This window comes from Rana temporaria, chromosome 3 (genome assembly GCF_905171775.1).
Source record: "Rana temporaria chromosome 3, aRanTem1.1, whole genome shotgun sequence".
Classification (NCBI taxonomy): Eukaryota; Metazoa; Chordata; class Amphibia; order Anura; family Ranidae; genus Rana; species Rana temporaria.
Window position 1 is genome coordinate 477,079,124 of NC_053491.1, and position 144,179 is coordinate 477,223,302.

Consider the following 144,179-nt stretch of genomic DNA (forward strand, 5'->3'; position numbering starts at 1 on the left):
ACAGTTTCCACATATTGTCCCAATGTATATAATAAGGACCAAGGTGAAGAGCAGAAGATTATATACAGCATTGCTTTTAAATCCCAAAAATAAGAATGTGGTAACATTACCTTTTTGTGTGGTCTATGTGAAAGCAGAAAAGATTTATATAACTTTGTATGTATTAACCATTGCAGAAAAAATATATGTTAACTTTGCAAAATGATTGATAGCAAATAAGATGAACCTGTGACTTTGAAAACCCTTTGAATCCAGCTTGGGAAATGGGAAATAATAATAATAATAAAAAAACACAATTTCTTTGTTTTAACACATATTTGGTAGATTGAAGTGACCTTGGCTTCATTGTATTTAATAAGCTCAGTAAATGTTTTCTTTACTAATTGGACAGTCTTTATTATTTTAGTTCATTTTTAATAGAAGAAAAACAACATGAACATTGAGAAGAAGTGGAACTCTGGGCAAACAAAAATGACATATGGACAGTACACTGATGTACCTGATATGTAAAAATAAAGCTTTTAAAAAACAACATTTACATAGCAAGAAGGGAGTTAATCTATCTATCTATATAAAAATATTTAACGGGAGACACTTTTGGGCACAAATTGAGTGTACTATAAAGCTTGCTGTGATCGCATTCTATTGTCTATTGTGGTAATTAAGTCTGCTACTGTGATAAATGTGTATTGTGAGTTAACAGACAGCCTAAAGGTCAGGTGTCTGAATTATCAGCTGTAGTTAATTAGCTCATGTTAATTAGGTCAGAGCCGGAGTCAGAATGTCTACTAAAAGATGTGTATTGGGTCTCGTTAGGAACCATTGTGTGATGTTGTGGGTGGAGTTGGTCATTGTTCATTTGGTTACTGCAGTATTCTTTTTGTGTATATAAGAGCCTGCTTTCTCAATAAATATGGTCTATTCCTGTTGAACCTCAAACAGGGTTGTGTCTCGGTAATAGGGTAATTCGTATGGGTCGTGTTCACCGGATTGTGGAGTGTCGATTGATGCCTTGTGTTTGGGAATGGAATATCCTAAACAGCTTTAACCTCTGTCCCATTTGGAGTTCTGTTACAATATATATATATATATATATATATATATATATATATATATATAGAGAGAGAGAGAGAGAGAGAGAGAGAGAGAGAGAGAGAGAGAAATAGAGAGATAGATAGATAGATAGATAGATAGATAGATAGATAGATAGATAGATAGATAGATAGATAGTGTAAGATTGGGGTGATCAGACTCCAGCGGTAGGTGTGTTTTTAGTGAGTACGCCAGTCCAGAACTGAATTTTTAAGGGCCTGGTAGCCCACTTTTATTTAAAAGCACAACAAGTTCACAAATACATCAGTAGTCCTCGCAGGGGGTTCCACCATTACTGAATCTTGCATACTCAACAGTTTAGCCTTTCTCTCCAAAATGTGGCGTAAACCAGCAATCTTTAAGATCACACAGAGTCCCACCACTACATGTCACGTATCAGATAAGACCAGAACTGTGTCGACTGCAACAGAGGAAACCCAGACGTGTTTAAGTGAAAATATGATAATTTATTAAAGATAAGTGAAATAATATAAAAATAACAACCTCTAATACCACACTGTGCACAACAACCAGTTCAAATAGTAACAGTAAGAGACCAATATGTACCCAGAATCATAACAGGGCCAGGCCAGGATCGTCAATGGGAGGTCAGCAGCTGGGGAAAGGGAAAACAAACAGGACAAGGAGAGGACGGATGGATCACAGGGGGGACAGGTACAGGTACAAGGCACATGGTACAGGATTCCAGGTTCAGGTTAAGGTTCAGGTAACAGACAGACAGGATCAGGATCAGGATCAGGTACAGATGCAGAGCTATATAGGGTCAGGGCGCATGGAGCGATACCAAGGCAGAGTATGATTGTCACTGCCGGGTATTTGTACTCATCTCCTGCAATCAGTCTCAGGTGACGCCTAATTGCAGGAGATGTTTCCCCCACACTGCCAGGAACCCCCCGCTGGTGGACACCAGTACTGCGGCCCACAGATCACATAATACCACCACCAGTGGAGAACTCCCCTGGCAGTTCCGGACTGCCAGGAGACACCTGCTGGTGGACCACAGTACTGCACGCCAAATATCAGGCAGTGTCACCAGCGGAAGGAACCTTTCCTGACACCACGATAGATAGATATATAGATATATAGATAGATAGATAGATAGATAGATAGATAGATAGATAGATAGATAGATAGATAGATAGATAGATAGATAGATAGATAGATAGATAGATAGATAGATCTATATCTATATATGTATTATTTTGCTTTAGGTATACTTTAAAGCAATGACAGTAGTGGAAAACTATGCTACACAATGCAAAGAAAATGGATGTATCAAGTTATAGAATTTCTTATTTGTCTTAATGATTAATATTTTCTTCAATTAAAACATTATAGCTTGGTGAATTTAGTCTGAAATGAAAAAAAATGTACTTACTCTATGTACTAATGATCTCTCATGAAACCCCATGTTTGTTTGATAATTTAACTTAATTTTAAATAAACAAAAAAAAAAAAAAAAAAAACAATATCGATTCTTATTTTTTGATAACAGACAATTAAAGTGCCAGTATTAAAAATGTAACAATATTACATGAATTTCTTCATGAGAACGTTTTCTATCAGTTTTTTTCTATTTAACACGGGAAAAAAGCAAAATGTCATGCATGAAAAGAATAAATAATAAAACAAAAAAAAACAAAGGCAGTAAAAATAATGTCACATATGTCAAAATAATGTCAGAAATAAATATATAGTTCTGGTTCAATGAATCTTCTTCATAGGAGTTTTTTTTTCTTTCTTTTTTTACCAGAGTTTCGTTTTAACAGGAAAAAAAAATAAGACCTAGATGAAGTCATGAACTGAAAGAAAAAATAGATAGAGAGGGAGCGATAGAATAAAAAGTATCTTATACATCTAGTGTAAGTGTAAAGCACATGATGTGTATCGGTGGATAAGTTCAGTAGACTTAACAGGAAACCTATTTTTACACAAACATTTATATGTTTCTTTGCAGATTAAAGATTCCACAGAGAATAATCAAGATCTCTTTGGGTTTATGTTTGTGACTATAATAATAATATATATATTATTTTTTTCAAAATACAATACTCTAGTAAATAATTGCTTAGAAACTTTGAAGTTAAAAGAAAACTAGAGTTAGACTTTAAAGCCTAACATCAGCTTTCCTCTCACCTAATTTTGGCCAAGCTGGCCCAAACAAACTTTTTCCTTTACTAATTGCTGTAGTCGCCGTCAGTGATTTTTTTTCCCATCACAGTGTGATGGAATGTGAACCATCAGATTGCAACACTGATGAGGTGAATGGAACTGTTTTACATTTCATTCAAATTCTTTGGAGGTAAACAGTGCAATGTTCTGATGGGATGGGTTCAGCATGACTTGCGCCGAAGGGGGCGGGGTCACCCGCTCCCATACACATGGGATTACCCACGCATGTGACAAGTGGCCCCACCCTCAGCTATAAAAGAACTGTCACACGAGAGAGCGCCATTCAGCCAGGCGCCTCCAATGAGGCTGTATCGTTCCTAGCATCTGTTTTTTTTCCGGATCGCTCGAGAGTGGATTACATCGTTGGAATATTTTTTTTCGTTTTTTCTTTTTAATAAAGGACTTGTCCCAAACTGTCTCCTGTGGTTTTTAACATTTTGACACTTTTATTTTTGAAATGGTAAAGGTACAATATACCCTATTACCAATTTACATAGGGGGGCGCCATCTGGGGTCCCCTTTGTTAAAGGGGGCTTCCAGATTACGATAAGCCCCTCACCCGCAGACCCCAACAACCACCTGGCAAAGGTTGTGGGGATGATGCCCTTGTCCTCATAAACATGGGGACATCCTCTCCATGTTGAGGGCATGTGGCCTGGTACGGTTCAGGAGGGGGGGCACGTCCCCCCTCTTTTCCTGCAGCCTGCCAGGTTGCATGCTCGGTTAAGGGTCTGGTATGGATTTTTGGGGGAACCCAATGCCATATAAAAAAATCAATGGTGCAGGTTTCCACTTAATATCCATACCAGACCTGAAGGGTCTGATATGGAATTTGGGGGGACCCCCACACTTTTTTTATTTTGTTTCGAGGATCCCCTTAATAATCATACTAGACCCAAAGGGCCTGATAATGGACTAAGGGGGAACCCATGCTGTTTTTTTCAATTACTTTTATCTGTATTGCCGGGACGCATCAATTCATTATAGCCGCGAGTAGTTTTCAATTACTTTTTTTCCTTTAGAAATGCCATTTTGTGCAGGGACTTTTCTAAGCATGGGAAACATGCGCTACTTTACAGGCATACTATAGACACCCTCCAGGTACGAAATTTAAAGGGATATTTCACTTTTATTGTTTCACTTTAAGCATTATTAAAATCACTGCTCCCGAAAAAACTGCAGTTTTTAAAACTTTTTTTTGCACTGATACATGTCCCCCGGGTCAGGACCCAGGTCCCCAAAAACTTTTTATGGCAAAAACTTTCATATTAACATTTAAAATTAGCACTTTTGATTTTTCCTATAGACTTTTAAAGGGTGTTCCGCGGCTTTTCGAATTTGTCGCGAACACCCCATATTGTTCGCTGTTTGGCGAACGGGCGAACAGGCAATGTTCGAGTCGAACTCATGTTCGACTCAAACAGATAGTCCATTCCTATTTATAAGCAGTTACAGCCATAGTTTTATATTTTCCTTCTGGGATAAAGGTTTTCCATAACTGAATTACAGCAGACCATTGAAAGCTCCCCTGTCGGTGGTAAATAGTTTTCTTTAATTTTGGAGAGATTTCTTCCTCGGGTTGGCTCTGGGCTCCATCTGCTCAGCTAGTGGCTGGGGAGGAACATGACTAGTTAATGTTATCAGGCAGTTCTATATTGAGCAGTTCCGACAATTTAATCATTGTTCCGATGTCCACTTATACACCAATCTGCCGGGTAATGCAATTGTTGGGACTCAGGAGCTGCAGCACAAGAATTACTCCGTCGGGGCTATTTGATCATTTTTGGGCCCAGGCAGAGTAATCCTTGTGCTGCGGTTTCTGGCAATTACATTGCCTGGCAAATTGGTATAGAAGTGGACGTAGGGACAATAATTAAATTGTCAGAACTCCTGAAAATAGATAAGAACTTGTGCCCGATAACATTTGCATAGTCATGTTCTTCCCCTGGCCACCAGCTGAGCAGATGGAGCCCAGAGCATAGTCTGTTCTGGATCACCACAAGGAGTAAGCACTTGAGTTGAGGTGTTAAACAGTCCTGTTGCTTCCCCTGGCCCCCAGCTGAGCAGAAGTTTTTTTTTATAATTGCTGCAGACAAGGGGGGCTCTCTGGGGACCCTGACGTAAGGAAGTCTCTGGGGTCCCTGATGTAATGAGTGCAGCTCTGGGGACCCTGATGTATTATATACATACGTATGCCCACCCCAAGAATATGGCTCTCTTTACCTCGCTGCTATGGACTCTAGCCCCAGGACTTTTTTAGACCTAGCAATGCTCCTGTAGACATAGCAATGCCCAAGTGAAATGTTTATTGCTCTCTGTGTCATCTCTGGATAGATTCACCCTTCTATTTTTACGGTGCCCATTTTCACTTGGACAAGGGGTCAGGGTATATTAACAATCAACATAAAAAATTATTCAATGACAGTTGTCTAAATGGGGAATTCCCTTCACTTTGGAGAGATTTCCTCTTATTTAATGTTGCATCTCCAGAAAAGGAAGTGAAGGGAATTCTACCCAGCAAGACACAAGTAGAAAACAATAACTTCTTAGGGGTTTTCACTCTTCCTTACTCTATTGAAAACACAAATAGCTATACATACACTTTAATTCAAGATACTTAGGACATGGCTTAGGACAATATTTGCATTTTCACAGGTTTTGACATTACTACAATTTTGATTTACATAAGTCATTTATGCACTCCTTATAGACATCATCCAGGTCATCTGATGTAATCAGCCAGCTAAAGATCTCTTTTGAAATTGTCTATTTATGTAGGGGGAGGCAGGATAGACCTGAATTAATAATGATTGAGCTTTTGGATGGTCAGAAAGTGTCACGTTAGATGAGAAAAATTGAAAAAAGTGTTCTGGATCTGTTAGGTTATCTTATTGGTATTGATATCTTAAAGTGATTGTATTTTTTTTTCTATTAAAATAACAAACATGTTATACTTACCTGCTCTGTGCAGTTGGTTTTGCACAGAGCAGCTCCGATCCTCCTCTTCTCAGGTTTCTCTTCACTGCTCCTGGCCCCTCCCTCCTGTGGAGTGCCCCCACAGCAAGCAGTTTGCTATGGGGGCACCCAGGCCAAGCCTCAGCTCCCTGTGTCCATTCAGACACAGAGATGCTGCCCCTCTCTCTCCTTATTGGATAACTGACTTTGATTGACATCAGTTGGAACCAACGGCATCGCTGCTGTGTATCAGTCAAGCAAATGGGAGAGTACTGGACGGCCGATGCACTTGTGGACATTTCTGGACAGAGAGGGGGCTCAGGTAAGAATTAGGGGGGCTGCTGCAAGCAGAAGTCTTTTTATCGTAATGTATAGACTGCATTAAGATTAAAAAAAACTTCTGACTGCGCAACCCCTTAAAAATTATTGTTGTTGAATGTAAAACATTTGGTCAGGTGGCTTCTAACCCCAGAGGATCTTCACCATCTCCCTGGCTTTTAGTACAATGTAACAAAAATGGAAATCAAAGCACTACACCACTGCTACCACGCCATCATGCCTCCAAAATGTTTTTGAGTTAGATAGAGAAGGCAGGCAGGCAGGCTAGTCAGTTATAGTTACAGTGTGTAGAGGATATATATGCATCCCAGGTGTTGTATATATGTTTATACACTGTATTGAGTTTAGCTAGATCCGCTCTTCCTAATATACTGACAGTGACAGGCAGGCAGGTGATTGTGCTAGCTGCAGTATTTTCACTTGGTGTACTGTCTGTTTCCTCTGCACAGTGTGCACCTAAAGCTATGTCAATAGATTTGCTGGTGTTCTCATATTAATACCACAGGCAGGGATCTGCTCATATTAATACCACAGGCAGGGGATTTGAAAGTATTTTCATATGGTGTACTGTGTCCTCTGCACAATGTGCACCTAAAGCTACATCAATAGATTTGCTGGTGTTCTGCTCATATTAATACCACAGGCAGGGGATCTGCAAGTATTTTCACGTGGTTTACTGTGTCCTCTGCACAGTGTGCACCTACAGTAAAGCTATGTCAATATATTTGTTGGTGTTCTCATATTAATACCACAGGCAGGGATCTGCTCATATTAATACCACAGGTAGGAGATCTGCAAGTATTTTCATGTGGTGTACTGTGTCCTCTGCACAGTGTGCACTTAAAGCTACATCAATAGATTTGCTGGTGTTCCCATATTAATACTACAAGCAGGTATCTGCTCATATTAATACCACAGGCAGGGGATCTGCAAGTATTTTCACGTGGTGTACTGTGTCCTCTGCACAGTGTGCACCTAAAGCTACGTCGATAGATTTGCTGGTGTTCTCATATTAATACCACAGGCAGGGATCTGCTCATATTAATACCACAGGCAGGGGATCTGCAAGTATTTTCGCGTGGTGTACTGTGTCCTCTGCACAGTGTGCACCTAAAGCTACGTCAATAGATTTGCTGATGTTCTCATAATAATACCACGAGCAGGGATCTGCTCATATTAATACCACAGGCAGGGGATCTGCAAGTATGTTCATGTGGTGTAGTGTGTCCTCTGCACAGTGTGCACCTAATCTACGTCAATAGATTTGCTGGTGTTCTCATATTAATACCACAGGCAGGGATCAGCAAGTATTGTCAGTATTTGTGCATCTACATCTCCCTGCAGGCCATTAGTATGTCTGGAAGGACAACAAGGAGAGGCAGAGATTCACAAGCCGTTAAAAGAGGGCAAGCAGGCTCTGTGTCTAGAGGCAATAGTGCTGGTCGTGGACATGGTGCATCCTCATCAGCACCTGGCCCTGGGACACGCTCGTCCTTTTTTTCGGGCAGGTGGCCGTGTTGAGCCTGTAGATTCTGCTCCCTTCCATGAGTTTGTGGAATGGGCGGTACCTCAGTGGCAAGTTCCCAAATGCCACTTGTTGCTGAGGCTTCGGTCAGTCAAAGAAGGAGCGGTGGAGAAGGTGGCCGTCTGACTGATGCGTTCAGACAATTTTTTAGTCCACAGCCCCAAGGTATGACCGGTTCCAGCAACCATCGCCAACATCTGTTTTACATGGTGCGGGAATACCTAGGGGCAAGATCAGACTAGGACACCTTTCTCACCAAAAATCCTCTGGCTTACTGGGTCTTGAGGATGGATCACTGGTCAGAGCTTGCACAGTATGCAATTGAGCTACTGGCCTGTCCTGCATGCAGCGTTCTTTCGGAACGCACATTCAGTGCTGCTGGAGGCTTTGTAACCGATCACAGGGTGCGCCCCTCCACCGTTTCGGTCGATCGCCTGACCTTCATAAAAATGAATCAGGCTTGGATCACCACCATCTACCAAGCACCTGAATATTTTTTGGGGAAAATGTCAGATCCCTTCAAGACTGCCTATGCTGATGCTGAGTGACTATCCTGTTATGCTGAGTGACTATCCTTTTCCTCCTCAATGATCATGCTGATAGCTTGTAAGAACATTTTTGGTTCTGGGCAGCGCCACCAGTGGCTAAGGCCCAATTTTTCAGCCCCTGTTTAAGGAGCGGGTAATTACAATTTTTGATGCATTAAAATCACTGCTCCCGAAAAAATTTACATTTTTAAAACTTTTTTTTGCATTGATCCCTTTACCCTGGGGCAAGACCCGGGTCCCCAGGCCCTTTTTAGGACAATAACTTGCAAATTAGCCTTTAAAATTAGCACTTTTGATTTTGAACGTTCCAGTTCCATAGACTTCAATGGAGTTCTAAAGTTTGGGCGAACTTTCGGTCCGTTCGAAGGTTCTTATGCGAACCGAACCAGGGGGTGTTCGGCATATCCCTAGGCACAATGTATATAATAAGGACCAAGGTGAAGAGCAGCAGATTATATACATCCATGTTGTTAAGTCACAAAAAGATGAATGTGGTGTCATTTAGCTAGATTCACGTAGCTGTGCCTATCTATAGGCGGGCGTAGCGTATCTCAGATACACTACACCGCCGTAGGTTAGAGCGGCAAGTAAAGAATTCACAAAGAAGTTGCGCTCTAAGTTACGGTGGTGCAGTGTAACTGGGCCGGCGTAAGCCCGCCTAATTCAAAAGAGGCTGGTTGGGGGCGTGTTCAATGCAAAATACTAGTGACCCCACGTATTTTACGTTTCTAACTAATGGCACATGCACCGTCCGTGGACGTATCCCAGTGCGCATGCTCCAAATTACGCCGCAAAGACTCATTGGTTTCGACGTGAACGTAAATTACGGCCAGCCCCATTCACGGACGACTTGCGCAAACAACGTAAAAATTTCAAAATTTTACGCGGTTCCGATGTCCATACTTAACATTGGCTGCGCCATCTTTTTGGTGGTTTATTTGTACGCCTGAAAACGCCTTATGTAAACAGCGTATCTTTACTGCGACGGGCGAGCATACGTTCGTTAATAGGCGTATCGTGCTGATTTACATATTCTAGGCGTAAATCAGAGTACACGCCCCTAGCGGCCAGCGTAAATAGACAGCTAAGATACGACGGCGTAGGATGACTTACGCCGCTCGTATCTTAGCAAGATTTAAGCGTATCTCAGTTTGAGCATACGCTTAAATGTAAGACGCCGCAGATTCAGAGTTACGATGGCGTATCTACTGATGTATATACTGTATATATATATATTATTTGGCTTTAGGAATACTTTAATGCCATGACAGTAATGGAAAACTATGCTACACAATGCAAAGAAAAACGGACGGATCAAGTTATAGAAATTCTCATTTGTCTTAATGATTACTATGTCAATTAATTAAAGCATTATAACCTGGTGAATTTAGTCTGAAATGTTAAAATTACTTGATTAATTTAATTGAACTTACTCTATTTGCTAATGATCTCTGATGAAAACCCATATTTCTTTGATACTTTAACTTAGTTAAAAAAAATAAAAAATAACAATGTAAATATTTTTTTTTTTTTTGATAGCAGAAAATTAGAGTGTCAATTTTAAAAGTGTAACAATATTACATGCATTTCTTCATGGGAGAGTTTTCTAGCAGTTTTTCTATTGATCATGGAATAAAATCAAAATGTCATGAATGGAAAGAATAAAAAAAAACAAAAAAACAAAGGGAGTGAAAATATTGTCAAATACAGTATGTCAAAATAATGTCAAAAATTAAATACATAGGGCCAGATCCTCAAAAGAGATACTCCGACTTAAGTGCTGTTCAGTCTGTGTGTAACTTTGGAAACGATCCTCAAAAGGCTTTTTCCAAAGTTACACAGAAGATCCGGCATGTGTAATTGATTTACTTTGCCTAATTTTAGGATGCAGTACCGCATCCGCCGCTGGGGGCATTTCGAGTCGAAATGCCGTTGCTAGTATGCAAATTAGCACTTAAGGCGATCCACAAAGCTTTCTAGCTTTTTTTTTGCGCCGTAAGTGTTATTTTGCAAGTGTAAAATTAGGGCTCGTTTTACAAAGTGTAAAGTTAGTCACACCTTGTAAAGGCCCATTGCAGCGACGGCATTTGGTATGCTTTCCCGAGGGAGAACTCCACGTCAATTTGTAAAAAACAAAACCGGCATGGGTTCCCCCCCAGGAGCATACCAGGCCCTTAGGTCTGGTATGGGTTGTAAGGGGACCCCCCCTACGCCGAAAAATTGACGTAGGGGGTCCCCCTACAATCCATACCAGACCCGTATCCAAAGCACGGTACCCGGCCGGCCAGGAAGGGAGTGGGGACGAGCGAGCGCCCCCCCCCCCCTCCTGAGCCGTGCCAGGCCGCGTGCCCTCAACATGGGGGGGTTGGGTGCTCTGGGGCAGGGGGGCGCACTGCGGGCCCCCCCACCCCAGAGCACCCTGTCCCCATGTTGATGAGGACAGGACCTCTTCCCGACAACCCTTGCCATTGGTTGTCGGGGTCTGCGGGCGGAGGCTTATCGGAATCTGGGAGTCCCCTTTAAAAAGGGGGCCCCCAGATACCGGCCCCCCACCCTAAGTGAATGGATATGGGGTACATCGTACCCCTATCCATTCACCTGGAGGCAAAAAGTAAAAGTTAATAAACACACAACACAAGGGTTTTTAAAATATTTTATTATTCTGCTCCGGACGCCCCCCCTGTCTTCGTTATTAGCTCAATTACCAGGGGGGGCTTCTTCTTCCGCTCTCCGGGGGTCTTCTCCGCTCTCCGGGGGTCTTCCGCTCTCCGGGGGGGCTTCTCCGGACTCCGGGGGGGCTTCTCCGGACTCCGGGGGGCTTCTTCCATCTTCTCCCCTCTTCCGCTCTTGACTCGGCGAACCCCGGTTCTTCTGCAGCTCTCCGGTGCCTTCTTCTTCAGCGCTGGCTGCCTGCTATGTTTGTGTGTTAGCTCGATTTCAAACAGGCAGCCGGCGCGGTCTTCTGTGGCGTCATCTTCTCTTCTGGTCTTCTGTTCTTCCGATGTTGCCTCGTCGCCTGTTGTCGCTGTAATGATGGAAGCGCGCCTTGCATCACATTTATATAGGCATCACCGTCCCATCATGCTCCGGTAGGTACCCACGTGGTGGGTGCACGTGGGTAGGCACCCACCACGTGGGTACCTACCGGAGCATGATGGGACGGTGATGCCTATATAAATGTGATGCAAGGCGCGCTTCCATCATTACAGCGACAACAGGCCGGAGAAGCCCCCCCGGAGAGCGGAAGACCCCCGGAGAGCGGAGAAGACCCCCGGAGAGCGGAAGAAGAAGCCCCCCCTGGTAATTGAGCTAATAACGAAGACAGGGGGGGCGTCCGGAGCAGAATAATAAAATATTTTAAAAACCCTTGTGTTGTGTGTTTATTAACTTTTACTTTTTGCCTCCAGGTGAATGGATAGGGGTACGATGTACCCCATATCCATTCACTTAGGGTGGGGGGCCGGTATCTGGGGGCCCCCTTATTAAAGGGGACTCCCAGATTCCGATAAGCCTCCGCCCGCAGACCCCGACAACCAATGGCAAGGGTTGTCGGGAAGAGGTCCTGTCCTCATCAACATGGGGACAGGGTGCTCTGGGGTGGGGGGGCCCGCAGTACGCCCCCCTGCCCCAGAGCACCCAACCCCCCCATGTTGAGGGCACGCGGCCTGGCACGGCTCAGGAGGGGGGGGGCGCTCGCTCGTCCCCACTCCCTTCCTGGCCGGCCGGGTACCGTGCTTTGGATACGGGTCTGGTATGGATTGTAGGGGGACCCCCTACGTCAATTTTTCGGCGTGGGGGGGTCTCCTTACAACCCATGCCAGACCTAAGGACCTGGTATGCTCCTGGGGGGGGAACCCATGCCGGTTTTTTCTTTGAAAATTGGCATGAGTTCTCCCTCAGGAATGCATGCCGCTGTCATTTTTTTTTTCCCCGACGCAACTTTAAGCCGTCGCGATCCTCAAAACTCGGCGTAACGTAACTTCGCGCATGCGCAGTACGGCCGACGGGCATGCGCAGTACGGCCGGCGCGGGAGCGCGCCTCATTTAAATGGGACTCGCCCCATTTGAATAGGAACGCCTTGCGCCGGCGGAATTTTAGTTACACAGCCTGAAATTTCTAGATAAGTGCTTTGTGGATCAGGCACTTAGGTAGAAACTTTAAGCCAGTGTAACTTAAATTGGATTTTTTAAGTTACGTCAGGTTTTTGTGGATCTGGCCCATAGTTCTGGTTCAGCGAATCTTCTGCATAGGAGTTTTTTTTTTACCAGTGTTTCTATTTAATAGGGAAAATAAGACCTAGATGAAGTCGTGAATGGAAATGAAAAATAGGAAGAGAGGGAGAGATAAAATAATAATAAGTATCTTATATATAAGTGTAAAGCATATGATGCATAGCAGTGGATAAGCTCAGTTGACTGAATGGGAAACCTATTTTCACACAAACATTTATACCGTCTATACTCAAGTGTAAGCTGACCTGAATATAAGCCGATGCACCTACTTTTACCACAACAAAAATTGGAAAATGTATTGACTCGAGTATAAGCCTAGGGTAAGAATGCAGCAGATACTGTAAGTGGAAAAGAGGGTCAACAATGCCCATTTGCAGCTTCACTGTATCCATTTGCATACCTCAGCTTCACTGTGTCCATCTCACTGTGCCTCCTATCAGTCTCCATCAGTGTCTCCTATCAGTTTCCATCAGTGCCTCCTGTCAGTGACCATCAGTGCCTTCTATCAGCACACAGTAGAGGGGGGAGAAGGGGGACAGTGAGATCAGCTGTGTGTTTTCTCTCATCCCTGATGGGGAAATAGAACAATGATTGCCGGTGTGAGTCAGTGTTCAGCCTGACGAGGAGGAGGCGGCTCTTGGTTACATTACATATGACACTGAATGTATCAGAGCGCCATTTGTTTTTAAATACTCTCAGAATTATGTAACATCTAGAACACATCAGATCTCTTGAGGAGGTTATGTCTGATACCAAATACTCATTATTTTGTGGTCTTCTCTAGTTCATCCTTACCCTCTTTATTCCTCCCCCTTTCTATTTCTTTTCTCTATCCCCTACTCTCAATTATAATTGGGACAGCAGGCGATGATGGAAGTATATGTTAGAATACAAGGCTCAGTATAAGTATATTTCCCTAACTAGGGATATTGCTATTATGTATTGCTATTATGTATTATGTATTACAATTGGTCATATGGGAATTATTGTGTTCTATTTCTATGTTCATGTTGGGCAACTTAGGTTTTCATAGGCAAGAATCGACCTCTCTACAAGCTTGATTTGATGAATATAACTAGATTGTAACCGTAGGTCACATTATGTCTCAATATGTTGTTTTGATTGAACTTGTGCAGTTGCATCTGCGTTTTGCGAATTGTGCACTCTTTTTCCTTTTCATCTCTCAATAAAAACTTTGAATGTAAAAAAAAAAGAAATTGAAGCACCACTCCACTGCTACAAGGTTACAACTTTATTCCAATAAAATTCAGGGGGACATCCCAGAAAAGACTATAAAAGACACAGAGAGCACATATTTCCCATGCATACCAGTAAAAATGTACTGTTCCAACAAATATCATAAACCTTTTTGGACAATTTTTTAAATTGTAAAATCAATGATGAATTTATCTGACACCTCGGTGTCTGCCTCCTCACTATTAGTCCATTCAACATCCCTAACCCATGTTTGAGACTTATATATTCAAGCCATATTAAGCGTCTGGATTGTAATAAGTAATAGGAGCAGAAGGCTTCCAGTTGGATTAACTTGCACTTGGCTTCGTCAGGATAAACAGAGGTTATAATAATGCAGGTAAGTATGCATAGCCACAAGCAGGGCAGATGAAGGAGGGAGGATTACATTGGGAGAGAAAGGGAAGAGGGAAAAGCAAAGATATTAACAGCAGGCATCAATCTATCCTTCTCACCAATGTTTCAATAGTAGCCCCATGTAGCTGGAGAAAAGACCAAGAGGGGCGGAAGAAAAAACATCCCCTTTCTATATGACAGCTGCAATTAGTAAAACTGGCCAAAGATGAGTCAATTTTTTTCATTCAACCACTGGGTAAAAGGGGAGCTTTATGCTCCATACCCCGCTCTTTTTTTTAACTCCCCGCCCCCGACAAACAAAAATGGGATAGCATTCTCTCAAATTTTCCGACAACAAATGTGTTTGTCAGATTATCCGATCTGGGTATACAAGTCAGTTGGACTAAAATCCAAAGTACAAACACGCATGCTCCAAACCAATGATAACCATAAAGCCCTGTACACACAATCAGTCCATCCGATGAGAACGGTCTGATGGACCGTTTTCATCGGTTAACCGATGAAGCTGACTGATGGTCTGTCGCACCTACACACCATTGGTTAAAAAAACGATTGTGTCAGAACGCGGTGACGTAAAACACAACGACTTGCTGAAAAAAACAAACTTCAATGCTTCCAAGCATGCGTCAACTTGATTCTGAGCATGCATGGATTTTTAACCGATGGTTGTGCCTACGAACGATCGGTTTTGACCTATCGGTTAGGAATCCATTGGTTAAATTTAAAGCAAGTTGGCTTTTTTTTTAACCGATGGTTAAATAACCTATGGGGCCCACACACGATCGGTTTTGACTGATGAAATCGGTCCATCAGACCGTTGTCCTCTGTTTAACCTATCGTGTGTACAAGGTCCAAGACAACATAAGCAGAAGTTGCCCAAAGGGTGGCACTAAAGAGCAGAAAAAACACATAGTATTGTGTATGTTGGGTGCTGTCTGTATGCAGAACAAGTTCACGGCCAACCCCCCTTTGCACACAATTCCACGGATTTGTTCGATGGAAATCCGATTGTGTGTACGAGGCTAAAGGGGGATCCAGCATTACAGACATATTACATTCCGTTTGCTAGTGGAAGGCAAGGATAGCCTTCTGGGGAAATTATGGCAGTTGGGGACCTGCCACTGTAGGCTGTATGCTTTTGAAATATAGAGGTGTCATTATATTTATTATATGATACTGTAAAGTACAACCTATCTATTTATGTTTCAGATATCAATACAAATTATGTGTTTTCTGAAGAAGCAGGCTTTGACCTGTGAAACACGTTCAATGTGGAAAACCCCATTTTCCATCCCTTTGATTATGACCAATGGTTGAAATTATCTATGCACATTTTGGGTGATATCCCTGTCTGAGAGATGTATAGTGTCAACAACATGTGCAATGGACATTCTTTTTTTAAGGTTTGATTTTAATTGATTGAATACAATTTTGATTTTGTTCTATATGAGCATTTAGTATGGTACCATTAAAGTCCTAAGAGGTTTATTTGGAGGGATTCTATTTTTTCTATGTTGAGTAATGTGGTACCTAAAAATATGTAAACCTTGTTATTATCAGTCCCCTGTATTTTCTTTGTCACTCTTTCTGTGTAATCAAGGAAAGCCACAAGTTGTATCAAATTATATCCAATCAAATTATATCTAAATACACTATATTACCAAAAGTATTGGGACACCTGTCTTTACACACAATCATGAATTTTAATGGCATTCCAGTCTTAGTTCGTAGAGTTCAATATTAAGATGGCCCACCCTTTTCAGCTATATCAGCTTCAACTCTTCTGGGAAGGCTGTCCACAAGGTTTATGGGAATGTTTGACCATTCTTCCAGTAGCGTATTTGTGAGGTCAGGCACTGATGTTGACAAGAAGGCCTGGCTCATAGTCTCCGCTCTAATTCATCCCAAAGGTGTTTTGTTTGGTTGAGACCAGGACTCTGTGCAGGCCAGTCAAGTTCCTAAATTAAATTAACCCACAACAAGCCAATGCTTAGGACGTGAACGTTATTCTACGCAAAGCCCTATTCGCGAACGACTTACGCAAACAACGTAAATGAACTATACGCCGAAAAAAGCCTTAAAAACTACGTAAAAAAATGCGCCGGCCGGACGTACGTTCGTGGATCGCCGTATCTAGCTAATTTGCATACTAGTCGCGGAAATTGACGGAAACGCCACCTAGCAGCCAGCGTAAATATGCACCTAAGATCCGACGGCGTACTAAGACGTACGCCAGTCGGATCGAGCCCTCATTCAGTCGTACCTTGTTTTGTAGATACAAAACAAAGATGCGACGGGGGATCTTAGAAATTACATGGCGTAATTTCTTTGTGGATCTGGCCCTCTATCTTCCACTTTCTCTTCTGTTTTTTTTTTTTATAATTTTAGGTCAAAACCATCAAACATATAAGGGGTACCCATCCTTCCTGTTACACCTTCATATTTTTTTTTATAATTTGGAAACAAATTAAGTAGACTTAGTATTAAAGTGATGAATACTCACACTTGCTCTCAAAACAGTGCAAGTACCTATGACTTTAATACCAAATCTACCTCATTGTATCCAAAATGTTTTAATATGTAGGGAAGATCAGTACCCCTTTTAAATCAAGTGATTTTGACCTAAAATTTTAAATAAAAATGTTGGGTGAAGTGAAAAGACATCCTGTAGTTTTTCTCATGGTCCTTGCGAGAGGTAAAAAAGGTGAGGGTTAGACTGAGTAATTCCCCCAATATTAGGAGAAAATTGTTGTTTGCGATACAATGGTCCATACAAAAACATAAAAGAGAGGATCCCTGTATGATTCAAGTTAATAGTATTTTGCGCATCCAGAAGATCTAACAAAGAAAAGCCTAGTGCACACCACAAGTATTTTTCGTTTCAGCCCCCCCGGGGAGAACACTCTGGTCAGCACTTTCAGTCATTGGCTGAGAGTGCTAATCAAGAGTCGGTTGGCTGCTGGTTTTTCAGCATGCTCGACCAACAGAAGATTGTGTTGGACTGGCTGCCATACACACAGGCTGAATGTCACCCCATGTGTACTAGACTTAAGCACAATACACACAGAAATTAGACTGTTGAGTTTATAGTGTCATTAGTAGGGATGAGCTGAACACTCCCCCGTTCGGTTCACACAAGAACCTTCGAACGGACCGACCATTCGCGCAAACATTTAGAACCCCATTGACGTCTATGGGACTTCAACGTTCGAACTCAAAAGTGCTAATTTTAAAGCCTAATATGCAAGTTATTGTCGTAAAACGTCTTTGAGAACCCGGGTCTTGCCCCAGGGAACATGTATCAATGGAAAAAAAAGTTATAAAAACGGTTGTTTTTCCTGGAGCAGCGAATTTAATGATGCTTAAAGTAAAAAAAAAATGAAAAATTCCTTTAAATATTGTACCTGCTGGGTGTCTATAGTATGCCTGTGAAGTGGCACGTGTTTAGAACTGTCCCTTCACAAAATGGGATTACTGTAAGAAAAAAGTAATTTTAAACTGCTTGCGGCTTTAATGTAATGTCTGGTCCCTGCAATATGGATGAAAATCATTGAGAAAAATAGCACAGACACAGACACGTAGCTTTAGGTGCACACTGCAGAGGACACGGGCAGTACACACCACGTAGCTTTAGGTGCACACTGCAGAGGACACAGGCAGTACACCACATGAGAATACTGCAGCTAGCACAATCACCTGCCTGCCAGTAAATTAGGAAGAGCGGATCCAGCTAAACTATACAGTGTATAAATATATATACAACACCTGGGATGCATATATATCCTCTACACACTGTAACTTTAACTGACTAGCCTGCCTGCCTGCTCTATATACCTACTAAAAATGACACTCTCTCTCTCTCTGTCTTCTCTCTTTTAACCACCACAACACACTACAAAAGGCTGACCTGCAGACGGCCATTTATAGTGTGGGGCGTGTACTAAACCCCCTGAGCCATAATTGACCAAAGCCACCCTGAATTATGGGCCGTGAAACGCAAACGGCCCAAAAAGTTCGTAATTCGACGAACGATCGAACATACGATGTTCGACTCGAACATGAGTTCGACTCGAATATGAAGCTCATCCCTAGTCATTAGCAGTGGCTGGCAAGTAAAAAGAGATAGTGGGTCCAATAATTAGCTAAAAGGCCCATTCTTAGATAAAGAAATCTCTAGAGGTCATAAAGCAGAAATGTTAACAAAAGCAAAACACAGTTTAAGGGGAGTTTTAAGAGGTTCCTTTTTTTAGGAACCTAATTTGGGCAATTGAACTCTAATACCAATTTATTATTAAAGGGGTTGTAAAGGTAAAAAAAAAAATCCTAAAGAGCTTCCTTTACCTTAGTGCAGTCCTCCTTCACTTACCTCATCCTTCCATTTTGCTTTTAAATGTCCTTATTTCTTCTGAGAAATCCTCACTTCTTGTTCTTCTGTCTGTAGCTCCACACAGTAATGCAAGGCTTTCTCCCTGGTGTGGAGTGTCATGCTTGCTCCCTCCCTTGGACGACAGGAGAGTCAGGATGCTCTCTACATTGCAGATAGAGAAAGGAGCTGTGTGTTAGTGGGCGTCCTGACTCTCCTGCTCGCCCTCTCCCCCTCAAGGGAGGGGGCGAGCACGACACTCCACACCAGGGAGAAAGCCTTGCATTACTGTGTGGAGTTATCGACAGAACAATAGGAAGTGAGGATTTCTCAGAAGAAATAAGGACATTTAAAAGCAAAATGGAAGGATAAGGTAAGTGAAGGAGTACTGCACTAAGGTAAAGGAAGCTATTTAGGGAAACAAATTGTTACCTTTACAACCCCTTTAAGCATCAGTACAGTAGAAGTCTAATATTTTGATACCAGTGCACACCAAGTTATCTACAAGTTTAAACAGATATATCTTAATAAATTTAACTTTTACCAAAGGCTTTAAATAAAAAGCTTTTGTTTATATCCAACATCTTTAAACTGTCCTTGATCTCTTTATTCCTCAAGCTGTATATAAAAGGGTTTACAAAGGGAGTAAACACTGTATACAACAAGGACATTATCTTATTGATCATTTGTGATTGTCCTTTCTTTGGAATCAGATATGCAGCAAGTAGAGTTCCATAAAATATAAACACAACGGTAAGATGGGAACTACAAGTGGAAAAGGATTTCAGTCTTCCCGAAAACGAGGAAATCTTTAATATTGTTAAAACAATGTAAGTATATGAAACCACTATCACTAGGAAGGGAAATATTAGCACAGGAACACATAACACAGTAATTTCCATTTGAACTTTGGATGTATCTGAGCAAGAAAGTTCCACAAGTGGATTGAAATCACAAAATAAATAGTCAATACAATTTGGCCCACAGAATTCTAGTTGACTTATGCCGAGTGTTGGTATTATTGCCATAGAACAGCTGAAAATCCAGGACGCAAGAACTAGTTGAATGCAAAGTGTTTGTTTCATAATGGAGGTATAATGCAGAGGAGAGCAGATGGCTAGATAGCGGTCATAGGACATCACTGTCAGAAGGTAACATTCAAATGTTTCTACTGATCCAAAAACATAAAATTGAGTGATACAACCGGAAAAGGATATGGAGGTCCTCTCATGTAGAACAATATTTAACATATTAGGAGCAATATCTGTGGTCAGCATGATGTCAGATATAGAGAGTTGGGAGAGGAAGAAGTACATGGGGGAATGAAGGGTCTTACTGTAATATACCAACATGATGATCAAACAGTTTCCACATATTGTCACCATGTATATAATAAGGACCAAGGAGAAGAGCAGCAGATTATATACGGCCATGTTGGTAAATTCCAAAAAGAAGAATGTGGTGACATTACCTTTATGTGTGGTCTGTGTGGAAGCAGAAAAGATTTATATAACTTTTTGTTTATGTATTAACCATAGCAGAAAAAAAATATGTTGACTCTGCAAAATGATTGATAGCAAATAAGGTGAACCTGTTACTTTAAATACCCTTTGAATACCGCTTGGGAAAAGGGAAAAAAAAAAAATAACACATATTTGGTTGATTGAAGTGACCTTGGCTTCATCCTATTTAATAAACTCAGTGAAAGTTTTATTTGCTAATTGGACAGTCTTTATTCTTTTAGTTCATTTTTAATATAAGAAAAATAACATGGCCATTGAGAAGAAGTGGAACTCCTACATGATATGTTAAAAAAAAAAGCTTTGCAAAACTACATTTACATAGCAAAAAGGGAGTTACTGTATATATTTTATATATAGTATTTGGCTGTAGGTATACTTTAATGCCATGACAGTAATGGAAAACTGCCACACAATGCAAAGAAAACAGATAGATCAAGTTTTAGAATTTCTCATCTGTTGTAATGATTTTTTTCAATCAATTAAAGCATTACATTATAACCTGGTGAATTTAGTCTAAAAAAAAAATACTTACTCTATTTACTAACGATCTCTGATGAAAACCCATATTTTTTTGATAATTTACTTTATTTTAAATAAACCAACAAAAAACAATGTAGATTTTTTTTTTATAACAGAAAATGTAAGTGTCAATATTAAAAGTGTAACATAATATTACATGTGTGTAACAAAATATTGTGCTAACCCAAATTAAATATTTATTGCTTTAACAAAGCAAAAAAGTGCATAATAATCAAATAATTATAAATAATTATATCTATAGAAAAAAATGAGTCCACAGATTGCTTGGTGCAAATCAACGAAGACAAAGCTTGACAGAAGACTAATCAAATGTTCTGTTCATCAACAACAGCAAACAAACAGCGCCGCTTACCAGATTTGCTGGATCTCAGATTATATAGATCATAAGGGCATACACAAAAGGAATCACTTAGCCAAAGACGGTATATCCACAGATTCCTCCAAAAGCAGGATCTCTCCTCTTATTGTTGCGATGTTCCTTGTGGGTCTGTGGGTCTTTTTGGTAAGGCAAGGTTCACTCACAAGACCAGTTTAAGAGGAATAAAGAAGAAGCTTCATGCTGCAGTACTCGGTTTAAGGCTTTATTCAAACAACGATTGATACTGACATCCAGCAGACAAAGATTTCAAACACAGCCGCGTTTCAAGCCAGCCAGCTGGTACGTGGTGACGTCAGAGACTGTAACAATATTGCATGAATTTCTTCATGAGAGAGTATTCTACCAGTTTTTCTATTGAGCATGGAATACAAGCAGAATTTCATGAATGGAAACAATAAAAAATAAAGAAAAACAAAAACAAAGGAAGTGAAATAACTGTCAAATATGTCAAAATAATGTCAACAGTTAAATAGTTCTGGTTCAACAAAGCTTCTTCATAGGAGTTTTTTTTCACCAGTTTTTCTATTCAAAGAAATAAAAAATAGAAAGAGAGGGAGAGATAAAATAATAATAAGTATCTTATTTATCTTATATCTATTGTAAGTGTAAAGAATATGATGTGTATCGGTGGATAAGCTCAGTTGACTGAACAGGAAACCTATTTTCATACAAACATTTATATGTTTCTTTGCAGATTAAATATTCCATAGAGAGTAATCAAGATGTTTGTGATTGTAATAAAAATAAATGTATTTTTTTTCAAAATACAATACTCAATACTCAAAACTATTTAAAGTTATTGGAAAGCTAGAAATAGGCTTTAGAGACAGCAACGGATGATCTCTCCAGCGACGTATGATCAGCGGTCAGGTCCAGCGATGAGAAGATCCATCCGCCCAGAGCGCAGCAAACGAGCTCCTCTCTACCCTCGTACGTCACTGGGAAAGACCAGGTCTTTCCCGGTCTTTCCCAGTGACGTATGAGGGTGCGTCAGAGGGGGCGGGGTCACGTGACGGGTGGCCGCTTCCCCTATATAAGAAATGTCACAGCTCCAGCGCGTCATTCCGCTGGGCTGTGTCCAGCGGAGAGAGGAGCTGCCTGCTGCACTCTGTACGGATGGATCTTCTTATCGCTGGACCGTGCCGCTGATCACCCGTCGCTGGAGAGATCATCCGTCGCTGATTAGAAGACCACGTTGGAGCGGGGAGTCGGGCCGAGAGTGGATTCACATCGCTGGATTTTTTTTTTTTATTACTAATAAAGGATTTTTTTCTATGGTGTCTGTGTGTTTTTTTTAACTATTTACACTTCCTTTGTGAAATGGTAGAGGTACAGTGTACCCCATTACCAATTCACATAGGGGGGGGGGGCAGGATCTGGGGGTCCCCTTATATTCTGATAAGCCCCCCGCCCGCAGACCCCCACAACCACCGGGCAAGGGTTGTGGGGATGAGGCCCTTGTCCCCATCAACATGGGGACATCCTCCCCATGTTGAGGGCATGTGGCCTGGTGCGGTTCAGGAGAGGGGGGGCCGCACTCTGTCCCCCCTCTTTTCTGCGGCCGGCCAGGTTAACATGCTCAGATAAGGGTCTGGTGTGGATTTTTGGGGGAATTCCACGCCATTTTTTTTTTAAATTTGGGGTGGAGTTCCCCTTAAAATCCACACCAGACCTGAAGGGTCTGGTATGGATATTTGCGGGGAACCCCACGTCATTTTTTTTTAATTGACGGCAGGGTTCCCCTTAATATCCATATCAGACCTGAAGGGCCTGTTAATGGAATACCTTCTCATATAATGAATGCAAATATTATCTGAACATTAAACCATCATGTATCTCTGATTGTAGAATTATAAAAGTTATTTGTTTTATCACAAATTGTACCTGATTTTAATTCTGCTCTATATATTTAGTTAATAAATATATAGGGGCAGATCCACAGAAGAATTACGCCGGCGTATCAAGAGATACGTATTTACATAAAACACGCCCCCATCACATCGAATTGAATTGCACGCCCTTACGCCGCCAAAGATACACTACGCCGTCGTAACTTATGGCGCAAATTCTTTGAGGATTCGAAAAAGAAAAAAGTTACGGCAGCGTAGAGTATCTTAGATACGCTGCACCCGGCGGAAAGATGCGCCGAGGTACGTGAATCTGCCCCATAATATTTTAAATATTCATTTGTGTTACTTGTCTGCAAAATAGCACGTAGAACTTTGGATTTCTTGTTTTGATATTGTAGGAAAATAGTAACTCTCCCAAAGCACAGATTTACATATTTCCATAAATACAATAATATTTTATATTTCAGTAAAAACATTATGACAGTATATGTATTTCATTTGGGTGAAGAGTTGCATAACCACGCAATTGTCATTCAAATTGTGACAGCACTAAAAGCTGAGAAATGGCTTGGGCAGGAAGGGGGTGAAAGTGTCCAGTATTGAGGTGGTTAAAGTATAGAAAATTGCAATAAATTGATATAAGATTGATGTAAAATAAGATATATGTTTTTGTTCAGTTATGTGTTTTGTGTAATTTATTATAGATCATTTATTCTGTTTTTCAGTGAGCATTCCTGGAATTGTTTCCATACCTCTTTGGAGGTGTGTGCTGTCTTCTATTGGGCTTCCCGGCATGATGGGGAGACATTGACCAGTTCATGATTCTCCCCTTGTATGTTCCCACAGTTGTGTCAATATCCATTTTTGACACAACTGTGATTTGGAGTAAACACTGTGGTGGCGGCATCCCTTGATCACCAGCTGTATGGTCAGTGACGTCGCACACGCAGTGTTGATTGATTGTCGTGGAGGTGACTGCAGATCCCAGAGCCTAGGCCTTTGGTAACGCCGAGGGGCCCACGTGATGGCCACAATCATGGCGTCAGGGATGGAGAGGGGAGAAGACTGGGCACCTGCCATCAATAGGTACAGTTCTGGACACTATTTAAAGGTGAAGCCTCCCGTGGATCTTGAGGTGATCCCAGGAGAGCTGCTGACATATACAATATGTTTTGGAGTACGAAGTAAGTGCTGTGATTGGACACACCAGAATGGCTGATACTTATACCACACTAGATGTCTTTATTTATTCATAGCCTTCATTAGCTTGGTGGTTTCTGACAGAATTTAATCAATATTTAATCCAATACAGATATGACTCCACTTCAAATGCTTTGAGTATTGGCAACAGTGCCACAAATCTTTGTTTAGACATCATACACTTCAATCGTTGGTCACCTACAAAGGTTTTTTCACTAGCAAATGTAAACTGTGTTTTTTGTTGCCTTTTTTGCTTGTTTTGTCCTGGCATAGTTTTTTTTTCCACACTATTTTCATTGCATCATCCACTCACACCAGTTAATTATGACCTTAATTCACTATTATAATTATATTGTTTTATTTTTTCATTACTCCACATCACAATCACTTGAATTGCTCATTTGATTGATTCTTAATTGATTCTTTCATTTAGTCTCTATTTACACATTCACTGTTACACCATTGTGACAATAAAGCATAGAATATTACATCAATAACTAAGAATATTAAACCACCTTAATTCTAATAATGGTGATACTACATACAAGGTAATCAAACAAATTAGCAAAGAGATAATTTAACAAATAAATAGACTATCTATAGTAAACAATTAATATAAATTAATGAATTTCCAGTAATTATTTGGGTATTGACTAGCCTAGTGTTGCTAAGCAATACTGAATATTCATTAATCATTTGCTGTCTACTAACTGAGCTTTTTGAACAACATATCAAAGGTGCCTAGCCCCTCCCCTCCTTCTCCCTCTCAAGGTCCAAGAGCATGGCTCCTTGCAAGCCCCTTGAAGCTGGGGCCCACCTGGTGGGTGCAAAGGGGATACATGGAAACTTCTGGATCGCTGAATTTGCTTTGCTTTTCCTTTCCTTAAAAACAATATGGTTATAGGACACATTTTTACTCTTCCATCATCTGAATGGTAAATATATCACCACATAATTCAATATTTAATGTTTTTCTCAGCAAGAAAATGTTTTGATATATTCCTCTAGAATTAAAATCCCCTAAAAAAATTCCCATGACTGTAGGGGTCAAAACACGTTGGAGTATTTATGTGGGCAGCAATGTTGTAATGTATTGTAAACTACTGCCTCCACGGTGTAATTTTTGTCAAAAATTATGGTCAATATTGAGGCTTATGTGTCATCAACCAGAGCTCATATTTTAAACTTACTGTGAATTTGAAATAACTTTTTGATAAATAAAAGATTTTAATTAAATGATTTTTCTACAATCTATCTTGCTGCTAAAAAAATCCTTGGGGTGCAATGGTATCTCGCCCCCTTAAGACTAGCTAAAATGTACCCGGCATCCTCCCCTCTCTGTTTCCGAAATTGCAGACACGCCAAATCTATGCATAACTGATTTTATGAATCAGGCGCATAGATACAACAGTGGCCATTCGGACTTACGACGGCGTATCTGGTGATCTGGTCTTTGTGAATCTGGGCCACAGTGTTTGTAACAAAATGTTTTTATGGGCCTTCCCATTCAGAAATCTCCACACATAGCGCTGCTCAACTTCATCACGATTCCAGGATCCCCCAAACTGGTTTGACGCCTTATTATGTTTATGTTTCTTGGGACAAAATTGACAATTGCTCGAGCCTGGAAACACACGTATGTTTCCTTCACTTTGGTTAAAAGGTGAGCACTTTACTGGACACCACTGCAAAATATGAGGCCACTTGGGAAACATGGACCCAATATATTCAGCTGAAGCCAATACCTTAAATCCTTTCATGTCCCACGTGAGGGGGCAAGACTCTTTTGGTCACATTGCTTTCTCTTCTGCTCTCGTCTTCCTACTGTAGGTGACCGCGATATTGTGTCAATCTCGCTACCTTTCTCTGCGAAATTGACCACCTACGAGCCCCGTCGCGGGAGCCAACGCCGAGCCGGCTCACCGCGATGGGGAAAAAGCCATCATAGAAGCGACGGGGATCCAACTTGGATTCCCGCCAATTCTAGCGGCGTTTGGTATGAATCATGAGTGGGAACTCCACGCCAAATTTTAAATAAAAACCGGCATGGGTTCCCCCCAAGGGACATATCAGGCCCTTAGGTCTGGTATGGATTGCAATGAGACCCCCCTATGCTGAAAAAACTGCATGGGGGTCCCCCCACAATCCATACCAGACCGATATCCAAGCACGCTGCCCGGCCGGTCAGGAAAGGTGTGGGGACAAGTGAGCGCCCCCCCCTTCCTCCTGAGCTGTACCAGGCCACATGCCCTTAACATGGGGGGGTTAGGTACCCTGTCCCCATGTTGATAAGGACAGGGCCTCTTCCCGACAACCCTGGCCATTGGTTGTCGGGGTCTGCGGGCGGGAGGCTTATCGGAATCTGGGAGCCCCTTTAATAAGGGGGCCTCCAGATACCGGCCCCCCACCCTAGGTGAATGAATATGGGGTACATCATACCCCTACCCATTCACCTGGAGGAAAAGTGTAAAAGAAAATAAACACACAACGCAGGGTTTTAAAATAATTTATCAGTCAGCTCCGGGGGTCTCCTCCGCTCTCCAGGGGGTCTTCTCCACTCTCCAGGGGGGTCTTCTCCACCCTCCGGGCGGGTCGTCTTCCGTCTTCTCCGCTCTCCGCTGTCGTCTCGGCGCTCCCCGGTTCTTCTCCCGCTCGCTCTCCGGTGCCTTCTTCGGGGCTGGCCGCCGCTATCTTCTTTTTAGCTCTCTTACTAGCAGCGGCGCAGCCCGCTCTTCTTTTCCGTCTTCCGCCTTCTTCTTTTCTTCAGATGTTGACGCGTCGCTTCCTCCCGCTGTAATTCCGGGTGTCCGGTGCGTGATGATTTATATAGGCCTCTTATGACGTCACAGTCCCATCATGCTCCAGGACCGGGACCATCAAGTTCCTCCACCCCAAACTCCTTCATCAATGTCTTTATGGACCTTGCTTTGTGCACTGGTGCGCAGTCATGTTTGAACAGGAAGGGGTCATCCCCAAACTGTTTGCACAAAGTTGGGAGCATGAGATTGTCCAAAATGTATGCTGACACCTTAAGAGTTCCCTTCACTGGAACTAAGGGGCCAAGGCCAACCCCTGAAAAACAACCCCACTTCATAATCCCCCCTCCCCCAAATTATTTGGACCAGAGCACAAAGCAAGGTCCATAAAGACATGGATAAGCGAGAGTTTGGGGTGGAGGAACTTGAGTGACTTGCATAAAGCCCTGACCTCAACCGGATAGAACACCTTTGGGATAAATTTGAGTGGAGACTGCGAGCCAGACCTTCCCATCCACATCAGTGCCTGACCTCACAAATGTGCTTCTGGAAGAATAGACACACTCCTAAACCTTGTGGACAGCCTTCCCAGAAGAGTTAAAGCTGTTATAGCTGCAAAGGGTGGGCCAATGCAATATTCAACCCTACGGACTAAGCCTGGGATGCCATTAACCACTTCAGCCCCAGACCATTTTGCTGGCCAAAGACCACTTTTTGCGATTTGGCACTGCGTTGCTTTAAATGACAATTGCGCAGTCATGCGACGTGGCTCCCAAACAAAATTTACGTCTTTTTTTCCCCACAAATAGAGCTTTCTTTTGGTGGCATTTGATCACCTCTATCAGATAGAGCGACAATTTTGAAATAAAATAAATGCTATGGCCCAGATCCTCAGAGCGAGTACGCCAGTGTATCTACTGATACGCCGGCATACTTTCAAATTACCCGCGTCGTATCTTTAGTTTGAATCCTCAAACCAAGATACAACGGCATCTGGGTTCGATCCGACTGGCGTACGGCTTCGTACGCCTTCGGATCTAAGATGCAATACTTTGGCGTCCGCTGGGTGGCGTTCTCGTCGTTTTCCGCATCGGGTATGCAAATTAGCTATTTCCGTCGATCCACGAACGTACGCACGGCCATCGCATTCTCTTACGTCGTCTCTAGTCAGCTTTTTCCAGCGTATAGTTAAAGCTGGTATTTTGCGGCGTATAGTTAGAATTGCCATGTTTAGTATGGACGTCGTTCCCGTGTCGAAATTTTTTTTTTTTTTGCGTAAGTCGTGCGTGAATCGTGATGGACGAAACTCACGTCTAAGTTAAAAAAATGACGTCCTAGCGACGTCATTTAGCGCAATGCACGGCGGGAAATTTAGAAACGGAGCATGCGCAGTTCATTCGGCGCGGGGACGCGCTTCATTTAAATGAAACACGCCCCCTAATCGCCGATTTGAATTCTGCCGCCAGAGATGCACTACGCCGCCGTAACTTACGGCGCAAATTCTTTGAGGATTCAAAATTACGCCATGTAAGGTACAGCGGCGTAGCGTATCTCTGATACGCTGCGCGGATCTAATTCTATGTGGATCTGCCCCTATATTTTTTACTTTTTGCTATAATAAATATCCCCAAAAATTATATATTTTTTTTCCTCAAGGCCAATACATATTTTTTGGTAAAAAAATTGAAATATTCGTTTATTGATCGGTTTGCGCAAACGTTATAGCGTCTACAAAATAGGGGATCGTTTTATGGCATTTTTATTAATATTTTTTATTTTTACTAGTAATGGCTCCGATCAGCAATTTTTATTGCAACATTATGGCGGACACATCGGACACTTTTGACCTGCCCGTGCCTTGTTGTCGACGTACATCTGCGCACGGTGGTCGGCAAGTGGTTAAAGTTCATGTGCGTTTAAAGGCAGGCATCCCAAAATTTAATATAATATACCGTATTTATCGCGGTATAACGCGCTCCCGCGTATACCGCGCACCCCTAAAGTGGCCCCGAATCCTGTGGAAAAAAGTTTTTTTTTGTACTTACAGTTTTGGTGTCGGCGGCCTCGTCGTGTCCGGCGTCCGTCTGCGGCTTCGGGTGTCCTCTTCGTCAGGTCCGGGGTCCTTCTGCGGCTTCGGGTGTCCTCTTCGTCGGGTCCGGGGTACGTCTGCGGGCTTCGGGTGTCCTCTTCGTCGGGTTCGGGGTCCGTCTGCGGGCTTCGGGTGTCCTCTTTGTCGGGTACGGCGTCCTTCTGCGGCGTCCTCGCGTCCTCCCCGCTCGTTTCCCGCGCCGAGTTTGAATACTGCGCCGACATATACAGAGCTCAGTACACTCGTGTATTGTCGGGCAGGCTCGGCAACTCTCGCGCTCACGTCCTGTACGTCCAGGACGTGACCGCGGAAGGAGCCGAGACTGGCCGACTATACCCGAGTGTACTGCGCTCGGTATATGTCGGCGCAGTATTCAAAACTCGGCGCGGGAAAGCGGGTATTGGCGTATACCGCGCACCCACGATTTTGCCCTGATTTTCAGGGCAAAAAAGTGTGCGTTATACGCCGATAAATACGGTTGTAATATAAAAAAATGTGTATGCCATATGTATATGTATAAATGTATGCGTATAGTGTATACTGCTACTGTATATTGATAAGAAGGTTCCACTAAGGAATTTTAAAATAAAGTAGATAAAAACCCAGAGATCAAAAAGTCTCTAGTGGTCATATAACAGAATTAGTATTTACAACACAAAAAAAGATTAATGCAATACAGTAGGGATTGGAACCAGGGAAAGAGGAGAGATTGAACTACTGGAATTTGAAAGAAAAAATACTCATAAACAAGTACAATTAAACATGTTGGCCCGGATTCACGTAGATCGGCACATCTTTCTGCTGGCGTAGCGCATCTCATATGTGCTATGCCGACGTAACTCAGAGAGGCAAGAGCAGTATTCACAAAGCACTCGCTCCCTACGTTGCACCGGCGTAACGTAAATCCGTCGGCGTAAGCCTGCCTAATTCAAAGTAGGTGGAAGGTGGGCATGTAACATGTAAATGAACCGTGACCCCATGCAAATGAATGGCCGAACGAACGGCGCATGCGCCGTCCCGTGGACGCTTCCCAGTGCGCATGCTCAGAATCACGTCGGACCGAACGCCTAAGATACGTCGAATCATTGAACGTAACCTACGCCCAGCCCTATTCACATAGTCCTACGTAAACAACGTAAAATACGACGGCTGTTCCGTCGTCCATACCTTTGCATGGGATGCGCCTCCTTTAGGTGGAATAACTTTACGCCGGACGTACGCCTTACGTAAATGGCGTATACTACTGCGACGGGTGCAAGTACGTTCGTGAATCGGTGTATCTTGGTCATTTGCATATTCTACGCGTAAATCAATGGAAGCGCCCCTTGCGGCCAGCGTAAATATGCGCACAGGCTCCGACGGCGTAGGAAACTTATGTCGGTCGTATCTTGCATTCAGAATAAGGCGCATAGATACGACGGCGTATCTGTGCACTTACGAGGCGTATCTACAGATACGTCGGCGTAAGTGCTTAGAGAATCCGGGCCATTATCTTCCACTTTCTCTTCTGATTTTTTTTGTTAGAATTTTAGGTCAAAACCATCAAACATATAAGGGGTGCCCACCCTCCCTATTACATCTTCAAGATAACGCAAGTACCTATTACTTTGATATCAAATATACCTCATTGTATCCAAAATATTTTAACCACTTCAAGCCCATGTCAATTCTGACATTTCTCTCCTACATGTAAAAATCATAATTTTTTTGCTAGAAAATTCCATAGAACCCACAAACACTATATATGTTTTTTTAGCAGAGACCCCAGAGATTACAATGGCGGTCATTGCAACTTTTTATCTCGTAACGGTATTCGCGCAGCAATTTTTCAAATGCGTTTAAAAAAAAAAATGTTTCATGCCTTAAAAAAATAAAAACAGTAAAGTTAGCCCAATTTTTTGCACAATGTGAAAGATGAAGTTACGCTGAGTAAATAGATACCTAACATATCATGCTACAAAGTTGCACAAGCTCGTGGAATGGTGCCAAACTTTGGTACTTAAAAATCCCCATAGGCGACGCTTAACTTTTTTTACTAGTTACATGTTTTGAGTTACAGAGGAGGTCTAGGGCTAGAATTTTGCTCTTGCTCCAACATTTGTGGTAACACCTTACATGTGTGGTTTGAACACTGTTTTCTTATGTGGGCGGAACTTACGTATGCGTTCGCTTCTGCATGCGAGCACATGGGGACAGGGGCACTTTAATTTTTTTTGTATTCTTAATTTTCCTTATTTATTTTCATTTTGACACTTTAAAAAAAAATATCACTTTTATTCCTATTACAGGGAATTTAAACATCCATTGAAATAGGAATATGACATGACAGGACCTCTTTACGGTGAAATATAAGGTCAACAAGACCCCACATTTCACCTTTAGGCTAGGAAGCCTAAAACAAAAAAACAAAAAAATTATCACTGCTTCACAGCCGAGGCGGCACAGTTTTTTTGAATGCAGAGGCCGGGCGTGATGTCATAACATTGCGCCTGGCCTCTGACGATCATAGAGACTCCGGCGACCATCTGGTCCACTGGAAATCTCTATGATCAGCATCCAGGGCCGGCGGATCCGTTCTCTGACTCACCGATCATAGAGTCAGGAAAATCACCGGAGGGCGTGGGAGGGGGGACGTCCCCTTTCGCCACCTGTAAGAGCGATCAATCGGTGGAACAGCCGCTATGATTGTCCTTATGGTGTAGGGAATCGTCGGCTGAAAACGGATATCTGAATGATGCCTGTGCTGCACTCATTCAGATATACCACCACAAAGCCCAGGATGTCATGTGATGTCCTCTGGGCGCCAAGCGGTATATATGTAGGGAAGATCAGTACCCCTTTTAAATCTAGTGGTTTTGAACTACAATTTTAATTTAAACAGTTGGATGAAGCGAAAAGACATCCTGTAGTCTTTCTCATGGTCCTTGCTAGAGATAAAAAAGGTGAGGGTTAGACTGTAGAAGTTTCCCCCAATATGAGGAGAAAATTGTTTGTTTGCAATACAATGGTCCATACACAAACATAAAACAGGGGATCCCTGGATGAGTTAAGTTAATAGTATTTTGCAAATCTAGAAGATCAAACGAAGAAAAGCCTAGTACACACCACTGGTATTTTTTCGTTTCAGCCCTCCTCCCGGTAGAACACTCTGGTCAGCACTTTCAGTCAGAGTCTGGTTTTCCAGAAGCTTGTGTTGGACTGGCTGCCATACACACGGAGCTGAAGAACGGGGAGAGCCGTATGTAAACACGGCTTCCCCGTGCTTCACTGTGGCGGCTGCATCGAATGTGTCATCCCTTTTATAGGGAGACACAATCGATGATGTCACACCTACAGCCACACCCCCCTACAGTTGTAATCACACTTCAGGGAGCACATAACCCCAACAGCGCCCCCTGTGGTTAACTCCCAAACTGCAACTTTCATTTTCACAATAAACAATGCAATTTAAATGCATTTTTTGCTGTGAAAATGACAATGGTCCCAAAAATGTGTCAAAATTGTTTTCGAAGTGTCCACCATAATGTCGCAGTCACGAAAAAAATCGCTGATCGCCACCATTAGTAGTAAAAAAAAATGCAATAAAACTATCCCCTATTTTGTAAACGCTATACATTTTGCGCAAACCAACCGATAAACGCTTATTGCGATTTTTTTTTACCAAAAATAGGTAGAAGAATACGTATCGGCCTAAACTGAGGAAAAAAATGTTTTTTTATATATTTTTGGGGGATATTTATTATAGAAAAAGTAAAAAATATAGATTTTTTTTCAAAACTGTCGCTCTATTTTTGTTTATAGCGCAAAAAATAAAAACCGCAGAGGTTATCAAATACCACCAAAAGAAAGCTCTATTTGTGGGAAAAAAAGGATGTCAATTTTGTTTAGGAGCCACGTCGCACGACCGCGCAGTTGTCTGTTAAATCGACGCAGTGCCGAATCGCAAAACCTGTGCGCTGTATTTTTTTGTTCGAATCGCAAAACCTGGCCTGGGCCTTTAGCTGCATAAAGGTCTGGGGCTTAAGTGGTTAATCCATTACAAACAGTAGTTTTACCACAACGAACGCTCCCGTCTCATAACTTGCTTCTGAGCATGCGCGGGTTTTTCACGTCCTTAAAGCCCACACACGATCATTTTTTACAACCCGAAAAACGACATAGTTTAAAACGTTGTTAAAAAATAGTGTTCACATTTTTTTGTAGTTTTTCTGAACCAGAAAAATGCTCTGAAGCCCACACACGATCATTTTAAATGACATTTTTAAAAAAACAAGTTTTTTACAACCCGAAAAATGTTCGTGTGTACGCGGTATAATACCAATTTATTATTAAGCATTGTATCAGTAAGGTAGAAGTCTAATATTTTGTTGGTTTCAATATTTTTTATTAAAATGTACATATAAAGCATTATACAAAACAAAAAGGGTAATTCGATATACACAATATACATTTGAATCAATGTAAAGGTACGTAGCTAAGAGAAACACAGTAAAACCTGTATCAGTAGAAGTCTAATATATTGAGACTAGTGCACACCAAGTTGTCTTCAAGTTTAAACAGATATATTTAAATAATTTAACTTTTACCAAAGGTTTTAAATAAAAATCCTTTTGTTTTTATACAACATTTTTAAACTGTCCTTGATATCTTTATTCCTCAAGCTGTATATGAAAGGATTTACAAAGGGAGTGAAAACCGTGTACAACAAGGACATTATCTTATTGATCGTTTGTGATTGTCCTTTCTTTGGAATCAGATATGTGGCAATTAGGGTTCCATAAAATATAAACACAACAGTGAGATGGGAGCTACAAGTGGAAAAGGATTTCAGTCTTCCCGAAAAGGAGGAAATCTTTAATATTGTTAAAACAATGTAAGTATATGAAACCACTATCACTAGGAAGGGTAATATTAGCACAGGAAAGCACAACACAGTAATTTCCATTAGAACTTTTGATGTGTCCGAGCAGGAAAGTTCCACAAGAGGATTTGAATCACAATATAAATAGTCAATAGCATTTGGCCCACAGAATTCTAGTTGACTTAAGCCGAGTGTTAGTATTAATGCCATAGAACAGCTGAAAATCCAGGACGCAAGAATTAGTTGAATGCAAAGTGTTTGTTTCATAATGGAGGTATAATGCAGAGGAGAGCAGATGGCTAGATAGCGGTCATAGGACATCACTGTCAGAAGGTAACATTCAAATGTTTCTACTGTAGAGAAAACACAATACTGAAATATGCAACCAGAAAAAGATATGGAGGTCCTCTCATGTAGAAAAATATGTAACATGTTTGGAGCGATATCTGTGGTCAGCATGATGTCAGATAAAGAGAGTTGGGAGAGGAAGAAGTACATGGGAGAATGAAGGGTCTTGCTGTAATATATCAACATGATGATCAAAAAGTTTCCACATATTGTCACCATGTATATAATTAGGACCAAGGAGAAGAGCAGCAGATTATATATGGCATTGTTGTTAAATCCCAAAAAGAAGAATGTGGTGACATTACCTTTATGTGTGGTCTGTGAGAAAACAGAAAAGATTTATATATCTTTTTTAAGTATTAACCATAGCAGGAAAAAATATAAGGTGACTTTGCAAAATGATTGATAGCAAATAAGGTGAACCTGTGACTTTGAATATGTCTTAAATGCAGCTTGGGAAATGGGATTTTTTTTCTAACGCTAATATTTGTTTAACCTGCCTGGCGGTGTTCCCGAGACTGACTCGGGGTTAGATTTTCCTGCTACGATCGGTAACCCCGAGTCAGTCTCAGGCTTGCCTCGCTGAATCCACAGGCACTTTTTACTTACCTTGTCCCTGGATCCAGCGATGCCACCGCGCTGTGTGAGCGAGCGGGACCTCGCTCGATTCACATAGTGCCTCCGTGTGACGCCGATCTCCATTCCCTGCGACGTTACGACGCACGGGGACGGAGAACGGCGCCAAATTCAAAAACGTAAACAAACACCTTACATACAGTATACTGTAATCTTATAGATTATAGTACTGTATGTAAAAAATACACACCCCCCCTTGTCCCTAGTGGTCTGTCCTGTGTCATGCATGTCATTTTATATAATAAAAACGTTTCTTTCTCCCTGCAAACTGTAGATTGTCCATAGCAACCAAAAGTGTCCCTTTATGTCAAAAATAGTTTTAGATCAGCTAAAAAACAGCGATAATAAATTATAATCACTTGCAGAATTGTGCGATAGCGATTTGTGGGGAAATTTGTCATTAAAAAAAAATAATAATGACAGCAACAATTCTGCAACTGAGCAAATTTCAGTGATTTTAATTTGATTACATTATTGAGTAATTTTTATTATAATTATATTATTATTTGTTATAATTATTTATAATTATTTATTATATTATAATTTATAATTTTGTTTTTAAAAAAATGTCATACCCGGGATGCCTACAAGACTCTTGTTTGGTCAGATTTAAGTGAGTTATTTCTAAAAATGACAGACCTACAATATAAAACGCCAAATTTCCTTGCAAATAATGGTACCGCTCTCAGCATGTTTTTTCTGAAAGAATCATACCGCCAGGGAGGTTAATTCAAGTCATCCTTTTTTATAAGCTCAGTGAATGTTTTTTTTTTTTTTTTTTTTTCTAATTGGACTGTCTCTATTCTTTTAGTTCATTATATAAGAAAAACAACATAAACATTGATAAGAAGTATAACTCTGGGCAAACAAAAGATGACATATGTACAGTACATACATGATACAGTATTTGCCGGCGTATAAGATGACTGGGCGTATAAGACGACCCCCTAATTTTCCAGCTAAAATGTTGGTTTTGGGATATACTCACCGTATAAGACGACCTCTCACTGTGCCATCTATACATGCCTCACTGTGCCATTAGTAACATGCCTCACTGTGCCATTAGTAACATGCCTCACTGTGCCATCTATACATGCCTCACTGTGCCATTAGTAACATCCCTCACTGTGCCATTAGTAACATGCCTCACTGTGCCATTAGTAACATGCCTCACTGTGCCATTAGTAACATGCCTCACTGTGTCATTCCATTCCCTGCCTCGACGATCTCCCTACCTTCTCCTGTTTGCAGAGATGTCAGACGGCGGCCATCCATTATTCAAAAGCCGCGCCTCCTCCTCAGGCTGTTCCGTGATAGGCGGAACAGTAATTTTCCGAGAAGAGCCTCTGTTCAGTGTTCCGCCTATCACGGATGTCCTCTCGTCCGAGGCCGAGGCTGAGGATGAGAAGGCATCCGTGATAGGTTGAACACTAAACAGAGGCTCTGCTGGGAAAATTAGTGTTCCGCCTATCACGGAACAGTCAGAGGAGGAGGCGCGCTTTTTTAATAATGGATGGCCGACGTCTGACACAGGTACCCGGCGTATAAGATGACCCCCGACTTTTGGGGCATGATTTTAGGTGCAAAAAGTCGTCTTATACGCCAGAAAATACGGTATGTAAAAAAAAAGCTTTTTAAAAACTACATTTACATAGCAAGAAGGGAGTTAATATATCTATATATATCTATGTCTATATATATATATATATATATATATATATATATATATATATATAGAGAGAGAGAGAGAGAGAGAGATCTTTATATATGTGTAGTATTTGGCTTTAGGTCCGGATTAATGCCATGAAAGTAGTTGAAAACTATTCTACACAATGCAAAGAAAAGGGACGGATCAAGTTATAGAATTTATTATTTGTCTTAATGATTAATATTTCAATCAATTAAAGCATTATTACTTGGTGAATTTAGTCTGAAATTAAAAATGTACTTACTTTATTTACTAATGATCTGTGATGAAAATCCATTTTTTTTTCATAACTTAACTTAAGTTTTAAATAAACCCAAAAAAATGTAGATTTGTATTTTTTTTTATAACATAAAATTAAAGTGTCAATATTAAAAATGTAACAATATTACATACATTTCTTCATGAGAGAGTTTCCTACGAGTTTTTTCTATTTAACATGGAATAAAAGCAGAATGTGTTAAACTCCTTCAATGTCTTAAATTGAAGGAATCAAAAAATAAATAATAAAAGCTAAGGGAGTGAAAATAATAGCAAATATTTGCAAAATAATGTAAACAAAATAGAAAGAGAGGAAGAGATAAAATAATAAAACGTATCTTATATATCTATTGTAAGTGTAAAGCATATGATGTGTATCGGTGGATAAGCCCAGTTGACTGAATAGGAAACCTATTTTCACACAAACATTTATATTATTCCTTTGCAGATTAAAGATTCCATAGAGAGTAATCAAGATCTCTTTGGGTTTATGTTTGTGACTGTAATATCAATAAATGTATTTTTTTTTTAAATATAATGCTCTAGTAAATAATTTGCTTAGAAACTATTTGAAGTTAAATGAAAGCTAGAGTTAAGCTTTAAAACCTAACTACAGCTTTCCTTTCACTTTAAATAATTATTTTGGCCATGCTGGCCCAAACAACATTTTCCTTTACTAATTGCTGTAGTTCCTGTCAGTGCATTTTTTTTTCAGCACAGTGTGATGGGATGTGAACCATCAGATTGCAACACTACTGAGGTGAATGGAACTGTTTTACATTCCATTCATATTTTTTGGAAGTAAACAATGTACAATTGGTATGGGTTCAGCATGACTTGCTTGTGTGTGAGTTTTTAGTAAATCTGAGTAAATTAATTCACACTGTATCCAGAAGATATGATTTGTGTAGTTCGCTTTAGGTTAGTAGTTCAATACATGATATTACCAAAAGTATTGGGACGTCTTCCTTTACACACACATAGGGCCAGATCCACAAAGATCTGCCTATCTTTAGGCAGGCGTAGCGTATCTAAGATACACTATGCCGCCGTAACGTACTTATTTTTTTGGAATCCTCAAAGAATTTGCGCCGTAAGTTACGGCGGCGTAGTGTATCTTTGGCGGCGTAAGGGCTCGGAATTCAAATGGATGTGATGGGGGCGTGTTTTATGCAAATGTGTCGTGACCCGACGTAAACAACGTTTTTTTTAATGGCGCATGCGCCGTCCGTGGGGGTATCCCAGTGCGCATGCTCGAAATTAAACCGGAACAAGCCAATGTTTACGACGGTGACGTCATTCTACGCAAATCCCTATTCGCAAACGACTTACGCAAACGACGTAAAAAATTCAAAAAGTGACTCGGGAACGACGGCCATACTTAACATTGAGTACGCCTCATAATAGCAGGGGTAATTATACGCCGGAAAAAGCCGAACACAAACAACGTTAAAAAATTGCGCCGGGCGGACGTACATTTGAGAATCGGCGTATCTAGCTAATTTGCATACTCTAGGCGGAAATCAATGGAAGCGCCACCTAGCGGCCAGCGTAAATATGCACCTAAGATCCGACGCCGTACTAAGATGTACGTCGGTAGGATCTAGACCACATTCAGGCGTATCTTGTTTTGTGGATGCAAAACAAAGATATGACGGCGCATCATAGAACTTACGTGGCGTATTAATAGATACGCCGCCGTAAGTTCTTTGTGGATCTGGCCCATAAAGTTTAAGTCCATAGGGTTCAATATTTAGTTGGCCCACCCTTTGCAGCTATAAAAGATTCAATTCTTCTGGGAATGTGTTCTATTGGGTTGTGGTCAGAACTCCCTCATCCATATTTTTATGGACCTTGCTTTGTGCAGGGGTTCAAATCATTTGGTGGAGGGGGGATTTTGGTGTGGGGGTGTTCTTGTGAGTGTACTCAGTTAAGTTGTCCTTATTAAATTGCATACTTACTGCACGTAGATGGCACTGTTTTCTGTTCCCTTTAAAAAAAAAACATGGTGGTAGTTGGAGTTTTAAGTTACAGGAGAATATGTATGTCTACTACTGTAAAAACCTCTTTTCATTCCTGCTAACAATGTTTTATAACCTGTACACTGATTACCGTGCATACACAGCTCAGTGTACAATCCAGAATCTGTAAGATGGTTGGAGTAAGAGTATAGTGCCAGGACGAGGTAACTCTGTGTGCCATAGTTATGTAATACATGGCCCAACAGTAGAGAAGACTGACTGAAGACTCATGATAAGATGTTAAGATTGTGATTACATGGAAGAGGCAGTAACTTAACCAAGGAGGAGCACTCATCAATGTACTAGGGCAATTAGGAGGTACATAATGTGCTAACATGCTATGAATACTTGCACATCATAGCAAGCTGCACTGGCATAGTCAAAATAATTCAATGAATATATTCGGTAGTGAAATTATATATTGTGCTTCAATAACAAAAATTGGTAAGATGATAAGTTGATTCTTATAGTAATAACACCACAGTGAATCACTCAACAAAGTGTGCCACCACCTATAGGAAAAATCGCTTACCAGATGGCATGCATAACCAGGCATGTGGCTATAGCCCAGCCAATGTCTTTACTTGCACAGAAGATCATGGAAATAAGCCCTATATGGATGGCTGCATTGGCATATCCACACACCGATACCACCGTTCAGTCCAAGATCGTTGAGTTCAGCAACAAACTCAGCAATAAACCCAGAAAGAGAAACCAACCATAGCATAATATTGTGTAACCAGATATTTATTTAACTGGTTAACACCCGCCACATGTATATGTACGTCCACAGAATGGCACGTACAGACATATGGGCATACATATACGTCCCCGCCTTTCCGCGGGTCGGGGGTCCGATCGGGACCCCCCCCGGTACATGCGGTGGTCGGTAACCCGCAGAGAGCGATCCGGGACGAGGGCGCGGCTATTCGTTTGTAGCCGCCCCCTCGCAATCGCTCCCCGGAGCTGAAGAACGGGGAGAGCCGTATGTAAACATGGCTTCCCCGTGCTTCACTGTGGCGGCTGCATCTGTGGTTAACTCCCAAACTGCAACTGTCATTTTCACAATAAACAATGCAATTTAAAAGCATTTATTGCTGTGGAAAAAACAAAGAAAAAATTGCGCCAACCAATAATAAACCAGTGAAGTCCTTTGTGTTTCCTATAAGTGAAACATAGAAAAAATGTGCACCATATAGGAGCATAAAAATGAAAAAAACTATTTAAAAGTTAAAAATTTCTGTATCAAAGTCCATAGACGATAAGTCCAACCCGGACAGCACCCAGTGTGAAGATGATTGACAGTTGTGACCCGCCACCATATGGACTGAGGCTTACCAATAGGTAATTTGATAACAGCGTTATTCAAATTACTGCAGGATACTTCCAGAGTGCGGGATATCAGCCAGAAATACACCAGGTCACAGCCCCTTTAAGAGATCCACGACGGGATGCAGCAGGATACACTAACGGTATTCGTCCTCATAGCATGTCACAGCCCAGTCAATGCAAACATAAAAGGAAGGAGACCGCACATAGGGTAGTATGCACTAACAGGTTTTAATTAAAACGGTTAAAACTACTTACAGGCGAAGGTAAATAGGAAGCAGATAAACAATTGCCGGCCGGCATCTAACAGGAGCCCTTCCTGTACGCGGTGACGTCACTGCACTCCGTCCCAGACGCGTTTCGTCACAATATGACGTTCTCAATGGGAATGGGCTCTGCAGTGAACCACCGCTTAATATATCCAGACCTCGCTTTGACTGCCAGGAACCGGAAGTAACCAAATCGCCATTTTGAAAATGGGAAAACTAGTTATTTAGTGTGTGCGGGACCTTAAGTGCCCTTAACTACGTTGAAAACTAAAAAATAAAGAATTCTTTATTTTTTAGTTTTCAACGTAGTTAAGGGCACTTAAGGTCCCGCACACACTAAATAACTAGTTTTCCCATTTTCAAAATGGCGATTTGGTTACTTCCGGTTCCTGGCAGTCAAAGCGAGGTCTGGATATATTAAGCGGTGGTTCACTGCAGAGCCCATTCCCATTGAGAACGTCATATTGTGACGAAACGCGTCTGGGACGGAGTGCAGTGACGTCACCGCGTACAGGAAGGGCTCCTGTTAGATGCCGGCCGGCAATTGTTTATCTGCTTCCTATTTACCTTCGCCTGTAAGTAGTTTTAACCGTTTTAATTAAAACCTGTTAGTGCATACTACCCTATGTGCGGTCTCCTTCCTTTTATGTTTGCATTGACTGGGCTGTGACATGCTATGAGGACGAATACCGTTAGTGTATCCTGCTGCATCCCGTCGTAGATCTCTTAAAGGGGCTGTGACCTGGTGTATTTCTGGCTGATATCCCGCACTCTGGAAGTATCCTGCAGTAATTTGAATAACGCTGTTATCAAATTACCTATTGGTAAGCCTCAGTCCATATGGTGGCGGGTCACAACTGTCAATCATCTTCACACTGGGTGCTGTCCGGGTTGGACTTATCGTCTATGGACTTTGATACAGAAATTTTTAACTTTTAAATAGTTTTTTTCATTTTTATGCTCCTATATGGTGCACATTTTTTCTATGTTTCACTTATAGGAAACACAAAGGACTTCACTGGTTTATTATTGGTTGGCGCAATTTTTTCTTTGTTTTTTCTATCGTTTTGTGTTAGTTCACGCTATTGCAGCCTTCCTACTTATTCATTTAATTTTCATTCGATTAGCGCAATTTTCTCTTTTCTGATTTATTGCTGTGAAAATTACAATGGTCCCAAAAATGTGTCAAAATTGTCCGAAGTGTCCGCCATAATGTCGCAGTCACGAAAAAAATCGCTGATCGCCGCCATTAGTAGTAAAAAAAAATAATAATAAAACTATCCCCTATTTTGTAAACGCTATAAATTTTGCGTAAACCAATCGATAAACGCTTATTGTGATTTTTTTTACCAAAAATAGGTAGAAGAATACGTATCGGCCTAAACTGAGGAAAAAAAATGTATATATGTTTTTGGGGGATATTTATTATAGCAAAAAGTAAAAAATATTGTTTTTTTTAAAAAAATTGTCGCTCTATTTTTGTTTATAGCGCAAAAAATAAAAACCGCAGAGGTGATCAAATACCACCAAAAGAAAGCTCTATTTGTGGGGAAAAAAGGACGCCAATTTTGTTTGGGAGCCATGTCGCACGGCCGCGCAATTGTCTGTTAAAGCGACGCAGTGCCGAATCGCAAAACCTGGCCTGGGCATTTAGCTGCCTAAAGGTCCGGGGCTTAAATGAAGCAGTATTGCACTTACATTTTGCAGAGTAAAAACATTGTGTATAAAATCATAAAGCCGGCTGCAAACAAACTCCCGTCCTCCTAGTGAGACAGCGTGGTGATGTCAGCACGTATCCTCCATCAGACGCATTTTGTCAATGGGTAGAATCATAGCGAGAGCCGTGGAGAGCCTCTATGGCACAAATCTGCTTCAAATCTCAACTCCAAACTCAGCCTCCATGCACATTGAAAGGCTTCAAAGTGTGCATGTTTTATAATTGTTATACCTTTTTCATCAGTCCTCAGGCCAGTTACATGATGTGCTAATACTTCTTTCTCATTGTCTCTTCTCCGGTCCAGGTGGTCGTCACCTGATGCAGAGAGTTATGCAGTAGTGAGTGATGTCTCCTGTAAATAAAGGGCACTGTAGAGAAGGTCACTTAGGAGGTGGAGCCATGGCCCCTATTCATTCAAAGTATGTCCTTAGACTTTTGGGTTGAATTATACTGGGTGCCATTCTAATTTTCAATATTTTTAATTAATTTTGAGAAATGCAAATGTAAAAACTCACAATACAGATAACATGGATTGTACCTGAAGAAACAACAAAAAACAAACAAACAGGTTCAAGCAAAGACCAATATAACAGTATGAATGATGGATACAAGTGTTCAGCATAATCCAACAGATAAATCAAACACTTATTGAGCAAATGTATGCAATTGGTACAGAGGGAAAATTTAACCGACAATTTAAGTGAATTCATTTGAACCAGGAAGCCCAAACTTTGTCAACTTGCTATAATTTAACCACACTATAGTCCATTGTATGTTTGTATGTAATATGGGTATGTGCCCCACTAGAGTCTATTGTATGTTTGTATGTAATATGGACATGTGCCGCACTAGAGTCTATTGTATGTTTGTATGTAATATGGGTATGTGCCGCACTAGAGGCCATTGTACAGTATGTTTGTATGTGATATGGGTATGTGCCGCACTAGAGTCCATTGTATGTTTGTATGTAATATGAGTATGTGCCGCACTAGAGTCCATTGTATGTTTGTATGTGATATGGGTATGTGCCAGGGAAATTGCTGCTTCAATGCTGGGAGGGGTCGGTGATAACCATGCCCGTGTTAATGCCAGTCTGGCAGACAATAAGATATGCATAACCACTTTCTGTGTGTGAGGTGGGTATTCTTTTACACCTATATTTAAACACAGCTAATTTAGGGGTCAGGGTGAGGGAAGAATTCGAGACTGTGTTCACCAAATGGGAAACATCAAGCCAATATCTGGTTAGCCTGGTGCATCCACAGAAAATGTGGAGGAGAGTCCCCGGAACACCTCAGTTTCTCCAGCAGTTTGGTGATGCAGAGGGGACCATGTTATGTACCTGAGTGGGGGTGGCGTACCAACAAAGGGTACATTTATGGGATAGCTCCAAATATCTGTGGAACGGGAGGTTGCCAATGTAGTGCCTATAGCTTTCTGCCATTGATTTTCTGTAAAATATTCTCCTGGGTCACTTTCCCATTTAAGCATAGGTTGGAGTTTTTGAAAAATACCTTTGTCCTGAAGTAAGTTGTGAAAAAGTGGTATACTTTTTTGGGGGATTTGGGGTCGATTAAATAATTCCAAGCCTGATAGTTCATTGGTCTAAATAAGTGGGGGCTACGTATGGTCCCCCCCAGTGGGAAGTACCACCGGACGATGGATTAATGGATGAGGATTCCATTAAACAATGGTATACCTTTTTTAATGCTAATAGAATTGTACTATTGAAATTTTTACTTCAACATAAACAAACTAACATTAAAGTGGATGTAAACCCTCCATACACCTAGTGACATGAACAACCTCAGATGATACACAGAGATGAACCAAATCTCCCTGCATAGGTTTTACATGTATATCAAACATGTGCATTTGTTTCCGTCCGAATTTCAGGTATTTTCGTTATCGTTTTAACAAACGAAAACGGACACACAGAATACGAAAACTGAAAGATCTGACATAAACAAATGCTTTGGGCCAAATTCTCAAAAGAGATACGCGGACTTAACTAAAGTTTTCTAAATTTACACGGCGCGTATCTTTGCGCCCGATCTTCAAAACGAGTTAAGCCTAGATTTCTGGATTTTCCGTCCTACCTAAAATAGTTACACCTGCGCATCCCCGGGCGCAAATTACGCTAGTCTTGCCGCTGTTTTTGATAGGCAAAGATGCAAATGAGGGAGTTAGGGCGATCCACAAAATTAAGTGTGTGCGGCGTATTTTCCGCCCTGTGCGCACCTGTTAGTTTCCCTGTCTAAATTTACACATTATAAAAGTAGCCCTAATTTTACACATGCCGTGGAAGGGTTTGCTGAAGGTAGTGACTAGAGCTATACTTGTGAAGGATCTGTCTGGAAAAATGCCTGGGACATCAATGATTCTGATGGCACTTGCCACCTTACAGGCACAAAGGAGGAGGAGGGCACAGAGGAGGAGGATGAGGGCACCGGAGAGAGTTTATCGGCCACGGCGTGATCTGTTTCAAATGCCAGATTATGAAGTGTATGGCAACTTCAGGTTTGATAGGGAAGCCATCCTGGAGCTCACCCAACTACTTATGGAGGATCTTATCACCCCAACCAGACGCTCCCATGCCCTGCCACCTCTACATAAAGTTATGGCAACCCTCCAATTTTTATCTACAGGCTCATTCCAGCGTGCATCTGGAGGTCTGGCTGGGATGGTGCAGTCGACAATGAGCCGATGTGTCCATCAGGTGGTCCCTGCCATACTGCGGCGCATGACCAACCAATTTGTCAAGCCCACCCAGGAGGAGCAGCGTCTTCAAGCCATGACTGACTTTTACAGCATTGCTGGCTTCCCAAGGACCATCGGGGCGATAGATTGCACGCATGTGGCACTACAGCCCCCCCATGAAACTGAACACCTGTTCAGAAACAGAAAAGGGTGGCATTCCATCAACGTCCAGATAATTGTAGATGCGCATTGCCTCATCTGGCACGTTTTTGCCAAGTTTCCAGGGTCGTGCCACGACAGTTTTATTGTACGGCAGACCAAGATCTACCAAGACTTGGAGATGAACGTTTATGGAGACAGCTGGCTGATTGGTGAGTGACATTGGTGTCAGGTATGCCCCCCCATGATGCAGACATCACAAGGGGCACATGCATGACTAATATCCTCCTGTCTTTTCCCTTACAAGTGACTCTGGATATGCGTTGGGACCCCATCTCATGACCCCTTTTAGGAACCCCCAAACACCCGGAGAACGCAAATTCAACGAGGTGCACATCCACACCCGGTCAATAGTAGAGCGGACATTTGGCCTTCTCAAGTCCAGATTCAGATGCCTTGACAAGACTGGGGGTACACTCTTGTATTCCCCAGACTTTGTCTGTCAAATTATTGGGGCATGTTGCATCCTCCATAATTTTGCTCTGAGAAGGGGCCTGCATGTTGAGATATGTCCTGACCTGACCCCCCACCCAGGCAATCCCCCCCAACCACCTCTACCCGGTCTGCTGAGGGCCAGGCAATAAGGAGACAACTGGCTGAAGGCATCTTTGCCCAGTAAATGGACCTTAATTATCTTTTTTTTTGGTTTGACAACAAAAAATCACAGAGATTATGTGACCTTTAAACATTTACTTTGCACATAAAATGCACATTACTTATATGACAATGAGAATGTCTTTTTTTACACAAAACGCACATTAATTATCTCACAATGAGAATGCATGAATGCACGCCACTGTGGTCCCTAGCACAGACACATCACATGCACATCGAATTGGATTAGATCCAAGTACCCCCCCCCCCTTTGGTACTTGGGAGCAGTAACCCCCCGCCACGGCTCCAATTATGTCACTGTGCATTCATACACCATTCAGGAACCTGGGATGACTTCTCCCTGGTCCTGGGGATCCCTACTCCACCAAAACTGAGGGTGACACCCTTATGTTATCAGGAATGCCACCCCCCACATTCACACATCATTCACACACATAAACCAAATCATAAGTACAGTATAATAAAAAAAAAGAAAAGAAAAAAAAACAAAAGTACCCCTGCAACTTACTGATGTTGCCGAGTGCTCCTTCTGGGCTGACCACGGGCACGGCCACGGGCACGGCCACGGCCAACTGGGGGATCTTCATGGGGGGGGTCTGTGCAGGGGAGGGATTATCTTCACGGGGGGGTCTGTGCAGGGGAAGAAGGAGCCTCCCCTGGTGTCTGTCCTCCTGCTGGCCTGCCCTCCAAGGCCACGGCTATCTTTGTCAGACAGGCAGTGATGTCAGCCGTATTAGCCTGGCCAGCCCGGGTATTGGCCTGCACAGCCCGGGTATTGGCCTGCACAGCCTGGGTCAGGGCAGTCACCTCCTGGGCCACGCCTGTTGTGGCGTTTTTCAGGTCCCACAAACAGGTGATGACCCCCACTGAGTTGGTGGCCACGTCACCCAGTGAATCCCTCATTAAACCCAGGCTGTGCTCCACCTTGGTCATTGTTTTTTTAATTTCACCCAGACTGCGGGTCTGCCGGGCATTGTCCCTCAGCAGACTGACCGGCAGACGCTCAAACCCCCCCTGGTTTCCGGGGTCGGCCTCCTACTTGCCCCTGAGGCTTGTGGCCTTGGAGGAGAGGTTGGAGTGACCCATGGGGGCTGCTGCATGTTGGAGGAGGGTTGGGAGGGGCCACCCCTGATGGTGGCCTGACTGCTGGGAGCCTCTGGGGTACCCTCAGGGGATGACTCAAAGGTCCTATCTTGGCCCATCAGGATTTGATGGCCAATAACAATATTCTCATCTTCCTCCCCCTCATCCTCCTCCCACTCAACATCCAAATTAGGGGAGTTGGGGGCACTCCCCTGCCATGGCGAATCCTGCCCTTCTTGGGACTCAGCATCAGCCTGTCTTGGGGGTGGTGCAGCAGCCTGCCCTGATGGGCCAGCAACCTCCTGCCCTGATGGGGCTGCCACCTCCTGCCCTGATGGGGCTGCCACCTCCTGCCCTGATGGGGCTGCCACCTCCTGGGCTGATGACCCAGCAACCTCCTGGGCTGATGGGGCTGCCACCTCCTGGGCTGATGACCCAGCAACCTCCTGGGCTGATGGGGCTTCCACCTCCTGGGCTGATGACCCAGCAACCTCCTGGGCTGATGGGGCTGCCACCTCCTGGCCATCTGGGGAGGACACAAAACAATCACAGGTTGGTGGATCCACACACTTGGCACATCTTCCCTTTCCCCACCCACACATGCTAATCAACAGATAGAAACAATTAGAAACTTACCTGTCCTCACAGGAGCATCAGAGTCAAAGCCAGGCAGGCCCACCACCTGCTGTGGGTGGAAACACTGGGCCACTGCCCATTCCTCCTCACTCATCCTGACTGGGCAGGGTCCCCCTCCTCCAGTGCCCCTGGTATGGGCATGCAGTGTTGCCAGCTTGTTCCGGGACACGCTCTTCAAATCGTTTATTTTTTTTTGGATTCCAGCGATGGTCCTGGTCTCCCCCCCCCGCCGCATTGATCCGATCGGTGATCTTTTTAAGGATCTCCTTCCTCCTGGCCGGGGTGGTGTTGTGGCTCTCAGGGCCATGGAGAAAGCGCTCATATTTTATGATGCCCTGAGCAAGAATATGCTTCTCTGCCACTGAAAAATTTAGCTTCCTGCGCTTGGTGGCCATCACAGACACCACCCAGCAACAGGAAACTCACCCAAAAATCAATCAACAATACACACACAACAAAGAAAAAAAACACAGCACAAAAAAAAAATAAACACAAACAGACAGCTACTATAAATTCAAAAACAAACAGGCAAAAAAGGGAAACAAAAAACAATCACACACCAAAAAACAAACACTTATCAAAAACAAACAGGCAAAAAATCAAAACAAATAACAAATTATCAAAAACAAACACCAACTAGACTCTCCAACTCCTCAACAACTTTTCTCACAAACAAATCTTACCAACAAACACTGACAAACTTTCAAAGCAGAAGCAACTTGCTTTAGGAAGGGAACACAGGGAAATACTTTTGCAAGGGAAGTGTGTTTGACTGGGGCTATTTAGACACAGGGCGATCCTCAAACTAAGTACGCTTGGCCTTTTACCTATCTCACTGATTGCGATGAGCAAAGTTCTGCACATGCCCAGTGAGGTCCAGATTCGTGCGCGCATGCGCAGTACGGCCGGCCCTTCATTTGCATGGGGTCACGGCTCATTACAATGAAGCACGCCCACTTCCTTCCCACTTGCCATAACCACGCCTTACGCCTCGGAATTTAGGTTACGGATGGCGCAATTTTGTGCGCAAATGCGCTGTGGATACGGCACTTACGACACCAACTTAGGGCGCCGTAGCTTAAATGACATAAGCTAGGTAATACTAAATTTGCACAGCTTTTTGAGAATTTGGCCCTTTATTTTCATTTTCGTTGGTCGAATGTGCCTAACCCTAACTCTATTAGTCCAAGATTATTCTACATAGAGAGAAAATATTTGACATTATAGAGAGAAAAGATCTGACATTATAGAGAGAAAATATTCAACATTATAGAGAGGAAAGATTCGACATTATAGAGAGAAAATATCGCTGCTGGAATTGGGTGGGGGAAGTAAAATAAAAATAATGATGATGATGAATGTTATTGGCTGATTGTAACCAAAGAGGAGGAGCAGTAAATTAGCTAGAACTAACTTGACAATTCAACATGAACGACGAAGATTTGACAAAACATCGAAAAACGTTGAATCTGTCATTGAAGGCTTATGGTGTCTGTTGATAGTTCTAAGAAGATTCAATCATACATTTCCGATCAAATGCTCGGCCCATAGGCTATAGAAAAATTCTAATGTTGGTTGACTAGTAATAATATTTTTTTTTTTAAAGTGTATTTTGTGCGTGTACTCGAGAGAGGAGCCAGACTGCAGGAGTTGGGAGTAGGCAGGTCTCCCCCAGAGGCAATCTGCCACCTTTCTCCATGCCCCGGGTGGCAATGGCGGGTGTGTGAGGGGGTCCTCCCACACAGCCCGCCCTACCTGCTCCGCTTTGAAGCCCAATGGGGCAGAGGGACTCCCTATAAGGGAGTGAGAGGATCTAGCCCGCTCAACCAGCCCCGTTAGTCCTTCGCCTCTCTTTTTAGAGACCGCGTGGTCAAAGTGCGTGCATGTTAACCCAATTTCGAGTGCGTCTAAGTGTGGTGGTTTTTGTGGGAGGGGGGTGGGCGTACTAAGCACAGGCTTACCTCGCATAGCACACCCACCGGGAGCCGGGCTGAGACCACCAAACTCAATTCACATGTAGCCGAGACCGGGATCCGAACCCCTAGCTGCAGAGGTGAATGGCTTGTCAGCGCAGTGCCAATTGCGTTGAGCCACCGCAGCTCCATAATAATTATTAAATATAATTATTACTAGTCATACAACATTAGAATTCTACGATAGCTTGTAGGCGGAACATTCGACCGGAAAAGTTTTTGCGACTATCACAGCTCCAAGCTGCTTTGGATAAGTCTATGAGCTTGCCACATCTTACCGCTGGGATTTTTGACCATTTCTCCTTCCAAAACTGCTTCAGCTACTTCAAGTTGGATGGTTTGCGCTTGTGAACAGCAATCTTTAAGTGTGACCACATAGTTTCTATTGGATTAAGGTCTGGGCTTTAAATAGGCCATTCCAACACATTTACATTTCCCCTTAAACCATTCAAGTGTTGCTTTAGCAGTGTGTTTGAGGTCATTGTCCTGCTGAAAGGTGAGCCTCCGTCCTAGTCTCAAATCACACACAGAGTGATATAGGTTTCGCTCAAGAATATCCCTGTATTTAGCACCTCACCTCAACTCTGACCAGTTTCACACTCCTGACTGCTGAAAAACATCCCCACAGCATGATGCTACTACCACCATGTTTCACTGTGGGGATGGTGTTTTTTGGGTGATGTGATGTGTTGGGTTTGCGCCAGTAATAGTGTTTCCTTTGATGGCTAAACAGATACATTTTAGTCTCACCAGACCAGAGCACCTTCCTCCATACATTTTGGGAGTCTTCCACATGCCTTTTTCACAAACTCAAAACGTGCCATTTCGTTTTTTTGCTGAAAGTAATGGCTTTCTTCTGACCACTCTGCCATTAAGCCCAACTTTACAGAGCATACAAAGAAGCAGCCAAGAGTCCCATGGTAACTCTGGGGGAGCTGCAGAGATCCACAGTTCAGGTGGGATAATCTGTCCACAGGACAACTATTAGTCGTGCTCTTCACCAATCTGGCCTTTATGGAAGAGTGACAAGAAGAAAGCCATTGTTGAAAGAAAGACATAAGAAGTCCTGTTTGCAGATTATGAGAAGCCATGTGGAGGACACAGCAAACAAGTGGAAGAAGGTGCTTTAGTCAGATTAGACCAAAATTTTACTTTTTGACCTAAAAGCAAAACGCTATGTGTGGCGGAAAACAAACACTGCACATCAACCTGAACACACCATCCCCACCGTAAAACATGCTGATTGCAGCATCATAATGTGTGGATGCTTCTCTTCAGCAGAGACAGGGAAGCTGGTCAGAGATAATGGGAAGATGGGTGGAGCCAAATACAGGACAATCTTAGAAGAAAACCTGGTAGAGTCTGCAAAAGACTTGAGACTGGGGGGGAGGTTCACCTTTCAGCAGGACAATGACCCTTAAAATACAGCCAGAGCTACAGTACAATGTAATAGTTTATATCAAAGCTTATCCATGTGTAAGATGGCCCAGTCAAAGTTCAGACTTAAATCCAATTGAGAATCTGTGGCAAAACTTGAAAATTGCAGTAGAATTGAAGTAGATCACTCCCCTCAGCCCATATATTAGTTCTCATCACCTTAGTAACTATTCAAGTGTCTCCTCGATGGTCTAGAAACTATGCATACACGCCCATCTCTTCTGGGCATGCAGTCCATGTAAGAATAAAACAACAGAAAGCAGCGCCAATCTAAATCATGGCTCATTGCTCATAGACACCCCCCCCCTCTATAAAATGATCCTTCCCAGAGCAGCCCTTTGCAGTGAGATATTGGAGTGCAGAGAGATAGAAATTACTCATTGCTACTAGCGAGTTAGTGTGCTATTGTGAGTGTAGAGTGTAAGTGTAGTGTGAATATAGTGATAGTGCAGCGTGAGTGTAGTGTGACCATCCATTTTTACTTGAGTATATTGAAGTGTGTTAGGGCATTTTTAGAGCAGCTCCACAGTTTATAGAGCAAAGATCATATCAGGGGCAGGCAGAGCTTTGCTGTGGCAGAGCTGTGTTTTTTTTTTAGGATTCAATGGTTCAGTTTTAAGTGGGAAGGGTGGAAAAGTAAGCTAAAGTGAAGTTGAAGGAAGGGAACTGACATAAGGCTGTATTCACTTCATATTAGTAACAATGAGCCATAGAATTTGAAAAAAAATCATAATCAAGCAAATTAAACACATGCTATCGTCACTTTTCACTTCTGTTTTTTTTTTTATCATTAACTTTAGGTCAAAACCAACAAACATATAAGGGCTACCCATCCTCCCTTTTACTTTTTAATAATGCCTTTAGAATTTGGATACAATGGGCCTGATCCACAAAGCAGATGCGCCGACTTAACTCGAGATACGCAGCGTAATTGAAATTTGCGCTGCGCTTAATTATGCGCTTGATCCTCAAAACGAGTTACGCCTGAAATTTACTTTTTTTCGTCCTACCTAAAAAACGTACACCGGCGCTTCTCCGAGCGCAAAATACGCTAGACACACCGCTGTTTTGAGAGGCAAAGATGCAAATGAGGGAGATAAGGCGATCCACAAAATTAAGTGTGTGCGCCGTAGATTACGCCCTGTGTGCTTCTGTTAGTTTGCCGGAGCAATTTTACACTTTATAAAAGCAGCCCTAATTTTACACATGCCGTGTAAAGGTCAGCTAAAGCAATACCATTAAGGAAGAGCTGAGCACACACACTTGCAGGACAACAATCTGTATGCCAACATGCCAGGGGCATCCATGCGCATAGCTAGACTAGTGACTTTAGTAACCGAGGGTACCCCCTCTTCTGAGGGAACAGCAGTCAGGAGACGCCTCGCAGAATGCATCTTTGCACAGTAAACACACACATTAATTATGTCACAATGAGAATGCATGAATGCACGCCACTGTGGTCCCTAGCACAGACACATCACATGCACATCTAATTGGATTAGATCCAAGTACCCCCCCCCACCGGTACTTGGGAGCAGTAACGCCAAGCCACGGCTCCAGTTATGTCACTGTGCATTCATACACCATTCAGGGACCTGGGATCACTTCTCCCTGGTCCTGGGGATCCCTACTCCACCAAAACTGAGGGTGACACCCTTATTTAATCAGGAATGCCACCCCCCCACATTCACACATCATTCACACACATAAATCAAATCATAAGTACAGTATACCAAAAAAAATCATAAAATTCAAAAATCAAAAGTACCCCTGCGAAATTTATGGCGGCGGTGATTGCTACGCCTGGGCCGCCCATGGGCTCGGACACGGGCACGGCCAACTGGAGGATCTTCATGGGGGGGTGTGAGCAGGGGAGGGAGTATCTTCATGGGGGGGGGTGTGAGCAGGGGAGGGAGTATCTTCATGGGGGGGTGTGAGCAGGGGAGGGAGTATCTTCATGGGGGGGTGGGTGAGCACGGGAAGGAGGAGCCTCCCCTGGTGACTGTCCTCCTGCTGGCCTGCCCTCCAAGGCCACTCCTATCCTTGTGAGACAGAGAGTGAGGGCAGCCGTATTGGCCTGGCCAGCCCTGGTATTGTCCTGCACAGCCTGGGTCAGGGCAGTCACCTCCTGGGCCACGCCTGTTGTGGCGGTCTTCAAGTCCCACAAGCATGTGATGACCGCCAATGAGTTTGTGGCCCCATCACTGATTGACTCCTTCATTGCATCCAGGCTGTGCTCCATCTGGGTCAGAGTCTCTTTTATCTGACCCAGATGGCGGGTCTGCCGGGCATTGTCCCTCTGCAGACTGCCCGGCAGACGCTCGGCCACCCCCCTGGGTCGCCATCCTGCCTGCCCCTGAGGCTTGTGGCCCTGGAGGAGGGGAGAGAGTGACCCTTGTGGGTTGAGGCCTGTTGAGGGAGGAGTGGAAGGGGCTACCTCTGATGGTGGCCTGACTGCTGCCAGCCTCAGGGGTAGCCTCAGGGGTAGCCTCAAGGGTAAACAAATCTGAGGCCGGAAGGACTTCCCTGCCAATCTGCATATCTTCTTCCTCCACCCCCTTATCCTCCTCCCCCTCATCCTCCTCCCCCTCAACCTCCTCATGAGGGGAGGTGTGGCCACTCCCCTCCCCTGGGGAATCCTGCCCTTCTTGGGACTCATCAGCAGCCTCTTGTCCTTGGGGTGGTGCAGCAGCCTGGCCTGATGGGCCAGCAACCTCCTGGCCTGATGGGCCTGCAATCTCCTGGTCATCTGTGGAGGACACAAAACAATCACAGGTTTGAGGATCCACACACTTGGCACATCTTCCCTTCCCCCACCCACACATGCTAATCACCAGGTAGAAAAACCCAAAAACGTACCTGGCCTCAGAGGAACAACAGATTGATATCCACGCAGGCCCACCACCTGCTCTGGCTGGAAACACTGGGCCACTGCCCATTCCTCCTCACTCAGCTGGATGGGGCAGGCTGGGCCTCCTCCAGTTCCCGTGGTATGGGCATTTATTTGGGCCACCTTGTTACGGACCAGGCTCTTTAGATCGTTAATCTTCTTTTGGATGCCAGCGGGGGTCCTCGTCTCCCCCCCCGCCGCATTTATCTGATCCGTTATCTTTTTTATTATCGCCTTCCTTTGGGCCGGGGAGGTGTTCCGGCTATCAGGGCCATGTAAATATCGCCCATATAGGACGATGGCCCGAGCAAGAATTTGCTTCTCAACCTGAGAAAAATTGAGCTTCCTGCGCTTGGGTGCCATCACAGACACCACTCAGCAACAAGAATAAACTCACAGAACAAACAAACAAAAATACACACACAACAAACAAACAAAAAAACTCACAGAAGAAACACACAAAAAGCAAAACACACAAGCAGACAGCTACTACAAATTCAAAAACAAACACGCAAAAAACAAACACAAAATACAATCAGAAAAAAACAAACACAAAATACACTCAGAAAAAAACAAACACAAAATACACTTAGCAGAAACAAACACCAACTACAATCTAATACTCCTCCAAAACTTCTCTATCACACACAACTCACCAACAAACACCGACAAACGATCAGAGCAGAAGCAACTTGCTCTAGGAAGGGTAACACAGGGAAATACTTTTGCAAGGGAAGTGTGTTTGTGTGGGGCTTTTTATACACAGGGCGATCCTCAAACTAAGTACGCTTGGCCTTTTACCTATCTCACTGATTGTGCCAAGCCAAGTTCTGCACATGCCCAGTGAGCAGCAGATTCGTGCGCGCATGCGCAGTACGGCCGGCCCTTCATTTGCATGGGGTCACGGCTCATTACAATGAAGCACGCCCACTTCCTTCCCACTTGCAATAACCCCGCCTATCGCCTCGGGATTTAAGTTACGCTTGCGCAATTTTATGCGCAAATGCGCTGTGGATACGGCACTTACGACACCAAATTAGGGTGCCGTAACTTAAATGACATAAGTTTTGACTAACTTAATTTGCGCCGCTGTTTGTGGAACAGGCCCAATGTCTATACTTGATATTAGAGTTCTCTCAAAACAGTGCAAGTACCTTACACTTTAACCACTTGCTTACTGGGCACATATACCCCCTTCCTGCCCAGGCCAAAATTTTAGCTTTTGGCACTGTCACGGTTTGAATGAAGATTGTGCGGCCGTGCGACGTGGCTCCCAAACAAAATTGATGTCCTTTTTTTCCCACAAATAGAGATTTCTTTTGGTGGTATTTGATCACCTCTGCGGTTTTTATTTTTTGCGCTATAAACAAAAAAAGAGCGACAATTTTGAAAAAAAAAACAATTAGCCGGATTCAGAGAGAGTTACGCCGACGTATCAGTAGATACGCCGATGTAACTCGGAATCTGTGCCTTCGTAAGTTTAAGTGTATTCTCAAACTGAGATACACTTAAACCTATCTATGACACGACGGCTTGCGCCATCGTATCTTAGGGTGCAATTTTTCCGCTGGCTGCTAGGTGGCGCTTCCGTTGAGTTTGGTGTAGAATATGTAAATGCCTAGATACGCTGATTCACGAACATACGTGCGCCCGTCGCAGTAAAGATACGCCGTTTCCGTAAGAGTTATGCCGTGTAAAGATAAAGCTGCCCCCTAGCTGGCCTAGTCAATGTTAAGTATGGCCATCGTTCCCGCGTCGAAATTTGAAAAATTTACGTTGTTTGCGTAAGTCATCCATGAATGGGGCTGGACGTCATTTACGTTCACGTCGAAACCAATACGTCCTTGCGGCGTACTTTGGAGCAATGCACACTGGGATATGTACACAGACGGCGCATGCACCATTCGTAAAAAACGTCAATCACGTCGGGTCACCAATCATTTACATAAAACATGCCCCCCCATCCTCATTTGAATTAGGCGCGCTTACGCCGGCCACATTTACGCTACACCGCCGTAAGTTAGGAGGCAAGTGCTTTGTGAATACAGTACTTGCCTATCTAACTTACGGCGGCGTAGCGTAAATACGATACGCCGCCTTAAAGATGTGGCGCTCTCTCTGAATCCAGCTAAATATTTTTTACTTTTTGCTATAATAAATATCCCAATTATTATTTTTTTTAAATATTTATTTTCTCAGTTTAGGCCAATACATATTCTTCTACATATTTTTGGTAAAACAAATCGCAATAAGTGTATAGTAATTGGTTTACGCAAAAGTTATAGTGGCTACAAAATAGGGGATAGAATTCTGACATTTTTTTTATTACTTTTTTTACCAAAAATGGCGGTTATCTGCTTATCTGTTAGGACTGCAATATTATGGCGGACACATCGGACACTTTTTTGGGACCATTCACATTTATACAGCGATCAGTGCTATAAATATCCACTGATTACTGTATAAATGTGACTGGCAGGGAAGGGGTTAACACTAGGGGCAAGGAAGGGGTTAAATATGTTCCCGGGAGTGATTCTTACAGTGGGGGGAGGGGACTGACTGGGGGAGGTGACCGATCTGTGTCCCTATGTGCAAGGGACACAGCATCGGTCTCCCCTCCCTGACAGGAGGTGGATCCACGTCCTTGGCTGTGTAACGGGCGATCGCTGGTACCTGGCGGTCATCGCAGCCACCAGGCACACACATCGGCACCTCAGTGATGCTCGTGCACCCCCCAGTCGCCGGAGGAGCCAAGGCCGTATAAAGACGTATATAAAGACAGCCTCCCGGACCTATAGAGCCACCTTGTGGCCGTCATTTTGCAATGGCCCGGGTCTGAAGAAGTTAAAGTGGTTGTAAACCCTCTGGGAAAAGTTACACCTACAGGTAAGCCTAGATTAAGGCTTACCTGTAGGTTCTTGCAATATTTTGCAATCTCCCCAAGTGACGCCTTCTTCTGCGTATGCGCCATCTTAAAAGGGCACGATGTGCCGTTTCAAGCTGGGCTCATGCCATTAAAGGTGGCTCCCGCACGCATTCTCAGAAGTGACGTCACGCGACTCTGCCCAGTCACAGAGCCGGAGTTCGCGGCCCCCGGAAGAAGACTGGTGAAGATGGACGCTCAGTGCCATGGAGGAAGACGGTGACATTGCGGGCTTCTACTGCAGGTAAGTGTCACATATTGGGCTACTATGCGATGCATAGTAGCCCATTATGCTTTACCTTTGCAGGGAAACATAGAGGAAGTAAACCCCATTAGGGTTTACTTCCTCTTTAATACCAAATCTACCTTGTAGCCTCCTTGGCGGTATGATTATGTCATAATTTTTCATCTCAAGTACATTGTTTTGCATAGAAATTTGGCGTTTTATATTGCAGGTCTGTAATTCTTAGTAATAACACAGTTAAATCTGCCAAACAAGAGTCTAGTAGACATCCCAGGTATGATAAAGTAAAAAAAAAAAATCATGAATTATAATATAATAAATAACTATAAATAATTAAAAAAATAAAATAATGTAATAATAATAAAATTAATTTCCCCACTAACCACTATCACTCAATTCTGCAAGTTTTCTTATTTACTATCGCTGTTTTCTAGCTGGTCTAAAACCACTTTTCACGTAAAGGGACACTTTTTGGTTGCCATGGACAATCTCAAGTTTCCAGGCAGAAAGAACAGTGGGCCAAATCCACAAAAGGGATACGACGGCGTAACTGCTGTTACGCCGTCGTATCCCTGTTTCTATCTTTGGAACTGATCCACAGAATCAGTTTTCCATAGTTAGGCAGAAGATCCGGCATGTGTAAGGGACTTACACTGCCGGATCTTAGGATGCAGTACCGCATCCGCCGATGGGGGCATTTTGTGTCGAAATGCCGCCTCGGGTATGCAAATTAGCACTTACGGAGATCCACAAAGCTTTTCAGCTTCGTTTTTTCTCCGTAAGTTTTAGTTTGCAAACGCAAAATTAGGGCTGCTTTTACAAGGTGTAAAGTTAGTACACCATGTAAAAGCAGACCCTTCTGTCCAGCGACGCAATTTTATTTATTTTTGAATTTTTTTTTTTCCCGCCGTATCTTTTTTTTTTTTCGACGCAACTTTATTGACCCGACGCGATCCACAAAGCTCGGCGTAACGTAATTTCGCGCTATGCACGTCGGGAAAATGACATCACGAGCATGCGCAGTACGGCCGGCACGGGAGCGCGCCTCATTTAAATGGGAATTGCCCCCATTTGAAGAGGAACTCCTTGCACCGGCGGAATTTAAGTTACACAGCCCAAAATTTCTAGGTAAGTGCTTTGTGGATCGGGCACCTAGGTAGAAATTTTAAGGCAGTGTAACTTAAATGGAAAAAATTAAGTTACGCACGATCTTTGTGGATTACCCCCAGTATATATAATAAAAATGTGCAAGCAGGACAGTGGGCAAAGCACTAGTGACAAAAGGGATGTGCAATCATTTGATACAGTAATGTAATATGTAAGATTACAGTGTACTGTATGTGTTATGTACTTATTGAATTTGCCAATGTGCTCCACCCCAAGTGTTGCGACACTCGCAGGGAACAGAGCCTGACACAGTAATGCCGCGTCCACACGATCGGTCCATCCGATGAGAACGGACCGATGGACCGTTTTCATTGGTTAACCAATGAAGCTGACTGATGGTCCGTCGCGCCTACATACCATCGGTTAAAAAAACGATCGTGTCAGAACGCAGTGACGTAAAACACGACGTGCTGAAAAAAATGAAGTTCAATGCTTCCAAGCATGCGTCGACTTGATTCTGAGCATGCGTGGATTTTTAACCGATGGTTGTGCCTACTAACGATCGTTTTTTTCCCATCAGTTAGGAATCCATCGGTTAAATTTAAAACAAGTTGGCTTTTTTTTAACTGATGGTTAAATAACCGATGGCGCCCCCACACGATCGGTTTGGACCGATGAAAACGGTCTATCAGACCATTCTCATCGGATGGACCGATCGTGTGTACGCGACATTATACATTGGGTGTAGGACACAGCCTGCAGACACAGACGAGGGACATTGAAGGATCCTGATGACAAGGTAACTAACTTGGACCAGGATTCTGCAATGCAATCCCGAGTGTGACTCGGGGGTTACTGCTAATGGTAATGAAATTTAACCCCGAGCCACACTCTGGAATACCACCAGGAGGGTTAAAGTTGGTGGTTTTGAACTAAAATTCTAAATGAAATTAGGTGGGAGGAGCAAAAAGTGAACACGTGCTGTAGTTTATCTTATAGTCCTTGCCAGAGGTGAAAAGGTGAGGGTTAGACTGAGAAGTTTCCTCCTATGAGAAGACAAATGTTCTATGAAATGTAATGACCCATACACAAACATAACACAGTGGATCCCTGTATGAGTTAAGTTAATAGTATTTCACACACATAGGGAATCAAATGGAGAAAGCAGTTTACTAAAGAGCTCAACATTAATAAGGTTCAGAAGCCTAATGCCCCGTACACACCATCACTTTATGTGATGAAAAAAAATGACGTTTTTAAAAACGTCACTTTAATTGACCGTGTGTGGGGGAAAACGTTGTTTTATGTCTTCTAAAAAATGACCAAAAAAAATTGAAGCATGCTTCAATTTTATGTGTCGTTTTTCAAAACGTCAACTTTTACTTCACAGAAATTGACCGTGTGTAGTAAAAAACGTCGTTTAAAACAATGTTTTTTCACCCGCGCATGCCCAGAAGCTACTTATGAAGCGAGCTTCAATGGAAAAAGTGGTGAGAACGTAACCTCGCTTTGCTAGAACATTGTGAGAAAAACGATGGTGTGTAGGCAACTTCGTCTTTGAAAATTGAAGTTTCAAAAACGTCATTTTTTACTTCACAGAAAATGTCGTTTTTTTTCATCACATAAAGTGATGGTGTGTACGGGGCATTAGGACATACCATACAAAAAGAAGACTGTTGAGTTTTGAATGTCAATAGCAGTGACTGACAAATGAAAGGGATATTGCTAAGAAGGTTCCAGTAAGGAGTTTTAAATAAAACGTAGATAAAAACACAGAGATCAAGAAATCTCTAGTGATCATAATACAGAGTAAATATTTACAAAAATGGATTTAGGCAATACAGTGGGGGATGGGAACCAGGGAAAGAGGATTGGTTGAACTACTGAAATTTGAAAGAAAAACTCATTGACAAGTAAAATAAAATGCGGTATCTACCATTTTCTCTTCTTTGATTCTCCGATTTTTTTTTTTAATTTTAGGTCAAAAAACACTAAACATATAAGGGGTACCCATCCTCCCTATTACATCTTCATAATGTATTAATAATTTGAATACAATTAGGTAGACTTGGCATTAGAGCGATGAATACTCACACGCTCTCAAAACAGTGCAAGTACCTAACATTTTAATACCAAATCTACCTCATTGTATCCAAATCATAATAACATGTAGGGAAGAGCAGTACCCCCTTTTAAATGTAGTGGATTGGACCTAAAATTTTTAATAAAAAAGTTGGGTGTAACAAAAAGTGAAGACATCCTGTAGTTTTTCTCATGGTCCTTGCAAGAGGTGAAAGAGGTGAGGGTAAAGCCTCGCACACACGATCAGTCCATCCGATGAGAACGGTCTGAAGGACCGTTGACATAGGTTAACCGATGAAGTTAACTGAAGGTCCTTCATGCCTACACACCATCGGTTAAAAAAACGATCGTGTCAGAACGCGGTGACGTAAAACACAACGACGTGCTGAAAAAAATGAAGTTCAAAGCTTCCAAGCATGCGTCGACTTGATTCTGAGCATACGTGGATTTTTAACCGATGGTTGTGCCTACTAACGATCGTTTTTTTCCCATTGGTTAGGAATCCATCGGTTAAATTTAAAGCAAGTTGGCTTTTTTTAAACGATGGTTAAATAACCTATGGGGCCCACACACGATCGGTTTTGACCAATGAAAACGGTCCATCAGACCGTTATCCTCTGGTTAACCGATCGTGTGTACAAGGCCTTAGACTGTGTAGTTTCCTCCAATCTGAGAAGAAAATTGTTGTTTGCTATACAATGACCTATACACAGACAAGAGTCAAGTTAATAGTATTTTGCACATCTAGAAAATCAAACGAAGAACACAGTTTACTAAAGAGCTGAACCGAAATAATGTTCATAAGCCTAAAGCCTAGTACATGCCACTAGTATTTTTTCATTCAACCTGAAAAAAACATACAGCTCAGGTTGGAGCTGCTGTACTTTCAATCCAATGCTAGTAGAGTGATCTCCCCTGCTGTGCTATTGTGCTCTGACAGGCAAATGCCCCCCCCTGCCAAAACACTCCATTCAGCGCTCTCAGCCATTGTATAAAAACCAAGGCCCGGATTCAGAAAGGAGATACGACGGCGTATCTCCGGCTACGCCGTCGTATCTTTGAGTGTACAGGGTTGTAACTATGCGACTGATTCATAGAATCAGTTACGCATAGATTTCCCTAAGATCCGACCGGCGTAAGTGTCTTACACCGTCGTATCTTAGGCTGCATATTTACGCTGGCCGATAGGTGGCGCTTCCGTATATTTTCGCGATGAATATGCTAATTAGGTAGATACGCCGATTCTGAAACGTACGTCCACCCGGTGCATTTTTTTACGTCGTTTACGTTAGGCCTTTTTTGGCGTAAACGTACCCCTGCTATATGAGGCGTAGCCAATGTTAAGTATGGACGTCATTCCCGCATCGAGTTTTGAAAATTTTACGTCGTTTGCGTAATTTGTTCGCAAATAGGGCTGTACGTAAGTTACGTTCACATCTAAAGCAATGACGACTTGCAGCGTAACTTCAAACATGCGCACTGGGATTTTTTCACGAACGGCGCATGCGCCATTCGTAAAATACGTCAAATACGTGGGGTCACAGTGAATTTTAATAAAACACGCCCACATCATCCCCATTTGAATTAAGCGGGCTTACGCCGACACACATACGTTACGCCGCCATAACTAAGGGCGCAAGTTCTTTCCGCAAAAGGAACTTGCGCCCTAAGTTACGGTGGCATACCGTATCTGAGATACGTTACGCCGCGCCGAAATATACTCCAATGTATCTGAATCCGGACCCAAATGTGTTACGACGCCAATTCTAATTATAATGAACCCAATATTGTTCCAAAAAACAAACAAAGTTCTGTAAACTCGAACCCCATGTGGGAAAACCCACTGTAAATGAATAAACCAATGTGTATTGTTAAATAACAGACTTATAAGGTGTCTGGAAAAAAAATATATGAAAAAAATGTATAAAAAAAAAATCAGTTAAAAAATAGTTGAATTCAAATAAAACGTCCAATAGTCGTGGTGCTCCTTATTGTGAATAAATAAATCGGTTGGTAAATCTTCCACCAATACGTGCCACCGCCACTACCTTATGAAATAAACACTCACCAAACCTAGATATATAGATCGCCTCTAATAATAAGGTAGATCTCTCCTCTCCTTACAGCCAACACGTAATCCTCCTCCTCCCACGCAATCATAAGGGTTGTGGTGGTACCTTAATTATTCTAAGACAAGGGGATGATCATAGTGCAGTTATTATTAGAGGCAATCTATATATGTAGGTTTGGTGAGTGTTCATTTCAGAAGTTGGTGGCGGTGGCACGTTTTGGTGGAAGATTTACCAACATATTTATTTATTCACAATAAGGAGCACCACGACTATTGGACTTTTTATTTGAATTCAACAATTTTTTAACTGAAATTTGATTGTTTTTTATAAAAAAAAAAAGATATATATATATATTTTTTTTGCAGACACCTTATAAGTTTGTTATTTAACATTACACATTGGTTTATTCATTTACAGTGGGTTTTCCCACATGGGGTTCGAGTTTACAGCACTTTGGAACAATATTGGGTTCATTAGAATTAGAATTGGCGCAATAACACATTTGTTTTTTATATTTTCCACACTTCTTATTTGAGGGGTGCACAGTACTGCAGCAGATTTTTAGTTTATAACGGTATTTCTTTTTGCGCCGATGACACATTACATATTTCTGCTCTCAGCCATTGGCTGAGAGCGCTGATTGGGAGCTGGTCAACTGCTGGTTTTCAAGCAGGATGGAAGGCTTCTGTTGGACCATCTGTCATATACAAGGGCCAAATGTCGTCTGTTTTTTATTGAACCAGCTGATGAACCTTGTGTTGGACTGGCTGCCATACACATGGGCCAAATATCACCCCATGTGTACTAGGCTTAAGGACGATACACACAGAAAGGAGACTGTTGAGTTTTTAATGTCATTGGCAGTGTCTGGCAAGTAAAAAGGGATACTCAACAGAATCCATCAAGAAACTTGGTAGGAGAGCTTTTTTGCCGAGAAAACCGGTCGTGTGTACATTTTTCATCGAGGAAATCGTTGAGGAACTCGACGAGGAAAAAAGAGAACAAGTTCTCTTTTTCCCCGACGGGAGTCTCAATTACCTCGTCGTGTTCCTCGTGGGGCTGGTTTTCGACGAGAAACACAATGGTGTGTATGCTAAGAAACCCTTGCATGCTCAGAATAAAGTATGAGACGGGAGTAAAAGTAGCATTTGTAATGGAGATAACACATTTGTCACGCTGTAACAGACTGAAAAGTGCAAATCGTCTCCAACCAAACCTTTACTTAACACGCAGTAACATGAGATTAGCAAAAGCAGCCCCAAGGGTTGTGCCAGTGGAATCGAAACTTCCGCTGCCATTGTATGTGTTGTACGTCACCGCGTTTCAGAACGAGGAGATTTTGTTTTGACAGTGTGTACGCAAAGCAAGCTTGTCGAGTTCCTTGACAAGCCTAACAAGGAACTCGTCGAGGAAAACAATGTGTCTTTTCCAACGAGTTTCTCGGTCGTGTGTACGAGGCCTAGATCAAGAAATCTCTAGAGGTCATAAAGCGGAAATTATAACAAAAATGAAACACAGTTTATTTAGGAACTTAAGTTGGGAAATTTAACTCAATTTATTATAAAGCATTGCGTCAGTACGGTAGAAGTAACATTTTTGGAGACTAGTGCACACCAAGTTCTCTACAAGTTTAAACAGATATATCATAATAATTTAACTTTTACCAAAGGTTTTGAAAAAAACGCCTTTTGTTAATATACAGCATCTTTAAACTGTCCTTGATCTCTTTATTCCTCAAGCTGTATATGAAAGGGTTTACAAAGGGAGTAAACACTGTATACAACAAGGACATTATCTTACTGGTCATTTGTGATTGTCCTTTCTTTGGAATCAGATATGCAGAAATTAGGGTTCCATAAAATATAAACACAACAGTGAGATGGGAGCTACAAGTGGAAAAGGATTTCAGTCTTCCAGAAAAGGAGGACATCTTTAATATTGTTAAAACAATATAAGTATATGAAACCACTATCACTAGGAAGGGCAATATTAGCACAGGGAAGGACAACAAGGTGGCTTCTATTTGAATTTTGGATGTATCTGAGGAAGAAAGTTCCACAAGAGCATTGAAATCACAAAATAAATAGTCAATAACATTCGATCCACAGAATTCTAGTTGACTTATGCTGAGTGTTGGTATTAATGCCATAGAACAGCTGAAAATCCAGGATGCAAGAACTAGTTTAATGCAAAGTGATTGTTTCATAATGGAGGTATAATGCAGAGGAGAGCAGATGGCTAGATAGCGGTCATAGGACATCACTGTCAGAAGGAAACATTCAAATGCTTCTATTGTGCTAAAGACATAAAACTGAGTGATGCAACCAGAAAAGGATATGGAGGTCCTCTCATGTAGAGCAATATTTAACATGTTAGGAGAAATATCTGTGGTCAGCATGATGTCAGATATAGAGAGTTGGGAGAGGAAGAAGTACATGGGGGAATGAAGGGTCTTGCTGTAATATACCAACATGACGATCAAAAAGTTTCCACATATTGTCACAATGTATATAATAAGGACCAAGGTGAAGAGCAGCAGATTTAATATGGCCATGTTGTTAAATCCCAAAAGGAAGAATGTGGTGACATTACCTTTATGTGTGGTCTGTGTGGAAGCAGAAAAGGTTTATATAACCTTTTATGTATTAACCATAGCAGCAAAAATATATGTTGACTTTGCAAAATGATCGATAGCAAATACGATGAACCTGTGACTTTATATACAATTTGGGAAATGGGTAATTAAAAAAAAAAGAACATAATTTGTTTTCTACCACATATATGGTTGATTGAAGTGACCTTGGCTTCATCTTATTTAACCACTTAAAGGGTTGTAAAGGTTTGTTTTTTATTTTCTAAATAGGTTCCTTTACCCTAGTGCATTGTTGGTTCACTTACATTTTCCTTTCTTTCAAAGAAAAAAAAAAACATATAGAAGGGAAATCGAAAGAAAAAGGTAAGTGAACCAACAATGCACTAGCTTAAAGGAACCTATTTAGAAAAAAAAACAAAAAAACTTTACAACCCCTTTAAGGACCAAGCCTCTTTTTCAGATGTGTTGTTTACAAGTTAAAAAAAATATATTTTTGCTCGAAAATTGCTTAGAACCCCAAACATTATATATTTTGTTATAACACCCTAGAGAATAAAATGGTGATCATTGCAATAATTTTTGTCACACCGTATGTGCGCAGCACTTTTTGGGGAAACAATACACTTTTTTGAATTAAAAAATAAGACAACAGAAAATTTAGCCCATTTTTTTTTATATTGTGAAAGATAATGTTACGCCGAGTAAATTGATACCCAACATGTCACATTAACATGTCAATTAACACACTCTTAGGCCGCCAAATAGAGGAGATATCAAAACAAATTAAAAGATTAATTACTTTCATATTTATTGCAGCTAGAATTACTATTGCTCAATCCTGGAAGTCCCCCATCATTCCATTTTACTTGTTGAACACCAAGCTGTCTTGGATAATGGTTAATGAACGCTTATCTGCCCTTAAAAACGATAAGCTAAACTGGTTTAATACAGTCTGGGAACCCTGGATCAATTATATTTCTGCTTAAAATTGAGTTCTTATTTAAAAAAAATCCTCTTCTGTATAGGAGAATACCCTTCCCACCCCCCCCCCCTTTTTTTACATTTCTCTCCCTTTTTCTTTTAATTTATTTTGTTTGTTTATTTAATTGTTTCTTTATTTTCACTTTAGAATAATACACATTATTACCAAATTTGTCCTTTAGACCATATAAAGAGTTAATGCTATATCCTTAGTCTAAGTTATAACCTAATGTGACGACTTCATGATACAACCAAAAAAATGTAAAGTATATAAAAAAGTATTTTATTCTGTCATAATATCAAATATATTGTATTGTATCTTTATATATATGAGATTTTTATAAAAACATTGTAAAACGATACCCAACATGTCACACTTCAAAATTCCGCTCATGAAATGGAGACAAACTTCAACCCTTAAAAATCTCCATAAGCGACATTTAATTTTTTTTACAGGTTGCATCTTTTGAGTTACAGAGAAGGTTAGAACGATCACAGCGATACCTCACATGCGTGGTTTGAACACCTTTTTCATATGCAGGTGCTGCTCACGTATGAGTTTGCTTCTGCGCGCAAGCTTGTCAGTCAGGACAAGGGCACTTTAAATGAATTTTATTTTTTTCTTATTTATTTTACTTATTTTTACACAGTTTGAAAAAAAAAATTGTCACTTTTATTCCTATTACAAGGAATGTAAACATCCCTTGTAATAGAAAAAAGCATGACAGGTCCTCTTAAATATGAGATCTGGTGTCAAAAAGACCTCAGATCTCATATTTACACTAAAATGCAAAAAAAAATTAAATTGTAATTTGAAAAAATTACAAAAAAATTACCCTTTAAGAGCTATGGGCTTCCGGAAGTGACTTTTTGATGTGGAGACAGGTGGGGCCCATCTTACCTTCAGTCGTCTCCATACCCAGCCACAGAAAGCACCCGATCACCTCAGCCGCTACCGACGGCTTTGGTAAGCGGCGAAGGGCACATGAGAGTGGCCCTCTCCCGCCACCGATAACTGTGATTTTGCGGTGAATCCGCCACAGAGACCACCATTATCGTAAACCGGATCGCCGGCTGAAGAGATTGATACTGGGTTATGGCAGCTATCTGCTGCCATAACAGAGATATCCATCTTCAAAGTGCCAACGTATATAGTTGTGCGGCAGTCTGGAAGTGGATAATAAACTCAGTGAATGTTTTATTTGCTAATTGGACAGTCTTTATTTGTTTAGTTAATTTACCATATAAGAAAAATGACATGGCCATTGAGAAGAAGTGGAACTACATTTACATAGCAAGAATATACAGTTGTGCTCATAAGTTTACATAACCTGACAGAATTTATGATTTTTTGGCCAATTTTCTGAGAATATGAATGATAAAACAAAAACTTTTCTTTCACTCATGGTTAGTGTTTGGCTAAAGCCATGTATTATAAATCAACTGTGTTTATTCTTTTTAAATAATAATCACGACAGAAACTACCCAAATGACCCTGATCAAAAGTTTACATACCCTGGTGATTTTGGCCTGATAACATGCACATTAGTTGATACAAAGGGGTTTTAATGGCTTATAAAGGTAACCATCCTCTCCTGTGATCTGTTTGCTTGTAATTAGTATGTGTGTATAAAAGGTTTTTGGGTTTCTGGACTGCTGACAGACCCTTGCATCTTTCATCCAGTTCTGCACTGACGTTTCTGGATTCTGAGTCATGGGGAAAGCAAAATAATTGTCAAAGAATCTGCGGGAAAAGGTAGTTGAACTTTATAAAACAGGAAAGGGATATAAAAAGATATCCAAGGAATTGAGAATGCCAATCAGTATGTGTTTAAACTAAAATCAAAAAGTGGAAATATCGACCTGTCATTGGCTACAGCAGAATAAAGTGAAGGTTTTGGAGTGGCCATCTCAGTCTCCTGACCTCAATATCATTGAGCCCCTGTGGGGAGATCTTAAACATGCCATTCATGTAAGACAGCCCAAGAATTTATAGGAACTGGAGGCTTTTTGCCAAGAGAAATGGGCAGCTTTACCATCTGAGAAGATAAAGAGCCTCATCCACAAATACCAAAAAAGACTTCAAGCTGTCATTGATGTTAAGGGGGGCAATACACGGTATTAATAACTGGGGTATTTAAACTTTTGATCAGGGTTATTTGGGTCATTTCTGTTGTCATTTTGATTTAAAAAGAATAAATACAGTTGATTGATAATAAATGGCTTCAGCCAAACATTAACCACGAGTGAAAGAAACGTTTTTGTTTTATCATTCATATTCTCTGAAAAATGCCCAAGAAATCACAAATTCGGCCAGGGTATGTAAACATATGAGCACAACTGTATGTATATATATATATATATATATATATATATATATATATATATATATATATATATATATATATATATATATATATATATATATATATTATTTAGGCATACTTTCATTTTTATGGCAGTTGTGGAAAACTATGCTACACAATGCAAAGAAGACTTATAGATCAAGCTATAAAATGTATAATTTGTCGTAATGACTACTATTTCAAATATTAAAGCATTATAACTTGGTGAATTTAGTCTGAAATAAAAAAAAAAACATGTACTTACTCTATTTGCTAATGATCTCTGATCAAAACTCATTTTATATTTTTTTTGGACAAATCAACTTAATTTTAAATAAACCAGCAAAAACAATGTAGATTATTTTCTCTTTTTTTTTTGATGGCAGAAAATGAAATTATCAATATTAAATGTGTAACAATATTAGAAGAATTTCTTCATGAGAGAGTATTCTACCATTTTTTGTATTGAGCATGGAATAAAAGAAGACTGTCATGAATGGAAAGAATAAAACAAAGAAGAAGAAAAACAAAGGGTGTGAAAATATTGTCAAATATGTAAAAATAATATTAAAAATTAAATACATAGCTCTGATTCAACAAATCTTCTTCAAAGGAGTTTTTTTTTTTCACCAGTGTTTCTATTAAAAAGGGGGAAAAAATAAGACCTAGACAAAGTCATGAATGGAAAGAAAAATAGAAAGAGAGAAAGAGATACAATAAAAATAACAATAAGTATCTTAGTGTAATGTGTAACGCATATGATGTGTATCGGTGGATAAGCTCAGTTGACTGAATAGGAAATCTTTTTCCACACAAACATTTATATGTTTCTTTCCAGATTAAAGATTCCATAGAGAGTAATCAAGATCTATTTTGTTTATCTTTGTGACTGTAATAAAAATAAATGTATTTTTTTCAAAATACAATACTCAATACTAGTAAATGATTGTTCAGGAGAATAATTGCCTTTAAAGCCTAACTTCAGCTTTATTTTCATTTTAAATACACTATAATACCAAAAGTATTGGGACGCTTGCCTTTAAACACACATGAACTTTAATGACTTCCCAGTCTTAAGCCTCGTACACACGCTCGGTTTTCTCGGCAAGAACGAGAAAATAGAGAGCAGGATCTCTATTTTTCTCATCGAGATTCTGGGCAGATTTCCAGATGAGAAATCTCAACGCCTCGTACACACGCTCGGTTTACTCGGCAAGAAACCAGCAAGAAAACTGCTGGCAGAGATTTCTTGCCGAGTAAACCAAGCGTGTGTACAAGGCTTTTAAGGTTTCTCATCTGAAAATCTGCTCAGAATCTCGACGAGAAAAATAGAGATCCTGCTCTCTATTTTCTCGTCGAGATTCTTGTCGGTCTGTTTCCCGACGAGAAACCCGAGTGTCTGTATACTTACCTGTCAATGTGTAAACCCGCGCATGCTCAAAATGACTTTGACACATGCGCGGTAGCTTCCTAGGCATAGGTAGGGTGCAGCAAGATGGCGACGGCATCGAATGTGATGAGCGCATGCTCGTTGTACGCGATGACGTCACCGCGTTCTTGCCTTTCAATAGAACGCGGTTCTTTTGAAAGGAGAGTCTGTACACTCGGGCGGCAAGAGATTGCCAAGAATCTCATCAGGAAAAACAACGTTTTTTTCCTGACGAGATTCTGGCCTGTGTGTAGGAGGCTTAAGTCCATGGGGTTTAATATTGAGTTGGCATTTTTTTTGAGAATCTTGCAAACAAGAAACACATTCCAACTTTTTTATACAAAAATACAAAAATATGTATTATATATATATATATATAGATAGATATATGCATAACATATTGTATACAAGACTGAACATAATAATAAAGGCTTACTTCAACCTATAATATATAAACAAAAGTTTTTTTTTTTCCACCAAGAGAAAGATCTCTGCATTAAATTATACTATATATATATATATATATATATATATATATATATATATATATATATATATATATATATATATATATATATATATATATATATATATATATATATACACACCACATCACTAAATAGCACAGACATCTTCAGAAATTCTACACATTACTCAACTTGATTAACATTCAGACCAAGAAACATAGATTATCATGTGTATGTAGCCTTTCTTCAAAAATTATGTGTATCCTTGAAAATCTAAGGGAGTTCCCAGAGAAAAAACAGGGAAAGAACCCAACACCCAGAGATCAACAAACATCAGCTACAGGCCTGATATTCCTTCATGCCTTTATCCAGACCCTTTGCTGCCATCTGTCTTTCTCGAGACCCAACATTTTCCCTACCTCACCAAGAATCTTACACCCCACCACCGGAACAGGAAGGACTTTCTGCCACCTGCATTCCAGGTGTAATATCAGACTACTAAGCTGACTCGAAAAAGAGTGTCGAAATCAAATCCCTTGCGATTCTGCAATGCTCCATACACCCACTCGGCATAAGACATGCTAGGCAAGAAAGGAATATTCAGAGCCCTTCCCACCTTTTTATAGACTTCTATATTAAAAGGGCACTGAAGCAAGACATGGTCCATTGTTTCCACTTCACCCTGGCACTCCGCTCTTGGACAACCACGATTATCCAATGAGCGGCATTTCACATTCCCCCTCACATAGAGCCTACCGTGAAAAGCGAGCCAGGCCTGGTCCCGAAATTTCAAGGGAATTCGCTCAGAATTTATTAAACGTAAATCCTCCCTCGTAATATGACCTGGGCAATCCCTTAGGCCGCGTACACACGGTCGATCCATCCGATGAGAATGGTCCGACGGACCGTTTTCATCGGTTCCCCGCTGAAGCAGACTGATGATCTGATGTGTGTACACACCATCGTTCCAAAAACCAGTCGGGTCAGAATGCGGTGACGTAAAACACACGACGTGCTGAAAAAAACGAAGTTCAATGCTTCCAAGCATGCGTCGACTTGATTCTGAGCATGCGTGGAATTTGAACCAATGCTTTTGTGAACTAACCATCGGTTTGGACCTATCGGTCAGCGATCCATCGGGTCGATTTTAAAGCAAGTTCTCTAAATTTTGTCCGAAGGACAAAAGACCAAAGGGGCGTACACACGGATGGTTTGGACCGATGAAACTGAACTTCGGTCCGTTTTCATCAGTTTGGACCGATGGTGTGTACGCGGCCTTAAGGCCAGTGGCGCATGAAAGACAGTACCCACGATCTTCTCACCCATGAGTCTCCTAGGGAGGGACCTGATATCCTCCGCTGTCACATGACACCATTTAAGAATTTTCAGGCATGGGGCAACATAAGCCGGGAGCTTATCATGCTTGATCCTTAGGCTTTTCACTGGCCAGACACTCTCTCAACAGCCCAGAAAAGGTCTAAACCAGATCTGGAAAATACCTACCCATCCAGACAGTCTCTCTGCTAGCAAATTGTGTTTTAAAAACATCAGAGAGAAGAACACAACCCGGTTGACCATCTCTAGGCCACCCTTCTGCCTAGATAGGTAAGTCACATTCTGTTTCACAAGATTCAGCCTGTTCCCCCATAATAGTTGGAAGAAACAACTATAAATCTAAGGATGAGCCGAACACCCCCCTGTTCGGTTCGCATCAGAACTTGCGAACACACCAAATGTTCGTGTGAACTTTAGAACCCCGTTAAAGTCTATGGGACTCGAACATATGAAATCTAAAGTGTTCATTTTAAAGGCTAATATGCAAGTTATTGTCCTAAAAAGTGAAACAATAAAAGTGAAATATTACTTTAAATTTCGTACCTAGGGGGGGGTGTAAAGTCAGCATGTGAAAAAGCACATGTTTCACTACATAGAACTGTCTCTGCACAAAGTGTCATTTCTGAAAGAAAAAAAAGGCATTTAAAACCGGCTTGGCGGCTCTAATGAATTGTCGGCTCTGGCAATTCAGAGATGATTCATTCATAAAAAAAAACAAAAAACGTGGGGGTCCCCCAAATTCCATTAACAGGCCCTTCAGGTCTGATATGGATATTAAGGGGAACCCCCGCCGTCAATTTAAAAAAAAATTGACGTGGGGTTCCCCCCAAATATCCATACCAGACCCTTCAGGTCTGGTGTTCATTTTAAGGGGAACTCCACCCAAATTTTTTTAAAAAAATGGCGTGGAGTTCCCCCAAAAATCCACACCAGACCCTTATCCGAGCATGTTAACCTGGCCAGCCGCAGAAAAGAGGGGGGAACAGAGTGCGCCCCCCCCCTCCTGAACCGCACCAGGCCACATGCCCTCAACATGGGGAGGATGTCCCCATGTTGATGGGGACAAGGGCCTCATCCCCACAACCCTTGCCCGGTGGTTGTGGGGGTCTGCGGGCGGGGGGCTTATCAGAATCTGGAAGACCCCTTTAACAAAGGGGACCCCCAGATCCTGCCCCCCCTATGTGAATTGGTAATGGGGTACACTGTACCTCTACCATTTCACGAAGGAAGTGTAAATAGTTAAAAAAAACACACAGACACCGTAGAAAAAATCCTTTATTAATAAAAATAAATAGAAAATCCAGCGATGCGGCTCCCTGCTCCAACGGTGTCTTCTATCCAGCGATGGATGATCTCTCCAGCGATGGGTGATCAGCGGTCCGGTCCAGCGATGAGAAGATCCATCCGTCCAGAGCGCAGCAGGCGAGCTCCTCTCTCCGCTGGACACAGCCCAGCGGAATGACGCGCTGGAGCTTTGATATTTCTTATATAGGGGAAGAGGCCACCCGTCACGTGACCCCGCCCCCTCTGATGCACCCTCGTACGTCACTGGGAAAGACTGGTGGGAAAATAGTTGAAGCTCACAAAGCTGGAGAAGGCTATAAGAAGATAGCAAAGCGTTTTCAGATGTCAATATCCTCTGTTCGGAATGTAATTAAGAAATGGCAGTCATCAGGAACAGTGGAAGACAAAGAAAAATTTCAGACAGAACAGCTTGCAGGATTTTAGAAAAGCAATTTAAAACCCTCGTTTGACTGCACGATCCCTCCAGAAAGATCTGGCAGACACTGGAGTTGTGGTACACTATTCCACTATAAAGAGATACTTGTACAAATATGGTCTTCATGGAAAAGTCATTAAAAAAAACCTCTTCTACGTCCTCACCACAAAAATCAGTGTTTGAACTTTGCAAATGAACATATAGACAAGCCTGATGTATTTTGGAAACAAGTTTTGTGGACCGATGAGGTTAAAATAGAACTTTTTGGCCGGAATGAGCAAAGGTACGTTTGGAGAAGAAAGGGCACAGAATTTAATGAAAAGAACCTCTGTCCAACTGTTAAGCATCGGGGTGAATCAATCATGCTTTGGGGTTGTATTGCAGCCAGTGGCAGAGGGAACATTTCACGAGTAGAAGGAAAAATGGATTCAAGAAAATTTCAGCAAATTTTGGATGGTAACTTGATGCCATCTGTGAAAAAGCTGAAGTTAAAGAGAGGATGGCTTCTACAAATGGATAATGATCCTAAACACACCTCAAAATCCACGGGGGATTACATCAAGAGGCGTAAACTGAAGGTTTTGCCATGGCCTTCACAATCTCCTGACCTCAACATAATTGAAAATCTATGGATAAACCTTAAAAGAGCAGTGCGTGACAGACAGCCCAGAAATCTAAAAGAACTGGAAAACTTTTGTAAGGAAGAATGGGCAAAGATACCTCAAACAAGAATTGAAAGACTCTTGGCTGGCCACAAAAAGCGTTTACAAGCTGTGATACTTGCCAAAGGGGGCAGTACAAGATATTAACTCTGCAGGGTGCCCAAACCTTTGCAGACGCAATTTTTATGTGTTCTGTAATTTTGAAAGTGTAAATGATGGAAATAAAATCTAACTTTTTGACATATTATAAGAATGTCTAATCTGTAATTTGATGCCTTTTGGAGATTTTTCCAGCTTTCCTTGGCTTTGTTATGCACATTAATACAAACTTTTACCTGGGGTGCCCAAACTTTCGATCCCCACTATATACCTTTTTCTCAACCCCACAAAACCGATACTCAAGACTAAATTACCAATTTATAACACAGGCAGACTTATCCTTCCTTCACAGCGCATCGATCAAACCTATGACACTGTCTGACCATCACCCTATCACGATCACTCTGCAATTCTCTGACATGGTCACCTCCACCAAATTCTGGAAACTAAATGCGTCCCTTCTTTCGGACCCTGGAGACCTAGCGACGCTCACACATGAAATAGAAGCATTCTTTATCCGCAACGATACGCCAGATACATCTCCCATGACAAAATAGGAGGCCAACAAATGTGTCATTAGAGACCAGTTGCTCTCGATTTCAGCCCGGAAAAAAAGGAACGACAAGCCCTGGTGCTAGCGCTGTCCACCAAAATACGCACTTTAGAAGCTCAGCACAAACGTACATTAGCGCTTAAAACATCGCAAGAATTGCCAGAAACGTGAACACTATTACGAGAGGAACTATTTAAAAAGGCGCGCTGGCGTAATGTTTTATCCCAGAAAATTTTCTTCGAACAGGGTAACAAACCAGGCAGGTTACTGGCCAGAGCCACCCAGCAGCGTAAATTGGCCTCTACAATCCATCATATTGTAGATGCTGTGGGTAGGACACACTTCAAAACCGAGGACATAGCGCAACAGTTTCATTCCTTCTACAATAACCTTTATAATCTACGCCCAGGAGACGCGAATCCTGCGGGGCTGGCAAAAATTAATTAGGGACTTCCTAAGTAAGCACAGTCCAGTAGCTCTGTCAACGGAGTATTCCCTGGCTTTAGAGGCCCCCTTGACCCCAGAGGAATTTCTAGCGGCACTTAAAGCCACAAAACCTGGCCACAAAAAAGATGGCTTTACGGCCGTGTACTGCAAAACCTTCGCTGACGTCCTAGCACCAAATTTCCTTAAAGCATTTAATTCTCTCCCTACTGACTCTTCTTACAGATCAGACAGATTGCTTGAAGCCTATATTTCTGTTATTCCCAAAGAAGGGAAGGATCCTACTAATGTCGCCAGTTACCGTCCAATATCCCTGCTCAATGTGGACGTCAAGTTCTTTGCCAAAATCTTGGCAACTCGCCTGTCTCACCACGTACCAGCTTGGGTGGGCCTGGACCAAGTGGGGTTTGTCCCTGGTAGAGATGCTAGGGACAACACCATTAATGCCCTGAACTTACACAAGTGGCTTATTACTCCCGACAAGAAGGTTTTTTCCTGGCAATGGATGCGGAGAAGGCGTTCGACAGGGTGGCCTGGGACTATACAGCAGAAGTCCTAACCATGCTGGGGCTGGGGACCCATATGCGGTCATTCATTTTCTCATTATACGCTAACCCAAAGTAAAAGTTAATGGCCATCTGTCGGATGCCTTCTCCATCCACAATGGAACTAGACAGGGGTGCCCCATTTCCCCCCTGCTTTATATACTTACGCTAGAACCCCTCCACCGTTGCATCCAAGCCAATCCAGATGTGAAAGGCATAAAGATACAGGAGTATGAATTTAAGATTGCCGCGTTCGCAGATGACGTACTACTGTTTCTTTCTTCGCCGCTCATGTCCCTACCAAATCTCGTGCAAATCCTGGAACATTTCAAATTGCTGTCAAATTTAAAAATCAATTACTCCAAGTCATTTGCGTTAAATGTGTCCCACAACACTAGCCAAGCTATGCCAGCTTAACTTCCCTTTCCAATGGAAAACGGAAGCCATACCCTATCTGGGCATCCAACTTCCTGCCGATTTAGCAGAGCTTTACAGCAGGAACTTCCAAACAGAAATACAGAACATAGTTGTGATCTCCAAAAATGGTATAAATCCACTATTTCCTGGTTTGGGCATGCGTCCATTATCAAAATGACAATCCTCCCCAGGCTGCTTTATAAAATACAAACACTTCCTATCCGTCTGCCACCTTCCTTTTTTGAACTTTATAGGTCCATATGTACAACCTTCCTTTGGTCCAATAAATCCCCTCGGATTAGCTGGAAGAAGCTGGTGCTTCTGATGGCGTGCGGAGGAATAGGCTTACCTGATCTGCAACGCTATTACCGGGCAGTACATTTAGCGTGAATTGTGGACTGGAAGGTACATAGTCGATATAAGGACTGGGTGACTGAAGAGTACATGACAACGAACTTGGACTTACGCTATGCCCCTTGGCTCCCTAAATCACACGTATCTCCAGTTGCCTTAACCCACCCTCTAGTTGGCACCACCCTTTAGGAATTTGACAGGGCTTGCGCTGTTCACACAGTCTCAACTAAATTGTGCCCAATCACTCCGGTGAGAAACAACCCAGACTTTCCCCCAGGCCTCTCCAGAACTTTTTTTGCGATCCAAATGGTCGCAAGCTGAAATGTTGGCCAAACACTTCTTTCAAAGGGGTCGCTTTCTGCGGCAAACGGAACTTGCTGAGCGTTCTGACACTGGCTCATTTCCATTCTGGCCCTATCTCCAGCTTAAACATTTTCTAGATGACCCGTCCCGTAGAAAGGACTTCACAAGGACCCCTACAGTTGTGGAGTCTCTATGTTCTCGCTCAGCCCCCCAAAATCATGTCATATCCATGCTTTACACCTCTCTATTCGGAGAGACCTCCACACTTTTAAACTCAGAACGCTCCTATTGGAATTCTGCCTTGGGCTCAGAGATAGACGAGGAGAGTTGGGACCGTATACACTTATACATTCATAAAGGATCCCTGAATGTCTCTATCCAGGAAAATGGGTACAAATTGAAAACCCACTGGCATAAAACCCCAGACCTGCTCCATAAGTTCTCCCCGTCGGTCTCTGATCAATGCTGGCGATGTGGCAAGGAGCGTGGCACATTTCTCCATATTTGGTGGGAGTGCCCGACGCTCCAACCCTTCTGGCACAAAGTACACAATTTGACAACAACGGTGTCTTCATTCCCACTGGAATTCTGCCCAGCACAATATCTTTTACATTTCTCTAAAGGCTCCAAAAAAGGGTACTTTAAGTCGGGGGCAATGCACATGATTAATACTGCTAGGATGTGTATACCAGTACATTGGCGATCTTTATGGCTGAATGGGCAACACAAATGAACCGTGTCGCTGAGCTGGAGGAACTGATCTACACGGCCTCAGATAATATCTCTAAATTCACTGCTATATGGGAAACATGGACAACCTTTAAAAGCTCTCAATCATACAAAGATATTCTTAATAATGCAGATTTGTATCGCACTGTGGCATTATTGCCCCTGGTCTAGGATGCAGAATCAGACTCACACTACTGACCTGGCACACTGTAGCACTCTGACCACTGGATGCTGGAGAGAGTAGTTGGTGACTTTTGTACCCCTCTCCTCATTAAGCCTCATTTGCCCTCATCTATCCCCCCTTCCTACCCATGCATCCAATCCCTCACCACCTACCACTCTCCTCTCCCTAACATACCTCCCTCTCCCCGGGCCCCCCCTTTTTTTTCTCTTTTTTCCCTTCCTTTTCCTTTCTCTCTTTCTTTCTCTCTATGTCTCAACTCTTCTAAGATATGTTCACCCAAACAAATTGTTTCACCCAGGAAGCTATTTATTGTGTAGACTTGTTCAGACATATTATATCTATGTTTTGTCAAAATCTGCCTATACGACTTCTTGTTTGGGCTCATGGAGCCGTTCCATTTTATGTTATATGCAAATCTTTTCAATAAAAGTCTTTATGATAAAAAAAAAAAAACTCAGAGATCAAGAAATCTCTAATGGTCATAATACAGAGTTAGGCCCGGATTTACAAAGCACTTACGCTGACATATCTCGAGATACGCCGCGTTAGTGCAAATATGCACCGTTGTATCTATGCGCCGTGCCTATAAACTGAGATACGCCTAAAAATAGGCTTCCTAAGACCGACTTAACTTGCCTACGCCATCGTATAGTGGGCGCATATTTACGCTGGGCGCATTTGCCGCTCCCATTGATTTTCTATGCACATATGCAAATGAGGGAGATACGCCGATTAACGAACGTACTTGCGCCCGGCATAAAGTTATTCCCCATATATGAGGCGCAACCCAAGCAAAGGTATGGACAAGGGAACTCAAGCCGTCGTATTTTACATTGTTTACGTTGTACGGGAATATGGCTGGGCGTAGGTTACGTTCACGCCGTAGGCAGTGATCCGTCGTATCTTAGGCATTCGTTCCGACGTGATTCTGAGCATGCGCACTGGGATGAGTCCACGGGACGTTCATTATTCGTATCTTTATGGCACTCGACCCATCATTTGCATGGGGTCACGCCTCATTTGCATGGCTCACACCCACTTCCACTTACGACGACTTATGCATAGGAAACCCAGTGCAGATTTGGCGGCACTGGCTTTGTGAATCCAGTGCTTGCCTTTCTACGCTACGTCGGTGTAGCGTATATGAGATACGTTACAGCGGCATAAATGTGCGCCTCTGTCTGTGAATCCGGGCCATAATATTTAGTAAAAAAGGATTTATACAATGCAGAAGGGATAGGGAACCAGGAAAAAAGGGGAAATTTAACTATTGAAATTTGAAAGAAAAAAAATACTCATAAACAAGTAAAAATTTTTATTAAAATTAAACACATATTATCTTACACTTTCTCTTCACTGATTCTTTTATTTTATTTTTATTTTAGGTTAAAATCATCAAAACCATCAAACATATAAGGGATTCTCCTTAATACATCCTCATAATTTATTTATAATTTGTAAATAAATAAGGTAGACTTGGTATTAAAGTGATGAATACTCAGACTTAGGGGCATAGATAAGGTGGGGGGGTCAGGGGGGTCGTAAATCATGCCAGAGCATTTGTCAGTGGCACAGTGAAAGCAGCTAGGCTAGTGGAGCTGTGAGACTACCAGCTTCGGGAGCAGTGCAGCCTGTCTCCTGTCACCACTGCAACCTATCTCTCACATTTCCATAACAAAACAAACATGCCGCCACCACCCACCGGGCATCGGGGAATCCCGGGTGATCACAGGAGGGAGAGACTTTTTAGGAAGCTTTAGCTGTCTATTGGTTGAGGAGGCAGCAGGGGGCGTTGTAGCTTGTAAATGATGGTTTATTAGATCAGGAATTGGTGGATGAATTATTCCTTTATAATTAAAAGGAAGCAAAGAAAGATCACTAATATTAATAAACAGATCGCTGATTGTAAAATTATATTGGAAGGTTATAAAGATTCTGCATCATTTGTTATGTTAATAAATCAGTTAAATAAAGTATTAGAACAAAAGGACATAGAAATAAATCAAAGGAAAAAAAAAAGTATTTAAGAAATGTGAATGATGTTATTTTTTCTATATAATTTCTGGTTTTCTTTTTCTGTACCATTTTTGCTAGATGTTTACTGGGTTTATTTACCCACATATACCTTTCTTTTGGAATGCTATTTAATGTCCTTTTGATCTCTTGTTCCATAAGCTCTTTAAGTTCATCTCTTTTTCTAACTAATTTATGGTATAGCTCTTGTTGTTTCTCCTGATGTTTTTTATGTTCTTGTTCAATTTTGAATATTTCTTCAGTCAAGATATTAATTTTCCTCCCTCTCTATCTTTTCTTCCTTGCCCCCTCTGATATCAGAATCCCTCTGATATAGGCTTTGTGTGCCTCCCATAGGGTTGCCCCAGACATTCCTTCAGTGTCATTTGCCGAAAAGTATTGATTTAACTCGCTTTTCACTCTTTCTAGGCCTTCTTCGTCCCCAAATCAATTCTTCATTTAATCTCCAGTTGTAAGACGGCCTTTGGTGACCGGGGATATTGATTTTCATGCTTACAGGGGCATGATCCGATGATGACACAATTTCTATTTTAGAGTCTACAACCCGTTCTAGAAGCCCATGGTCTACCATGATGTAATCTATACTAGAGTATGTCCCGTGTACAGGGGAGTAGAACGTGTAATCCTGCTGTTTTGAATGCAGTATCCTCCATATGTGAATGATGTTATGACGTCACGCCCGGCCTCTGCATTAAAAAAAAAACTGTGCCACTTTGGCAAGAAAGCGGTGATCGTTTTATTTTTTCTTATTTTAGGCTTCCCAGCCTAGAGGTGAGATGTGGGGTCTTATTGACCCCATATCTCACTGTAAAGAGGACCGGTCATGTCATATTCCTATTACAAGGGATGTTTAAATTTTTTCTTTTTTTTTAAAGTGTAAAAATAAAAAATATTGACGTAAAATTAACAATTTAAAAAAAAAAATTAAAGTGCCCCTGTCCCCGTGTGCTCGCACACAGAAGCGAATGCATAGGTAAGTCCGGCCCACATATGAAAACGGTGTTCAAACCACACAAGTGATGTGTAGCCGCGAACGTTAGAGCGAGAGCAATAATTCTAGCCATAGACCTCCTCTGTAACTCAAAACATGTAACCAGTAAAAAAATGTAAAGTGTCGCCTATGGAGATTTTTAAGTACCGAAGTTTGGCGCCATTCCACAAGCGTGTGCAATTTTGAAGCGTGACATGTTAGGTATCTATTTACTCTGTGTAACTTCATCTTTCACATTATGCAAAAAAAGACTTTACTTTTTTTTAAGCATGAAACTGTTTTTTTTAAAAAAAAAAAAGTGTTTTTGAAAAATTGCTGCGCAAATACCGTGTGAGATAATGACCACCATTGTATTCTCTAGGGTCTCTGCTAAAAAAAACATATATAATGTTTGGGGGTTCTGTGTAATTTTCTAGCAAAAAAAATATGATTTTTACATGTAGGAGCGAAGTGCAAGTGGTTAACCTCTTTCCCACCGTGCTATAGACAAAAGACGTCTACAGCGCGGTGGAGTTGTTCTGGGAGGACGTCCCTGGGACATCCTCCCAGAATCCTCCTCTCACGTGCCCCCTGGGGTGCGCTCCTGGAATCATCCGTGAGCGCCGGGTCTTGAAGACCCGGCACATCACAGATCGCGGTAAATTGCCGCTGATAGCGGCCGTTTACCACGTGATGGAGCGATCACTTGTAAACAAACCGGCGTCATGTGATGATGCCGGTTCCTCCCTCTCCTCTCTGTACTGATCGGTACAGTGTGAGAGGAGAGGGGGGAGAGTGGAAGCATCAGCAGCTGCTGTGGCTGGATCTGTGACAAATGCAGTCACAGATCCAGCCATCCATCCCTGCGCAATACTCTGCAATAACACCCATACTCTGCAATACCCCCCATACTCTGCAATACTCTGCAATACCCTGCAATACCCACCATACTCTGCAATACCCCCCCATACTCTGCAATACCCCCCATACTCTGCAATACCCCCCATACTCTGCAATACTCTGCAATAATGGTGCTGATAATAGGATGGTGGCGCTGCAATTGAAATTCCACTAAGTTGATTCCAAATACTATGGGAAAAAACAAATGTTGGGTAATCCGATTCGGGGGTAGATCCAATATAGTGAACCTCCCCTATTGGAGAACGCAAGTGATTTTTGTTACCCTGTTTGCTGATGCCAGAAGTATATGGCTACCACATAAGTGGCGGGTGGAAAAGAGGAGAGGCCCTAACCAAGTCCTTACATTAGTCTGGTGCCCCAGTATTGTGGGCGTTCGTTGTGAATGTTATTGCGAGTGATTAGTTTGTGCCAGAATTATGTAATCGAAAAATAAAAAAGAGAAAAAAAGAGAAAAAATCACAAAGCAAAAATGAGTGTCTACTTATAGACTCGACCCTATGTGAGTATCCTGGAGATCACTAGTTTTAAAATGCACTGTGTTAGTACATATAATATGAAAATGCCTTAAGCTATGTGCATCTGCATGCACTGCATGATAAATAATTGAATCGTGTGCAATAAGTGGTCCCTAAGTGATTAAGGGGTGTCCAAGAAGTAGGGCACACCCTAATGTGAATCCCTATTATCCTAATGATAAATTGTATCCTAAGCAGTGCTTCTTAGGTAGGTGTAGCTATACCATAAAATATATATATAAGTGAATATGAAAAAACATATAAAAAAGAAATATATATGTAAAAATGAAAGTGTAAGTCCTACTGTCCCTCCGGGGACTAGGAGATTATGCAAAAAATGTGTCAAAAATCACAAAACGAAAAAAAGAGAGACACAAGTCCCATATATTCAATGCTAATAACAGGTGTAGTAATTAACATCCACTCTTGAGTCCGGTCAATTAAGAGCGGTGTTAAACAAGGTGCATAAAAGCTCAACAAAGTCTAACAAGACAGTTTTCTTCCTTTAAGATGTTATTCGGGTTAACAAATTCAAACTTGTGACATTAGAGTGTCGATACACATGGTTAGGGCGGTGACATCTGTGCTCCCCCACATAGGTCCCCACTCACCGAATGTCGTCACCCCCCAGGGGGCAAAAAGCGGATGGTAGTGGTACCTCGATGTCTGTGGTGTCACGACCTTTTGGCTCAGATCCTCAGCTATCTCCTTGTCCAGGGGCTGCAAGGTGTATGTAATCCTTTCCAAGTTGTCCTCAAAAGTCACTCAGTGGTTAAAAAGGAAAAAACAAAGGGAACCACATAGTGTGATATGTTTTTAAAGTTTAATTGGGTGATACCCAAAAACTGTATTTATTTATAAATAAAAAAGTAACAAAGGCGGTAGTATGCCTCCACTGGAAGCCCTGCGCAGAGGGGGGCTCCAATGAGCCAATGTAAAATATACGTGCACAATAAAAATAAAAATAAAAAAGATAAAAATAAATAAAACACAAGTATGAGAGACACGCTGCACTAGCCTATGGGTCTCACACTAAATGGTGTGGCTGCTGCTGCTAGCGCCGTTTAAAAATCCTCCTTCGGCGCTGTCGGTTGTGAAGCAGAGAAAACAGCTGAGACAGGTAGGCGTGCTGGCGATTGGCGTGCGTCTCAATGAATGAGCTGTGTGTAGGTCACCTGACGCGTTTCGTCATGTGACTTTCTCAAAGGCGATGTGTTCTCAAAAGCAGCAGCAGCCACACCATTTAGTGTGTTCTCAAAAGCAGCAGCAGCCACACCATTTAGTGTGAGACCCATAGGCTAGTGCAGCGTGTCTCTCATATTTGTGTTTTATTTATTTTTATCTTTTTTATTTTTATTTTTCTTGTGCACGTATATTTTACATTGGCTCATTGGAGCCCCCCTCTGCGCAGGGCTTCCAGTGGAGGCATACTACCGCCTTTGTTACTTTTTTATTTATAAATAAATACAGTTTTTGGGTATCACCCAATTAAACTTTAAAAACATATCACACTATGTGGTTCCCTTTGTTTTTTCCTTTTTAACCACTGAGTGACTTTTGAGGACAACTTGGAAAGGATTACATACACCTTGCAGCCCCTGGACAAGGAGATAGCTGAGGATCTGAGCCAAAAGGTCGTGACACCACAGACATCGAGGTACCACTACCATCCGCTTTTTGCCCCCTGGGGGGTGACGACATTCGGTGAGTGGGGACCTATGTGGGGGAGCACAGATGTCACCGCCGTAACCATGTGTATCGACACCCTAAAGTCACAAGTTTGAATTTGTTAACTCGAATAACATCTTAAAGGAAGAAAACTGTCTTGATAGACTTTGTTGAGCTTTTATGCACCTTGTTTAACACCGCTCTTAATTGACCGGACTCAAGAGTGGATGTTAATTACTACACCTGTTATTAGCATTGAATATATGGGACTTGTGTCTCTCTTTTTTTCGTTTTGTGATTTTTGACACATTTTTTGCATAATCTCCTAGTCCCCGGAGGGACAGTAGGACTTACACTTTCATTTTTACATATATATTTCTTTTTTATATGTTTTTTCATATTCACTTATATATATATTTTATGGTATAGCTACACCTACCTAAGAAGCACTGCTTAGGATACAATTTATCATTAGGATAATAGGGATTCACATTAGGGTGTGCCCTACTTCTTGGACACCCCTTAATCACTTAGGGACCACTTATTGCACACGATTCAATTATTTATCATGCAGTGCATGCAGATGCACATAGCTTAAGGCATTTTCATATTATATGTACTAACACAGTGCATTTTAAAACTAGTGATCTCCAGGATACTCACATAGGGTCGAGTCTATAAGTAGACACTCATTTTTGCTTTGTGATTTTTTCTCTTTTTTTCTCTTTTTTATTTTTCGATTACATAATTCTGGCACAAACTAATCACTCGCAATAACATTCACAACGAACGCCCACAATACTGGGGCACCAGACTAATGTAAGGACTTGGTTAGGGCCTCTCCTCTTTTCCACCCGCCACTTATGTGGTAGCCATATACTTCTGGCATCAGCAAACAGGGTAACAAAAATCACTTGCGTTCTCCAATAGGGGAGGTTCACTATATTGGATCTACCCCCGAATCGGATTACCCAACATTTGTTTTTTCCCATAGTATTTGGAATCAACTTAGTGGAATTTCAATTGCAGCGCCACCATCCTATTACCAGCACCATTTAACATTAATCGCATATTGTGATTACTTAGGTAGGCAGCAGCAAATAAAACAAATCCTAAGCACGGATTCACCCCCCTTTTTTTTTAATACTCTGCAATACCCTGCAATACCCCCCATAATCTGCAATACTCCCCATACTCTGCAATACCCCCCATACTCTGCAATTCCCCCCATACTCTGCAATACCACCAATACTCTGCAATACCGCAATACTCTGCAATACCCCAATACTCCGCAATACCCCAATACTCTGCAATACCTGCTAATATGACAGAAACTAGATTTTTTTATTTTTACATAATTTTCAGTGTTTTTTCTTTTATAGCAAAACCCAGAGGTGATCAAATACCACCAAAAGAAAGCTCTATTTGTGGGGAAAAAAAGACAAAAATTTCAGATGGGCACAATGTTGTATGGCTGAGTAATTGTCATTCAAATTGTGAGAGCACCGAAAGCTGAACATTTATCTGGTTAGGAAGGGGGTTTAAGTGCCCAGTGGTCAAGTGGTTAAAGAGTCTGTGTAAATTTATGTCTGTCGTCCTTTGGGGCATAAATCCAGTTTGGTCAGCATCAATTATAGAAGAAAATAAAGGTTGTAATCTGAGAGAAAATAATTTTGTCAAAATGTTTAAATCATTAATAACCTCCCCGGCAGTTTTATATTGTAGGCCTGTAATTCTTAGGCCGGGTACTCACGACCAAACATGTTCGCTGGAAAGTGTCCGACGGGCTGTTTCCGGTGTACAAGGCTGTTTTGTCTTTTGGCCCGCTGGCTTGTACACACCAGCGGACCATATTTCCCGGCGGACCAGAACGCGTGCACGTAAACCACGTTTGACGTCACTATAAAGGGAAAGGCCAAAGTCAATGGCGACGCCCTCTGTTCCGCTTTTGCTAGTTACGGCTTTGCTCGTGTTAGTAAAGGTTTGGTTAGAGCTGATTCGCGCTTCTCGGTCTCCGTGCTTTAGCAGGTAGTATTTTCTGGTTCAGTGCGTGTGCTTGTGGGTACGTAGTTGGCATTCGGGTACAGGCGTGCAGTTCGTTCTGCTTTGCAGTTTCGTACTGTGCGATCGTATCTGTGTGTCGTGCGTTCTTTGCAGGTACCGCTGGATTTGATTGTGCTTTCTGTTGGAGTGTGTTCTTGACTGACCAGCCGGCCGGTGTGAAGCCATGATGGAGCAGCAGCGTCAATTTTCGCGTGCTGGTGCTGTTTATGGGATGGCTGCTGGATATGTTCATCATTCCAGTAGTTTGGCCAGGAACAGGGGGAGGAGGCGTTCCTGGACCAAGAATTGGTTGCGCCAGCATGACCAGTTCTCTCATATGCCTCTGCTTAGGGAAATCCAAGAGAATAATCCTAATGACTATAGGAACTTTCTCCGCATGACGGACCCCGTATTCAACAGTCTGCTGGATCTTATGTCCCCCTATATCACGAGGCAGGACACTGTGATGCGCCAAGCCATCACGGCCGAGCAGAGGCTTATTGCCACGTTGTGGTACCTGGCGACTGGGAGGAGCCTGCAGGACCTCAAGTTCTCGACAGGCATCTCTCCGCAGGCGCTTGGGGTCATCATACCGGACACGTGTGCTGCCATCATTAAAGTTCTGCAGGAGGAGTATATTAAGGTAAGTTTCCTCATTTTAACCTCACAATGTGTCTTTAATAATGTGGGCAACTAACTTTTTATTTTATTTCCCAGATATGCTGTGTTTTTAACTAACGTTCCCTTTTCTCCCTATGCATGTTGATATCAGCTTTCCATGTAATTTGTTTTTTGGCCTACCTGCATATTTGGACCTTACCCAATATTAACCTGTCCAGCATGCTATCTTAGGGCCAACCCCCACCTTGCCTCTTTTAATTTAATATTTGTGTTTTTTAAACAGTTTAAACACCCCCTACCCCCCCTTAAAAGTGTTTTTGTCCCCATAAGAGGGCTGTGGAGTCTCTTATTAATTAAGTGGGCCTATCTATTTGTGCCCCGAAATACTCCCTTCACAATTTGAAAATGCTATTTGAAAACTGTGAAGTTGCACAAGGATGCTTGTAGGATTATGTTTGCAATGTTTATGTGCCAAAGTACTAAATCTCTTTTTTTGTTTGTCCCCACAGCTACCCTCCACACCACAGGAATGGCAGTCTGTGGCTTCCCAATTTGCCCAGCGTTGGGATTTTCCAAACTGCGGTGGAGCAATAGATGGGAAACACGTCCGCATTGTGCCCCCACCCCACTCGGGGTCCTACTATTATAACTACAAGGGTTATCATAGTATTGTGTTGATGGTGGTGGTGTCGGCACAGTATGAGTTTCTATATGTGGACGTGGGGAAGAACGGCCGGATGTCAGATGGGGGAGTGTTCTCACGGACTGAATTCTATGATCGTCTCCAAACTGGTGGTCTGGCATTGCCACCAGATGAAGATAATGTGGAAGGACTTCCGTTTGTGTTCCTAGCGGACGAGGCTTTCGGGCTTGGACCTCACCTAATGCGGCCTTTTCCCCAGAGGACCCTCACCTCAGAGAGGAAGGTGTTCAATTATCGGTTGTCCAGGGCTCGGAGGGTAGTCGAGAATGCCTTTGGGATCCTCACCAACCGGTTCCGCCTGTTCCTGACATCGATACACTGCGGAATATAAATTGAACACCATTGTATTTGCCTGCTGCATTTTGCACAATTTTCTATGCAGGCACTCCCAGTCGTACCTACCCCCCATGGGCTTTGAGGCAGGACTACCCTCAGATAACATTCTTGGGCTGGACACTGGTCGCGCTGGCTTGGCCCCCCTATCTGCTCGTGAGGTACGAGACAAATATGTTGAGTACTTCATGGGTGGGGGGGCCATTGCTATGCCAGATCATATTTCTTTCTAATTCGGCCCCCAAAAGAAAGGAATATTCTCAGAACTAATAAATAATTAGACCATTGGACTTTATACAGTTGTTTGTCATTACTGCTTTTTCTCTTTTTTTCTGTCTTCCTGGTTCTCAAAATAACTTCTGCACTTCTAGTGCCAATTTTAGTTAGTCAGATTTAGTAAATAACCACAATTGCACATTATTCACTCATCTACAAACTGGGTATTGAGTCGAGAAATAAGAAGCCACTCATTTTTCAGCTTTTGATGTCACCAATTTTTTTTTATTTTATTCCTTACTCCAAAAAAAATTATGCATTTTTGGATTCCAACATTTGTTAGGAATTTTGTGGTGAAAATATTTTGATTAGATATTTTTTAATTTTTTTTTATTTTTTTTACAGTGATTAGCAAGAATACTGATAGAAACACAATGTTATAATTTTAGTTTTGCAAATCTACATTATAATTTGCTGGCTTGTCTCTCTCTCTCTCTCTATATATATATATATATATATATATATATATATATATATATATATATATATATATATATATATACACACTTCAAAACGTACAACTCTTTATTTTTAGCATCAAAATCAAGTTTTTTTTTAGGTTGGTTTTCTGTAACCAAGATGTATTATTTAGCTCATATTTTTGGGGGGGTTTTCCAAAAAAAATCCAAAAATGTGTTTTAAGATACTATTTTTTTTTATTTCAAAACATTTTTTTAACATGTAAAAAATTTTTGGTTGTGTTTTTCTACAAAATATTTTTTGGTTAGTATTTATATTTTATATATATTTTTTTTTTTAACCCAACAAAAATGTGAGATTTATCTTTTCGAAAAATATAGCTATTTACATATATTTTTGGGGGTCCTTATTTAAATTTTTTTCTCTTAATAAATCTTTTCTTTTCTTACATTTAGTTCCCTTTTTTTTGTTTTGTTAATTTGTTGTTAGTTTTGGGATCTGAAACTGTAAACATTTACAACCAAAACAAGATCACCACCAAAAAGAATAATCTTTTCAAAACAGCAGTCAGTCGTGGATGGTGTGCTTTCACACTGGAACACGCCAAAATTTCAACATGCACACATTCAGTGTGAATTAGCCAAATGTCATTGGTTAAACAGAGAAATGGCCACATGTGCTATCTGACATCATGGGTGATCAATGTCTGTGTTTTGTGGGAGCAAACCCTTCTTCCTCTCAAATACTTGAGGATCGAGGAGGGGTTTGTACCCACAAAGCACAGACAATAGATATTCTGTGATGGCAGATAGCACATATTGGCACACTGTGTGTGCATCTTGAAATTTTGGCGTATTGTTAAGTTACAAAAATAAAAAATGGTTTGGGGGGCGGGGGATGGGCGGGGGGTGTTTCAGTCTTTGACACGGCCCATCATGTCAATGATATTTTTGAAATTCTGTTCGATGACTATCATCCTTTGGCGCATGTTGTCCATTTCCGTGCTGCACTCCAAAATGACATTTCGAACATTCTGCTCCATGACGACCATCCTTTCCCGCATATTGTCCATTTCCGTGCTGCACTCCATTACCCGCTGTACTATTATTGAAGCACTTGCACGTGAAAAATGTGCTACACCATCTTCATCCCCTAAAAAAAAAAATTGGCATTCAAAATATGTAAAGAGTTTCCGGCCTATCTGCATATCTTTGGCCCTATTAAAGTTGGGGTGACACTGACCTGATGGCCTGATAATTTCCACATCCACAATTTCGCCATCTTCTATGACTCCTCCTTCTTCCACCACCTCAGCCTCATCCTCCACAACTCCTCCTTCTTCCACCACCTCCCCCTCATCTTCCACAACTCCTCCATCTTCTTCCAGAACTCCTTCTTTATCCATCAATACCCCTTCAAAATCACTCAATTCTGCTTCGTCCAGTTCCGCCTCATCTTCCCTGAATTCTAACTCCAAATTTAAGTCTTCCTCCTCTCTTCCTTCCTCCTCTCTTCCTTCCACATCCTCCTCTCTTCCTTCCACATCCTCCTCTCTTCCTTCCACATCCTCCTCCTCCTCCACATGTGGAGGTGTGTGATTTTGGGGGTGTCTGGCCCTCTCTGCCTCCTCCAATTGCTGGCGTCTTCTTTCCCCTATAAGAAATAATAAAAAACAAAAGGTATACTCATCAGCACACAGATATTGTAGAGCAGAAATCGCACACATTGCTTAGACGAGACATTTTTAATGTTTTTTGTTCGTTTCTTCTTTCAGCAATCCTACATTTTTGGCGGAGTTCTAGGCCAAGCTCTAATCCTGCCCCTTTTTTGCTAAGAAGTGACACACATGGATGTCCCCCCAAAACATTAATTCTCGTAGACCCTACAAAAAATTCACCTTTGATTGTTGAGACACAGGTGCTTTGCATTTCCAGATGTTAAAACATATGCTTTATTAGCACTGTTGAGAATGAATCTTGTTTGGCTGTCACATTCACTCAATTTAATTTCTGTGATTAAGCTTTTCAACAATGTTTGCAAACAAAGTTTGGGGCCAGTCAGCCATGTCCAGGTGTGTTGTTCCTGGACTAACCTCGCATTTGTGTGAAACAATGTCATATTACGCGTGTTACTATTTCACTAAATTTGGTAAAGGTTGTTATTTTAAATAAACACAATACAGTATCTACACATGTTCAAAAGTACAAGCAGGCCAAGGAGGCAGATGTCAAAAACTACATGTCAACACATTCTTGCAGACATCCCCCCCCCCCCTTAAATAATATGGACTTACTTTTCCGCAGAATTTTGAGGATCTTCTTCATGTGATGTGGCTCCCTCAATTTCAAGTCGGACCAACGCTTCCTGAGTTGCTCCTTGGACCTGGTGACACCAAACATCTTCCTCATTCTCCTCGCCACCTTGTCCATAATGTGTGACTTTCTGCGGTTAGGTGTTTTGTAGGGCCCAAATTCACCATCATAGTCCTTCCTCCTCATGATGTAAACTAACTCCACCATTTCTTCGAAAGCCATATTAGTGGCTTTATATCTTTTTGGCCTGGATCGGGACGGTCCTGCCTCTGTCCCTTCACTTGCGACATGAGAGCTCCATGCCCGCTCGTGTGACATCGCCATCTTTCCTTCCCACAGAGATTAGGGGCGTGGAAACGAGGAAATGTCCCATCATGGGCGGAGATGAGGGCGGGGATTCATGCATATGCGGAGTGTTGAGAATGCAAACAACGTGTTGACGTAGGTTACGCAGAGAATATTCGCGCGATTCCAGAACCTACACAGTTAACGCCATATTTACATTTCCAATTGATTAGGGGCATGGCAAAGGTGACGAGGGCGGCGTTTCATACATACGCGGAGTGTATAAAAGGCGCACGACGTGATTACGTAGGTTACGCGGTCATTAATCGAGCGTGACAAACGAACAATTTGAGAGAGGAAGGTAAGAAATTTAAACATGGGATCAGCAGCGGGATATAAAATGGAGAGCCATGGGATGGGGGTTTGGTCTGTTGGTTGCACACTTTTATTAAGCTATTATGTCTCTTGGATCCCAGAATGTGATTTTAGTAGCCAAATGCTTTTGTAGACATCACAAAATATAGATGGCAAAAATGCTGTACCTCATTACAATTTATGTAGGGTGTATTCAGATCAGGCCAAGTATTGTTCTGTGTTGGTTGGACAGAGGTCATTAGGAAGTGGCTTTCATGTAATCAATGCTGAGGGGCAGGATATCTACACATGAAATAGTGCCTTGATGAATGCTCTCATTTGTAATAATTGGGTATGGTTCTAGATTCCACTTATTTACTGCAATGGAACCAAAGGGGCGGCATGTATCAAAACAATGTTAGGTACAACCAATGGGGCAGAGCTGGCCAGCATTTTGGAAACAAGAGACACTGTGTTTGTATTTCTATATAGGTCCTACATTTTGTGCCACATATTCTATCAATGTAAACGCTGAGCCTTTTTTAAATCGTGTTTTTGGTTTCTTTTTCTTTTTGTAATCTAGACTAAAATTACACATAAAAAATCTTTAAAATGGATCTACTGCAGACCCAAGAGATTATCCAGCACTTGCTGGATAAATTCAGAGAAATGCCCATCCTGTGGGATTCCAAGCAGCCCACTTACCACAACAAGGACCTACGAGCGGCAGCACTTGAGCAGCTAACAGCATACATGAGAACATGGGTGCCAGAATGCAGTGCCAACATGGTGAAGGATAAACTTGCCAACCTCAGGGGCACATATAGGAGAGCGTACAAAGCTCACCAAAAGCAGCTAAGATCTGGAGCAGCAGAAAGACCACCAAAGGAACCCAAGCTATGATATTTTAACCAGATGTCGTTTTTGCGGGATCAACTGGAGGGCAGGCCATCAATGTCAAGTCTGACTCCCAGCCTTCCCTCCACGCTACCTTCCAGCGGGACTTCCCCAGATCACAACAGCCCTGCAGAGTCGGATGAAGAGGGCCTGGCTGACAGAGAGGCAGATCTGCGCCTCTACGATGATGAGGTATAGTAGTTTCATAAATATTTCTGGACTAATATTAATTATTGTTGGATTATTGACTTGATATTGTAAAATAAAAGACAAGCTGGGAAAAATAATTCAAAAGTCGTGGGCAAAGAAATAGGTGTCAGGGATGACAACTGCAGGGGTCAGAGGGTGAGTCTGTTCAAGTTTAAATTAGCCCCAAAAAAGTAGATTCAAGCATGAAAATGTGAGTGATTAGATTTAGAAATATATTAAAACATGTCCCTTTTTTTTACACAGGAAGAAGAGACCAGCCAGGAGGTGGCAGATCCTCTCCTCACTGACAGCCAGGCCGAAGGGGTCAGTGGCAGCCAGGAGGAGGCCGGGCCCAGTGGCGTTCAGCAGCTCCCCAGGACAACCACCACCAGCCAGGCTCCTCCCCTCCAGATGAGGCCACCAGGCCGAAAGAAGAAATTGGGGCCAGTGGAGGAAGCCAGCATCAAAATGATTAAGGAGGCGAGTGCCATCATGAGGGCCCCCCTCAACCCCACTGAGGCCTACAGTGCCTCCCTGGCACACGATCTGAACAAAGGGACGGAGGAGCAGAAACAACTGGCAAAGGGCGTGATCAACCAGGCCCTTTGGTGGATGGAGAGGGAGCTGCTGACCACAGACACTGGGCTATGTGACCCGGCCCGGCTTGCTGAACACCATCCTCCTGCTGCCACATCATCCCCACCTGCAAGGGGCCAGGGAAGATCCGCTGGAAGGCAGCCTGGAAGGAAGGTTGTAAGGAAGAGGAGACGTTGATTCCCTGCCTTCCATTTGATCCCCCACAAATGGCATCTTGTTTGGACTACCACAGCTTGGGTTCCTTTGGTTATGTGCTGCTGCTTCAAATTTTTGTTTGTGTGCCTCCTGAGGTTTGCTAGTTTATCCTTCACCATGTTTGAAATGCAAGTCTGCATGTATTTTGCTAGCTGTTCAAGTGCTGCCATTCTGTTTTGTTTCCTTTTTAACATTTGCCTAAATAAATGGCTTTTTGTTTAATTTAAAAATGTGCCTATTGGTTGTTATACTGTGGGGATTATTTTAGGCATCAAACATTCCAAACAAATCCAATGTTTCATCTAAAAATTACACAAAGTCCTGTGGGGGGGGGGGGTGCATTTGGTGTGCCAACATGGTAGACAATTGAAACAACCTTAAAAATAAGCAAGGAAAAAATACAAACAAAAGCAAAATATAAAAAAATAGGTAACACAAAAATCTAAATGGTGACATAACTATATACACATAAAAAAAGTGGCAAAGATAAACATTAAACAAAAAAAAATAAAAGATATACATGTGGAGGACCCTAAAAAATATGATACGTCGGGCCTATAAAAGATTGCTAAAATCTTACTACATCCCAGGCAACAAATGTCACTTTTCAGTATGGAACAACTCAGTTGAAATAACATCAGCAAAAGAACGGGTTTTTTCTAGCAAGAGAAGAATGAATAAAACGACGGCATCAACTGTTGTTTATTGGCTCGTTTTCTTCAGTGTTCTATTGCTAGAATTAATCTTTCTATTGACGAATGTGCCATATCCCAAACAAACGTGAGTTTTACCTGAACGAGCGCTCCCGTGGCCTCATTTAGTCTGAGCATGCGCAGGGTTTTTGTACGTTGCTTTTGTGTACTAACCACCAAACATGTCCGTGCGGACAGGATTTCAGCGGACGGTTTTAAAACAAGTTTGGAAATAAATGTCTGCTGAAAAACGGCCCGGCGGGCAAATGTACGCTGAAATTCTGTACGCTCGTAACTACACACGACCGAACATGTCTGCTGAAACTGGCCCGCGGACCAGTTTCAGCAGACATGTTTGGTCGTGTGTACGGGGCCTTAGAAATAACTCACATAAATCTGTCCAAACAAGTCTAGTAGACATCCTGGGTATGATAAAGTTGGATACACAAAATCATTAATTATAATATAATAAATAAATATAAATAATTATAACAAATAATAATATAATAATAATAAAAATTATTCAATAATGTATTTAACTAAAAAACACAGAAATGCGCTCAGTTGCAGAATTGTCGCTGTCATTACTTTCAGTGTTTGATGATGAATTTCCCCACAAATCACTATCGCTCAATTCTGCAAGTGATTCTAATTTATTATAACTGTTTTCTAGCTGTTCTAAAACCAGGTATGAAGCAAAGGGACACTTTTTGGTTGCTATGGACAATCTCCAGTTTCCAGGCAGAAAGAACAGTATTTATAATATAAAACTGCATGCAGGGCATTGGGCAAACCACTAGGGGCAAAGGGGATGTGTAATTATTTGATACTTTACTGTAATCTGTAAGATTACAATATACTGTATCTATACTGTGTTTTTCACTTTTTGAATTTGGGGCTGAGCTCCGTCCCCGTGTATCGCAACGCTCGCAGGAAACGGAGCTTTGGCACTGTAAATCGAGCGAAACACGGCAGAGACACGGCGGCTCGCACACAAATAGCGGGGAGACATGGCAGGATCCAGGGGACAAGGTAAGTAACCTGTACTTGGATCCTGCGATGCAATCCCGATTGTGGCTCTGGGCTACCGCTTTTGGTACTGAAACTTTACCCCCAAGCCACACTTGGGATTACCGCTAGAAAGGTTAAGTAAGGCTATAGGCCTATAAGAGGAGCAAAGCTTTGGGTCCTTAGATGCCTTATGACTCAAAACAATATGGGCATATCTCATAGAGTCTGGAAGGACTCCATCTTTTAGGCTTTTAGTGTACAATTCTGCAAACCTTGGGGATACAGTTTCTGCATTAATTTAATAAAATTCAAAATAGAGTCCATCTGGACCTGGAGCCTTCCCATTCAGAAAAGATTGTATAGCCTTTATAACTTCTTATGACATAATATATTTAACCACTGCTTGAAGTCTTTAAGTATAATGCAAATGTTGTTGCTGATTCATTTGTACCATGGAACGCCCATAAGGTATTCATACGAGGGATTCTTATTAAAATGAGTGCAAGGGCTAAGAGGCAGAGGGCGTGGCAAATTCAAGAATTATTCTCCCAGATACAGATCTTGGAGGCCCAAAACAAATCCAATATATCCTCTTCCATATCCGATCAATGACGCAACTCAGATGTGACCTTTGCCTGCTCTTATTAGATGACTTTGAAAAAGGCTCTAGGGGCCAGATTCACGTAGCTCAGCGGATCTATAGATCCGCTCGATCTACGTGAATTAAGATCCGCTCCCGCAAGTTTAGGAGGCAAGTGGCTAATTCACAAACCACTTACCTCCAAACTTGCGACGGCGGATCCTAAATCCCCCAGCGGAATTCAAATTCCGCGGCTAGGGGAGTGTCATATTTAAATCAGGCGCGTTCCCGCGCCGATTTAAATGCGCAGGCGCCGTCCGCGAAATTTCCCGGCGTGCATTGCTCCCACTGACGTCGCTAGGACGTCAGTGGTTGCGACGCTTACGTAAACGACGTCCGTCCGTATTCGAGAACGACTTACGCAAACGACGTTAAAAAATTCAAATTCGACGCGGGAATGCCGGCTATACTTAACATTGGCTGCGCCTGATAAAAGAAAGGGTAAGTATACGACGGGTACGCCGCTACGGAAACGTCGTAAGAAGACTGCGTCGGGTCTGCGTACGTTCGTGAATTTGCGTATCTCGCTGATTTACATATTATTTCTTGTAAATCAGCGGGAACGCCCCCGGCGCCATTTTTAAATTTAAAAATAGATCCGACAGTGTAACACAGTGTAACACTGTCGGATCTAGCCCTATCTATGCGTATCTGATTCTATGAATCAGGCGCATAGATAGGACCAGTTTACGTCAGAGATACGATGGTGTATCTGTAGATACACCGTCGTATCTCTTTGTGAATCTGGCCCCTTGAGGTTAAAAATGTCCTTCCATGCTAATGGCAATAAACCAGGAAACTGCCTTAGAGGACAAAGACACAAGACCAAAATACCTTACATTTTGCATCCGGTAAATCAATCATAATGATTTTTATTGAGAATAAAAGAAGCACATGTCTTTTAGAACAGATACAAGTAGTACATTGATAAAAACATGTATTATAACCTCTACATAAAGTGTTGAAGATAATTTATGTTCACTGATGTACGGAACATTTTGGGAACAGTCTTATCTAGAGTCACTGGCCGGTCTGTTGTTATCTAGATGGTTACTTACATTTTTTTGACCATTTGGAAGAGTCATGTAATGAGGATTCAGATGGTCATACAGTAAGTGTCTCTTGATGGTTATAAGGATATTGAGTAAATAGACCTTATAGCCCATGGCTCTGGGGTGGGATTTAAGTGTTCGCTAAGGCCTCGTACACACGATAGGTTAACCAGAGGACAAAGGTCTGAAGGACCGTTTTCATCGGTCCAAACCGATCGTGTGTAGGCCCCACCGATCGTGTGTATGATTGTGTGTATGCTCAGAATCAAGTCGAAGCACGTCGTTGTGTTTTACGTCACCACGTTCTGACACGATCGTTTTTTTAACTGATGGTGTGTACGCACGACGGACCATCAGTCAGCTTCACAGGTTAACCTAGAACAACGGTCCTTCAGACCGTTGTCCTCTGGTTAACCTATCGTGTGTACGCGGCTTTAGAGAACCGTTTACATCTAAGGGCAAAATGAATCTGGATGTTGAAGGATACATGGGTATACAGTACCTAGGTATTTGTAGTGTGCAGGTTGGAGCTAAAATTTAAGACAGGGGTTGGCATATGTCAGCTGGACTTGGAGTACCTGAAATGTAGTAGGATGAACCGGTGTGCATTCATGCAAGGTAGTGTAATCAGTGTTTAAAGTGAGGTCATTGTATGTCAGAGGGAATGTTAGATGATAAATGTAGTAATATGACTGAACAACAGTGACTCCATCTTGGGGGGCTATAAGTTCATATATCATTCTCAGACTTGAGTTGGTTAACTAATTTCTGTATTTCCAGCTTGTAAAGACTTTTTGCAAGGCACAACAAGATAGCTTGCATAATTATTTATACTTTGTATCTTCTATATAAAGATTGCGGGTTAGACTTGTTTGCCTCTTTGTATGACACGAAACCGGCGACAGGAAGAGCAAGACTTGTTAGTCAAAGCCAGATGGTGTAACTCAGGGTTTCTCAACTCCAGTCCTCGAGGCGCCCCAACAGGTCATGTTTTCAGGATTTCCATCATTTTGCACAGGTGATTTGATCCGTTTCACTGCCTTAGTAATTAACACAGCCATTTCATCTGAGGGAAATCCTGAAAACATGACCTGTTGGGGCACCTTGAGGACTGGAGTTGAGAAACACTGGTGTAACTGTATCTACTTGAGTAACCTTATGTCAGCCATGTTCTTTAGAGGTTAAATAACTTCATTGTTAATGATATTTAGTGTATCCCTTTACTAACCACTCCCCCATCCCCTATTTTGATTGGTAAGGTTGAACCAAATATAAACTGTATACCCGCCCAATAAAGGTCAGTACTCTCTGCATTCTCTGTTCATTAAGAATTGTCTCACGGTTACCGGGGGTCTTTTAGGTGTGGTATTGCAGAATTAATTCTTGGCTGATCCGTCAGGTATCCTGGAGTACCCTTCACTGAAGAGAGTATGAAGAGGTGGGAAAAAAGAGTTATAGAGGGGAGAGTAGGAGAGAGATGTGGGCGAAGAGTAGGATAGTGAAGGGAAAGGGACGGGTAAAGTGGGGGATAGGGAACCACCTCCCTTTCCTTCCAGCAGGTTGTAACGGGAGAGAGGGTGTTTATCCCTAAGCAATTTGAGTGGTAGGTTAGGCGCTGATGGGGAGTAAAGGTATTTTAGCTACAAGTGTCATCTAGTTATTTGTTGGTGTCAGATTACTGTGAATTTCTGTTTGGGGGTTGGGATGGTGGGTTACTCAGGCTGTTAAATTTGGCGGTTGTTTGAAAGTGGATCCAACAGGCCCATAAAGCAGAAATCTCAACAAAAACAAAACACAGTTTAAGAGGAGTTGTAAGAGGTACCATGGAGTGAAGGTCTGAAGGGTGTTTAGGCCTTTTTTAGGAACCTAATTTGGGCAATAGAACTCTAATAACAATTTATTATTAAGCATCACGCCTCTGAAGAAATCCTGTTGGATGAAACATGTAAGGCTGACCTGACACATGTACGCTCTACTCCATGGAACCTTTACATTATTTGATGCCTGTTTACCCATTATGTTTGTAAGTACATTACAATAAATTGTGTGCTGCTTTCACATACGGGCTTCACTATTGTGTTTCTTCTCTGCATTTCTTGGTTCCCCCTTGTTTGTACTGATGAACGCAATACATACCTTTGGATCTTTTTGAGTTGTGGATGTCTTCCCACCTTTTATGCGATTTGTGGATGTTTTACTTTCCGAGAGGAAGTGCGACTGCCATTGATTCCTGCATTATCTAATTCTACATGCCTATAATGATGTTAATCTGGTAAGCAGTTTGACTGCACAGGGTGTGGTGTGTTTTTATATCTGCACACTGAAATCTCGGTGGAGGTTCTTTGTTTCAACACTTTGAATCTTTTGAAGATTGTATATACTCATTTGGACATTGTTTCATTCTATTTCACAGCGCTGCACTTTTGAATTTTATTATTAAGCATTGGTTCAGTACGGTAGAAGTCAAATTTTTGGAGACCAGTGCACACCAAGTTCTCTACAAGTTTAAACAGATATACACTATATTACCAAAAGTATTGGGGTGCCTGCCTTTACACACACATTAACTTTAATGGCATCCCAGTCTTAGTCCGTAGGGTTCAATATGGAGTTGGCCCACCCTTTGCAGCTATAACAGCTTCAACTCTTCTGGGAAGGCTGTCCACAAGGTTTAGGAGTGTGTCTATGGGAATTTTTGACCATTCTTCAAGAAACACATTTGTGAGGTCAGGCACTGACGTGGATGAGAAGGCCTGGCTCGCAGTCTCCACTCTAATTCATGCCAACGGTGCTCTATCGGGTTTAGGTCATCCTCCAACCCAAACTCACTAATCCATGCCTTTATGGAACTTGCTTTGTGCACTGGTCCAAATAATTTGGTGGAGGGGGATTATGGTGTGGGGTTGTGTTTCAAGAATTGGGCTTCCAGTGAAAATACATCTTAAGGCATCAGCATACCAAGACATTTTGGACAATTCCATGCTCCCAACTTTGTGGGAACAGTTTCCTGTTCCAACAGGACTGTGCACCAGTGCACAAAGAAATGTTCATAAAGACATGGATGAGCAAGTTTGGGGTGGAGGAACTTGACTGGCCTGCAGAGAGTTCTGACCTTAACCCGATAAAACCCCTTTGGGAGGAATTATAGCGGAAACTGCAAGCCAGGCCTTTTGTCCACATCAGTGCTTGACCTCACAAATGCTCTTCTAGAAGAATGGTCAAACATTCCCATACACACACTCCTAAACCTTGTGGACAGCTTTCCCAGAAGAGTTAAAACTGTTACAGCTGCAAAGGGTGGGCCAACTCAATATTGAAACCTACGGACTAAGACTGACATGCCATTAAAGTTCATGTGTGAGTAAAGGCAGATGTCCCAATACTTTTGGTAATAAAGTGCATTCTAATAATTTAACTTTTTACCAAAGGTTTTGAATAAAAAGCCTTTTGTTTATATACAACATCTTTAAATTGTCCTTGATCTCTTTATTCCTCAAGCTGTATATGAAAGGGTTTACAAAGGGAGTGAAAACCGTGTATAACAAGGACATTATCTTATTGATCATTTGTGATTGTCCTTTCTTTGGAATCAGATATGCAGAAAGTAAAGTTCCATAAAATATAACCACAACAGTAAGATGTGAGCTACAAGTGGAAAAAGATTTCCGTCTTCCTGAAAAGGAGGAAATCTTTAATATTGCTGAAACAATGTAAGTATATGAAACCACTATCACTAGGAAGGGAAATATTAGCACAGGGAAGCACAACAAGGTAACTTCCATTTGAACTCTGGATGTATCTGAGCAGGAAAGTTCCACAAGAGGATTGAAATCACAAAATAGGTAGTCAATAACATTTGGTCCACAGAATTCTAGTTGACTTATGCCGAGTGTTGATATTGATGTCATAGAACAGCTGAAAATCCAGGACGCAAGAACTAGTTGAATGCAAAGTGTTTGTTTCATAATGGAGACATAATGGAGAGGAGAGCAGATGGCTAGATAGCGGTCATAGGACATCACTGTCAGAAGGAAACATTCAAATGCTTCTATTAAACTAAAGACATAAAATTGAGTGATGCAACCAGAAAAAGATATGGAGGTCCTCTCATGTAGAACAATATGTAACATGTTAGGAGAAATATCTGTGGTCATCATGATGTCAGATATAGAGAGTTGGGAGAGGAAGAAGTACATGGGAGAATGAAGGGTCTTGCTGTAATATACCAACATGATGATCAAAAAGTTTCCACATATTGTCACCATGTATATAATAAGAACCAAGGTGAAGAGCAGCAGATTATATGCAGCATTGCTGTTAAATCCCAAAAATAAGAATGTGGTGACATTACCTTTATGTGTGATCTGTGTGGAAGCAGAAAAGATTTATAAAACTGTTTATGTATTGGCCATAACAGAAATAATATACGCAGACTTTGCAAAACGATTGATAGCAAATAAGATGAAACTGTGACTTTGAATACAGCTTGGGAATGGCAAATTAAAAAAACAAAGCAAAAAAACGAAACATTTTTATTTTTTACCGCATATTTGGTAGATTGAAGTGACCTTGGCTTCATCTTAATTAATAAGCTCAGTACATGTTTTCTTTGCTAATTGGACAGTCTCTATTCTTTTAGTTTATTTTTAATGTAAGAAAAATGATATGACCATTGAGAAGAAGTGGAACTCTGGGCAAAAAATAAATTACATTTATACAGTACATACATGATTTGTTAAAAAAAAACATAGCAAGAAGGGAGTATATATATATATATATATATATATATATATATATATATATATATATATATATATATATATATATATATATATATATATATATATATAAATTGTGGACAAATTGAAAAAAGGGGGATAAATTGCAGTGCGTCTGTTTAGGTGGTAATCATGAGAAAGAAGAGTGTCTTATATAAAAAATTACAAAAATAAATTTTATTCAATACAAAAAGATATACAAAAAATACATATTAAAACCTATGATTCATTTGATATCATAAATGCCAGTGATCATCAGATAGCAGGATTGTAGTTTACTTGAAAAAAACAGACAAAAAATTCCCGACATGTTTTGCGGATTCCGCTTCCTCAGGGGAAAACGACATCCATTTTAATAGTTATAACTAGATAGAAAACATATTCAGATTAGCCATATAAGGTAAAACATTCAAACAATATAGATATCATATAGATACACCATATAGATACAATATTGTGTAAGCAAAAGAAAAAATATTATTAGTATAATATATTTGAAAAAAAGAGAAAAAAAAACATGACAGGTGGTCCAAGTGCTCAACAAAAAAACATCAGAAATGTGCTTACCTACAGGTGCCCGCAGAAATCGACACCTAACGACCCTCAAGGGCGTGGACTAGAGTGCACAGACCCTCAGATGGAGCAAAATTATAAACGCAACACATTTGTGTTTGCCCATAGTTTTCATGAGCTGAACTCAAAGATCTATGACTTTTCTATGTACACAAAAAGACAATTTCTCTCAAACATGCTCAATGGTAGACATGTGCACACTGAAATATTTTGTTTCGTAATTTCGTTTTCGTCCAAAAAAAATATTTAGTCACTCCCGAAATTTGTTTTTATTTATTTCGTTTTTCATTAAAAAAATGCATTTGTCCACAAATCCGAATTAAGGTTGAATCTGTCATTGAAGGCTTATGGTGTCTGTCGAATGTTCTAAAAAAAAAAAGAAAGATTTGACAGAATCTTAAAAAAAAAAAAAAACTCCACTCTTCATGTCTCTCTATGTCGAATCTCCATGTCTCTCTACGTCGAATCTGTCATTGAAGGCTTATGGTGTCTGTCGAATGTTCTAAGAAAAAAAAAAAAAAGATTTGACAGAATCTTACAAAAAAAAAAAATTGACTCTTCATGTCTCTCAATGTCAAATCTTCATGTCTCTCTATTTCGAATCTTTTCTCTCTATGTCAAATCTTTTCTTTTTATGTAGAATAATATTGGACTAATAGAGTTAAGGTTAGGCACATTCGACCGCAAAAAAATGAAAATAAAGCATTTGTTCATGTCGGATCTTTCGTTTTTCGTTTTCTGTGCTTTCGTTATCGTTTGTTAAAATGATAACGAAAATACCTGAAATTCGAACGAAAATGCATTCGGACGAAAACAAATGCACATGTCTACTCAATGGGTGACATATCCGGTGAGTATGCTGGTCATGCAAGAACTGGGATGTTTTCAGCTAGGATGGCCATCTTTAAGGCAGGGAAAAAGGGGAAGCTGCCCTGGGCCCTGCCATTGTTGTGGGGCCCAAAGCAGCTGCCCCATACTTGACAACTATCCCATGGAAAATTGTGCTACCCAATGCAAAGAAAACGGATGGATCAAGTTATACAATTTCTAATTTGTCGTAATGTTTACTATTTCAATCAATTAAAGCATTAGAAACTGAACTTAGTCCGAAATAAAAAAAATAAATACTTACTCTATTTACTAATGATCTCTGATGAAGCCCCATATTTTGTTGATAAGTTTACTTAATTTTAAATAGACTATTTTTTTATTTTTATTTTTGATAAAAGTGTAACAATATTACATGCATTTCTTCGTGAGAGAGTTTTCTAGCAGTTTTTCTATTGAGCATGGTATAAAATCAGAATGTCATGCATGGAAAGAATAAAAAAAAGAAAAGGAAAACAAAGGGAGTGAAAATCCTGTCAAATATGTAAAAATAATGTCAAAAATTAAATACATAGTTCTTTTTTTTTTTTTTTTTTTTCCCGCCACTTCAGACTTCACCACAGCGAGAGACACGCTCATGATTTTATTCATAATTCCGTCTCTACATCTGGTTTAGCATCATTTGTGGTCTATTACTTATCATGTTTTATACTTATTTTATTTTTATTTTTTTTATTTTTTTTTTTTTTATTTTTTTTCCCCAACGGGGACTATATCCATTGTACTAAGTACAGATTTTCAATAACAGAAATTTTTTTATCCACGTGGCAGAAAAAAAACAAACCCCTTTACCCCCCTCCCCAACAGAAAAACCCCCCTCTTCCCCCCACCCTACCCCCCCCCCTGGACCATCCCACGACTCCACTTGATGAATTCATTCCCTTAATTGCAATTTCATTCCCATTCCTCTCTCAGGTTTTCTGCGAAACTCCAGGTCTTTTTAAATTCCAACCAGGATGCCCACATATCCTTTTCCCCTACCTTGTTTTTATAAACTCCATATTTTAATTTCTCTCTCCTATAAGTATCCTCTACGGAGTCAATCCATTCCCACATTTGCGGACTTTCCAGCTCTCTCCATTTTAGGGGTATCAGTCGTTTAGCTGCATTGAGCATATGAGGGATCAATGAACTCTTATATTCCTTCTCTGGTACCTCCCCCCCGTGGAAGAGAACTACCCATGGGTTATCTTCTACTTCCTTTTTTGTTATTACTTTTATCAGGGCCAAGATTTTTTTCCAATAGGCTTTAATTTTCAAGCAGTCCCACCAGAGGTGCGCCATCGTTCCTCTTGACGCACAACCTCTCCAACATTTCTCTGACTCCTCCGTTCTAAATTTGGCCATTTTATCTGGAGTGGCATACCACCTCGTCAGGCATTTAAAGTTCATCTCGGCGGTTTTTACATCCACCGCCGAGGTGTGAGTCATGTTCAGGATTCTTCCTATGGACGTTTTCCCCCTCGGGACACCTAAATCTCTTTCCCAATTTTGGATGTATTTTAGCGTGTCCGACTCTTCCGTTTTCTGCAGGTAGTTATAGATTTTAGATATATTTCCTTTTGAGCTCTCGGTGCTACACATTTGTTCCAGAATAGTGTATTCCTCTTGTGTCCTCAAAGGGTGTGGGAGGCGCTTGACAAATGACACCAACTGCAAGTATCTCCACTCGTCAAGCGCCCTAATTCCAATCTTATATTTGATATCGTGAAGTGTCCTAATTTTACCCTCTAGTGTTATATCTTTTAGCTGTGTTCTATTTGTAATCCAATTTCCGCCAACTTCTTTTGTCCCTGGTGAAAAATATTCATTTTCTTTTAACTCTATTAAGGGTGAGTTGAATTTTGTTTTTAATTGTTTATGTAATCTATCCCAAATCCTCCACGCATTATGTGTAATTGTGTGTGTTGACGTGTGTAAAGATCTATATTGTGGTGGGTTCCAAATTAATCTCCCTAACTGTGCCCTCGCTAATGTGCATTCAATGTGTATCCATCTTTTATCCTGGGACTCTTTAGCCCATTCTATAACCCGTGAGAGAACCGAAGCGTTATAATACAATCTGATATCCGGTACCGCTAAGCCTCCCTTTTTCTTGGCCCGTTTTAGTGTTTGAGCAGACACCCTGTGTTTTTTATTATTCCAAATATAGTTCATTATGAGGGAGTTGATTATCTTAATGTATGACGGTGGCAGGTAAATTGGGACCATTTGAAACTTATACAAAATTTTTGGAATAAGGACCATTTTTACCACATTTATCCTCCCGAACCACGAAATTGGTTTATTATATATGTTTTTAATTTCTCTTTTAATTTCGTTGAGCAGGGGGATAAAGTTTATTTTATATATTTTCTTAAAATTATTTGCTAGTTTTATGCCCAGGTACTTTATCTCACTTTGCCATGTAAAGTTATATTTCTTCCGCAGATATTGTTCTTCCTCTTTAAGAATATTAATGTTCAGGATTTCCGTCTTTTCTGTATTCATTTTAAAGTTTGATACCTCACCATATTGTTTTAAGGTAGCTATTAATTTCGGAAAAGTGACTCTTGGGCTGCTTATAAAAAATAGAATATCGTCTGCAAAGGCGGACAATTTGTGCTCGTCTTCTCCTACTTCTACTCCATATATTTCTGGATTTTGTCGAACCATTGCCAGAAGGGGTTCCAATGAGAGGACAAAAAGGAGGGGGGACAGGGGGCACCCCTGCCTGGTTCCATTTCTCATCTCGAAGGGTGCTGAAAGAGATCCGTTGACCTTGATCCTAGCACATGGATGGAAATAGAGAGTTTTGATCCATTTGATCATCCTTGGACCTATTCCTATATATTCTAATGTTTGTATCAGGAACCCCCAGTCTACCCTGTCGAACGCTTTCTCAGCGTCAACTGACAGGAATAGACCGGGGGTCCCTTTTTCTTTAATCTGCTCCAAGAGTAAAAGAGCCCTAACCCCATTGTCCTTACCCTCCCTCCCAGGTATGAAGCCAACCTGGTCTGGGTGGACAACAGCTGACATCACCCCCTTCATTCTTTCGGCCAAAATTTTTGCATACAGTTTAGTGTCTGCATTCAGGAGTGAGATTGGTCGAAACCCTGAGCAGATCGTGTTGTCCTTTCCCTCTTTTTTAATGACAGTGATCGTAGCTGTTAATGCCTCTCTACTCATCTCGTAGTCTAGGCCCAGGCCGTTGAAGTATTGGCAAAGTCTAGGGACTAAGATGGTACTAAACCTTTGTATGTAGGCTGGCGTGAAGCCGTCAGGTCCGGGGCTTTTCCCCTTAGGGGTATTTTTTAAGACCTCTCTTATTTCCTGCTCGGTTATACATTCCTCCATTCTTTCTATCTCGTACTCTTCTATCTTCGGTAGGTTAGTTTGCTGTAATACTTCCCTGATCTTATCCCTTTTTTCGGCTGGGTCCCTATACTTCTGTTGAACATCGTATAGTTTTTCATAATAGCTTCTAAAAGATTCTGCTATTTGATTTGTCACGTATACTAAGTCCCCATTCCCGTTCCTGATTTTTTCAATAAAATTCCTGGTTTTCTTTTTTCTTACCATTCTGGCCAAATTTTTACTAGGTTTATTTCCCCAGACGTATCTTTCTCTCTCTATCCTCTCCATGAAATTCTTGGTTTCTTGCCCAGCAAGGGCTTTATATTCATCTCTTATTATAGTTAACTTACGGAGTGTTTCCCTCTTTTGGCCCTGTATTTTATGTTCCTGTTCCAGCTTATATATCTCCTCCTTTAATGTTTTTAATTTACTCGTCCTTATTTTCTTTTTCTTTGCCCCTTCTGCAATGAAAATCCCTCTTATATAGGCTTTGTGGGCGTCCCACAGAGTTGCTCTTGAGATACCCTCCCTGTCATTCTCCCGGAAATACCATTCTAATTCTTTCTGTACTCTTTCGACCACCTCCTCGTCCCCCAACAGACCTTCATCCAATCTCCATTCAGATGGAATGGATATTTGTATGGATGTGTTTATTTTCATGGTTACAGGAGCATGGTCTGATAGTGTCGTAATCTCACACCTTGCTTCAACCACCCTCTCCAAAAGTCTGTGGTCCACGAGGATGTAGTCTATCCTCGAGTACGTCCCATGTACAGGGGAAAAAAACGTATAGTCACGTGTCTTGGGGTTGCAGATTCGCCAGACATCAACCATTTGGTTTTGTGACATTTGTTTTTTCAATAGCTTAAGCTGCTCACCACTATTCCCCTGTACCAGGGACGTACTATCGAGGCTCGGGCACATGCAGAAGTTAAAGTCCCCCATCAGCACCACATGTCCCTCCTCAAAATCTTTTAATTTTCTGAGGATTTTACTGATATATTTAACCGAATTCACATTGGGGGCATACACATTTGCCAGGGTGTAACCCTCCTCTCCTAGTTTTATTTTCAAGAACAAGTATCTCCCCTCTGGGTCGATCATTCTGTCCACCAATGTGAATCTAACTCCTCTCGAAAATCCAATGGCAACCCCACGAGATCTCGATGAGACTGTATCTCCATAATACCATACAGGATATTCAAGTGAGTGCAGCTTTATATTGGACTCTAAGGTGATGTGGGTCTCTTGTAGGTAAACAATATCTACTTTATACTGCGTTAATTCGCCAAGAATTTTATGTCTCTTGGTATGGGAGTTTAATCCTTTTACATTGTATGATAGGAACTTAATATCTGTCATTTAACTTTTTTTTTTTTTTTTTTTTTTTTTTTTATAAGTTTGATAGAGAATTCTTGTGGAGTCGTTCGGATGGTCCCCCTCCCGTTTCCCTCCCTCCCTCCCTCTTTCCCCCCCTCCCTCCCTCTTTCCCCCCTCCCCCCCCCCGCCCTGGCCCATTATTGGCCTGGGAGCCACTCTTGAAAGACTCCTCGTCTTCCCCCTTGGCTCCTCGTTCGTGGTGGTGCTCCAGAGCACTCCATTGACTCCCCCCCCCCACACACCAACCGCCCCGTCCAGTTGCTCAAAATTTCAGACTTTCCAGAACCCAACTAATCCACCCAGTCCGGTAACTCAGGAGCTATTAAATCCATTTTAGAGCAGAATTCATTCAGTTCCTCCGGATACCTTAGTCGTGCTGTTTTACCCCCCTTTATGCCTATGAGGCATGCCGGGAAACCCCATTGATACTTTATATTTTGTGCCCGCATCAGCTCTAGGAGGGGTTTCAGGTGTCTTCTCCTTGCCAATGTTTCTTTCGACAAGTCGGAGAATATTTGTAGCTCAGTCTCTCTATATTTCAAAGGGGGTTTCCCCCTGAGCCTTCCCCAGATTTCTGCTTTGTCGACGTAGTTCCTGAAACGTACCACAACATCCCTTGGGCCGTATCTTCCTGTCTGTTGGGGATTCCCCACTCGGTGCACTCTCTCGATCTTAAGGGGCTTCGATTCTGCTGATCTCTCTAGCAGGGGGTTAAAAATTGTGTTCATGATGACTCTGAGGTCTTCATCCTTTTCTTCTACTATGGCTCTGATTCTAAGGTTCTGTCGCCTGTTGCGATTCTCCTGGTCCTCTATCCTATATGCCGCCAGTCTTTGACTTTCGCTCAGGGCCTTTACTTTCTTTTTCAGGGAGTTTATTTCCTGGTCCTGTTCCTCTATTCTCCTTTCCGTCTCTTCCACTCTTTCGCGGAGCCCTCCAAGGTCTGTTCTAACCTTATTAATTTCTGTCCTTATGACATTTTCCATCCTCAGCAGCATTGCGTTCATCTCAGCCTTTGTGGGGGGTTGTGTGTCTTGTGTGTCTTGAGCTAGCTCTTCAGAAATATTATGGTCATGCTCGCTTTCTATTGTCGTTTCCCCTTTAGAACTCTCCGCACTGCTTGCGCCTTTTTTTATGTGGTTCTTCTTCTTTTCAGTTTTTTTTGCGAGTCCTGGGCTTTTCAGGCTCCCTTCTTGAGTCATGTATTGCTGAATAGAGCTATTCCCGGAATTATTCTTGGTTGGTTTTGTAGTGACTCCTCTCGTCGATCTATTCATTTTATTGGAGGGTCTTTTTCTCTTCCCCAGTTTGAAATTTTTTTTTTTTTTTTTTTTTTTTTTTTTTTTTGCGCTCTAAGGTTTATTTCTTATACTCAGCCTTACTTAGGTGACTACCCACGGGGATAACTATTCCTCTCTCACTATCTTTTCCCTTCCCTTTCCCCTCGCTCCTCTCCCTTCCACTCCCTCCTAGGAGGTCAAACCGCATAAATTGTCGTATATTCTGCTCTGCTCCAGTTAGGGTGTTTAACACACACGTGACAAAGTATACTGGTCTATCTGTGGGGGAGAAATAAGGAGCAAAGGGGAAAAGGGAGAAACTACAGGGTAATCAATCAATTTAAAAAAAGAAAGAAAAGGACCAGAAAGAAATCAGGGAGGAGACACCAGGGGAAGAGAAAACCCCGGAGCGGAGCTACCACCTGCGGCCTCTCCGTCCCGTTTCCCTGTTGAGTCCTGTCTACTGCCCGTCTAAAACCCAGTTTAATTACTACTATGGTCTATCCAGCTGTAGCTTCCGGATTATCTCGTTATAGGGGTGATATCCGCAGTGTATTTTAGTGATTTAACCCCGGTATTTTCTCTAACCAATCTTCCTTTCACTGGGTGACCTGCCCGAGCAGGTGTTCAGGTGACGCGAAGCAGATGCAGATGCTTATAGCTAAAACTTCCCTTTTCACTGCCACCCCATTCATGAGCACTAGGAATTTACTAGCATAGACCAGGCGCCTATATATCTTACTTCAGATAAATCCTGCAAAGTTGTGTATTTATGACCATCATTCACATGCATAGATTTCTGCTCTTCAAACCATTAATACTTCGGTACCCGCATTGACATGATCACCTTCTCGTCTTAGCCCAGAGTCTCTTCCCTGGGCTATGCTCCACAGATGCCCTGAGGGATTTTTATATCAGTAACCACCTTGTACATGAGGGTTATACAGCTCCTCAAACTAACGAGGCTATGATAATAAATTACCACCCTTCCTCCTTGATCTCTGCCTTAGGTCACCATCCAAAGTTACTTCTCTGTGTTCAATTTCTTGGCATACATTTTATGAGTCATCCGACCCGGTGGGGGGGGACCCCGTGGGGGAGGAGGGGGATCTGGACGGCACCCGACCCTGCTCGGCTCAACTGAGCGTCTCACCCAACCTAGGGGTCCTCTCACGACCTGCTGCCACTGCTCCGCTTTTCCCTGCTGATCTCCTCCTTCGTCTGTGTCCTGGCAGTCTCTATAGCTCAGTGATGTGTCCGTCCGGACCCGCTGCGCTGGGAGACTGAAGACTTCCGTCACATCGGTCCGTCGGGAATCTGTTGAGTCCTGGGTCTTGGGTCCCGCAAGTGTGTCAGGTCGCGCTGAGCGGGTTTCTGACTCCAGTCTTCGGGATGTCAGCCTCTCACGCTGGTCTCCACCGGACCGTTGCTGGCTCCGTCGGACCCCCGCCACTCGCTACCTCCAGCCATGGAGCGCTCCGGCACCTCCCACCCTCACGCACGTCACGTCCTCATTACGTCAAATACATAGTTCTTGTTCAACAAATGTTCTTTTTATTTTCTCATCAATGTTTCTATTTAATAGGGAAAAAATAAGACCTAGATGAAATCTTGAACGGAAAGAAAAATAGAAAGAGAGGAAGAGATAAAATAATAATAAGTATCTTATATATATATATATATATATATATATATATATATATATTGTAAAGCATATGATGTATATCGGTGGATAAGCTCAGTGACTGAACAGGAAACCTATTTTTACACAAACATTTATATGTTTCTTCACAGATTAAAGATTCCATAGAGAGTAATCAAGATCTCTTTGGGTTTATGTTTGTGATTGTACTATTTTTTTTTCTCAAAATACAATACTCAATACAATACAATACTAGTAAATAATTGCTCAGAAGATTAATTGCTTTAAAGCCTAATGTCAGCTTTCCTTTCATTTTACATACACTTTATTACCAAAAGTATTGGGACACCTGCCTTTACACGCATGTGAACTTTTTTTTTTTTTTTTTAATTCTATCTCTTTCAAAAAAAAAAATATTTTTAATAGGCATACATGACAAAACAAAGCAGACAAAGGCATAGTTACAACAGTTCAAAATCATATTGCTCATTTCAATAGGGTGTGGAATGAGCCACAACCCGTATACATCTGCTAACAAGAGCACCTGTACTATAATACCTGTTAGACTTGCAACCCCTAGGACTCTCAGGATCAAGTCCCGTTCCAGGCCTCCCCGCACCCCCAATGGGTACTAACTGTACCAGGAGGAGAAGAACAGACTCCCACCCTTTGGCCCACCCCACGGCTTGAATTGCGCCAGGGGTACCAGTGACAACAAGATCAGCCAACTTTCAAAACAGGTTGCAACAACTTGTACTGTTTACATCATAGTATGGAATTGCCATGGGGAACTCCCTCCTGCAGGCATAATACCCTAAGAGATTAGTAGTGCCTGAGAGTGTTCTCCTGTCTACTCGGAGAAAAATAGGCTATGCGAAGGGGGAGGATAGGAAGAGGAAAAAAGAAAGAGTAGGAATAGAGAGAGATAGAGAACCTGCATACAGTTTGGATCTAGTCCCAGACAGAACCATCAAGACATGTAAATGGAATCATTTACTCCCATGTAGTTAGCCCATGGTTCCCAGGTCTCCCTAAACTGTGTAAAATTATCTAAGAAGGAGCTCACCATTTTCTCTTGTGACATTATCCACAATATCTTGTGTTTAGCCGCTGTGATGGAGTTCTTGGGGTGCTTCCAGGCCCTAGCTAAGGTAATTTTAGCACCCAGGAAAACAAAGAAAATATATTTTTGGGTGGGTTTCGAGGCTTTGGGGATTAACTGGTTGAGAAGAGCTGCCGAGGGAGACCTGGGAATCATAAGACCAGTGACTTTGGATGCTATTTGGAAAATTTTGTTCCAAAAGCCTCTGATTTTCGGGCATTCCCACCATATGTGCAACATGGAACCCCCATTTGACACCCTCTGAAACACAAAGGGAACATGGTGGAGAGCCTGAGGGTTGTTAGATACAATCTGGTGAAGACATTTAAAGCGGAGGTTCACCCTAAAAAACATCTATATACCATTACATCCAGCATACTTCCGACATCTACCGTGTGCTGTTTTTTTTTGCCGTACATACCGTTTTATTGTTATTTTCCCCCTGGCTTCCGGGTTCTGACTCCCGCGGGAGTGGGTGTTCCTATTCAGAGGTTAGATGATTGACGTCTGGTGAAAAACTTCCCCTGGCACATAAGGCACGTCACCAGTTTTCCGTAACTAGCCGACCTTCGAGTCGGCTCTATATGGCGCTATACGGCGCCTGCGCCCGCCGTGTAGAGCTGACTGCGCAGGCGCCATATAGAGCTGGCTCGCAAGTTGGCTAGTTGTGGAAAACTGGTGACGCGCCTTATGCGCCAGGGGAAGTTTTTCCCCAGACGTCAATCATCTAACCTCTGAATAGGAACGCCCATTCCCGCGGGAGCCAGAACCCGAAAGCTGGGGGGAAAATAACAATAAAACGGTATGTACGGCAAAAAAAATAAAAAAACATCATGCTGTAGATGTTGGAAGTATGCTGGATGTAATAGTATATAATTGTTTTAGGGTGAACCTCCGCTTTAAGCTTGCTTCAGCAAGAGAAATATTGAGGATACCATTAAATGATCTTGCAAAGGCTTTATGCCATGTGTCCATGTCCCAGAATACCTGCGTGTCAGCCTCCCATGCTAGCATATATGGTATTTTCTGGTCATTCATGGCAAGTGACGAATAGATTATGGAAATCCCCCCCTCTGCTCCGTTAGACGTCTGCACCATTGTTCATAAGGAATGAATTGGGGAGGGTCAGGTTTCGTAGACCAGATAGATTGAAGGAAGCGGGACAGTTGATGAAACCGGAATCTCTCTGAGTCAGGTAGCTCCAGATGCTTAATACAGTGGGGGAGGGAAATGGGTCCCGCAGGGGTAAAGAAGTGTCCGATCCGATACAACCCTTTATCCAGCCACCACCGGAATGCTCTCATGTTCATGCCCGGAAGAAAGTCCGGATTATGGAAAATGTGTGCTAAGGGCTTACATGAAGAAACTAAAAATAGATTGTTCCTGAGTTTATCCCATATTGCAAAAGTGTGCGATAAGGATGGGGCAAGTATAGGGGGCCTAGCCTTGGGAGAACTCCATAAAAGAAAGTCAAGCATAAAGGTAGGGACCGCCTGTCTCTCCATTTCTACCCAGTCAGGTTTGGTCATTCTAGAATAAACTGTGGAAAGCTGAGCGAGTCTGGCCGCTTGAAAATATCAAAACAGATTAGGCAGGCCCAATTCCCCTCTGGACCGTAGCCTAAAAAGAGTTTGGCTTGCGAGGCAATGGCCCGAATCACCACAAACAAATTTGACTACTTTGCTCTGGAACGATTTGAGATGATCTTTTCTAATAGATATTGGGAGTGAACAAAAGAGATAAAGGAGCCTTTGGAGCAGGGTCATTTTCACAGAATTTATCCTCCCTAACCAGGAGAGTTGGTGTGGGTGCCACTGTTTGAGATCCGATTCTAATTTTTTGTTAATGGGAGGGTAGTTAGCCTGGTAAAGTTGTTTGAATTTGGAGGTCAGGTTTATTCCTAGGTAGCGGATGGAGGACTCAATCCATGTAAAGCGAAAAGAGTCCTTCAGCCGGATGACCAGTGATGGCTGGAGAGAGATGTTAAGGGCTTGAGAAGTGGAATAATTAACCCGTAGACCCGAGATGTTTGCAAATTCTTCGAAGAGCCTGCAAACAACTGGGAGGGTTGTAGTGGGGGAGGTAATAAAGAGGATAAGGTCGTCCACAAACAGGCCGCATTTATGGACGGTAGGACCACCATGGACCGCTGCTATGTCATGGTTGGATCGAATTGCAATAGCTAGCGACTCAATCGCAATGGCAAAGATCAACAGTGATAAAGGACATCCCTGTCGTGTCCCTGTCCTTATTTTGATGGAGTCTGAGTACAGTCCTTGTAATTTGATCTTGGCTTCGGGGGAGGAATAGAGAGACTGAAGGAGCCCCGTAAATCTCGGACCAAAGCCCCATCGCTCCAATATCGCAAATAAGTAGGACCAAGAGACCGAATCGAAAGCCTTTTGCAAGTCTAATGATAACAACATCCCAGCTTGAGCACCCCGCTATCCCATCCGGATTGTAAAATAGAAACAATGTCAATTGCCCTCCTAATTTGATCCAGTCCCTGACGTCCGGGAATGAACCCGACTTGGTCTTTGTGTATGTAAGCTCCGATAAAGGACGAAAGACGGTCGGCCATAACTTTAGTCATAATTTTTAGATCGTTGGTCTATAATTATTGACTTCTCTGGGGTCTTTGTCAGGTTTTAGAATGACGGAGATGAAAGCGGTGTTTAGCTGCGGGTCTATGGGGTCCCCCTTGGACTTGGAATTAATAAAATTTGTTAGGTGCGGTGCCAAGAGTGGTGCAAAAGCTTTATAGTAAGGAATAGAGAACCCATCAGGTCCCGGGGCCGAATTTGTCTTTAGACCTTTAATTACTTCTAATACCTCATCAGTCGAGACAGGGACCTTGAGTCGGTCTCTGTGGGCCTTTGACAAAGTGGGTATGGGGAGAATGTCCAGGAAATCAGTCATATTGGGGGTCATCTTTGCCCTCTGTCCACTATACAGGTCTGTGTAAAATTTGTGAAAAGCGTCCATAATTCTATAAGGGTTCGCTATGGGAGGTTGACCCGCTATGTTTATTTTGGGAAAGGCGTACGTACGGATCTGTGGCATAAGTTTGGAGGCCAAGAGAGACCCAGGCTTGTCTTTTAGATGGTAATACCTTGCCCCCTGCCATCTCAGGCTTTTTTCGGCATTGGCTGTCAAATGCTGTTTAGTTCGAGTCAAGCTGAATCGATACGAGAAACGGGAAAGCGACCTGGGTCTCTCTTGTGGTCCAAGCACAGCGCCTGGAATTTCTTTTCCAGGTTCTCAATATCAACTCTCTAAGAATAGAGCGGAAAAAAAGGGGAGAAGGAGGGGGAGAGGTAGGAGATCCCGAGCCCGCTTGGAGCCCGAATGAGCGGCAAGTATGTGAATACCCACCACCCAGTAACCTGTCTAGCACATCCACATCCCACAAGCAGGGTGGACACCCAACCCAGGGAGAAGGCATTGCCAAATCCGTGGGGTAGGTGGAGGCGCAGCAACACTGCCTCATCCCCGGCGCACAAAGTAACCAAAAGCAAAATATAAAGTGTCTTCAAAAACTAGGGAACTAAGGGGCCCTGAGAGCCCATCCCCAGGGAGCCCTAAACCCTCTCCCCAAGCAAAATGAGTGGAGCGCGGCTCCCCCAGGAACGCGCCACCCCCAGGCAAAACAACACCCACGCTCTGAACGCCCAGGCATCGTGCACAAGGTTAAACACCATGTAAGTATCATTAATAACCAAGTAATCATATTAAATCTCATTGAAAGTCTAAACCTGGAGTTCAAATTGTTTTTGGAACCGCAAACAGAATACAACCAAAAAATGGAAAACAAGAAGGGGGCTTAAGACCCAGTAACCCCTGGTACACGGGGGAGTTCAAAAAGTGAAAAAAAAAGGAGTCCTTTTTTAATCTGTTGCCAGGACGCTTGACTCGAGGCTTCATGGTGGTCTGGTGTCCTTGGTCTTCTTGAATTTGGGTTTATCCCAAGTGCCCGTCAGAGGGCTCGCAGGAGAAGGGCATTTAGTAGATCCAGCACCGGAGTTGGAGAGGTCCATCACAGCTTCGTGAGAGATGGGGCGCAGGTCAAGGAGTAGACGTTCTCCATCTTGGAAGTTATGGAACGAATACGCCCTGCCCTTGTATTCAAACTTCAGAGTGAAGGGAAAGGCCCACTTATATTTAATGTCCCGTTGCGATAGAACTTTGAGAAGGGGCTTCAGGGCTCTCCTCTTTTGAATAGTTGTTGGTGATAGATCCGCAAACACTTGAATGGCATGACCCCGGCATGTAACAGGATTTTGATGTCTGCTCAGCTTCATCACCTCTTCCTTCACAGAGAAGTAGTGCGTTTTGACCACTATGTCCCTGGGGGTGCTGTCTTTCCTTGGGGGCCCCAGGGTTCTGTGGGCACGATCGATTTCCAGCTTGTGATGTGGTATATTAGGGATGAGCTGCCGAAGAAAATCTTGTACAACAGAGATGGTATCAGTGATCGATTCTGGGAGCCCCCTGATCCTGAAATTTTCCCTCCTGGACCTATTCTCAAGGTCATCAATGCGGGATAATGCAGTATCCAATTGGTCCTGCAAGACCTGTATATGATTAGAGTTCTGTCTGGTAGTAGAGATAGTCTGGTCAAGCTTGCTCTCTATGGCCTCCATCCTGGAGCCTAGCATCTGAAAGTCTCCCCTCAACTCTCCTGTGATTTTAGCTGCATTCTGTGCCAATCCTCAGTCTAGCAGGGCTGACAGTTGTGAGAATAGATCTGGGGCTGGTATAAATGTGTGAGGAACAGTGTCAGATGTGGCATGGTTGTTTAAAGCATGCAGATGATTAGGCCCCAGAGGAGAGTTCAGTAAATCCTCCATGGTCTGTTCTATCAAGGACTCAGTGGATGCTGGGGAGTGAGATGGTCCCATCTGATTACTCATGGGTGTCCCAGGGGAGATAGAGCGGGTCACAGATGCATATGATGGCCAGATTCCAGGCGATTCCTCCGCCATCTTGGATTCGGCCAGCTTGTTCATAGCCCTGAATTGCGGTCCCAGGCTATGCTTTGCAGATCCCACTGGCATGGGCGTGTGCCCTTTATGTTCCGATGGCCGATGGAGTGGCCGTAGGGGGTCACAGGGCCCTGAATCCCCGCTATGTGCACCGGAGGACCGAAGCAGCGTGGAGCTCCCGGCTTAAGTGCCCATCTTAATGGCATCCTAGCCTTAGTCCGTAGGGTGCAATATCGAGTTGGCCCACCCTTTGCAGCTATAACAGCTTCAACTCTTCTGGGAAGGCCATCCACAATGTTTAGGAGTGTGTCTTATGGGAATGTTTGACATCTCTTCCAAAAGTGGATTTGTGAGGTCAGGCACTGATGTGGATGAGAAGGCCTGGATCACACTCTAATTCATCCCAAAGGCATTCTATTGGGTTGAGGTCAGTGCTCTGTACAGGCCAGTCAAGTTCCTCCACCCCAAACTCACTCATCCATGTCTTTATGGACCTTGGTTTGTGCACTGGTCCACATAATTTGGTGGAGGGGGGATTATGGTGTGGGGTTGTGTTTCTGGGGTTGGGATTAGCCCCTTAGTTTCACTGAAAGATCATCTTAAGGCCTCAGCATACCAAGATATTTTGGACAATTTCATGCTCCCAACTTTGTGGGAACAGCTTGGGAATGGCCCCTTCCTGTTCCAACATGACTGCACACCAGTGCACAAAGCAATGTCCATAAAGACATGGGTGAGCGAGTTTGGGGTGGAGGAACTTGACTGACCTGCACAAAGTTCTGACCTCAACCCAATGAAACACCTTTGGGAGGAATTATAGCGGAGACTGCAATCCAGGCCTCTTGTCCACATCAGTGCTTGACCTCACAAATGCTCTTCTGGAAGAATGTTCAAACATTCCCATACACACACTCCTAAACCTTGTGGTCAGCTTTCCCAGAAGAGTTAAAGCTGTTAAGGGTGGGCCAACTCAATATTGAACCCTATGGACTAAGACTCGGATGCCATTAAACTTCATGTGTGTGTAAAGGCAGGCATCCCAATACTTTTGGTAATATAGTGCATCCTAATAATTTAACTTTTTACCAAAGATTTTGAATAAAAACGCCTTTTGTTTATATACAACATCTTTAAACTGTCCTTGATCTCTTTATTCCTCAAGCTGTATATGAAAGGGTTTACAAAGGGAGTAAACACTGTATACAACAAGGACATTATCTTATTGATCATTTGTGATTGTCCTTTCTTTGGAATCAGATATACAGCAATTAGGGTTCCATAAAATATAAACACAACAGTGAGATGGGAGCTACAAGTGGAAAAGGATTTCAGTCTTCCCGAAAAGGAGGAAATCTTTAATATTGTTAAAACAATATAAGTATATGAAACCACTATCACTAGGAAGGGAATATTAGCGCAGGAACACACAACAAGGTGGCTTCAATTTGAACTGTGGATGTATCTGAACAGGAAAGTTCCACAAGAGGATTGAAATCACAAAATATGTGGTCAATAACATTTGGTCCACAGAATTCTAGTTGACATAAGCCAAGTGTTGATATTGATGTCATCAAACAGCCGAAAATCCAGGATGCAAGAACGAGTTTAATGCAAAGTGTTTGTTTCATAATGGAGGTATAATGCAGAGGAGAGCAGAAGGCTAGATAGCGGTCATAGGACATCACTGTCAGAAGGAAACATTCAAATACTTCTATTAAACTAAAGACATAATATTGAGTGATGCAACCAGAAAAGGATATGGAGGTCCTCTCATGTAGAACAATATGTAACATGTTGGGAGAAATATCTGTGGTCAGCATGATGTCAGATACAGAGAGTTGGGAGAGGAAGAAGTACATGGGAGAATGAAGGGTCTTCCTGTAATACACCAACATGATGATCAAAAAGTTTCCACATATTGTCACAATGTATATAATAAGGACCAAGGTGAAGAGCAGCGGATTATATACGGCATTGTTGTTAAATCCCAAAAAGAAGAATGTGGTGACATTACCTTTATGTGTGGCCTGTGTGAAAGCAGAAAAGATTTATATAACTTTGTATGTATTAACCATAGCAAGGAAAATATATCTTGACTTTGCAAAATGATTGATAGCAAATAATGTGAACCTGTGACTTTGAAAACCCTTTGAATACAGCTTGGGAAATTAAAAAAACAAAATAAAAAATCTTAACACATATTTGGTAGATGAAAGCGACCTTGGCTTTGTCTTATTTAATAGGCTCTGTAATTTTTTTTTTTTTGCTAATTGGACAGTCTCTATTCTTTTAATTCATTTTTAATATAAGAAAAAAAAATTACATATGTACATTGTTGTGCCATTCATCCATGACCCCATGTTGCATGGATCTGTACATGGCCGCCTTTAATATTGATTGGACCCTGGGCAAACGTTTTTTTTTGGGTCCAATTTCACTCTCCACCTGCTCTGAGACATACATAAAATAGCAGCTAGACTTAAAATCAGTTTATTAAATAGGGCAGCGATTGTGATTGATTGCCAGATCTACCGTATATCCTCGAGTATAAGCCGACCCGAATACAAGCTGAGGCACCTAATTTTATCACAAAAAAATGGGAAACTGTATTGACTTGAGTATAAGCCTAGGGTGTCCATCTGCATGCCTCATTGTGCCTCACTGTGTCCATGTGCATGCCTCACTGTGCCCATGCCTCACTGTGCCCATGCCTCACTGTGCCCAAGCCTCACTGTGCCCATGCCTCACTGTGCCCATGCTTTACTGTGTCCATGACTCACTGTGCCCATGCTTTACTGTGTCCATGCCTCACTGTGCCCATGCCTCACTGTGCCCATGCCTCACTGTGCCCAAGCCTCACTGTGCCCATGCCTCACTGTGCCCATGCTTTACTGTGTCCATGCCTCACTGTGCCCATGGTTTACTGTGTCCATGCCTTACTGTGCCCATGCCTCACTGTGCTCATGCCTCACTGCTTCCATACCTCACTGTGCCCATGCCTCACTGTGTCCATGAATAGACTGACGTTTAACATGGGTGTCTATGGAAGGGATGACCGCCTTTGAAAAATCGATGCTCCCTGGCCATAGGTCCCCCAGACAACAAACTTGTCACACTTGTATGCCAATTTTGGGGTAAAGTGGACCCAAAAATAGTCCCCAAAAATCTAGGAGATCAGGCGCAAAAAGGTGACTCGAGTATAGGCAGAGGGGGGCATTTTCAGCACAAAAAAAGTGTTGAAAAACTCAGTTTATACTCGAGTATATACAGTACAGTATATAGATATCTAGATATAGATCTATATATCTATCTATATATCTATATATATCTATATATCTATATCTATCTATATATTTTGTACTTACAGTTTTGGTGTCTTGCGCGGCGTCCATCAGCGGCCTCGTCGGGTCCGGCGTCTGTCTGCGGCTTCGGGTGTCCTCTTTGTCGGGTCCGGCGTCCTTCTGCGGCGTCCTCCCCGCTCGTTTCCCGCTTTCCCGTGCCGAGTTTGAATACTGCGCCAGCATATACCGAGCGCAGTACACTTGTGTATAGTCGGGCAGGCTCGGCTACTGTCGCGGTCACGTCCTGTATGTCCAGGACGTGAGAGCGAGAGGAGCCGAGACTGCCTGACTATACATGAGTGTACTGCGCTCGGTATATGTCGGCGCAGTATTCAAACTCGGTGTGAGAAAGCTGGTATCGGCGTATATCGCGCACCCACGATTTTGCCCTGATTTTCAGGGCAAAAAAGTGCGCGGTATACGCCGATAAATACGGTATATACCTATATATCTATATATATATATATATATATATATATATATATATATATATATATATATATATATATATATGTATATATATATATATATATATATATATATATATATATATCTATATATATATATATCTATGGATATATATATATATATATATATATATATATATATATATATATATATATATATATATATATAGGCCCGAGTTCAGAAAGACTTACGACGGGCGTATCAGTGGATACACCGTCATAAGTCTGAATCTGCGCCGTCGCAACTTTAAGCGTATGCTCAAACTGAGATACGCTTAAATGTTGCTAAGATACGACCGGTTTAAGTCTCCTACGCCGTCGTATCTTAACTGCATATTCACGCTGGCCGCTAGGGGCGTGTATGCTGATTTACGCCTAGAATATGTAAATCAGCTAGATACGCCTATTCACGAACGTACGCCCGGCCGTCGCAGTACAGATACGCCGTTTACGTAAGTTTTTTTCCGGCGTAAAGTTACCCCTGCTATATGAGGCGCAGCCATTGTTAAGTATGGACGTCGGGCCAGCGTCGAATTTTCCGTTGATTACGCCGTTTGCGTAAGTCGTTCGCGAATAGGGCTGTGAGTAATTTACGTTCACGTCGAAAGCATTGACTTTTTGCGGGTTAATTTGGAGCATGCACACTGGGATACGTTCACGGACGGCGCATGTGCCGTTCGTAAAAAGCGTCATATACGTGGGGTCACAATTCATTTAAATAAAACACGCCCACCTCTTACAGATTTGAATTAGGCGGGCTTACGCCGGCCAATTTACGCTACGCCGCCGCAACTTACGGAGCAAGTGCTTTGTGAATACTGCACTTGCCTGTCAAAGTTGCGGAGGCGTAGCGTAAATAGGATATGCTACGCCCGCACACAAATACGCGCTCCCTACCTGAATCTAGCCCATAGTATTTGGTTTTAAGTATACCTTAATGCCATGACAGTAGTGGAAAACTATGGCAAACAATGCAAAGAAAAACGGATGGATCAAGGTGTAGAATTTTTTATTTGTCCTAATGATTACTATTTAAATCAATAAAAGCATTATTACTTGGTGAATTTAGTCTAAACAAAAATACTTACCTTATTTACTAATGATCTCTGATGAAAACCCATATTTTTTTGATAATTTAACTTAATTTAAATAGACCAACAAAAACAATGTAGATTATTATTATTATTATTATTATTATTATTATTATTATTATTATTATTATTATTATTATTTATTTATTTTTAAAATGAAAGTGTCAATATTAAAAGTGTAACAATATTACATGCATTTCTTCATGAGAGATTTTTCTACCAGTTTTTCTATTGAGCATGGGATAAAATCAGAATCTCATGCATGGAAAGAATAAAAAAAACAAAGTGAGTGAAAATGCTGTCAAATATGTAAAAAATAATGTCAAAAATAAGTTCTTGCTCAACAAATCTTCTTTTTTTTTTTACCAGTGTTTCTATTTAATAGAGAAAAAATAAGACCTAGATGAAATCTTGAATGGAAAGAAAAACATAGAAAGAGAGGGAGAGATAAAATAATGAGTATCTGATATATATATATATATATATATATATATATATATATATATATATATATATTGTAAGTGTAAAGCATATGATGTGTATCAGTGGATAAGCTCAGTGACTGAACAGGAAACCTATTTTCACACAAACATTTATATGTTTCTTCACAGGTTAAAGATTCCATAGAGAGTAATCAAGATCTCTTTGGGTTTATGTTTGTGACTGTAATAAAAAAAAAAAAAAAAAAAAAATATATATATATTTTCAAACTACAATACTGAATACAATACAATACTAGTAAATAATTGCTCAGAAGATGAATTGCTTTAAAGCCTAACTTCAGCTTTCCTTTCATTTTACATACACTATATTACCAACAGTATTGGGACGCCTGCCTTTACACACATGTGAACTTTAATGGCATCCCAGTCTTTGTCTGTATGGTGCAATATCGAGTTGGCCCACCCTTTGCAGCTATAACAGCTTCAACTCTTAGGCCGCGTACACACGATCAGTCCATCCGATGAGAATGGTCCGACGGACCGTTTTCATCGGTTCACCGCTGAAGCAGACTGATGGTCTGATGTGTGTACACACCATCGCTTTCAAAACCGATCGGGTCAGAACGCGGTGACGTAAAACACACGACGTGCTGAAATAACGAAGTTCAATGCTTCCAAGCATGCGTCGACTTGATTCTGAGAATGCATGGGTTTTGAACCGATGCTTTTGCGTACCAACCATCAGCTTTGACCTATCGGTCAGCCGTCCATCGGTTCGATTTTTAAAACAAGTTCTCTTTTTTTGGACCGAAGGACAACAGACCGATGGGGCGTACACACGGGCGGTTTGGACCAATGAAACTGAACTTCAGTGAGTTTTCATCGGTTTGGACCGATCGTGTGTACGCGGCCTCATGGGAAGGCTTCCACAAGGTTTAGGAGTGTGTCTATGGGAATGTTTGACCATTCTTCCAGAAGTGCATTTGTAAGGTCAGGCACTGATGTGGATGAGAAGGCCTGGCTCACACTCTAATTCATCCCAAAGGTGAAGTTCCTCCACCCCAAACTCATTCATCCATGTCTTTATGGACCTTGGTTTGTGCACTGGTCCAAATAATTTGATGGAGGGGGGATTATGGTGTGGGGTTGTGTTTCAGGGGTTGGGCTTGGCCCCTTAGTTCCACTGAAAGATCATCTTAAGATGTCAGCATACCAAGACATTTGGTCAATTTCATGCTCCCAACTTTGTGGGAACAGCTTGGGAATGGCCCCTTCCTGTTCCAACATGACTGCCCACCAGTGCACAAAGCAAGGTCCATAAAGACATGGATGAGCGATTTTGGGGTGGAGGAACTTGACTGGCCTGCACAGAGATTCAGATGGTCTTGGTTAACAAGTTGAACTCCAGCAAACACTTTATAAGCAGTTACAGCCATTGTTTTCCATTTTTCTTCTGGGATAAAGGTTTTCCATAACGGAATTAGAGTGATGTCGCGAACCTAAAATTTTCGGTTCGCGACCGACGAACGCGAACTTCCGCAATTGTTCGCGAACCGGCGAACCGGACGAACCGCCATAGACTTCAATGGGCAAGCAAATTTTAAAACCCACAATGACTCTTTCTGGCCACAATAGTGATGGAAAAGTTGTTTCAAGGGGACTAACACCTGGACTGTGGCATTCCGGACGGGGATCCATGGCAAATCTCCCATGGAAAATTACGTAGTTGTCGCAGAGTCCGTTTTTAATCCATAAAGGGCATAAATCACCTAACATTCATAAATTGTTTGGAATAACGTGCTCAGGTATGATGTTGTATCGATCAGGTAGTGTAAGGGTTAGGGTTAGGGTTAGGGTTACAGATAGGGTTAGGGTTAGGGTTACAGACAAGGTTAGGGTAACAGATAGGGTTAGGGTTACAGACAGGGTTAGGGTTACAGATAGGGTTAGGGTTAACCCTCGGGTCTACGGGTTAATTATTCCACTTCTCAAGCCCTTAACACCCTAACCCTATCTGTAACCCTAACCCTAACCCTATCTGTAACCCTAACCTTGTCTGTAATAGGGTTAGGGTTCACAGTGACAGACCGAACTCTGACAGACCAAACTCCCCATTTAACGCACCATAAACACCTGCAAACAGTCCATTTGCACAACCGCAACCTCCCCATTTACACAAGGTTGGATACCAAGCTAGCCATGTCCCGTTTCTTGTCCTCACTGACGTCAATGAACGGTTTGGAGATTGCACAGGCAATAGGGTTTTTTCAAAGCCTATGGTCGTGAGGTAGTTCAGTGACAGTTAAGTGACCCAGAAAACAATGATTCTGCAGTGTGGGCCCATTGTTGGCCTAGTAGGCTTTAATGATCACCTTAGATGATCACTAGGGATGAGCTTTGTGTTCGACTCGAACGTATGTTGGACTCGAACATCGTCTGTTCGTACGTTCGACGAATTTCAAACAAAACAGGTTGTTCGCGCCAAATTCGAGTGACACGCGTTGGCCCATAATTCACTGCGGCATTGCGCGCTGATGATTGGCCAAGCATGCACCATGAACCTGCATGCTTGGCCAATCACAAGGCGCAAAAAACGAAGAACCCCAATTGGCCAAAGCCAGGGTGGCTTTGGCCAATTATGGCTCAGGGGGTTTAGTACACGCCCCCACCCTATATAAGATATATAGATAGATAGATAGATAGAGCAGGAAGGCTAGTCAATTTAGTTGAATTTACAGTGTGTAGAGGATATATGTATACATCCTAGCATTGTACATATATTTATACACTGTATAGCTTAGCTAGATCAGCTATTCCTATTGTTAGGCAGTAGATTGTGCTAGATGCAGTGCTCTAACGTGTTGTATTGCCTGCATAGTGTTTAGTTTACACCTAAACATAGTACTCAGTGTTAGTGGACGTGTGCTATTTAATTGCCCATAAACGCATTAGCTGTTACTGCACATGGGCTATTTAATAGTGTATAAAAGGATATTGCGTGAGTGAGAACGTTGTTCGCAGTCGGTAGAAAACGTTGTGAAAACGATCATGCAGTACGACGATACGAAACTTGATTTTTGGACTTTATGATCAGTGGATGAGTTTGTGGGTTTGATATGGGGAGAAAGCTTAGGCTTGACTGACATGAGTTTTTTTTATACATTTTGACTTGCAGAAATAATGGAGGCCTTCAGAGAACAGGAGTTCTTCACAGAATTTGATCAAAAGGGGCCCCGGATGGAGACCCCCCTTTTTTCTAGAATTTTTCTTTCCCAAAAAAATTATTTATTGAGCCAAGATCTGGCATTGTAATGCCCCCCCACCCCTAAAATAATCGACATATTGTTGCCACACAGCACGTGCACTTTGGGGGGCCAAGACTGTATGGACAGTCTAACGGGCCACCACCACTGGAACATCAGTGGCCTCATCAGGCACAAGTGTAATGTAGTTTTGTGAGGGTCTCTTTAGGAAATTGTGCAATATGCAGGAGCAAAGTATGACATGGTTCTGATTCTACTTAAGAAACCTACAGTCCTTATCTTGTTTGCATCACCTGTATACTGCTGTTCAAAGTATATAGGGCCAAACGGTCTTGTCAGGGCCGATCCTCGCTATAGGCTCACTATGCAAGCTGCTTAGGGCCCCGCAAAACTGCAAAGGGCCCCCCAAATTACTAGAGGCCCCGCCTGGTGAGAAGTCATTTTCGCCCCCTCACCCCACTTCTAAACTCGCTGGCTGAGTCATTTCCGACAGCAGAACATCCCCTCACCCCGCTTCTCAACTTTCTTTAATGTGACATGTCACTGTCGTCAGCGCCCCACCGATTCTCATTTTTCATTTTGCTTAGGGCCCCAGGGAGGTCAGGATCGGCACTGGGTCTTGTAATGACCTGGGGGGAGTGGTGGCGCGGAAACTCATGCTATTTTTTTCAATGATTTTTATCCATATTGCAGGGACCAAACATTAAATTAAAGCCGCAAGCAGTATTAAATGACCTTTTTCTGAGAGTAATCTCATGTTGTGCAGGGACATTTCTAAACACGTGCCACTACTATAGACACCCATCAGGTACCATATTTAAAGGAATTTTTTTTTTCACTTTCAGCATCATTAATATCGCTGCTCAAGAAAAAACTACAGTTTTTAAAACTTTTTTTCCCATTGATACATGTTCCCTGGGACAAGACCTGGGTTCTCAAAGATGTTTTCCAACAATAACTTGAATATTGGGCTTTAAAATGAGCACTTTTGAATTCGAACGTTCGAGTCCTATAGACTTCAATGGGGTTCTAAATGTTCGCGCGAACGATCGATCTGTTCGAATGTTCTGGTGCGAACCGAACGCGGGTATGTTCGGCTCATCCCTAATCCCAGGAAGAGGGAAGACTCTGGGCTTCCCCATTGACGTAGCAGAGGGTACGTCCCCTATATAAGTAATGTCACAGCTTCAGCGCGTCATTCGCTGGGCTGTGTCCAGCGATGAGAGGAGGTCGGCGATGCTGCTCTCTGGATGGATGGATCTTCTCATCGCTGGACCAGAGATCACCCGTCGCTAGATCTTCTCATCGCTGGAGATCACCCGCACTCGTCGCTGGATCAGGACAACATTGGAGGATAGGAAGCCGGTAACGAGTGGATTATCACCGCTGGAGTTTTTTTCTTTTTTTATTAATAAAGGACTTTATTCCACGGTGTGTGTTTGTGTGTTTTTTTACAAGAATTTACACTTCCTTCGTGAAATGGTAGGGGTACAGTGTACCCCATTACCATTTTACACAGGGGGGGGTCAGGATCTGGGGGTCCCCTTTGTTAAAGGGGCCTTCCAGATTCTGATAAGCCTCCCGCCCGCATACCCCCACAACCACCGGGCAAGGGTTGTGGGGATGAGACCCTTGTCCCCATCAACATGGGGACATCCTCCCCATGTTGAGGGCATGTGGCCTGGTGCGGTTCAGGAGAGGGGGGGGCCGCACTCTGCCCCCCCTCTTTTCTGCGGCTGGCCAGGTCAACGTGCTCAGATAACGGGTCTGGTTAGGGGGAACCGCACGTCATTTTTTTTAACATTGACGGCGGGGTTCCCCTTAATATCCATACCAGACCTAAAGGGTCTGGTTATGAATTTGTGGGGACCTCCGTGAATTTTTTTTTCCGAACTCCGATCCCGGACCCAAACTTTTTCCAATTATTCGGGTTCAGGTGCGGGTTCGGGAAAAACCCAAAGTCCGTACCGAACCCGAACTTTACAGTTCGGGTTCGCTCAACTCTACTTATGACTCAAAACAACATGGGCATATCTCATAGAGTCTGGAAGGACCCCATCTTCCAGGCTTCTAGTGTACAATTCTGCAAACCTTGGGGCTACAGTTTCTGCATTCATTTTATAAAATTCAAAATAGAGTCCATCTGGACCTGGAGCCTTTCCATTCAGAAAAGATCGTATAGCCTGTATAACTTCGTATGATGTAATAGATTGAACCACTGCTTGAAGTCTTTGAGTATAATGCAAATTTTGTTGCCGATTCATTTGTAACATGGAACGCTCATAAGGTATTCATACGAGGGATTCTTATTAAAATGGGTGCAAGGGCTAAGAGGCAGAGGGCGTGGCAAATTCAAGAATTATCCTACAGATCTTGGAGGCCCAAAACAAATCCAATGTATCCTCTTCCATATCTGATCAATGACGCAACTCAGATGTGACCTTTGCCTGCTCTTATTAGATGACTTTGAAAAAGACTCTAGGAGGTTAAAAATGTCCTTCTATGCTAATGGCAATAAACCAGGAGACTGCCTTAGAGGACAAAGACACAAGACCAAAATACCTTACATTTTGCATCCGGTAAATCAATCATAATGATTTTTATTGAGAATAAAAGAAACACATGTCTTTTAGAACAGATACAAGTAGTTCATTGATAAAACCTCTACATAAAGTGTTGAAGATAACTTATGTTCACTGATGTACAGAACATTTTGGGAACAGTCTTATCTAGAGTGACTGGCCGGTCTGTTGTTATCTAGATGGTTACTTACATTTTTTTGACCATTTGGAAGAGTCATGTAATGAGGATTCATATGGTCATAAGTGTCTCTTGATGGTTATAAGGATATTGAGTAAATAGACCTTATAGCCCACGGCTCTGGGGTGGGATTTAAGTGTTCTCTTAGAGAACCGTTTCCATCTAATGCCGCGTACACACCATCACTTTATGTGATGAAAAAAAACGACATTTTTGTGAAGTAAAAAACAATGTTTTTGAAACTTAAATTTTCAAAAACGACGTTGCCTACACACCATCGTTTTTTTAAACAATGCTCTAGCAAAGCGAGGTTACGTTCCCCACTCTTTTCCATTGAAGCTCGCTTCATAACTAGCTTCTGGGCATGCGCGGGTTTAAAAACGTAGTTTTAAACGTTGTTTTTTGCTACACACAGTGATTTTTTGTGAAACAAAAAACGACGTTTTGTAAAACGACACAAAAAATTTAAGCATGCTTCAATTTTTTTTTTGTCGTTTTTCACAAGACATAAAACAATGTTTTCCCCCACACACGGTCATTGAAATTGACGTTTTTAAAAAAGTTGTTTTTTTTCATCACATAAAGTGATGGTGTGTACGCGGCATTAGGGCAAAATGAATCTGGATTTTGAAGGATACATTGGTATACCTAGGTATTTGTAGTGTGCAGGTTGGAGCTAAAATTTAGGACAGGGGTTGGCATATGCCAGCTGGACTTGGAGGGCCTGGACTGTAGTAGGAGGAACCAGTGTGCATTCATGCAAGGTAGTGTAATCAGTGTTTAAAGTGAGGTCATTGTATGTCAGAGGGAATGTTAGATGATGAATGTAGTAATATGACTGAACAACAGTGACTCCATCTTGGGGGGCTATAAGTTCATATATCATTCTCAGACTTGAGTTGGTTAACTAATTTCTGTATTTCCAGCTTGTAACGGCTTTTTGCAAGGCACAACAGGATAGCTTGCATAATTATTTCTACTTTGTATCTTCTATATAAAGATTGCGGGTTAGACTTTTTTCCCTCTTTGTATGACACGAAACCGGCGACAGGAAGAGCAAGACATGTTAGTCATAGCCAGATGGTGTATCTACTTGAGTAGCCTTATGTCAGCCATGTTCTTTAGAGGTTAAATAACGTCATTGTTAATGATATTCAATGTATCCCTTTACTAACCACTCCCCCATCCCCTATTTTGATTGGTAAGGTTGAACCAAATATAAACTGTATACCCGCCCAATAAAGGTCAGACAATTTTTGAAGTACTCTCTGCATTCTCTGTTCATTAGGAATTGTCTCACGGTTACCGGGGGTCTTTTGGGTGTGGTATTGCAGGATTAATTCTTGGATGATGAGTCAGGTATCCTGGAGTACCCTTATAATCCCTTCACTGAAGAGAGTATGAAGAGGTGGGAAAAAGAGTTATAGAAGGGAGAGTAGGAGAGAGATGTGGGCGAAGAGTAGGATAGTGAAGGGAAAGGGGGGGGGGTAAAGTGGGGGATAGGGAACCATCTCCCTCTCTCTCCAGCAGGTTGTAACAGGAGAGAGGGGGTTTATCCCTAAGCAATTTGAGTGGTAGGTTAGGCGCTGATGAGGAGTAAAGGTATTTTAGCTACAAGTGTCATCTAGTTATTTGTTGGTGTCAGATTACTGTGAGTTTCCGTTTGGGGGTTGGGATGGCCGCTTACTCAGGCTGTTAAATTTGGCAGTTGTTTGAAAGTGGATCCAACAGGCCCATAAAGCATAAATTTTAACAAAAACAAAACACAGTTTAAGGGGAGTTTTAAGAGGTACCATGGAATGAACGTCTGAAGGGTGTTTAGGCCTGTTTTAGGAACCTAATTTGGGCAATTGAACTCTAGTAACAATTTATTATTAAGCATTGCTTCAGTACGGTAGAAGTCTAATTTTTGGAGCCCAGTGCACACCAAGTTCTCTACAAGTTTAAACAGATATACACTATATTACCAAAAGTATTGGGACACCTGCCTTTACACACACATTAACTTTAATGGTGATTCAGTTCGCATGTGTTGCGCTATATAAATTTTTCACTCACTCACTCATCCCAGTCTTAGTCCGTAGGGTTCAATGTTGAGTTGGCCCACCCTTTGCAGCTATAACAGCTTCAACTCTTCTGGGAAGGCTGTCCACAAGGTTTAGGAGTGTGTCTATGGGAATGTTTGACCATTCTTCAAGATACACATTTGTGAGGTTAGGCACAGATGTGGATAAGAAGGCCTGGCTCGCAACGGTGCTCTATCGGGTTGAGGTCAGGCCCCTGTGCAGACCAGCCAAGATCCTCCATCCCAAACTCACTCATCCATGCCTCTATGGACCTTGCTTTGTGCACTGGTCCTAATAATTAGTATAGGGGGATTATGGTGTGGGGTTGTGTTTCAGGGATTGGGCTTGACCCCTTAGTTCCAGTGAAAATACATCTTAAAGCGTCAGCATACCAAGTCATTTTGGACAATTCCATGCTCCCAACTTTGTGGGAACAGTTTGGGGATGGTCCCTTCCTGTTCCAACATGACTGGGCACCAGTGCACACAGTAATGTCCATAAAGACATGGATGAGCGAGTTTGGGGTGGAGGAACTTGACTGACCTGCACAGAGTTCTGACCTCAACCCTGATAGAACACCTTTGGGAGGAATTATAGCGGAAACTGCAAGCCAGGCCTCTTGTCCACATCAGTGCCTGACCCCACAAATGCTCTTCTGGAAGAATGTTCAAACATTCCCATACACACACTCCTAAACCTTGTGGACAGCTTTACCAGAAGAGTTGAAGCTGTTACAGCTGCAAACGGTGGACCAACTCACTATTGAACCCTACGGACTAAGATTGGCATGCCATTAAAGTTCATGTGTGTGTAAAGGCAGATGTCAAAATACTTTTGGTTATATAACGTATCCTAATAATTTAACTTTTTACCAAAGGTTTTGAATGAAAAGCCTTTTGTTTATATACAACATCTTTAAATTGTCCTTGATCTCTTTATTCCTCAAGCTGTATATGAAAGGGTTTACAAAGGGAGTGAAAACCGTGTATAACAAGGACATTATCTTATTGATCATTTGTGATTGTCCTTTCTTTGGAATCAGATATGCAGAAAGTAAAGTTCCATAAAATATAACCACAACAGTGAGATGGGAGCTACAAGTGGAAAAGGATTTCAGTCTTCCTGAAAAGGAGGAAATCTTTAATATTGCTGAAACAATATAAGTATATGAAATCACTATCACAAGGAAGGGTAATATTAGCACAGGAAAGCACAACACGGTAACTTCCGTTTGAACTTTGGATGTATCTGAACAGGAAAGTTCCACAAGAGGATTGAAATCACAAAATAAGTGGTCAATAACATTTGGTCCGCAGAATTCTAGTTGGCATAAGCCAAGTGTTGATATTGATGTCACCGAACAGCTAACAATCCAGGACGCAAGAACTAGTTGAATGCAAAGTGTTTGTTTCATAATGGAGACATAATGCAGAGGAAAGCATATGGCTAGATAGCGGTCATAGGACATCACTGTCAGAAGGAAACATTCAAATCCTTCTATTAAACTAAAGACATAATATTGAGTGATGCAACCAGAAAAGGAAATGGACGTCCTCTCATGTAGAACAATATTTAACATGTTGGGAGAAATATCTGTGATCAGCATGATGTCAGATACCGAGAGTTGGGAGAGGAAGAAGTACATGGGAGAATGAAGGGTCTTGCTGTAATATACCAACATGATGATTAAACAGTTTCCACATATTGTCACAATGTATATAATAAGGACCAAAGTGAAGAGCAGCAGATTATATACAGCATTGTTATTAAATCCCAAAAATAAGAATGTGGTGACATTACCTTTATGTGTGGTCTGTGTGGAAGCAGAAAAGATTTATAAAACTTTTTATGTATTAACCATAGCAGGAAAAATATACGCAGACTTTGCAAAACGATTGATATCAAATAAGGTGAAACTGTGAGGCCTCGTACACACGACCGAGGAACTCGCCGTAAATGAAACATCGTTTTCCTCGACGAGTTCCTTGTCAGGCTTGTCGAGAATCTTGACAAGCTTTCTTTGCATACACACTGTCAAGACCAAATCTCCTCGTTCTCAAACGCGGTGACATACAACACGTACTACTTTTGCTAATCTCATGTTACTGCGTGTTAAGTAAAAGTTTGGTGAGAGACGATTTGCACTTTTCAGCCTGTTATAGCGTGACAAATGTGCTATCTCCATTACAAATGCTACGTTTACCTAAGGTGCGCTCCCGTCTCATACTTTATTCTGAGCATGTGCGGGTTTCTAAGCATACACACAAACGTGTTTCTCGTCGAAAACCAGCCCGACGAGGAACACAATGAAATTGAGACTCCCGTCGAGGAAAAAGAGAACTTGTTCTCTTTTTTTCTCGTTGAGTTCCTTGACAGTTGTCTTGATGAAAAACATACACACGACCGTTTTCCTCGGCCAAAAAGCTCTGCCACCAAGTTTCTTGATGGATTCTGTCGAAGAAAACGGTCGTGTGTACGAGGCCTGACTTTGAATACAGCTTGGGAAATGGGAAATTAAAAAAACAAAGCAAAAAAAAAACAATTTTTTTAACACACATTTGGTAGATTGAAGTGACCTTGGCTTCATCTTAATTAATAAGCTCAGTGAAAGTTTTTTTTGCTAATTGGACAGTCTCTATTCTTTTAGTTTATTTTTAATATAAGAAAAATGACATGACCATTGAGAAGAAGTGGAACTCTGGGCAAAAAATAAATAAAATGTGTACAGTACATACATGATATGTTAAAAAAAAAAAAGCTTTGCAAAACTACATTTAAATAGCAAGAAGGGAGTAACTACCGTATTTATTGGGGTATTGCACGCTCCGGCGTATAGCGTGCACCCCTAAAGTGGACCCGCATTCCTGTGAAAAAAAGATTTTAGTACTTACAGTTTTGGTGTCTTGCGTGGCGTCCATCGGCGGCCTCGTCGGGTCCGGCGTCCGTCTGCGGCTTCGGTGGTGTCCTCCTCGTCGGGTCCAGCGGCATTCTGCAGTGTCCTCCCCGCTCGATCTCCGCTTCGCTCGCTGAGTTTGAACTACTGCGCCGGCATATACCGAGCGCCGTACACTCGTGTATAGTCGTGCAGGCTCGTCTCCTCTTGCGGTCACGTCCTGCGCGTCCTGTACATCCAGGACGTGACTGCGAGAGGAGCCGAGCCTGCCCGACTATACACGAGTGTACTGCGCTCGGTATATGCCGGCGCAGTAGTTCAAACTCGGCGCACCCACGATTTTGCCCTGATTTTCAGGGCAAAAAAGTGTGCAGTATACGCCGATTAAATACGGTATATATATATATACTGAGCAAAATTATAAATGCAACACATTTGTGTTTGCCCCTATTATTCATAAGCTGAACTCAAAGATCATGACTTTTTCTATGTACACAAAAAGCCTATTTCTCTCAAACATGCTCAATGGGTGACATGTCCGGTGAGTATGCTGGCCATGCAAGAACTGGGATGTTTTCAGCTAGGATTTATGGCCATATTTAAGGCAGGGGAAAAGGGGAAGCTGCCCTGGGCCCTGCAATTGTTGTGGGGCCCAAAGCAGCTGCCCCATACTTGCCAACTATCCCATGGAAAATTGTGCTACCCAATGCAAAGAAAACGGATGGATCAAGTTATACAATTTCTAATGTGTCGTAATGTTTACTATATTAATCAATTAAAGCATTATAACTGAATTTAGTCTGAAATAAAAAAAAAAAATAAATAAATAAATACTTACTCTATTTACTAATGATCTCTGATGAAAACCCATATTTTTTTTGATAATTTTACTTAATTTTAAATAGACAAACAAAAACAATGTAGATTTTTTTTTTTTTTTTTTTTAATTGTAACAATATTACATTTCCTTCATGAGCGAGTTTACTACCAGTTTTTCTACTGAGCATGGAATAAAATCAGAATGGCATGCATGGAAAGAATAAAAAAAGAAAAGAAAAACAAAGGGAGTGAAAATCCTGTCAAATATGTACAAATAATGTCAAAAATTAAATACATAGTTCTTGTTTCCAACAAATCTTCTTTTTTTTTCATCAGTGTTTCTATTTAATAGGGAAAAAAATAAGACCTAGATGAAATCTTGAACGAAAAGAAAAATAGAAAGAGAGGGAGAGATAAAATAATAATAAGTATCTTATATATCTAGTGTAATTGTAAAGCATATGATGTGTATCAGTGGATAAGCTCAGTGACTAAATAGGAAACCTTTTTTCACACAAACATTTATATGTTTCATTACAGATTAAAGATTCCATAGAGAGTAATCAAGATCTCTTTGGGTTTATGTTTTTCTCAAAATACAATACTCAATACAATACTAGCAAATAATTGCTCAGAAGATTAATTGCTTTAAAGCCTAACGTCAGCTTTCCTTTCATTTTACATACACTTTATTACCAAAAGTATTGGGACACCTGCCTTTACACGCATGTGAACTTTAATGGCATCCTAGCCTTAGTCCGTAGGGTCCAATATCGAGTTGGCCCACCCTTTGCAGCTATAACAGCTTCAACTCTTCTGGGAAGGCCATCCACAATGTTTAGGAGTTGTCTTATGGAAATGTTTGACCATTCTTCCAGAAGTGCATTTGTGAGGTCAGACACTGATGTGGATGAGAAGGCCTGGATCACACTCTAATTCATCCCAAAGGTGTTCTATCGAGTTGAGGTCAGTGCTCTGTATAGGCCAGTCAAGTTCCTCCACCCCAAACTCACTCATCCATGTCTTTATGGACCTTGGTTTGTGCACTGGCCCAAATAATTTGGTGGAGGGGGCATTATGGTGTGGGGTTGTGTTTCTGGGGTGGGGCTTAGCCCCTTAGTTTCACTAAAAGATCATCTTAAGGCCTCAGCATACCAAGACATTTTGGACAATTTCATGCTCCCAACTTTGTGGGAACAGTTTGGGAATGGCCCCTTCCTGTTCCAACATGACTGCACACCAGTGCACAAAGCAACGTCCATAAAGACATGGATGAGTGAGTTTGGGGTGGAGGAACTTGACTGACCTGCACAAAGTTCTGACATCAACCCGATGAAACACCTTTGGGAGGAATTATAGCGGAGACTGCAATCCATGCCTCTTGTCCACATCAGTGCTTGACCTCACAAATGCTCTTCTGGAAGAATGTTCAAACATTCCCATAGACACACTCCTAAACCTTGTGGTCAGCTTTTCCAGAAGAGTTGAAGCTGTTATAGCTGCAAAGTGTGGGCCAACTCAGTATTGAACCCTATGGACTAAGACTGGGATGCTATTAAACTTCATGTGTGTGTAAAGGCAGGTGTCCCAATACTTTTGGTAATATAGTGCATCCTAATAATTTTACTTTTTACCAAAGATTTTGAATAAAAATCCTTTTGTTTATTAACAACATCTTTAAACTGTCCTTGATCTCCTTATTCCTTAAGCTGTATATGAAAGGGTTTACAAAGGGAGTAAACACTGTATACAACAAGGACATTATCTTATTGATCATTTGTGATTGTCTTTTCTTTGGAATCATATATGCAGAAGCTAGGGTTCCATAAAATATAAACACAACGGTGAGATGGGAGCTACAAGTGGAAAAGGATTTCAGTCTTCCAGAAAAGGAGGATATCTTTAATATTGTTAAAACAATGTAAGTGTATGAAATCACTATTACAAGAAAGGGTAATATTAGCACAGGAACACACAGCAAGGTGGCTTCAATTTGAACTATGGATGTATCTGAGCAGGAAAGTTCCACAAGAGCATTGAAATCACAAAATAAGTGGTCAATAACATTTGGTCCACAGAATTCTAGTTGACATAAGCCAAGTGTTGATATTGATGTCATTGAACAGCTGAAAATCCAGGATGCAATAACTAGTTTAATGTAAAGTGTTTGTTTCATAATGGAGGTATAATGCAGAGGAGAGCAGATGGCTAGATAGCGGTCATAGGACATCACTGTCAGAAGAAAACATTCAAATCCTTCTATTAAACTAAAGACATAATATTGAGTGATGCAACCAGAAAAAGATATGAAGGTCCTCTCATGTAGAACAATATTTAACATGCTGGGAGAAATATCTGTGGTCAGCATGATGTCAGATATAGAGAGTTGGGAGAGGAAGAAGTACATGGGGGAATGAAGGGACTTGCTGTAATATACCAACATGATGATCAAAAAGTTTCCACATATTGTCACCATGTATATAATAAGGACCAAGGTGAAGAGCAGAAGATTATATACAAAAATAAAAATGTGGTGACATTACCTTTATGTGTGGTCTGTGTGGAAGCAGAAAAGATTTATAAAACTTTTTATGTATTAACCATAGCAGAAATAATATACGCAGACTTTGCAAAACGATTGATAGCAAATAAGGTGAAACTGTGAGGCCTCGTACACACGAGCGAGGAACTCGTCGTAAATGAAACATCGTTTTCCTCGACGGAGGACAAGCCTTGTTAGGCTTGTCGAGAATCTTGACAAGCTTTCTTTGCGTACACACTGTCAAGACCAAATCTCCTCGTTCTCAAATGCGGTGACGTACAACACGTACAACGGCAGGGGAAGTTCGATTCCACTGGCACAACCCTTGGGGCTGCTTTTGCTAATCTCATGTTACTGCGTGTTAAGTAAAAGTTTGGTGAAAGACAATTTGCACTTTTCAGTCTGTTACAGCGTGACAAATGTGCTATCTCCATTACAAACCCTACTTTTACCGAAGGTGCGCTCCCGTCTCATACTTTATTCTGAGCATGCTCGGGTTTCTAAGCATACACACGAACGTGTTTCTCGTCGAAAACCAGCCCGACGAGGAACACAACGAAATTGAGACTCCCGTCGAGGAGTTCCTCAATAGTTTTCTTGATGAAAAACATACACACTCGGCAAAAAAGCTCTGCCACCAAGTTTCTTGATGGATTCTGTTGAGGAAAACGGTCGTGTGTACGAGGCCTGACTTTGAATACAGCTTGGGAAATTAAAAAACAAAGCAAAAAAAATGGAAAATGTATTACCAAATACTTACCGTAATTTTCCTTTCCTGATAGACTCCATGGCAGACTACGTGTGGGTTAACCCCACCTCCTCTCCAATGCTATAGGACCCCCTACCCATAAATTTGAGCTCACCACGCTGGACTGTGTTCCGTTTCTAGCTGACTCCTAGTCCAATTCTTATATTCATACTCATGGGTGGGAACTCCGTCTGCCATGGAGTCTATCAGGAAAGGAAAATTACGGTAAGTATTTGGTAATACATTTTCCATTTTCCTGACAGACTCCATGGCAGACTACGTGTGGGAAATAACTAGCCAAGCCACACTGGAGGGAATGCTGAACCAAAACAAGCTTAAATTTGCCCTGTCAACTGATAGGATTCTTACACCAAAGCTCACAGAGAAAAAGAAGCAGGTTCTATGAAATAGTATGACATAGAAAGGTATTAATTGGGGCCCACCAGGTTGCATTGTAGGTGACACCAGGAGCCGTATGTCGAACTGCTGCCCATGAGGCCGCCCTGCTCCTGGTAGAGTGTGCTGTCACCACAACTCAAGGGGCCAAGCCCTCATCTTAGTACACCTGTTGAGCGGGCTGGGCAAACCAGGCCGTAATTGTTCTGAATGAAGCTTGATTCCCTCTGTTAACGCCTGAGTGCCAGATGAGCACAAAATCGGAACGTCCGAAGGAAGAAGTCACTAGTAGGTAATACTTCAAAATGTTGCCTACCTCCAGAGGATGCACTTCGGTAGATTCTAGGGACCTGAATGTAGACAGGCAATTTCTTGGATTTCACAGAACGCCGAGGTGACTTTCGGGTTTGAAACAAGCACAGGAATGAGGACCACCTGGTCCGGGAAGGAAATCAGCCAAGGATCCTAATCACCCAGAGAACTAATCTCAGAAACCCTTCTGGCCAAAGTGATAGCAACTGAGAAAGCAACTTGCAGTAAATTCTTTGATAATGGAGTGAGTTCCGTGGAACTGAGACCAGCCAGTGAGTCTAGGAGAAGAGGAAGACCCCTTGGGGGATCTCGGTTCTCTAGAGACCAAAGTCTTGTTGCCCCCTGGAAGAACTGCCAATTAAAGGGTGAATGGCCAATGTTGTTCCGGAGAAGGCCGACAGAGCTGAGACTTGAATCATGAGGAAGCTGATGAATAGAGACATATCTAGGCCAGACTGCAGGAAACTGAGAATATCCTGGCTTCCAGGGTTTCTACATGACTTGTCAGCCGAGGAAGAAAATTCAATGAACTTGGCCCGTATTCTCTCATAGACTTTATTCATGCCCCAATTTTCCTGAGCTCATGAGAGTGGAAAATTACTCTTGAAGCGTACCCAAGAAAATTCCAGACTCTCCCTCCAGGCAATCAGTCTCAGTACTGCCCGACAAGGGTGCAAAACTGTCTCCTGAAAAAGAAGGTCTGGCTTGAGGAAAAAAGGTATCGGATCCCGGAAGCTCAGTTTGAGCCGAAAGGAAAACCATAACCTGTTCGGCCAGTAAGGCGCTATCGCCACCACCTCGACTGCTTCCGCTTAGAGACTCTGCAGGAACTTAAGGATTATCAGAAGCGGAGAAAAGGCATATGCCCTGTTGAAGTTCCACTGGTCTGTCGGGACATCTGTGTAACGCCACTGGCGTTATTCAGTACGAGACATGCATGGGTTCACTCACCCATAGCAGTCGCGCCCCCCTCTCTGTGGCGTACGCGTCACTTCCGGCGCGCCATTGCTTGCGTTCCACGCTGGAACGCGGAAGCGCGTCCTGGCGTGCACCGCCAGCTCCCGCGCTTCTCGCTATTTAAATCTCCCTGGGATGACGGTACGGCGTTCTGCTATTCCTGTTGAACGCCTGCCGTCACCTCGGGACCCCTCTCCAGACACCCTGGAAGCCGCCATCAAGGACCTCCATTCAGGACTTCATAGCACCAGCTGAGCTACCCCCTTCTTAGACCAGCCAATCACTCCAGGGACTTCAATACCCTTTGCATGACAGGGGATTTTCCTACTCTGGAGCATCCAGCTTTTACCAGCTAACCTGGAGGAAATCAAACGGAATCCTGTGAAACAAGTGTCTGTTCCCTGCAGAACCGCAAGTATCTTCTCTTTAGCATTGCAAGCAATTACTGCATAGACTGTATTGTGTACTGTCAGAGACTCTGCAATCTAGTCAAACTTGCAACGTCAGTATTGCTGCAAACTCTATGAATTCTGCCAGATTATATTATTCATTGCTATTTTGAGACTACATTACTTTATTATTGATTAAGGCTTGTGACTTAACAGTCTGACTACAGTTATACTTGCTACAATAAGATTATTTTCATGTACATACACTAGAGAAACGTTTCTATTGATTCCTGTATTGCAAGCTTATGAACAAATAGGCAATCCTAGCCTTGTTGGTTATCTTCTGGAGGTTGTGATGAGTTAAACCCTAAACTCTGTGCTCAAATAACAGAGTAATCTAGTGGTTAATACCTGAGTAGCCTCCGCAGCTGAGATCCAACTCTATAAAATTGATTCTTAGCAGGCAGGATTATAACATAATAGCAGAACCTATAACTGATCGAATGGATCCAGCGGAGCTTGCCAACCACTTAGTGGGACTCTCACAACGAGTGGATAACCTCACAGCCACAATGAATGATCTCCGTTTAGAAAATGACGCCCTCCGAAACCAAAACCTTGTTCAACCCAGGGACCGACCGGAGCCTAAGGTCTGTCCTCCAGAACCCTTTTCAGGTGATAGAAAACTATTCCGGCAATTTGTTAGTTCCTGCCGTCTCATGTTTGAATTACGTCCCTGCACTTACTACTCCGACAGGGTCAGAATTCTCACTCTGATTTCGTATCTCAAGGGAGAACCCAGAGTTTGGGCCGATGCCTATGTAGAGGAACATGGCGACCTCTTAGGTGCATTTAATACCTTCCTTGATGAAATGTCTCTCCTATATGAGGATCCCAACAAACAACTTACAGCAGAGAATACCATTAGGAACCTCAAGCAAGGGAAAAGACCTGTAGAGGACTATATCTCCGAATTTAAGTGTTGGAGTAGAGAGACTTTGTGGACTGATATTGCTCTCCGCAATCAATTTCGCCTAGGCCTTTCAGAGTCTGTGAAGGATGAAATAGCTCGTGTTGAACTTCCTGCTACACTAGAGGATCTGATGCACCTCTCCCTCTCCATTGACCGACGTCTTAGAGAGAGGAAGGCTGAACGTGCCAACATTTACCAACCTATACCTTTTAGGAGATCCAGATCACCCCCAAAGGAGGTTCCCATGGAGCTTGGAGCAATTAAAGGGCCCTTGTCCCCTGCTGAGAAACAGAGACGCAGATCCCAAAACCTCTGCCTTTACTGTTCCGCCCCAGATCACATTGTCTCCACTTGTCCGCTACTAAAGAGGAACTCTGAAGGTAATATTTCTAATATTTGTAAGATCAATTCACTTGGATCTACTACTAATCGCTATGTTTTTCTCACCCTTACCTTGCAGTGGGACCAAAATAGGACCACCATTGATGCAATGGTCGACACCGGAGCCTGTGGCAACTTTATAGATTTAAGATTAATTAAGTCTAATAAAATCCCATGTGTGGTTAAACAAACACCTTTGTCTGTCACTTTTATTGATGGCTCTAGTTCACCTTTTGGTCCAGTCACCTCCCAAACTTCTCCTTTGTTGGTTACCTGTGGTAACGGTCATACGGAGACAATTGTCTTTGATATTATCTTGTCACCTCTATTCCCAATTGTACTAGGTTTGCCTTGGTTACTTCTTCATCAACCAACTTTTCATTGGTCCAACAATTCACTTATTCTAGATTCCTCATATTGCAAGCAGACCTGCTATCCGATCTACACCATTCTCTTAACAAGTGATTATGATGAAAGTCTCCCAACTTATTTACATGACTTCTCCGATGTCTTTAGTAAAACCAATGCAGAAATACTCCCTCCGCATCGTATTTACGACTGTCCTATTGACCTCATTCCAGGAAGCCCCATTCCTACTGCACGGATTTATCCATTATCACAACCTGAGCTTATACATCTCAAGGAATACCTTGATGAGAACTTAAGGAAAGGCTTCATTAGACCATCCACCTCTCCAGCAAGTGCCGCCATGTTTTTCGTAAAAAATAAGGACGGTTCATTACGACCAATAATTGATTATCGATCCCTTAACAACATCACAGTAAAAACACGCTATCCTCTACCTTTCATTCCAGAACTTATTGAACGACTTCAGACTTCCAAGATTTTTACTAAACTAGACCTCAGGGGTGCCTACAACTTAATAAGGATCCGTCCAGGAGACGAATGGAAGACAGCTTTCAAGACTAGATATGGCTTATTTGAGTATACAGTAATGCCCTTTGGGTTATGTAATGCACCTGCCACGTTCCAGTGGTTTATCAACGACATCTTCCGTGACTTGCTTGACATTTGTGTTGTAATTTACTTGGATGACATTTTGATTTTTTCTGACACTCTTGAGGAACACACCAAACATGTACGATGGGTTTTGGCCAGACTCAGAACACATTCCTTATACGCCAAGCTTGAGAAATGTGTTTTCAGTCAGTCAAGTATATCCTTTTTAGGATACCAAATTACCCCCGAGGGAATTCAGATGGATCACTCCAAAGTGGAATGTATTCTTTCTTGGCCAATTCCGCATTCAAGAAAGGCTTTACAGCGCTTCCTTGGATTCTCAAACTACTATCGGAAGTTCATTAAGAACTTCTCGGCTATAGTGAAACCATTGACTACTTTAACTAGTAAGAAGACACCCTTCTCCTGGTCAAATGAAGCGCAGAGATCTTTTGATTTACTCAAGCTCTCTTACACCTCTGCTCCTATTCTCCAACTCCCTAATCCCCGTTTTCATTTTACCCTAGAAGTTGATGCTTCTCATTTTGCCTTAGGAGCCATACTCTCCCAACGTGCCACTTTATCTGAGCCTTTGCACCCAGTTGCCTTTTATTCCAGGACTCTAACACCTGCCGAAAAGAACTACCCCATTGGGGAGAAGGAACTCCTAGCAATAAAGGATGCTCTAGCGAACTGGAGACATTTATTGGAGGGTAGCACACACCCTTTAATCATTCTTACGGACCACCGTAATCTTCAACACTTGAAGGCCTGCAAAACTCTGTCTGCCCGCCAGGTGAGGTGGAGCTTATTTTTTGATAGATTTGATTTCTACATCTCATACAGGCCAGGTACTCAAAACGTAAAAGCTGACTCATTGTCACGTATGAATGAAGACCACACTACGGACATTCCACCTCTCTCCATCATACCCCCAAACCGATTCATTGGGACAACCACTTCTTTTAGGCACTTGCTTTCTGAAACTCTATCCAAAGATGACTCCCCCCTACCTAAAGAGATCATTAAACAGTCTGATGGTATATATACCTTCAAGAACAAACTTTACGTTCCTCCCAAGCTACAATTGATACTTCTCAAACAACTTCATGATTCTCCACTAGCGGGACACCCTGGAATCAGTAAGACGATTCATTTGATTAAGAGAGATTATTGCTGGCCCCATTTAACTAAGATGGTCCACGACTATATCAACTCATGCGAGATATGTGCCACAAATAAACTCTCAAGAAAACCTCCTTTTGGACTTCTAGCCTCCATTCCGGTACCAAATAGACCATGAGATGTTATCTCAATGGATTTTATAGTTGACCTCCCCAGGTCAAATGGTGCAAACACAATCATGGTCACAGTAGATCTATTGACAAAGATGGCACATTTCACTCCTTTAAAGAATTTGCCTTCCTCTTTCGAAACCGCAAAAGCTTTCATTAACAACATTCTTAAACTCCATGGATTACCCTCTCAAATTATTTCGGACCGTGGATCCCAGTTCATTTCTAAGTTCTGGAAAGCCTTATGTGATGCCTTACAAATCGATCATCGCATGTCCACTGCCTACCACCCACAGACAAATGGACAAACAGAACGTGTCAACCAGACCCTAGAACAATACTTACGCTGTTATTGCACCCATCTCCAGGATGACTGGTTTCATCTGCTCCCTCAGGCTGAATTTGCGTATAACAATGCCACCAGCTCTTCATCCCGATTTTCACCATTCTACGCAAATTATGGTTTCCACCCTAACAGTTTACCATCCCACTTTCATCCAAATAAGGTTCCCGCAGTAGAACACTATCTTTCTGAATTAAAGAAGACGCTGGGCATACTTCGTTCCAACCTCGAAGCTGCCCAATTACGACAAAAACGATATTATGACGCCCACAGATCAACACCTCCAGTCTACAAAGTGGGCGACTTAGTATGGCTTTCCACCCGAAATTTACGCCTTAAAATACCTTCGAAGAAACTTGGGCGTCAATTCACTGGCCCTTTCCCTATTTCACATATTATCAATCCTAACGCTGTTAAACTGCATTTACCTCCTGATTGGAAGATACATCCCTCCTTCCATGTTTCACTCATCAAACCATTCATACCCAACCCTTTTCCTAACAGAATTCCACGTCCCCCTCCACCGGTGGACGTTTTGGGTGACACTGAATATGAGATTGAGAAGATCCTGGACTCCAGAAAGAGGGGCTCAACTTTGCAGTATTTAATACGATGGAAAGGTTACAGTCAACTTGATGATTCATGGGAAACCTCTTCACACATTCATGCTCCCCGCCTGATCAGGCAATTCCACCGTAGGTATCCTAATTGCCCGTCTCTTAGGGGGAACACTGGTGGTGCCCCCTTGAGGAGGGGAGTATGTAACGCCACTGGCGTTATTCCGTACGAGACATGCATGGGTTCACTCACCCATAGCAGTCGCGCCCCCCTCTCTGTGGCGTACGCGTCACTTCCGGCGCGCCATTGCTTGCGTTCCACGCTGGAACGCGGAAGCGCGTCCTGGCGTGCACCGCCAGCTCCCGCGCTTCTCGCTATTTAAATCTCCCTGGGATGACGGTACGGCATTCTGCTATTCCTGTTGAACGCCTTCCGTCACCTCGGGACCCCTCTCCAGACACCCTGGAAGCCGCCATCAAGGACCTCCATTCAGGACTTCATAGCACCAGCTGAGCTACCCCCTTCTTAGACCAGCCAATCGCTCCAGGGACTTCAATACCCTTTGCATGACAGGGGATTTTCCTACTCTGGAGCATCCAGCTTTTACCAGCTAACCTGGAGGAAATCAAACGGAATCCTGTGAAACAAGTGTCTGTTCCCTGCAGAACCGCAAGTATCTTCTCTTTAGCATTGCAAGCAATTACTGCATAGACTGTATTGTGTACTGTCAGAGACTCTGCAATCTAGTCAAACTTGCAACGTCAGTATTGCTGCAAACTCTATGAATTCTGCCAGATTATATTATTCATTGCTATTTTGAGACTACATTACTTTATTATTGATTAAGGCTTGTGACTTAACAGTCTGACTACAGTTATACTTGCTACAATAAGATTAATTTCATGTACATACACTAGAGAAACTTTTCTATTGATTCCTGTATTGCAAGCTTATGAACAAATAGGCAATCCTAGCCTTGTTGGTTATCTTCTGGAGGTTGTGA

General features: G+C 42.1%; 7 protein-coding genes across 7 annotated transcripts; all 7 read right to left on the bottom strand.

Annotated features, from left to right (window-relative positions):
- Positions 1-19,392: 19,392 nt before the first annotated feature.
- Positions 19,393-20,295, bottom strand: LOC120930740 (olfactory receptor 6N1-like). Its single transcript, XM_040341914.1, has one exon. The coding sequence runs from the start codon at positions 20,290-20,292 to the stop codon at positions 19,393-19,395; it is 900 nt and encodes a 299-aa protein (XP_040197848.1). The 5' UTR covers positions 20,293-20,295.
- Positions 20,296-32,056: 11,761 nt separating this feature from the next.
- LOC120930741 (olfactory receptor 493-like) lies at positions 32,057-56,867 on the bottom strand. Its single transcript, XM_040341915.1, has 3 exons — positions 56,805-56,867; positions 33,819-34,723; positions 32,057-32,123 (listed from the first exon to the last, which is right to left on the bottom strand). Exons 1-3 carry the CDS (start codon positions 56,865-56,867, stop codon positions 32,057-32,059), a joined length of 1,035 nt encoding a protein of 344 aa, XP_040197849.1.
- Positions 56,868-63,893: 7,026 nt separating this feature from the next.
- LOC120931003 (olfactory receptor 1J4-like) lies at positions 63,894-64,923 on the bottom strand. The gene has a single exon (XM_040342132.1). It carries the CDS (start codon positions 64,876-64,878, stop codon positions 63,985-63,987), a length of 894 nt encoding a protein of 297 aa, XP_040198066.1. The 5' UTR covers positions 64,879-64,923; the 3' UTR covers positions 63,894-63,984.
- Positions 64,924-99,631: 34,708 nt separating this feature from the next.
- Positions 99,632-100,591, bottom strand: LOC120930742 (olfactory receptor 493-like; the record flags this gene model as incomplete). The annotated part of the gene is made up of 1 exon (XM_040341916.1): positions 99,632-100,591. A coding segment is annotated over one exon (960 nt), but the record flags the coding sequence as incomplete, so codon positions are not given.
- A 16,662-nt stretch (positions 100,592-117,253) lies between these two features.
- LOC120930743 (olfactory receptor 5A2-like) lies at positions 117,254-118,038 on the bottom strand. The gene is given in 2 exon segments (XM_040341917.1): positions 117,254-117,588; positions 117,591-118,038. Coding segments are annotated over 2 exon segments (783 nt in total).
- Positions 118,039-130,478: 12,440 nt separating this feature from the next.
- Positions 130,479-131,438, bottom strand: LOC120930745 (olfactory receptor 493-like; the record flags this gene model as incomplete). Its single annotated transcript, XM_040341918.1, has 1 exon — positions 130,479-131,438. A coding segment is annotated over one exon (960 nt), but the record flags the coding sequence as incomplete, so codon positions are not given.
- Positions 131,439-134,952: 3,514 nt separating this feature from the next.
- Positions 134,953-135,777, bottom strand: LOC120930746 (olfactory receptor 484-like). The gene has a single exon (XM_040341919.1). The coding sequence runs from the start codon at positions 135,763-135,765 to the stop codon at positions 134,953-134,955; it is 813 nt and encodes a 270-aa protein (XP_040197853.1). The 5' UTR covers positions 135,766-135,777.
- Between the last annotated feature and the right edge of the window lie 8,402 nt (positions 135,778-144,179).

Coding starts and splice junctions, on each gene's coding strand:
- LOC120930740 (XM_040341914.1), bottom strand. CDS start 20,292: ATGGCCGTATATAATCTGCTGCTCTTCTCCTTGGTCCTTATTATATAC.
- LOC120930741 (XM_040341915.1), bottom strand. CDS start 56,867: ATGGCGCATACGCAGAAGAAGGCGTCACTTGGGGAGATTGCAAAATAT. Junction 34,724..56,804: donor AATATTGCAAGAACCTACAG/GTAAGCCTTAAT, acceptor GTTTTCTCACAG/ACCACACATAAAGGTAATGT. Junction 32,124..33,818: donor AAGGACAGTTTAAAAATGTT/GTATAAAAACAA, acceptor TTTTATCTCTAG/CAAGGACCATGAGAAAGACT.
- LOC120931003 (XM_040342132.1), bottom strand. CDS start 64,878: ATGGCCATATTAAATCTGCTGCTCTTCACCTTGGTCCTTATTATATAC.
- LOC120930746 (XM_040341919.1), bottom strand. CDS start 135,765: ATGTTGGTATATTACAGCAAGTCCCTTCATTCCCCCATGTACTTCTTC.